This window comes from Lygodium microphyllum, chromosome 28 (genome assembly GCF_053477565.2).
Source record: "Lygodium microphyllum isolate KBCC chromosome 28, Lygodium_microphyllum_v1.1.10, whole genome shotgun sequence".
Classification (NCBI taxonomy): Eukaryota; Viridiplantae; Streptophyta; class Polypodiopsida; order Schizaeales; family Lygodiaceae; genus Lygodium; species Lygodium microphyllum.
In genome coordinates, this window is record NC_141162.1 from 90,520,398 (window position 1) to 90,664,576 (window position 144,179).

The window sequence follows — 144,179 nt, forward strand, 5'->3', positions numbered from 1 at the left end:
TACTTTGGACTTAGTACACAAGTCAGATTTTTACCATCCCAATTTTCCAGGGGGCTCGTTTAAAGCTGGGTGGTCCACGTGAACCTTGGCATGACGTTCACTCTAAGCTGGAGGGTCAGGCTGCATGGGATGTGCTACATAATTTTGAACACAGATGGCAGAAGCAAGGCCGTGAGGGCCAACTCTTGATAGTGAGGGAGATTTCAGCCATTGACCCCCCTTCAGAAGAGTGAGGATAGCACGATTGATCGGAGCATCCAAGATGCATATATTCATGCCATCAGAAGAGCTAAAATTTTCATCTACATTGAAAATTAGTATTTCCTGGGCAGTTGTGTAAGCTGGGATTCAGATCAGGAGGCTGGTTGTTTGCACTTAATCCCTGTAGAGCTTGCTCTCAAGGTTGCAAGCAGTCTATGAAAGCGCAAACATTCTTTGTTCTGATAACTACAAGTGTACTCGGATGCTATCGCATAACTCCCTTCGACAACCAGGATGGTTGTTGGGCCGACCAGAAGCCAAACTCTAGCAACAACGAGCTTCATTTCAAGATACTCAACCCCATGGAACCACGCAATAAACTGGATGCAGAGAGGGGAAGCAATGACACTCACACATGCTGAAGGGCATGCTTGATGTTGCCTTTTTCCTTTGCTAAGTTGAGAGAAAAAGGTATCATGGCCAATGTGGGTGTGACCAACATGAGCACTGATTGTCATGAATCTTCTTCACCCAAGAACCTCCAGAACTTTACTTCCAAGTTGAAAACGAGTTGCTAAATTTGACTTGAGTACCTCCAACTTGGCCATGGCTCCTATGAGATCTCCAATAAAGGCTACCAACACCCTGTGGTACTCCATTAAAGCTTCTTACAGCTCCTGTCCATGCTGTGCTTGTCTTACTAGTTTTTTTTTTTTTTGAAAAATAGAACTAAATGTGAGAAAAGAGAAAGGAGAAGGAACCAAATACCTAAGCTCTGATACCAACTGTAATGAAAGAGACCTAGGAGAGAGAAGGAGAGAAGAGAGAGACTGTAGAGAGGAGAGAAAAAGAGGAAGAAGATGAGAGAAGAAGAGAGAGAAAGACTAGTAGAAGAGAGAGAAAGACAGGAAAAGAGAGAGAAAGAGGAGGGAAGCCATGAAAGCTAGGAGGAAGGAGAAAAGAGAGACTTGATTATTGATAACTCATGTCCTAATTGGGTCTCTCAACACCTTATATACCCTATCAATATAACTGGGTATTCCCATGCTAACCCGTGTCCTACCCATCTATCCCACTCTTTTACAATAATTAAAAGAAATATTTCTCTAGAGGGAAAGGAGGAAGAGGATCTAGAGGATACATGTGATGAGAAGCTCTTTGATTTCTTCCATGCAACCGAAAATTCATCCAGATTCATTACATAAGAGATATGCTCAATGTTCCCTTTTATTTGCAAGAGTTCTTGAAGGATCTTGAAGACAAACTGAAGGATTATAGGGAGTGTTATGATAGACATGTGCATGGCCTAGAGATTGAAGGATTTTTCCATTACAATGATGTAGTGGAAACTACCAATGCTGCTAGAATAACTTTGCAAACAAGGTTTAGCTCATTGATGAGGAATTCAAGAAGAAGTGGGAAGCAAATTACCATTTTCATCAGAATTAACATCAATGTCTTCTTGTCCACAAGGATGTTGGATTTCTTGTATATCTTCAGTATATGGATGGTTTTTTTCTTTAGATACAATATAAGAGAAGAAGACATAGGATATTGCAAGTAAAGATAAAGAGGTTGAAGAGAAGGGAAAAATGTTTCAAGAGGATGTTGAGAACCAACTGCTGCTACAGAGATTTTATGTTCCTTTATTTAAAAGTAAGAATATTACAAAAGTGAAAGAAAAGGAGATAGAGTTAAGTGCAAACATTGAAGAAGGTCCTCTTGAGTGTGTCCCAAAAATTTCCACTTACCTCATCAACAAAAAGAGATATGCATTGCTAAATGATACTCAACACCCTTTTGATCTAAGAGAAGATTACTGCTTATTAGCAATCCTTGTAGGATGGGGCTAAAATAATAAGAATTTTATAGATTATTAGTAAGAATTGCTAGCAAGTCTTGATGTTGAGGGAGAGAATTTTCAAGACAACTCTAAAGCCTTGCATTCATGTATTATTGAGATCATGGAATATGAAAAGGAGGGGCTACCTATACAGAGGAAGAGTTTTAACAAGTTTAGCAGGACTTGGTATTGATGACATGGCATATGAAGAGAAACTAAAGTCTCCATCAAAGTAGAAACCAAAAAGTTCAATAAATCTTTATGATGATAGTCTTCTTAAGTAATATGAAAACCCTAAGGTATGGAAGGTAATTTTAAGATATCCATTGAGGTTTATATTAGAGTTTGTTATGCATTATAGACAAATATTATAGGATATTTATCTATTGACATCTTACACTGTCATGGTTTATTGTGCATATAGAAATTGATGATCCAGACAACTTTCTTGGAAGAGCCAAGGGTGCAATGCCATTGAAGCTTAGAAAAATCAAGGTCTTGGTCATTATATTGGAAGCTCAAATAATCAAATAGTTGCAATTTATCATAATTAGTTGTCAAGCTCTCCAAGCCTACCAATGATGGCTTTGAAAGCTATCTCTAATGTGATTTGATCCTAAGTTTTCAATAGAGGATTAGATAAGATAATTTTGGTGGAGAAGGAAGAAGTTGTAAGAGTTTTTGGCTTCATGCCTAAATATAGTGGATCTAGGGTAGGATACTTTGGAGTTCTTGGCTCTTATTTGCTCTCCCATGTAGAAGATGCCAAGAATTTAAAGCTCCTTTTAGGCTATAGAAAACAAGAGTTTTTGAAATGTAGAGGTCTTATTGAGTGGGATGAAACAAAAGATTCCTCTAGAGGCCCTAGTGAGTTGCTTGAAACTAGAGACTCTTTTACAACAGAACTAGACTAAAAGATGTTAAGGGTTTCTTGAAACCCAACCATCCTTTTCCATCTCTTTGTCTAGTTTATAACCATTCTAAAAATCTTTGCTTTGCACAAGAGTTTAAATATCCCTATTTTCTTCTTTGGGTGACAGCTTGTATAGTCTTTTCCAAAGATGATGTATTACATGATGTGGCTGTGTCTTTGAGCTTGAATTTGTGCCAAATTTGTCTATAGAACCATTTGAAGACCTCTAATTATTTGTTTACTTTGTATCTTCCACCTCTATATCTTGTGTGTCTAAAGTATTTTATTCTTGCTTGATAATTTGATTTTTCCATACCTTCTTGGATTGACCAAATAGATAGAGATCCATATTTCTTAGTAAAATATAAAATATTGTTGTATAAAATATGTTGCATAGTTAACAAATAAAGAAAGTTAATTAAAAAACCTAATAGAAGTCAAACAATGAAGAAAAACTTAATTAAAAACATTATATAAGTGAAACAATGAAGAGGCATGCATATGCAACGTTCTTACCATATAGTGAGTGAAGTGTTGATCACCCAAAATTCTGTCATTGTCTTTTTAAAAAGGTTCAATTGGTTTTTGAAGTCTTTGAGATCATCACCATTCCATTCAGTTTTATCACAATAAAAAAATACTTTATCTTGTGTTTTTCAAAAATTAACTTTTCTATTCCGAGCTTGTCCATAATTAGCATGATCCTTAACTGCATTATGTAGGGACTTTCACTTATTATATCTAATAGTTAAGTCACCATTCCTAGAGTTTATCTTACTAAGTATCCCATGGAAGCCTAGGAACCTTCTAGCCTTCACTCCACCCATAAATGGCATTTTGGGGACACAATTGTCATCCTTACACTTTTTCAAGATTTGGTTCAATAACAACATTACCACCATGCAAACCAATTGCAAATAAGACTTTTTTAATCTTTGTTATAGCATCTGTTCTAGATTATAATGGCTTCAGCTTCCATGCAAATCCAATATAAAGATGAACAAGCTTTTCAATTATCCTGCAAAGCGCATGAAGTGTATAGATATGGGCATTCACTAAAGGAATATCTAGGACTGGCTTAAACTGTGGATCCTTGTTGTGCCTAGAGGGTGCTCTATTCCAATTTCTTGAGTTCAACTCTATAGCTAGGGACATGCAATATAGGCAAGGAGATCTGGAGTTGGCTCCCTTTGACATATTGTACATATATTTGAGTGTCTTTAAGTTGTCAACTATGTACCACTCAATCTTATAGTTCCCAAATCCTTCAACAAATAGCTCTTCTCCTGCATGTTATTTCTTAAAATAACATCAAGTATTGGTGTTTGATGAAAAACCCAATACAATATATCAAAATCCTCTATCTCTACTTTAAATACTCCTAGCCACTAGATGCTGTATTCAGATTGAACACTAAATGACATTGAGTGATTGCAATGACATTATGAAAGTGCTCTATTCATCAAGGTAATAGAGACCCTCTCTAGCTTTTTACATTTCAGAATCTCGCTTTCATCAAGTTTAACCACAAATCTAGTCATTCCTCTTCTAGTGACAAGTCATAGAATCTGATCATTAAACATTGTAAGGTGGGCAACTTTAGAAAAATATTATTAAATTCATTGAATAAAACTTCATTTTTCCTACCCTTGAAGCTAGCTTTGATATGGAAAGGCTCACCCAAAATCTCCATCACTTTGTTATTCACTCTCTGTCTGATAGTTCTAACCATAGATGGCCTTGGACGTATGCTATTGTGAATTTGTCCTTGCTTCGTATTTGATTGTAAAAGCTGGAAAAGTTGCATATAAGCATCTCGACTAATACCAATACTATTTAGTGTCTTTTGCACTAACTCAGTATCCAAAGAATGATAGTTTATAAATGACTCTAAGCCTTTTTTCTTTGCCTTTTTAAAAATTTTATTCTCCAAAATATCTTTTGAAACTACTAAAGGAAGAAGATGATGGTAAAACTGAGATGCTTTTAAAGAATCTCTTTAACTTGCATTCAGTTGTTGAAGAAGAGACCTAAACAAAATCAACATCACAAATCAACACAATTAATTATAAACAAAGCTATATTTAATATTTTTAAAGTACTACAACCACCACCTCCTCGTTTGAGAATAATATTTTTGAGAGCCCTTTGTCGATTTCGAAGGCCTAAAATGTTTTGCTTTAGACTCTGTAATAGTAATGGGTTGTGTTCTCTTCTTTATTAGTTCATACTCACTATCCAACTCAATATGAAGATGATAGAGAGGTCATTTGCTAAAGCTATAGAGATAATTGGGGATGACTGATCCATAGCTAAGGATGTGATTAGAAGATTCGATTAAAAAATACGTGAATTAGAAATAAGAAGGAAAATGAAGAAGAAACTAGCAAGGAGGGAAAAGAAATAAGAGAGTGAGAATGGAGGGAAGTAATCAAATGTAAAAAAAAAATCAAATTGAATATTAGTTTTTACTTTAATGAAGATTAGCAAGATCTTCATTATGACAAACTTTGTCACCTTTATGATGGACTAGATTTCTAAAGTTTGATGTGACCACGAGAATATCACAACAATGAATTATTAACGATTTTTGATATATTCACTTACTGAAATATACAAGTTTTTTAAAATCTAAAAATAATTTTATTTCTTAAATTTTTTTAATATCTAGTATTGCTTACAAGAAATTTTAGAGACCTCAAAACTCCCCCAATGGCCTTGGCACAGACTTGCTTGAATTATTCTATGAAACTATAGGGGTCATGACTCATCACCAGCTCTAGTTGTTTTGCCACCAAGGGAATTTTTGCTTAGTCTCTATTTCCCAATGTTACCCATTCATGTCTACGTGATATGGGTTCCTACTTGTAGCATATCGTTGTGGTCAAATAAGAACCTTTACATAAGATGTGAGAGGAAGTCCTGTGATGAGCTTGCAACTCCTACTTTCAACAACATCCTACGCGTGCTATCCATTTCTATTTGCATGGTTGCAAGCTCGTTCTTGGTATCATTATTGACATCAAGAAACTGATTGAGGATGGTTGTCCCCTCCTCTTGCAATTCTATGAGCTTTCGTTGTATGGTGTCAAGGGTCATATTTGAGATGTCAAAGCTAGTAGCATGCTAGAAGTTGTCAACAGTGGCCTAAAAGTCAGCTGAGGTGTCATTCAAGTTTCCACTTCTCTCCATTGTGCTTTTATTATATCCTTGTGGTTTCTAAATTGACTAAGTGAATGATGTGGTTGATGAGATCATACAAAAATGTATTTTCAAGGTTGAGAGATCGAGTAGGGCAAGGTCTCTACTATCAATTGGAGTTAGAAGTTTTCATCCACTTTGTAAGCGCATACACTCATGTTGTGGATGTGGGTCCTAAGTTGCACTTAGTTCAACCATATCTTTTGATGTTATTAACATTTTGCCCACATAGGGCTCAATTAGGTTTTTTGCTTTTTTAGCAACTTGTGAAGTCACAAAATGACACCTTATATATACAAGTCAACAATGTTGTCTTTAATTTATTAAGGTTGTTGCTCTTTGCTCTTATTTTTAGGCTTTTTGGTTCTATGGCTTAGTTTCACAAACGTATATGCGTGTGAAGGTTGTGACACATATAAGTGTGGAGGCATGGTATGCTCAAGAGAGAGTGTGTGAGGATGCATGAGCTAAGGTGTGTGTGTACAAATGTGCACTAAAGGTTGAGTATGTGTGTACATTCGAGTTAGAGTGGATGCTAAGTGCAAAATGTGAGTGTGGTATGCAAATGTGCTAATGTGGTCATAGTGTGCAAGACATTGTTTGTGCTGATATGAATTTACTAGAGCAGTGTGTGATGGGGTGTACAAAGCATGCAAGGTGCACTCCATGCATGATGCGCTATGGTACTAGGCAAGTACAAGTGTGCACTACTGAGTGCGCAAGTGCACTTATGAGCTTTTGGATGAGACTATAGTGTGATTAGTATGTGATTGCAACTATAGATGAGGGGATTTAGTATTGTTGGATGGATCATGTGACGCATTGGTGCTTTGTATGCCTATGGTTACTAGTGCACACAGATGCACTAGGGTGTGTGCCCAGTGCTAAGTATGTGTGCATGTGCATAGGGTGCAATGGTGCTCCTAAGAGGGTGCATGTGTGTGCAATGGGTTGGATAGATGTTGTGAATGTGCAATTGAATGCTATAGAGTAAGTACTAGGATGTAGGTATATGTCCGTAAGGAAGTGCTACAGTGTGACTACGAGGTCCCAGTTGCATAATTACACTAATAGCTTATATGTGGATTGATGTGATTGTGTGGGTCTCTCAATGTAGATAGATCTAAGTGCATGTGTGTATGGATGCACCAAGGTTAACACGTGTGTGTGTACAATGTTAGTCTACTAGTGTGTGCAATATGCACTAGTATAGTGCACATGCACTAATGCACTTATGTGCACTTGGGTGCACACTAGTGTTCGATTGTGTGCACGTGTCCAAGGTAGTTGAAAGTAAGTGTACCAATGCAAACTGACGTGGCATTTTGTAGTGTGTTAAGAATGGGTGTTTGTGCACTATATATGGAGATTAAGGCACAAGGATGGTGTGCTCTATGTGTGCAATTTCCTAATGTGGCCTAAGGATGTAGGAGTTGTGTGTGCTTGCAAGGTATGCATGTAGGATATGTGTGCAATAATCTATATGGTGGGTCTACCTGCACGTGCATGGCTTTAAGTGCATGTGTGATGATCCATGTGCAAGGATCTACATGCAAGGGTCTATGTGTAGGGATGTTATGTGTATATGCAAGGGTCTTTGTGCACGTGCAAAGTTTTATGTGCATGTGTGAGGGTATAGGTGCAAGGATGTTATGTGCACATGCAAGTGTATGTATGCAAGGGTCTATGTGCATGTGCAAGGATATGGATGCAAGGGTCTATGTGCATGTGCAAGGGTATGGGTGAAAGGTTATATGCTCTATATGCAAGTGTCTAGGTGCACATGTGGATACATGCAAAGGTTTGCGTGCACGTGGGCAGTGATCGGTGGATGTGCAAGGGTCTATGTACATGTGTCTTTGTGAAAGCGTAGAGAGATATGTGCAAGTGCCTACGTCTGCATGCAAGGGTCTAGGTGTATGTGTGAATACTTGTGTGTAGACACGTGCAAGTGTAGGGGCTTATGTGCAAGGAATTAAGTACGAGTGCCTATGTGTAGCCATTTACGTGCACATGTGAGTGGATATGTGCAAGTTGTGCAAAATCAGAGTGAAGCAGCATTGAGATGTGCACAAGAGGGAGACAAGAGCTCAAAAGTACAAGAACAAGTCTTGCTTATTAAGTTGCTTATGAAAGTACAACTTGGGTCACTCTCACTCATCAGTTGTAGTTGATGTAGACCCATGGGCTATTTATATAGCCCTAGAAGATGGCTAGGGTTAGGGTTTCCCCTTCCCCTCAAGACCATTCACACTCACCTACCCTTATCCCCTCCAGAGCATAAGGAGGATTCACATGCCTATACTCTCAACACACATGTCTAGGTGCATGTGTAAGTGTCTATGCCTATGTGTGCATGTGTGATTGTCTGCATGCAAGGGTGTTGTTTGCAAGTGCCTACGTATAGGGATGTATGTGCAAGGTCCTTAATACACGTGCAATGGTGTTACGTACATGTGTAAGGATCATGACATATGTGTGCAAGGGTCTATATGTGAGGTTTTATATGCATGTGTGTTTGTGTGTATGTGCAAGGATCTACATGCAAGGATATTCTAAGTGCAAGGCTATTATTGAGTATAGGGGTTCGAAGTGTACATGTCAAGTCCCATGTGGAGGGATAAACACGAGTGTTTGTGTACAAGGGGGTTGCACACAAGTGCATGTGTGCAAGGGCCTAAGTGCCAGTACTTGTATGCAAGGGTATATGTGTAAGGGCCTAAGTGCAAGTACCTATGTGCATGTCCGAGAAGCCATGTGTGAGTGACTCTATGCATGTGTAAGGATCCTATGTGTGAGGATTTGTGTGCACATGGATAGGGGTCCATTTGTAAGTGTGCACGTGCATGTGTGAGGGTCTATGTGCACTTGTATTTAGTTGATATAACACCCCCCCCCCCAAAAAAAAAGCCACCCAACTTTGAATTTATGAGCTCACCTCCTCCCTGGACTCCCCTCTCTTTGCCACCACAAGTGGAATTTCTTTCACTCTCCTTTAATGCATCATGAGCTTGAATCATGACAAACACAATTTAAAATGAACTATAACCAAAGGATCCTACCTCCTTGAAATTCACAGTATATTAACAATGGCTCCAATTACTTCCTTTGATGGTTCTTCCCCTTCCTTGGCTCTTCTTGCAACGGTTCTTATTGTCGGCTCTATCCTATTTCTGTCTCTTATGACAATCCTTTTTCGTCTTTCCTTCAATAGTTATGAAGGGGATAGAAGAGAGATCTCTTATGGCAATCCTTTTTCTTCTTTCCTTCAATAGTTATGAAGGGGATAGAAGAGAGATCGATCAAATGTGGAGAGGTGAAGGGGTTACGGAAGACAAAGATAAGAGATTATGGGAGACAAAGATAGAAGATAGGTTAAGGGAGTGGGGTTAGGAACTATGATGATGATGTTGCGGTATGGTGTGGCAGGGGGATGGAGATGAGGGGATTGATGGAGGGAAGGATGGTGTAGGGGGTTTCAATGGAGGTAATGGTGCTGTAGCCAGCGGGGATGCTAATGATGGCGATGATAGCCCTGGCGATGATGTCCACCTTCAGGAAGCTCGCAGCTTAGCACATCCTTACGTCTACACACCACTCGCACCCTATGCGACGAGCACGGGCTGTTGCCAAGGAAGAGAGGGTTCTATGGAGAATCAGTCGTGGCTGGAAAGAGACTGAATCTTATATATATATATATATATATATATATATATATTATATTATATATATATAGGCTATTGTGGCAAGGAGAGCGCTTGCTGTTACAGCCGCTGCCTGTTGTTGTTGGAGATGACGGCTGATGTGGGAGGCATCGATAGGGTCGTAGCGTGGTCGATGGGATCATCTGCAGGCAAGAGCACAGTCGACGGCGGGGCAGGAGGCTAGTCGGCAGGGTAGGAGGCTAGTCGGCGGGGCAGGAGATTCCTGTAGCATGGGGCTCGATAAAAAAAGGAGTTCTACAACTGGCCTTTTTATCCTAATTTAACCTAAGGTCTCCTTAAGGCAAACCAAGAATGACATTGCTTTAAAAATTAATTAATTAATTAATTAATTAAAAGAAATACTAACCTTTAAATAAACACTAAATAATTACCTTAGAAGATGCTAACCTCTCACACTTAAAAAGGGAAAAAAATGACATCTATGGGCTTTCTAATCTCGTTGTTGTGTCGCAATGCGAACACAATGTGAAAAACCCTGGAGTGCATCCTCATTTAGTTTTCTTGTTAATCTAGAGAGTCAATATCATATTAGTCATTTGATGTTAATGTCCATAGTTTGGATAGTTCCAAAATATGGGATTTTTGAACAAGTTTAGCCTATTTTTTATATTTCGGATATTATTTCTTGCAAATATCCTAAAAAGATGTAAAAAACTTCTAGAACAGGGTGACATGCAAAAAGCAAATAGCTTTTCAGCTAGTTTTGGGTAATCTCATGCAAAAAGAGGGGCTTCCAAATTTGGGTGACATGCAATCGTAGTTTTCAGGTAGCAAACAACACTCCGAATTTAGAATAAGAAAAAAGAGCGATCCGCGAGAATTCTAATAAGGTGTCGTGCGGTCTTACCCCCCTTTCGGAGTCAATAGAACAATCCATTTGCCGTCTGAGAGCAATTGAGAAGAAGCCAGTATTTGGTGTGCGCTTTTTTATCTACTAGGGAGCTCCAAGAGATCTAATGCTTGGAAATTGCTTCCGAGTAGTCCTAGACAAGGACTTTGTTTCTTCTTAAGTTCTATCAATATATAGTGCTTTGAATAATTGAGCTTTGTCTTTATTTTATATATCTCTTGTCTATTCTTTTTCTTCTATTCTATCGCCTATTCTCTACTTCCTTCTCTCTCTGATTCCCAATGGATACGACCTTTTGACTAAAATCCATCCGACATTGGTGAACCCGATGTGAAAGGTTATCGGAAGGAAAGACAGGATGGGAGAACCTTTGAGCACAATTTCTGGTAATGTTTTGCAGTAGTTAGTGCAAAATATAAACATGCTTATGCAGGTACAATAATAACAATATGTGATGTAGACTTTTGCTCAAACAAAAACTGTTGTGATAAATGTTCTACAAGCAATAGAGCGTGAGATGAAGTTGTTTAATGGAAAGAATGTATTTGCATATTTGCATACCTATGATCAAAAGATGGAGTTCTTTGGAGTGGCTCAACTTGCATGGAGCTGATATTTTATACTAGTTACTATACATGAATTGAAAGCCCGAGTTAGTGAATTGTACATGTAGGATGCTGATTGGGTAGCTTTCAAGAAGACACTCTGGGAATAATTTTACGTTGAAGACACCACTTTGATTATCCCCAAGACCTTCCAGGAGTGGATTCTAAAACCCAATAAAAAGGGTCTTGTGGCTACATAGTTATTAAGAGATTTTGAAAGTTAGTTTGAGCAGTTAGATCTTGTAGAACAACAAGCTCTTGCAAATCATATAATTGAATTGTTTCTACAAGTAGTAAATCCTGAGCTTCAAGAGAAGCTTGATGATTTGTTAGAGGATTAGACTACATAGACATGGCTTAAAACAAAGTGGATGCATGTTGAGGAAGCTGCTATTGCATTGGTGAAAAAGCATAGAAGGAGAGAAATATTGCATGTATCTAGGTTGCACACTGCTATAGGCAAAATAGTTGATGTATCCAGTAAGCCAACCCACTTTTGTGGCTAACCCTTTGGCTGCGCTTGCTCTTCCCATTGTTAGGGAATATATATTAGATGAATTGATTAAAGGTATGAAAGATATTCCATTGAAGGTCACAAAATTGGATGAGAAAGGACAAGAGGAAAGGGGACAGACAGCAGCCTCTAAACCAGGGAAAAGATTTATGTGGTGTGATAGTTTGCAGCATAAAAGGAAGGATTGTGTTGCTTATCAGGAGGCCTTGGCATGATAGCTCATCTTTTGGAAAGATGGCAAGATCCATGTACAAGAAACGAGAGTGCCTTTTGCTTTTAATTTTGGAAAGAGAGGTATGCAAAAGTTATTGGAAGACTTGGCTATTCGAAATGTTTATGTCATTGTACATGCTTCTACTTTTGGTCTACAGTTGGATAGAATACATGGCCAAGTGATAGTTGGTCCGAAGCTTGTAATATGAACACATGATTTGCATACAGCTGAAAAGGGAAAAGTTACATGATTTGCATACAGCTAATATGTACTTGTAGAAGAGAAATGAAAGAGAGATGAAGATAATGCAGAGATATCTAAGAGAGTGACAAGAAGAAGTGTGGATCAGCGTAAAGTGTAAATTAGCCACCTCCCGAGCATGTTATAAAAGAGGTTGGGCACAAGAGTAGAAACAAGATAGTAAACAAGAGGGTTAAAAAAAGGGCAAGCAGCTGAGATATAAGTTACAATCTGATATTGAGACAACCACGGATCTTAAGAAGGTTCTTGAAGAATGGATTTTTATGACTCATGTATTAGTGTTGTTCAAAGGATGTACTCACCTCTTGATAGAATGAAGCTTATATTTACTACTAGTTATTCTCAATTTACAAAGCTTTGTGCAAGGCTGAATGCATATCTATGAAATGGTCTACTAAGGAACTGAGAGATTTGGGGTTGTTAGCTGAAAATGAAGGCATTTCAAGCCTCTTTTATGGACTGAATATTACTGACACTAGCTAAAATTTCAACAACTATACATATAGAAAATGAGGCTAAAAAGAGTTGTTAACCCTAGCTCAAAACGGAAGAATAAGAAGTAAAATGCGGATGCAATGGAAGAGGCAGGATAGAAAATGACTAAGCGCAAGAGCGGCCTCTAAAATCAAGTCAAAGGCAAAAGCATATTTTTAAACGCAAAGCGCCCCTAAAACTGTTGTAAAAGAGCGTCAGGTTCTAGACTCCTGTGCAAATTGTAAAAGGTAGGTGGACATAGGTAAGAAAGAAGGCAAATAGAAGGCACATAGAAGGAAATGGAAAAAGGACCTTGCCACAACGCTCGGTTATGTAAAAAAGGGGATAAGGAGATGACCACCCAAAAGGGATTTATAGTTTTGTATATAAAGTCCTTCTCTTTTCTTGCTTGCTTACTTGTGAGTGCTTGAGGGAGGAAGTGTGTGTGAGTGAGGGAGTGAGTGTGTGAGGGAAAGGGATCTTGGAGGTGAAGCCCTCCACAATTTCCTCTCTTTTTCTTCTCTTCTCTTCTCTCGTCTCGCACGTGGCTATGGAGGATGGAGCTTGGAGGAAGAGGCTTGAGGATGCTTGAGCTTGCATCATGAATCATGGAGCTATAGGAGTGCTGAGAAAGGAAGCAACTCAGGCATCAAGGTAAGCTCACTACACTCATAGAGAGGGATAGTGCATTGGCTATGTCAAAGGTAGCCATTAGTGCTCGCTTGAAATACTTGAAAGAATAAGTGGTCCGTGGGTCACGGTTGAGCAAGAGCTCCCTTTACATTTTGGTTCTATTTTGTTGGGACCAATGGATTCAATCTTGAGCGCTTGCGTGCCTCAAATCAAGCCTCGAAGTAAAGGTTTCATCCCCAAACCAGAGCTTGAGATAGATAGGAGGTTTTGGGTTTTTAATCCATACTACAAGTAAGTATTTTTGGTTTTTGATGATTAGTTGAGTAGAAGAAATCATTTCAGTACTTTTCTTTTGATTTTTGTTGCATCTAGAGTAGGTTAGGATCGAGAAATCGAAGCGGAAAGCTTAGGGTTTGCTACTATAAAATAGGCCCAAACAAGTTATAAACAGGGAAAAATGGTGGTTAGATGTGTTGGAATAACAAGAGGAGTGATAGGTGAGATTAAGGTTGTATGCCCTGCAAGGGTTTAAGACCTCAGGGGAGGCAAGGGAAAGCCTCAATTGTGACCTGACATCGAGAGAGAGAGAGAGAGAGAGAGAGAGAGAGAGAGAGAGAGAGAGAGAGAGAGAGAGAGAGAGAGAGAGCTTGGAGGCCCTTACTTGGCAATGGATCAATCGAGCTAGATCGGAGGTTTTCGTGACATCTAGGTATATGAGAACCTTCCTCTACATCCCTAGTTGTATTCTAGAAAATCTGGAGTGCTAGCATTGCTTGTATTAGTAGCTTTTGATTAAATCATACTCGAGTATGTTGTTTCAGCTACCGGAATTGGACGGCTGTAACAGTGTCCGATTCTGAGAATCAGACACTCAAACCACCTTATCTGATTTTCAAAATTAGACACTTAGGATTAGACCTACCACATCACTACTCAGACAAGTCACCCCTATCCGATTTTGAGAATCGAACAGGTAGGAATCGGACACACCACCTCATCCGATCGTATGACAATCGAACCATAGAATCAGACCTAGTGACCTATCTGATTGGACACCAACCCGAATTATACCAAGCACCCCTGTTCGATTCCTAGAATCCGACATATCCAAATCCGACCACCCCACGATGTTGTCCGATCGTGAGACAATCGAAATTGACCCTGTCTGATTCCTAAAATTAGACACATCCTAAATCGGACATTGGTAAATCAAACGTTCGATTCTCAAAATCGGACTCTGGTAAATCGGACACAGCATGAGAGAAAAATCTAGAAATTTGACAATAAACCCCGGCCAATGAAGAGCGCGACGACCCGCACCAAGAGAACTCACCGAACGCCTTACAGACAGTTACAGACCTAGAAATCATAGCCGAACAGCCAGGAAGTGTGCTGATGCACATTTTAGCAAACTTGACACACTTAGTGCTATAGGCTGATTGTAAGACCCCAAATTGACCCTGAATAAGCTGAATGACACAATGTAGACCCTAACAAGTGGTAAGAAAGGCCGGGAATTGAGCTTAGACCCCAATCAAGCCACGAGCACAAGCAGGAGTGTGGAAGCTAAATAGTCATCTTGTCTTCGCACTCATATTGTTTTCTAGCACCTGAAGAAGTACAGTTGATAAGAGTTGAAAGCTTGATTGCACACAGTGCATGGAAAAGAGTACACACACACACACACACACACACACACACACACACAGAGTGACTATAAATTGAGAAGTGCTTGTAAAAAGTAACAAGGAACACACTCAAACGTAATAACCTGAAGGAACCCACCAGCAGGAGAAGACCCTAAGACTTGGCTAGGTGATTGAAACCCCAAGTGTAGGACCTAGATGAAAACGCAACAAAGAAGCCAGGCGGCACAACAAGAATAGACCCCATCGGACAAGTCGATTAAAGGATCTATGACATAGAAAAGTGGAAAAGTAAATCTATTTTTGAATACAATGTGTTTAACAATATATGGGTTGATCTAAGAAGAGTATAGATTGCAACGGTCCACATGTATAAACTCATGATAAAAGAATGCCATAGTGTTTTAAAGTTTTCCTTAAAGTGGGATAAAGCACAGATTCAAAAAGGAAAAAAGATGGAAAGAGTCAGCATATACATCATGAATAGGGTATTGGACTACAACAATGGTGAGGGTTGAGCACTAGTGCATAAATTCTAGTCCGAGATGGAGATTTGGTGGATTGGTGAGGCTCAAGTACCAATTGAGAATCATCAAACATTGAAATGGTTGTTCACTCATATAGATATTCCAAACATTATTAAGTCTCTAAGTGAAGGAGAAATATTGGCGGTTGATGGGGTTGGTAATTTTAACATGGAATGGCATATGAGCGTCGACTTTAAAACTATCAAATGTATACTTGGAATATGCAATGGGACAAATGTAAAATATCCTTATATTTATTACATGGAAAGTGTTGGGTCTAAATATTGAAGCAGCTTGCACATAGCAAGAAGAGCCCCAACTAGAGACTCTGTAGATTTGAGTAAAATTAAAAACATAGAAGATATATTGAATCCCGGTCTTTCAATTCCTCTTAGAAATGTTCATATTTGTACTTTGTATGCGGAGACTTTGCTTCATATCCCATTAATGAATACCCTGGATACCGCTCTTTCGGTTGGTCACTCGCCAGTTGGGATTCTCTTGACGAGACTCCTCACATAGGTCACGTAATCCTGGATATCTTCATTCTCTCTTTATTTGATGATCATGAGTTGCACTAGCAGGTTATCGAAGTATCCTAGCTCGGAAAATCTCTTAAAATGAAGAGACTCTTGAGGTTGTTAAAGTGAGTTCTCTTGACAACATCTAGCTCGTGTACCAAGTCCTACCCTTATCTCCTAAGCTCAGACCAAAAGCTTGCGAGCGCAAAGTAAGATCGGTGAGGCCATTTGGCCTTACAAACTTGCTCAAACTACTTGTCTAGTTGGTACTTGTCTAGCTGCTTCACAAGACTATCGGGATTTTAGACTGGCTCTTGGAGCCCTAGGTAACTCCTAATCCTGCAAGCAACGAGGTTGCCATTGCAGTGGCACTTCGCTCAATGGAAGTGTTGTCTAACAGTCACTTCATGAGAAGTTTTGTCACAAGCTCTTGGCTTGACATTCTTGATTGTAGGTCACTAGGCTTTGCAAAGCTTCACGCGCTAGTATCCTCTCCTCTCCTAGGTCTGCTACGACATCCTCAAACGTCTTGTCGTGGTGGTGGTCTATCTGGGCCTACAGGTCGTAATTGGTGACTAGCCCACTAGATTTCGATCGGGAGATCTCCTAGGTCGAGCTCCTCGTGGTTAGTGCTTGTCAATGAGATGGGTAAAACCTTAGGACACCTAGTCACGGATCTCCTAGATCACTCCTTCTTCTTCTTTCAGTTCAATTTGCAATTTTTAGCCTGTTTACAATGATCGTGATGCGCGCAATTTCGTCAATCTGTCTTTTTTATGAAAAAACTCCTAATTGGCTAAAAAAGCAACTAGCTTTTTGCATGCCATCCTAATCTAGAAGCTTTTTCTAACTTTTTCGGATTTTTACAATGAATAATAGACTAAAATTATCCAAAAATCTAGTTTTTTCGAGTCCATGCAACTCACACTAGTACTAATGGCTCAGATCACATTGACTCTCTAGATCGATAGAGAAGTCGGATGATGATGCATTCCATATTTTTTCACGCTGTGTCCTCATAACATCACGACATCCACCCCCTCTGAACCTGCACATCCTCCGGTATGTGCCAAAATCCTAGTTGTCATTGGATTTTGAGTCCTCCTCATTTTTTGCAACCATATCCTTTACTTCTTCATCTTCCATATCTTCCTGGCTAGCCCCCTGTATCATGGACACTATTTTCTTCCAATTCTGGTAACCCATAGGTAGTAGATTCCTGCCTTTTGAATAATTTGATTCTTTTCCCTACTACTGAAAGTTTTATGGCTGTCCCATCCAGCTCATTTAATGCGTAAGTAGCATTATCAAACACCTGTCTTACCACATAGGGTCCAAACCATCTTTTGGAGACTTTACATATGGCACAATGCTAGTTATCTAAACTGCTATCATAAACCAATACCCAATCCCCATCTTGTATGGTTCTTGGTCTCAGTCTATGTCTTTTGTCAAACCGTTTCTTGTTCTATATCCTTGCTGGCCTTAACTTTGCAGTTGATGCCTCTATGTCTTCTGACTTTCTTTCCAACTATCTAATGCGTAAGGCCAACAACTCCTCTCGATTCAACTCCTCCTCCCAAGGTAACACACTCCATGTGACTGTCATCTCTTCTATCGACATGATAGGTTTTTGACCATACATCAATTATACAAGCATATATCCTGTAACAACACTATGAGTTGTTTTGTCAACCCACAAAGCATAAGGGAGCAATCATGGCCACTCTTTTATCTTCTCTCCACATGCTTTTGCCAATGCCTTCACAATAGGTAGATGACCTCTTTCACTTTTGCCATTTCCTTCAGGGTTATAGGCTAAAGTTAAAGCAAGCTTTATCCCCAACCGTGCAAAGAAATCATGAGCTTCATCTGCATCTAACTCACCCCTATCTGCTGTAATTTTTCCCACCCAGCCATATCGACAAAAGATCTCTTCTAAGAGAAAAGTACATACGGCATTTGTCGTCTTAGTACGTAGAGCTCTCCCTTCCACTTGATTAGTCAAGTATTCAGGAGCAAGCACAATATACCTCATTTTCCAAATACTTGTAGGCATTGTGACCAAATCCACCACCCACTTAAAATGAAGAGACAATGGATATGTGGGTTGCAATCCATCTTGATGTCTCACAATTGAATACATTTGACATGTCGTACATGTTTCCACAAAGTGAGCAACATCCTTATACATACCTTGCCACCAATATCTTTCTTTGATTTTTGTAAAAGTACCCCAAACACCTCTATGAGCAGCCCACAAGCTTTCATGAAATTCTTGCATTACTTTTACTTATGAAGCTCTGTCACCCAAAACTTGCAATGGCATACCCTGTTTCTTTTTAGCATGTTTCCATAAGTATCCAGCTTTTAAGAAAAATCCATAGGCTTTCCTCTTGATCTTCTTAAACTCCTCATCTGACCTTTCATCTCTCTTTGTTAATGTACTGAGATATTGACCAATTATCAGCCACTCTCCTGCATATTTGTCTTCCAAAAACACTTCTACACAAGATGCAAAACATCTAAAGTGTCTTCACTTTGTTGTCCAAGCTTCTATTAATGCTGTAGCAACACCTTGCATTACTAATTTCGCTCTTGCAACATCATTTTCAGCCATAAGAAAGTCATCTTTTTCCTCCTCATCCATCATCCCATCTTCATTCTCATAACATGCTCGAGATAACATGTCTGCCATTTGGGTTATCTCTTCCTGCAATATGCTGAAATTCAGGGTTCAAAGATTTAATGTATGCAATCCACCGGAGCATAGCAATGTCCGGGGTAGCACAACTAGTAATCATACTCGATACGGGCAAACAATTAGTCTCAATGACTACATGAGCACCCATAAAATACTCCTTATCACATTTAAGTCACAATTCCCCATAATTCTCTTTTAATATGTGGATATCTTCTCTATCGTTCAGTCAATACTTTAGCACCAAAGCGAATTGTATATCTTTGTCCTTCCTCATCATCTTGCCCAATTGCCCATCCAATCCCGATTGGGCTTGTATCAACAATAATAATGATAGGCTTTCCATGTGAATAGTCAGCCTTTCTCAACATAGGAGCAGATTTTAAGCGTTCCTCCAATTTCTTCATTGCTTTCTGATGCTTCCTTTCCCAATGAAATTTTTTACCTTTCCTTAGAAGCTGATAAAGAGCATTGGCTACATGTGCAAAGTGAGGAATCCATATCAAATAGGACACACATGCACCCAAGAATCTACGCACCTCTGATACATTCGTGCATACATCTCGCATTGTGTCAATCCCATCTATTTTTGCTGGTGATGGCCTTCGCCCAAACCATAAGGCCCACACATATGCCCAACAATCAAAACCTCTTCAACTCCAAAGACAGACTTTTGTCCAAAAAGAGTTAAATGCACCTCTTCTAGACATGTCAAAATCCTCTCACAATCCACAATATGATCTGCAACAAACTGTCTGCATCCATAAGCATCCATCTCTTTATTCTTTTCATCCACGGCATACCCTTTGATTGGAACATCATCCAAGAAGGGCATAGTCAATTGTGGTATAAAATCCCTGAGTACCCTATTCATAGAATTTGTCATGTGTGCCATTGAGTTTGTTGCACCCTGTGGAAGAGAGTACACATCCATACTAACCCCAAAGGAGTCTTCATGGTTGGGATATCCCTGCTTTCAATTGCAAGCTGAAACTGATCATAACCCAAGTAAATATCACCCAAAGAATAGATCGCTCTGCCCGCAAAAGCCTCTGCAAATTCATCAACCACAGGACCTGCACCCACATTTCTTATAGTCACTTTATTGACTGGTTGCATGTCTTGAATAAATCTCAAAGCCCCATTCTTTTTGGGCATAGTAAACCAACGATTTGAGCACAGGGCTGAAGAAGGCTCCAAGATCTTCATGCAAATCTTTTCGTTTAACAAATCCATTAGCTTTGGCAAGTAAACTTTAGGCATTGGAATAGGCCTCAAGTTCCATGGTACATGTGGCACAATAAATATGACCATAGGAGAGACAACATTTGGATCCACACGACCTATTTCACTTGGTTGAAATGCAAATGCCTTCCCATGTCTAGTCAACATCTACATAAAACAGTTTCTCTCAGCAGGCAAAAGAAACCCTTTTGCACCAACTTTCAATTCCTGTAATGTTTTTGATATAAACTGATGACCTATATCTTTAGGATCCCGTAAGCTTAGCTGCCTTGACACTTTTTCATACATACCCTTACTCTCTGTTGGAAGTGGCAAAGCAATTGATTTCACCTTTTTTTCAACTGTCTTATACTTTGTCTCCACAAGTGCTTCAGCCCATTGTAATCCTTCTTGCTGAGTAAACAATGCTATAATATCATACATATCCAAAGAACATACTGACAACACTCTGATTTCAGCCTCATTTTCTGCATGTATAGTTGCTAAAATTTCAGCTGTAGTGTCAATAATATTCAGCCCATAAAAGACGCCTGAAATGCCATCATTTTCAGCTAATAGCCCCAATGATCTTAGTTTCTTAATAGCCCGTTTCATAGATATGTGTTTAGCCCTACACATAGCTTCCATAGGCTTAAACCAACATGAACTGTTTGCTGTAAAGTGAGAATTGCCAATAGTAAATACATGCTTCATTTCATCAAGAGGCGAGTACACCCTCTGAACAGCACTACTATAGCCCCGCATTACAACAGTGCTTAATGAAAATCTAGGTCTTTGAATTCCCTTGCATTTGGAACCAAAGGAGACTCTCGAAGCGTATCATGATTTCTAGGATGATTAACACAAATAGTAAGAAATTGGACTGATTTCCTCCCATCTTTGCTTCTGACTCTTGCATAAGCAGAACCATCATCAAGTACCTTTGTTTCCATATGCACTCCTGTAATATAGGGCTGTCCCAAAATCACTGCATATGAGGAATTATCTTGCACAAAGAAGTGTTGCTCTTCCTGTACATCACCAATTATCACTTTTACATTAGGACATGCAGCATAGATCTCCCCTGAAGAATTATTTGCAACCCTCATATGCCAAACATGATCATTGTCCACAGGCCATGCACCATTTTTATACAATCCCCGCTCAATGACATTTATCTCAGACCCATGGTCAAGTAAAGCAACACAAGGAGTTTCACACTCCCTTATTTTCACTACCGTTTCAGTGGTAGCTCTAGCCCAATGATTTCTTCTGAAGTGACTTCGAGGAATAAATCCTAGAGTTCTCCATATTGTTGCATTTGCCTTACTCCACCATGCATATTGCTACAAGACAATGCATTTTCAGCCACTTTCTTCTCTTTTCCACATGCTGTCCACTGATTAGTAGCTTCTTGCATAGATAATCCAGTACTTACTTAATGCTCATATTCAACTCGAATTCCCAACAAACCAGTTTCCTCTTCAAATTGCAGCAATGCACTAGTGGTATCACTAAGAAACTGACACTTCCTTTTAATTATGTCAATGATCTCATCATGAAACTCTCGCTTGGCAATGCTAAGCACGCCTCCCAAGGCAAATTCCACCCGACTGTTTAAGATCCGTTCTTCAAGAACCTTCTTAAGATCTGTGGTTGTCTCAATGTCAGATTGCAACTTATATCCTGGCTGCTTGCCCTTCTTTTTGCCCTCTTGTTTGTTATCTTGTTTTTACTCCTGACTGACCTCTTCCATAACATGCTCGGGAGGTGGCTGATTTGCAGCTTTAGGCTGATCCACACTTCTTCTTGTCATTCTTTTAGATGTCCCTATAATATCTTCATCTCTTTTTTGTTTTTCTTCCACAAGTACATCCGTGTTTTGTACCTTTGCTAAATATGCTTACACTAAATATGCATCTACTGGTGATTCCCAACCAGTTATGCCACATATGTCTTACCCTGCATGAGACATTTCACTATCAGTGACCTTTCTCTTTTCAGCTACATGTAAAGCATGTGTCCATATTTCAGCCTTTGGACCACCCAACCATCACTTGGCCATGCATTCTATCCAACTATAGACCAAAAGTAGAAGCATGTACCGCCGCATAAGCATTTCGGATAGCCAAGTCTTCCAACAACTTCATTAACACATCCTTAAATTATAGACACTAAATAATCCATAAATATTCTTGATTTTTATTCTTATATATACAATCACTGAATCAAAAGTGAACCAACCCAAAATTGGATTTTTACCCTTGCTATGTTCATCCGAGCCTTCCAAAAATAAACCATATTGGGCTTGTATAGGTTTCTAATCCTATCTTAGATTTGGGATAGGGATTACAAATGCAAATCAAAGCCACACTAGTTCTCCCCCACCATAAGGGTACCATAAGGGTGAACCTTCCTATACAAAAGTCCAAAACATACCTAGCAGTGGTCTGTCACATTAAGTTGTGTATAAATACTATGGGTGAAGAGTAATCAAGATGGCCCTAGGGATGATATCATGCTTCATTCCCATTTGGCTCCTCAATTCACTAACGTAATTAGTAAAATTTTACCATGCTTGAAGGCAACCACAGTCAATTTCTACTTCTTCTACCAAGCAATCCTTTCAAAATAATTCCAAAGAAATTAACAAATAATTTTTTTTAATGATATCTCAATAATGAAGTTCATCTCATTTATTTGCATGGATTTTACTTTCTGTGCATGTGAACACATCTTATTTCCTATTTTTCACTCACATGGAGGTATACTAAGTATTTCAATGTGTGTAAACGTCCTCTAATAAACATATTTTTATCCTCTTGTATATGAATATACTTTATTTCCTATTTTTTCATTCACAAAAATAAATCCAAAATTTACAATGCATGTGAATGCACCTTAATGTATTATCAACAACTAAATTAATTTTTTATGCAAAGAAAATATCAAATTTTAATCATTTGAATATTTAACATTTGATGTAAGCAATTGATTAACAAAAATGATACTTTTCTTTAAAAATTTTAATCATTTGATGTAAGCAATTGATTAACAAAAATGATACTTTTCTTTAAAAATTTTGTTTTTTATAAAGTTTAATTTTTTAATTTATGAGAAAAAAGTAAAATGACGAGTTAATAACTATCTTAAATGTTAAATAAGATTTTTCTACAAATTTATAATAACTTTTGAGAAAATTTTACTACTTTTTTACTTGAAACTTTATAAATTTAATAATTTTAATTAGATTAATTAATTCTAATTTTTAATCTAATGTACCTTTTTATTTTAATTTTATGTATTTTTAAAAGAAATAGTATTATTTTGATTATATTTTTAATTAAAAAGTAAGCTATTTATTATTTTATTATTTTTAATATATATATATATAATTAAAGTTAATACAATCTTAATTTTAAATGCAAAATAAGATTCTTAAATTTATAGCTATTATTTTATTATTTGTTAATAAGAAATAATAAAATATTATACCTCAACCATATTAACAATCAAAATTTTGACATCATAACTGCTTAAGGGCCTCACTACATCAATGTGTTTATGAGGGGCATCGTGGATGGGAAGGATGAATAAAAAAAACCTCTAACTAGTAATTGTCACTACCTCTCCCGCTCTTAAGAGTTGACTTGTCATCATTATGTATTGAAAACGAAAAGATGGGCTCTCCTCTATACAATTTTTAAGGGGATAAGGTGGGTGGAGGAAGGGGGATTGTTTCGTTTTTTTAATGAGGTTTAGGCAAGAGAGAACTATTTTCATTTTATTACTAAATATATTTTTAATAAAAATAATTTTTTAAAATCGTAATTCTTTTTACTTCTTTCGTTTTTTAATGACATTTTGTGTGAGAGAGAGAGAGAGAGAGAGAGAGAGAGAGAGAGAGAGAAGGGGAGGCAATGCATATCCCACATGGGATGGCGATAACAATTATTTTTTACTTTTTTTTTCTCTTTTTTCTTTTCTTCTCTTTTGTGTGTGTATATATACATTCAAGTTCATAATCATTTTTCAATGGTAAAGATTTTTTTAATTATAAATTTTGTAAAAATGTTAAGATAATATCCGAAGTATTTTAAGGAAAATAAGGTTATGGAGAAAAAAATCAAAAAGTGTCAATAAATTGGATAAATTATCTAATAATTATTATAAATTTTAAAAAAGCCTCCAAAAAACATAATTAAGTAAGCCTTTTTAGTTAATAAAATAATTTGAGATTTTTATTTTTGGTTTATAAAATCCCCAAATAAATTTCACACATTTTAAAATAGCTTTTTAATATTTTTTAATTTGTTTTTTCTAATTAATTCATCAAAAATATTTTTTGAGAAAATTTATTAATTGACTTAGTTTAATCAGTTTCTAGCAAAAAATAGATGGTAATTAAGGTTGGATTAAGTATATTTTTCTATGGAATTTTTGGGTATGTTATACGTGTTTGTCATTATCTCTTCTTCCCAATGTAAGTATTGATGCCCAACTTGTTCCATACTTGCCAAGGCTTATCCAAGGATCACAAAGGCTTCATTATTGAGCCTTACTGGAGGCTCTATAATGACCAGCATTGCCCAATCTAACCACAGTGCAACATTGTGAACTGCTATAGGTTGCACTTGATTTCCAACAACGTAACTCCTTCCTAGCTTCCCATAGGTCATCTAACTCCTCCCTAGCTTTCCACTGATCATCTATCTCCTATGGCACTTTTGGATGTTTGCACAAGCACATGACAACTTTCCCAACATTCAAATTAGGCACTCATTTGAGGTATAAGCTCTCAATTATTGGTTATAATATACAATAGACTTGTTGTTATTGGTCTGAGATAGTGTTTTCTCAGTGATTGGAGCTCACTATTACATGTATTGATGCTCGTATGTTGATGTATTTGATACTAGATCATTAGTGGATGTATTAGGATGCTTGAAGAAACATTTGAGCTCCCATTAGCTTAGCTTTGATAGGCATTTCACTATTATAACAATGTAACCCAACAAGTTATTTCACGGGAGAGGTTGTGCCTATTGTGTCTACATGGTATTTCAGGTATGTTGCATGTATATAGTGATGCCTAGCATTGATATATGCACTTGGCTATGATCTTGAGAAAGACAAGGGAAAAGTATATGAAAATGCAATGTCCACCAATATTGTATCCAAGTTCTGTGTGAAGATTGAGGAGATAAATGCATTGGAGTACAATTCTGACGACAATATTCTTGTAACTTCATCTCTTAATGCTAGTCAATTGGTTGATGCACCATCCACTTACTCTTAGTGTTGGCTTCTTGATTTAGGGGCTTCACTCCATGTTACCCTACATCACCACCAGTTTCATAAGTACCATAGTATTACAGTTTCTATTACACTAGCAGATGACACTATAGTAAATATCATTAGCATAGGTGATGTTAAATTGCTTAGTACTAATGCTTCATTTGTGGTTCATAATGTACCTCCTGACTTTAACAAAAAATCGTATGTTAACTAGACAGTTGGATGATGACAAGTACCATGTATCCTTTAGTGATTCTTCATGGAAATTCTTCATGGAAGATCACCCTTGGTAGCCTTGTTTTTACTAGAAGTTCCAAGGTTGGCAACCTCTACCCATTACTTGTTTATGGGTCTATTGACCATATATTGGTTGTGACTAATCTTTTGTATATATTTTTATGGCATCGTCACCTTGGGCACATGTCTTTGAAAGGAATGAAAGTATTGACCCATTTGTAGTATCTCCCACCCCTAGATCACTCTTGTTTTGATTCATGTAATCCTTGTCTTTATGATATGTAGACTCGTAATTTGCATAAGTTTGGTTTTATGCATGTGGGTGAGCCTTTGGCTCTTGTGCATTCTGATATTTATGGCCCCATGCCTTGTTAGTCCTTAGGTGGTACAAAGCTTGATTTTTCCTATAGTCTAATAATGGAGGTGAATATGTATATAAGGCCTTTGAGAAGCTTCATAATAAGAGAGGTATTAAGCGTTAGTTGACCACTCCATATACTCCATCCAGAATAGTATTACAAAACATATAAACATAACCATTCAAATAAGAATTAATAGTATGCTTAGTCATGTAGCTTACTACAGCATATTTAGGCTGAGGCAATCACTACTGCTATGCATCTCATTAATAGATTCCCATACACTAATCTTGGTGGTAGAGTTGCAAATGAGGTATGGTCTGATAAACCTTCCTCATATGCACACTTGTGAGTCTTTAGATGTGAGGCTTTATGCAACACTCCAAGAGTAAATGGGAGAAGTGAGCTTTTTTTGGCAACCTCTAATTTTATTCCACATAGTCCACTTGATCTTCTTTTTCTTTTGGGCATATATCAAGCACCACCACTAGCACTGCCCCCACCACCACCACATCTTACTCCCCTCAATAACATTACCACCACTAGCACCATCGCATCTTACTCTTCCCCTCCTTATCAAAACCATAACCGATTCCTCTCTCTCTCTCTCTCTCTCTCTCTCTCTCTCTCTCTCTCTCTCTCTCTCTCTCTCTCTCTCTCTCTCTCTCTCTCTCTCTCGTATCTTGGAGACCCACAACATGCATCTCCCTCTCCTCCTCCTTTTCTCAATAACACCCTCTCTCTCTTTCTCTTTTTCACCCCCAACTCTCTCTCTCTCTCTCTCTCTCTCTCTCATATCTTGGAGACCCATGACATACATCTCCCTCTCCTCCTGCTCAATAACACACCCTCTCTCTCTCTCTCTCTCTCTCTCTCTCTCTCTCTCTCTCTCTCTCTCTCTCATATCTCGGAGACCCACAACATGCATCTCCCTCTCCTCCTCTCGCTCAATAGCACACCCTCTCTCTATCTCTTTCTCTTTTTCACCCCCAACTCTCTCTCTCTCTAGAGTCAGTAGGACTCAATAGAGTTAACATATATATAAATTTTTATGAGAGAAAATATGAGAAATAAAAGTTTTAAAATAATGTTTGATGAGAGAGAAGATATAAAAAATAATTATTAGCTAAGAATATCATATTATGTGTGTTTTTAAAATATGTTTTAATGTGAAACATAGTAGATTGAGACTTTGTGAATGAACTTTATTGAAATGCTTGGACCTTATGAACTAAAAGCAATCCTCTCTTTTCGAAAAAAAATCTCTCAACATAGAAAACTAACAATTAACATAACATATAATGGCTATTATCTTTGCATTATGTATTTGGAAAAATAGAGACCTTATCAAATATTTTTAAAAAATTATACTATTGAAATTATAATCAAAATGTAGCTTTTTAGTCTAATTGTACTCAGGCCAAAAACTTTCTAACTTTTCTAACATCGCCCATAGTGTGACTAGTAAAGCAAAGATTATGCTAATTCTTGGAGCAAATGTATTTTATTTTGTTGAGAAAATACAGATATCTCTCACTTGATTTTTTATGATCAAATTTATAATAATATTTTACCATCATCGTCTCTCAAATTGTGGAACAATAGTATACTTGCCAGAGGTCAATGTAATATAAATCTAGATTTGGATTGCTTGCTGAAATTGTTTTCTATTTTGTGTGTGTGTGTGTGTGTGTGTGTGTGTGTGTGTGTGTGTGTGTGAGAGAGAGAGAGAGAGAGAGAGAGAGAGAGAGAGAGAGCTATATACAAATAAAGAGAGAACTATTTGTTGCAATACATATTGCAATCCAATGTAATACAAGATCTATCAATCTAGAGTGCTTGCACAAATATTTCCATATTGCAAACATGTGTGTGTGTGTGTGTGTGTGTGTGTGTGTGAGAGAGAGAGAGAGAGAGAGAATTGTTTATGCAATAAAGAGAACTATTCATGTGTGTGTGTGTGTGTGTGTGTGTGTGTATTATTCCAACACCTTTTATACTACAATGTAATTTAGGTTCTATCAATCTAGAGTACTAGCATGAATTTTTTTTGAGTTACAAGAGAGAGAGAGAGTGTGTGTGTGTGTGTGTGTGAGAGAGAGAGAGAGAGTGAGTGAAAGTGCTAGTGAAGGTAGTGATGGTGGTGGTGGTAGTGGAGCTAGCAGCAGCAGCAAGACAATGGGGATGGTGGTAATAGAAGTGGAAATGGAGGTGGGTACATCTAAGGGTGGATATAAGTAAACTATATGGTATTAGAATAAAGGGGTTGCCAAAAAATGCTCACTCAAACGCTCACTTATTACCCTTCCCCCATTCCAAATATGATAAGTTGGGTTTGAAGTCTATCAAATGTATATTTCTTGGATATGGGGATGCACAGGAGATAGGCTATTGTCTATGGGATACTAGAGTGCTCTATTCATGGAAGAAATGAATCAGCAAAACAATGCATCCAATAAGTCTTCCAGTGCTTTGCATACTAGAGGTAGATTACAACAGAAAGGCAAATACGATAGCAAGGGATGTAGTAAATCATGCAATAACGATGTTGAATGTCATCATTGTGGCAAGAAGGGTCACTTCAAATGACTGTTATAAATGGAAGAAAGAGAAAGGGAAGGGCAAGAAGATGGATGACAACAGGAAAGAGAAGAAAGAGAGTTTGCCCACTAAGAAGAGGAGTGTAAAGATTGAAGAGATGAATGTAGTTAGCCATGAAAGCGACAATGGGAATGATGTACTCTTCATGTTTCAGTGCACATGCTTTGATAGCCGATATGGATGATGACATACACACTTGGATTTTAGATTCAAGTCTATATGGCTAATTATAGAACCCACATTCACATAGCTCATCTAGCCACACACAAGAAATGACATGGATGTCGCCACACATCTCTCTCTCTCTCTCTCTCTCTCTCTCTCTCTCTCTCTCTCTCTCTCTCTCTCTCTCTCTCTCCCCGCGAAGATAATTGAATTAAATGGCAATATTTATATTAGACCATCAGGTCAACTAAGAAAAACAAAACAAACACAAATCAAGCCGAAAGGCCTTTAAGACCATAACACACAAATATCACGCCAAAAGGTCAATCAGAGAGGAGTGAATGATATCCAACCAAGGAGCAACAATGTCAGGAAGAACTAGGTCAACTTAAACCATAGAGGAGATCTTCCATAACAATAAACCACGAACACATGCCACATGACCATGGATACTTAAGGTAGAATAACCCCTCACTATGAATGGTTTATAGACTATACAAGAGGTTGACATGGTGTTGTCCATCTTGGGGACAATTATGCATGTGACATTGCAGGCATTGGCAGTGTGCAATTGCATTTTTAGCATGGATCTATCTTCACTCTTTAGAATGTAAGGCATGTACCTCGGCTCAAGAAGAGCTTGATTAGTACTGGATAGCTAGATGACGATGGATTTCATACCGCCTTTGGCGATGGGAAATGGAAGATCTGCTGAGGATCTAGGGTTATTGCCAGAGGCTCAAAGAGCGATATTTTGTATCCTCTCCATGTATCTATTATGCATGACCATGTTGTTGCCGTGATCGAGCAGCCAAGTGTTTCCTTGTGGCATGACTAGTTGGGACACATGAGTCAAACAAGAATGAAAGTACTTTCTTGTTTGGGTTACTTGCCTTGTCTTCGTTATGCTAATTTTGAGCACTGTGATCATTGTGTTTATGGTAATCATGCACAAACATCTCATAAAAAGTCTCTTTCATTGAAATCTTTGCCTCTAGAGTTAGTACATTCCAATGTATGTTAGATGCCAGGGTTATCTCTAAGAGGAAATAAATATTTTGTCACATTTGTCAATGATGCTACTTAGAAGGTATGGGTTTACCCTATTTGTAGCAAGGACAAAGTGCTTGACAAGTTTCAAAATTTCTTAGCATTGGTTGAGAACGAGACTAAAAAGACACTTAAGTGTCTGCATATGGCAAGTAATGATGCTTGCCATCTTGGAGTCCTATGATTTGGAGTGTATGACGAGATGAGAAAAGACATCATCTCATCCTACACTTATCATGTTCCTATGGAAAGTAAAATGTTCAACTAAGAGAGTTTTAAGTCGTATATTGCAAGATCTCGTTGGTCAAGATATTGATAAGATCAATAGACTTGCAATCTACCACCTCTCTAATGAAGTGATAGCACACCTCAATGTGCTTTGTCTTTGCATGAAAGGCCAAATTACAAGCCAAGTGAATGACACTCATAGAATCTGAATGTAGTGTAGAACTCATGGTCATACCAAGATCTACAACTAGATAGCCTAACCATAGGGCCTCCTTGCAAGCCTCAGTGGTTGCAGTGTACTTGGCCTTGGTAGTAGACCAGGCCATGTATTTCTACATCCTAGGCATACAAGAGATAGTAACTATAGCATTGGTAAAGACATACCAAGAGGGAGGTGGACTTCCTATATGTGCATGTCATGCATAATCTGAGTTAGTGTAGCCCATGGCTCTTGTATCTTACCTACCATAGCAAATGCACATATGTTCTGCATCTTTCAGATATCTCATGATACTCTTCACAACATCCCAATGTCACCTGCCAGGTGTAACCATACAGTGTGTCACAACTCCCATTACAAAAAATGATATGTTTGGACAAGTGGCTATTATGGCATACATCAAATTGCCCACTATGGATGCATATGAAACCTTGATCATTTTGGCCCTCTCATCATCTGACTACAAACAATGAGCCCAACTAACCTTCCTATGAGAAGGTAAAAGATAGCCAATAGGCTTACCATCTTGCATATGGAATCGCTCAATTGCTTGATGGATATACTCCTTCTGGGACAAGTAGAGAAGTCCCTTGGAGTGATTATGTGTAATGTGCATACCAAGTATGTGTGGAGCATATCCCATGTCCTTCATCTCAAAGCTCTTCTTGAGCTAAGAGTTTAAAGCATCCATCTCAACATGAACACTCTAGTTATAAGTATATCATCAATATAAAGCACCAAAATAATAGTGCTACCATTAGGGCCTTTTTTGTGTATAAACACATATCCATATCAATGCCGGAATATCCCCACGAATGGATGAAAGGATCAAACTTATGGTATCACTTCCTAGGTGCCCAGTCAAGGCCATAAAAACTTTTCTTCAATTTGCACACACTAGGTATTCCTTGCCTTTCTTTGCAAAGCCCTTAGGTTGTTGTATATAAATCTCATCATGCAAGTCCCTATGTAAGAAAGCCTCTTAATATCCATTTGATAAAGTTCCAAATCCAACTGAGCAGCCAAGGCCAAGACCAAGCATAGGGTGGTCATCTTGACTACAAGAAAAAAGACTTCATTGAACTCAACATTATACTCCTACCTAAAACCCTTTGCAGCCAATCTAGCCTTATACACTAACTTAGGTTGACTAGGGTACTCTTCATCTTATACACCCACTCGCATGGTAATGTATGTTTTCCATCATGAAAGGAAAATAAGACCCATATATGGTTCTTCTATAGCAAATCAAACTCAAACTGCATAGCCCTCTCCTAAGAATGAGAATCACCTTTGCACATAGCCTCCTCATAAGTAAGTGGCTCAATAGAGTATATCACCATAATATAATCCATAGAGAGCTCATAGCGATTAGGAGGATGTGAAGCTCTAACAGAGTGCCTCAAACTATTGAGTTAGCAATAATGGAGCTTTTGTGTAGAGATGCAGACTGAGAGAGAGAAGAGATAGAGACATATGATTTGTGATACTGAAGAGTGTTCCTCAATAATGATTTTAGATAGGTATATGTACTATGTACAACTTGGCCCTTACTGGCAGACACAGGCACTGCCCTTTATCCCAAGAACCTTCTCCCTAAAGGCAATGTGACCAAAGGCAGAGAAAAAGAATCATCTAAGTTTAAGTATGTACAAAGCTAAAGAGACTATATCTATCTGATCCGGGTTTTTTACAACCTGGATTATTACCACAAAATTTGGCCAAAGCCCCTATCAAGAGCTTACCATATCACTTTGGGTTTACTCTTCAAGCACTAGGTATGCTACATTGCTTCTCGATTATGATAACTCTAGAAAATGGGGGGAACATCTTCTTAGGAGGCATGTCAATGTAAAGGGTAAAAGGGATAGTTATCTTAGTGAAGATGAAAATGGATTACACCTAGGAGTTGAGTGAGTGCATAGATTTTTCAAAGGACTAGCCTCCAACTACACATGGGCTCCATCTGCATCACTAAGATTTGAAATCTATCACCATCATTAGAGGACACCTCACCCTAGCACACAAGTCAATATCCACATCATGGTGTCATTTGGATCTTACATAAAAGCTTACAAGCATGGACTCCTTTTGTCACATGCTTATATGTATTTATATATATATGGGGGACTAAAGTCAAAGCAGCTTTTGGAAGCCGTTTTTTATAATCTCAATAACCCCCAAGAAAAAGCGAATTTCAAGAAAATTCTCACGCGACCTGATCAGTTTCGACCTGGTCTACAAAGTTGCAAAAGAAACTTTTTTCAGATTCTTCACGGATTTGAAGTTACGAAGGCGCAGACTGCTGGCTATATGCAATTTGCTTCTCTCTTTCACCACACCAACTTTTCACTCTATCCTTCTTGTAAATATATTATAATAATGTGCTTTGGGCACCCACCTCTTGAAATCTAGCTCCATTTCTCTATTTTATCTACCACTACCCTTGGCTTCTTGCATGATGACCAAGGTGGGGACTTGTCCCATCCACTATTCTCCATATTTTCAAAGATGCCATACATAATCTAGGATTATGTTAATAAAGAAGATTAGCTTGATCTAAACCCTCATGGAGGCTATATAAAGAGCCCATGGAGAATGAAGAAAGGGAGAGAGGGAGGACAATGACAAGCCCATGAGAGCACTCTAGAATACCCTCATCTCTTTGAGGTAAGCTATGAGTAAGTTCTTTTATTATGTAGCATAATGGCAAGCTTCCTCTACCTCTTCTCCTATTACTCCCTCTCTTCTCATCTTCTCATTTCATGTAGCATAATGGCAAGCTTCCTCTATCTCTTCTCCTATTATCTCCCTCTCCTCTCATCTCTCTCTCTCATATTCTAATATGGTGTCTAGTACATATATTCTCTCTTGTAAATTTGTGTCTTGGTTCTCTTGATTCTCTTTGAGAAAAATGATATCCTAGCCTATCCTCCCTTTGGCTAGGTGGTGCCCCTCTTTAGTTCTCGTAGTGAGGATTGGAGATTGGATGGGTAAGAGGCAACCCGTTCATCATTTCATCCCTCACTATCCAATACCCATCATCTGCCTTGACAAACCTCTCTGCTACTAGGAGACCTTTCGTGAGAAGGTCTGCAGGGTTATCACTCATCAGTGTGCGCTCAATGCTCTTATTATCAAGTACCTCTCTGATGAAATGATACTTTACATGTATGTGCTTTGTCTTTGCATGAAAGACAGGGTTTCGTGCTAATATGATAGCACTTCGACTATCATAGTGGAGGACAGGAACCTCAGTAATCCCAAGCTCAACAAAACCAAACGTGACAACCATAAGGCTGCACTGAGTTTCACATATGGAGGCAATGGAACTCTGATTGCTTTCCCCCCTCCATATTGAAACGCTGTAAAATCTTAGGTACATACTCCTACTGAGATAGATAGAGTAACCCCTTTGATCTATCTCTAAGTATTTGCATCCCAAGAATGTGATTGGCATCACCAAGATCCTTCATGTCAAAGCTGCCATGAAGACTTTGCTTCAATGCATCCAAGGCATGAGTATCCCTGTCAGCAATCAGCATGTCATCAACATATAAAACCAAGATAGTCAGGCTGCCATCTGCTGCCTTCTTAGTGTACTAGCAGTGTGATCAACTTGACTTCTCTAAAAGCCCTGAGATTGCATGAAAGTATCAAACTTATGATACCTTTCCCTTAATGCCTATTTCAACCCATACAAACTTCGTTTCAATTTACAGACTATCGTCTCTTTGCCTTTAGCAAAAAAACCTTCAGGTTGCTACATATATATGTCCTCACGCAGATCACCACGTAAGAATGTAGTCTTTACATCCATTTGTATGAGCTCCATATCTTCAGTTGCAACTAGGCCCAAAATGGTTCTTAGAGTAGTCATCTTGACTACGGGAGAGAAAATATCGTTAAAGTCAATTCCATGTTCTTGCTTGTATCCCTTTGTAACTAATCATGCTTTTACTTTGGCGAGGAACCAAAAGTGACCTTCATATTGTAAACCCATTTGCATGGAAGAGTTTTTTGCCCTTTAAGCAGCTGCACCAAGTCCCAATTACCATTCTTATCAAGTGATTCCATTTTTGACAGCATGGCCTTGAACCACTTCTTGTTGTTCAGTCTAGTCATTGCTTCCTTGAAACATGACGGTGTGACACAGAATTCGCACAGGGTTCGTGAAAGTCGCTCGTCGTAGGGACGCTTTGAGATAGGAGAAAAGATTATGAAGAATTGTGCTCAAAATAAAATCATCAGAATTCTTTTCTCAAGAGAATTCAATAAATACATTGGAGACATTCTTATGTACATTGGATCCTTCTAAGGTTTTCCATGTGTTGTCTTTGCAAACAAGGAGTGTATGACAGATGAGTGAGCATATCTAGTTCAATAAAAACAATTGATACTTTTCCAAATGTGTACTATGCCATTGTTCAAGATTAAACCGGGAAGATGTTATTTCTCACAATAGGTAGAATAACATTTAGTTCGATTTGAAAGAGTGGAAGTTAGCTCTTCTATTCAGTTTGAAAGTAGACTTCTCTTTTACTTCCTTACGCTCCCTTTAGCTTTGTCATCATGTCGGACTTGTCATAATCTTTCTTCATTCTTCTACTGAAACATTCTGTTCGTGAATTGCATTTGCCATCTTCATGAGTACAACAAGAGAAAACAGAAGTATTGTACCCTTCATTACTTCTCTTCTTCAGTGCTTTCGAGTCTTTGACTTGAGCGTAGATTCTTCTGATGATTTTCGATGGTAAAGGATTGTCCTTCGCTTATGCCATCAGATCAGATCAGCTAGTCATAGTAACTGGAGCATAGTTCGATGTAGTGGAGAGAGACAATGTGTTTCAGAATGTCATGATAGTACAATGATGCTACTAGGAGAGATGATGCGACATGTACTTGCGGAAGAGTAGGCTGTCGCCCTCTTGCAGAAGCTAGAAAGGAGTCTTAAGCTGGAGGAGAGCGACCTCTTCAATACCGACGGCTTGTCTTCTCCTTGTTCATTGACGTTTCTTCTCATGGCCTCCTTTGTCGAAGCACAAAATCAGTCAACCACTTCATCTCCCTCATGTCAGGGTAGCTTTATCTTCGTTCCCTTCTCTATCGTGGAATTCGCTTGCAAAACGTTAGCTTCTTCACAGATTTCACATGGCCTACAACTTTTGGTTTCCTTGGCTCATGATTCGCTGCAGGTCCGTCGATCCGATGTCCAAGAAGCTTTAAAAGCTTCCCCTCCTTCATGCCTTAAGACTCCTTGATGTGAACCTTCATCGATCATCATGGGCTTCTAGGGCATGCCAACCTTCGGCGCGTGCAAGGCGGCCTCTAAAGCAATGATGGACTCGTAGTGTCCCCTCTTTGATTGACGCAGACACTTGCCACCCTCTCCAAGCTTACTAGTCTTGAAGCAATCTCTTACAATTACCCTCCTAAGTCATACCTTGAATTTGATATGTTGTTGCTACTCATCATGAATTCGATATGTTGTTGCTGTCCTGTAGCATGGCTCCTCCAGACATTCTCCGATTCTTCCCTCTTCTTCGTTCGTTGTCTCTTCCCGTCAGTTGGCTATGTCGTCTTCAGTCTCCTGAGCATCTTTGTCTACTTTCAGCATCATCTTCCGCCCTTCGTACTAGAGCATCTTCCGTCCTCACAATCCACTAGACATGTTCATTCCAGGATCTCCTTCCTCTTCTGCTATCTTCGTCCTTTCCCTGGCATAATGCTCATTTGATCAGCATCGTCGTCTTCGTTTTTGCTTCCCTCCCCTCAACAACGAAGATCTGCCTTCCTTTTAATAACTTCTGCAGCTCCTATGCTAAAGCTTTTTCCTTAGGAAAAGCTTTAAAAAAGCTATACCTTAGCATCAATGACTACGTCATTGAGCCACCATTATCATCCTTTAAAAAAAATCAATCATGTTGCTAATCAGGTTTATCATGAGTGTTTAAAGAAAAAGCTTTCAATATCCTGATGGGCTTTTTTATTTATAAAAGTGAGGATCCTGTGTTACTTATGTTTTAGCTTCTTTTAGTGGTGCTCTCATGATGTGTGCAAAGAAGGAACACGACCATTACCTATTTTGTACATATCACCCATGCATGTTTATATAAACACACATACATCCAAAATCAATTTCCCTTACTTCTTGTTTGCCAACTCTCATTTTCTTTAGGTAAGGCTATACAAAACTAGTAGCCCTATTCAACCTGATGCCATATTCCTACTTTATGATCCATTCACAAATCTTTTTCCAACAATGCTAGTAGTATCAATTTTCACAAAATGATGATGTCCATCATATTCTTCTTTTACATCTCAATTTCCTTTGTCCCAATCATTCACGATTTGAGAATTTTACAATGTCGGATCCACATGATGCAATTCAAAGGATGCTCCACAAAATTATATATACACCGAGGAAAATGTGTCTAGCCTAACTACACATGCTCGTGCGTCATGCAAACACAAAAAATTCACACAACAGAAATCAAACTCATAATGACGCTGACTAAAATTTCAAAATCATGGCAGAAAATTCCACCCTCAGGTTTGCAATGGTAGATGCACAGCGTCACGACTACGGCTCACCACCACAGTTAGTAACCATGACATAATCTGCAGCATGCTGCGCACTTGGAACAAACCTATTTGGCTACCTTGAAGGTCGGATTGACCTACGCAATGAAGGTTCTGCATTTGCTAGCTAATGGCCCTGGAAATATGCATTTACAAGTTGATGTCCTAAGATACAGGCCTGTAATTCTGTATGTACAGGTTGCTATCGTGAAATACAAGCCTTCAATTCTGCATGCACAGGTTGCTGTCCTGAAATTCCAACATGTTGTCATGACAGCTCAGGCTGTCCTAACTACATGTTTTTAGGTTGAAACTATGGTGTATCATGGGCAATACCTTGCCAGTCATTTCCAGTACCATTTCTTGCATTTTCAGGAGTATTTACAGTAGGTATACGCTGTTGTCCACTACTAGGCACAAATGGCTTTCTAAACGGTACATCCTTCCTAAAAACAACCCTCTTGACTTCCTCAGTCTTCTCGGGCTACTTATGCATGCGATATTCACACAAGATGATGTCATTGTTGCGTACTATCTTTCTTTTCATAGGATGCCAAAGTCTATACCCCATCTCACCCTCGTCATCGTATCCTAAGAATATGCATCTACAGAACTTTGGTTCCAATTTGTTGCATTTTTCTTTTTGTATGTGAACAAAAGCCTCATGGAGCCAAATACTTGCAAAATGAGCATAAGAAGGTGGCTTGCCCGACCACTCTTCCTGAGGGACACTCCCCCCCAAAGACTTATTTAGTGACCTGTTAATCTGATGAACGGTTGTTATAGTAGTCTCTTCCCAAAAGCCATGGGATAATGCAACATGAGATAGCATTGAACAGATCTTATCCTGCATGGTCCGATTCATTCACTCTACAAATACATTTTGGGATGGATTATGAGTTTCTTCCCATTGAGTTTTTTATCTTGAGCTTATATTAAGAAATGGCTAGTAACACAGGGACCTTATGGACCATAATAGACTAAAACTCCATGTTGAGCTTGGAAGATATTGTCATTAGAATAACTTGCACAAAAATAAGGATGTTGGTGGTAAAGGCATCGTGCCCACACTATCATTTCATTCATTATTATTTTAGTAACATTTGAATAAGGAAAGGCTTGTCATACACTATGTCTATTAGAGTTTCCACATACAATGTCTCTCTCTCTTGCTTTCTTGCTCCATCTACCATAGCTCTTGCTTTCCCTTGTGTGCTTCTACTCGGGCTCTACTTTTCAATTGGTATCAGAGCAGGATGTTAAGCCTATTAGCTATCCTTTATCTTCTCATGTGAAGGTTAGTCAAGTTGATTATTCACAGTCTGATGAGTAGAAGGCCAAGATCTCTTATGCATCTGTAGTGGGTAGTTTGATATATGCCATGATAGCCACTTGTCCTAACATAACATTTATAGTGGGAGTTGTGGCACGCTATATGGCTACACTTAGCAGGCAGCATTGGGATGTCGTGAAGGGTATTATGAGGCGCGTTCAGGCCACTATAGATATGTGCATATATTATGGTGGCCAGGATACATGAGTCGTACGGTACACTAACTCTGATTATGCAAGACATGTAGATAATAGAAAGTCCACCTCTAGCTATGTCTTCACCTTTATTGGAGGTGCTGCTTCTTAGATGTCCAGCATGTAGAAATGTACAACCCTATCTACTACAAAGGTAGAGTATATTGCAACCACTGAGGCTTACAAGGAGGCTCTTTGGTTAGGTCATTTGGTGGCAGACCTTGGTAGTACTGATGTGGTCCCTACACTTCATTTAGATTTTATGAGTGCTATTTAGTTGGCCAAGAAATCGATCTTTCATACAAAGACAAAGCATATTGAGGCGTGTTCCCACTTTATCCAAAAGGTTGTTGAGGATAAGTCTATCAAGCTCATCAAGATCTCAACTAATCAAAATCCTACAGATCTATTTACTAAATGTCTCTTGGCAGAGTGGTTTGCCTTCCTTAGGAAGGCGATGGGCATTGGATAAGATGACGTCTTTTCTCATCCTATTGTACTTTATGTACAATTGTCCTCTGTCACTTTTTAATATTTCTCTCCCTACTAGGGACACATTCGCCTTTAAATGGGAGGTTGTTGGGGAGCAAAGACATGCCTAACCACCCATGTATTCATTATACTGATAATACTCGCACACTTGTACATTGTAGGTGGCGAGTGCCCATCATTGTCACTTCATCCTTTATTCTTTTAGTGACTTTTGAATAAGGGAAGGCTACACATTGCGACTATTAGAGTTCCCACGTATGGTGTCTATCTCTCTTGCTCTCTTACTCCATCCGCCATAGCTCTTGCTTTTGCTTGTGTGCTTCCACTCAGGCTCTACCTTTCAAAGGAAAACCCTCAACTAGCAAGCTTCCTTTGCTTATCTTGAACTTATTTCAATTGTTGGAGGCAATGAAAACTCAAAATCTACAACAAAATGTTAAAAATGCAACATTTTCTCTTTCATGAACAACAAAAACATGCCCAAAAAAATACTTTTTTCATATTCCATGCTTATTTGCTTGTCTTAGCCTTGTGTAGATGCACATGCCCTCTCGTTCACCCTTGAACGCTGAAAAAGAAACCTTTTGTCACTTTGAAATCTTCTCCAGGTTTGCTCATGATTAATTAATCCTTCGATGCTACTTTGGTACCATGTTAGAGTGCAAAGAGTGTGGAAATGTATGACTAGACCAATAGAAAATGAACATGGAGAGAGAAATAGATAGTAGAGTGTAGGAGTATGTAGTGAACGAATGCTCAATAAAGGGAGTAGATCTATAAAATGGGTTGTCGAATGCATCCATTGGAGCTCTCTCACATGCACACACCAAAACTAATTTGATGTGTGACCTTGGGTAGGCTAGCCAATAGGCTAAATAAGATCATAAAGTGATGTTGGCAGTCAACCACCCTGTAAAATGTTGATCAGTTGCAACAAATTAGTCAATTGCATTATAAAAAATAAAATAAAATTAAAACACTACAACGAAAATGTTGCAAGCCAAGTGGGACATTGTTTGCACTGCCCAAACTAACCAAAAATGCTATGATAAGCTATTGGCGACTACATAAATCTAGTCAACTTGATTCAAAAATGCATCAATTTGCCCTAAATTGACTATATATTGCTTGTGCCCATCCAGGGGATAACAATGTCTCTAACACCAACAATTATTCAAGGATTTAGTCATACTTTGCTTGAGAGCAAAGCAATGCCATGTAGAAGCCCTTTCCCACAACATAATAATGAATGAGTATAACTTTACTTTAAAATGCAGTGGAGACCTATTGCTTGAAGTCTAGGTCACTAGGAGGTTTGCCAGGGAGGTAAAAGTAAATGTTAGTAGATTGAAAATCAACATACCATTGTGTAATGCGTGCCAAAGAAATAGTAACTAAAGCTTGGAAACATGTTTTGCTAGCCATGGCTAGTTTAGGTCTATGACATTCATTGTAGGCATGTTGTTGCTTTTGGACCTCCTTCTCTACACTCAATAGCTCTTTGAAACCACCCTTAGCAATGGAACTTTAGTATAGCTCCATTGAGGAGCCATCCTTGGTCATTGTCCACTCGCCTGAAGCCTGCACAACATCGTCATTCACCTTCCTCTTCATTGGTTGCATGCATAGAGAGGAAGGGGGCCCCACATGTTATACCTCTTTTGATGAGAGTTAATGAAGAATAAAAATGCTACCCTTATAGGCCAATGGTCTCTTCTCTCATTCATCCCCCACCTTCAATCATTTTTTTGATCCCTTCAATGTTAGTGATTGAAACTTTGGCAAAACATTGAAATCTTAAGTAGCTTCCTATTAACCTTAGCCCCAACCACTTTGTCATCCTCTTAAAGACATGCATAATATCCATTCACGCACACCAGTAATAACAACAAAGCTTAATGTTTTTAAATAGAAAATAAAATGCAAGTCCCCCAAAGATGAAGACTAGCAAAAACAAAAAAGATGATGCTCTTAATTTTTGTGCCTACGTATAATTATCAACAAACAAGTATATCATATGTTGTAAAAACTTCCATTTTTGAGGAACAATTGACATCACACTATCAACCCATAGGCTTATTGTTTCGGCACAATGCTACTCCACTAATGAACTTGCATGACAATATCACACTCATTGACAGTGAGAATTGGGGTAAAAAACCCTATTTTGCTAAGAAATTTTATATATCATTTGCCTCACAAGCATACACTATAGCCTCAAACCTTGGTTTACCTCAATTAAAATGAAGACTATTATTAAAAATATCCCCTTCAAGTATTCACAATATTGACAATATGCAAGGAAGGAAGAAGTAGGGGTAGAATTGAACGTCATAAGTGGGAGCATGTAGACTCCCGATTTGGATCATTCTCAACCCTTACACCATTCTTCTTAGTATTGCTAAACAAATCTTAAGAGCCCTATTGATAATTTTACCGCAAAATCGTGGAAACCACTCGATTTTATGTAGACAAATCATGTTTCGTGGCAATGTTGAACCAATAAACTCACACAAAGTGATTCTTTCTCTTTCTATGAAAATGGGAGAAGGGCCCTCCCACTCGAGGACCTAAAACCTTACAATATACTACTGGCTGTCTTAATTGACCTTAGTCACCTTGTGCATAGGCGGCTGCCATAGTCTTTGGAGGTGAAATATTTCGTCTTCATCTTATTTGTACTACATAGGCTATGGCGGGAAAGTAGGTGCAAGCGCAGCAAAGCCAGAAGGGGAAGCAAGGGAGAAACAGAGCGATGGAGTCCAAGCGCAAAGCAGGAGCTCCTTTCAGCTCCTTCCCTCCCTCCAAGCGCGTTCAAGGCAACCTCCAGCCTCCCACCCTCCCTTCCGAGCCTCTCGATGAAGAAGAAGGCGACGTCGATGTCTTCCTCGAAGAGATCCTCCTGCGAGACGAGGAGCTCCGTGACTCTGGCATCGAAGGCCTTGCAGCCCGCCTTGCCAAGTGGAGGCGTCCATCCGTGGCGCTAGTCGATGAGAAATCACACAACATCAGTGAGCTTTCTAAGCCCTACCTAAGGCTCATAATGGCGTCAATTCAAACTGGGCCGGAGCGAAAGAGACAATTTCTTTTGTGGCAAATGCTCTTTAGATTGAGGCCATTTACAGTCGGTTGCCTTCGGTACTCTTTGATATGCCTATTGACAATCGGTTGCCTTCAGAACTCTTTGATATGCCTATTATTTTTAGCTCACTGTCCATGTTGTATGTTGATGGTTGCTCTGCTCAACAACTGTCCAAGATTACTCAGACAATTCGAAATTCTTGTCAAATTCGGACTATGTGATTAGCCGCTTCTTCTAACAATGCCTTTGGACCTCACTTCAATTGCACACAAGAAGTTGCATAATGTGTGTTTTTGCATTGCCTTTATTTTGAAGTAACCTGATTCACTCATTTTTCACACTGTTTATGAAAAACTCTGAGAAGATATTTGCTTCGTTGAGTTAGCCTTGAGATTTTTTCTGTGAATTTGTACTTCATGAGTAAGCCTGCCAATCTATTAGGTGATGCATTCATTGATGTTTGAACACTATAATTCACAAAATCCTACTTGTGTTTTCCAGTATTCCAGCAACTGGATATTGACTATATCATTGAGGAGAGTAATAAACAGCTCACACCTCAAAGAACAGGCCCAGTGGCAACTCTGCGGATGTTTGGGGTCTCAGCAGAAGGTAAACTCTGTCATGTGTGTTAATACTGATTTGTACAGGTGGTTTTGTGGGCATATTGGTTGATAAGTATTTGCCGTCTAAGTTCAGAGCCTGTTGCCCTAAAATAGTGGTTCAGCTGCCAAAAAAAAGTGCACATATCCACAGTGTTTCCGCATCTGTCCAATGTTTCTTGTTGGCAAACTTGCAGGATACAGCGTCTGCTGTCATGTGCATGGTTTCCAGCCATATTTTTATATCAGTTGTCTAGATGGCATGGGGCCCGATGACATACCAAAGCTCAAGCAGACATTAGAGGTCAGAAACTTTGTTATTAGTGGTTCTTTGTTCTGTCTTTCCTGATAGTGGATTAAAAAACAGCTTACAAGTTTTGATATGTTATGGCTTCTGTTTGAGTTGATTCATTTGCTTTGTTGAACATAGACAAAGATGCGGGAATCCAGCCGGAATAATAAGTCCCCTGTTTTTGTAACCAACATTGAGATTATGCAGAAGAAAAGTCTGATGTACTTTCAACAACAAAAGCATCGTCCCTTTTATAAAATCACAGTTGCACTTCCCACTATGGTAGCTACATGTAGAGGTAATATCTGAACCAAACATCATTTAATCTTGTCAGGGTTATTGGACAAGTCTTTATTCTAACCCTTAATGCTTCATACTACCTGAATAAAATGATTGTTGTCTAGGCACAAACTATTTTGCTCACATCTGCACACGAGTTTTGCTGTAAATTCATAGTCGTTTGGCCGCCTCATGTGTGTCAAGAGTTTGTTTACAACATTAAAAACAAAGGACAAAAGTATCAAGAGATCCATTCTTTCCATACCTTGCCAACAATCTATTTTGACGATGAATGCTAGACTTAAGATTACATTAAACTTTGTGTGCTGGCCATGCCTTTATGGACATATAGCTATCAAAGTTGCATTGTGCTTAGTATAGAGAATACCTTTGGTGCCTAATTTAACCTCTTCATGGAATTTAACTAGTTGCTTCAACTTTGGGATGAGTTCTTGATCTCTAGCTTTCCTATGTTTTTTGGTCCTTGCGAACTTAATGTTTTGCAATTGGCTACCTAGGATTGCAACAAACTTGAATAGGATGTTTGCATTAATGATGAGTGTTATAGTTGATGGGAAGCACTCACTGTCATCTTAGAAATGTTTGGGACAGAGGTGCATATGTGACAACAATACCATTGATAATCTTTCTAATATTATTGCTTATTTTGTTGGAGTAGGGAGCATCCAAAGATGCATTCCATGACATTTGGATTTGGGGCCTGTAGGTAAAGATATGAAGAGTTAGAAGTCTGTTGTCAATGGATTGAGATGAATCACCCCTTGATGTTCACTATTGCTTTGCCATCAATAGTCTACTATGCCTTAGTCTTAGACTATTATTTTACTAACAATGAAGGAGAGCTTTTCTTCAAGTGTATAAACAAGCCTTGCAAAACATAATTGTGCGAAACTAAAGTTTGCACAATGTGACATGCATATAAAGAAGGCTGAAGCCATTTTGTATGTGTCTGTAATAATCTCTTGTCATGCTAGCAAAGATGAGATGGATCTAACTTCTTGTTGTACTTACTAATAAGGCTTTAGGTTGATAAATTATTGATTTCTCAAAGACCCTTGGATGAATGCCATCTTGGGTGCCAAGGCTTGCAATGTAGCTTCTTGCTGACTTGCTTTGCAATGTTGCATCTAGTTCTATATTGGGGACAATTTAGGGTATTTTAGCTTTGTCTTTGGGTTCCTTCTCTAGTGGGCCATATTTGTTTGAGTAGCATTAGCTTTGCCAAGTGTTTAGGTTAGCAAAATTATCCATTTATGTGTACTTATAGACAATGTTTATGCATTATATAATAGTTTGCATTTCAACATTTTCACTTGGGGTCTTAGTTTAGCCTCTTGTTGTGTTGTCATCTTCATGCTTACTATTCTTGTTTTCCACTTGTAAGATTGTAGTCTACTAAATTCTTAGCTTGAGAGGATAAGAGAACCCAAAGGTATAAATGATCCTCTAAGATGTATATAACAAAGCACACTAGTAATATGGGTGTACACAAGGGTAATACGTGCCAATGACCATGCTACACAAGAACCTTGAGTGTAACCTTATATCCCCACACTTTGTGCATTGTTGGAGTACTTGGTACACCTTGTTGTTGTGTCTAGGACAATCACATGATGAATCTCAATTAATCCTCTAATGGTCTATGAACAGCCATAAGACCTCTTGTTTGTGCTTCTCGATCCATGTGCATGTTGTTTGGTTGTATTTTGCCTTTAATTTGTCTATAGAGAAGCGACGTTTGATCGCACTAGTTTGACTTGCCATGTCATGAGCTATTTGACGTAGTGGTTCAATGTATGACTTGTTGCCTCCCACATGTATGTGTAGATAGGATAACTAAGCAGGCCAAATGAACATTGGGGCTTAGTTGCATTGTGACCCTCTCTTAGTGACCCTATTAATAGAATGACCAATTAAGTGTTTGAGTGGGCAATGGCTTGGGCTCTCATTGTAACATTCTCGCCCGTGTAGAAATTTCCTTGCCTTGCCCTTCCCTCCCCTTTTAATTAGAAATAATAGAAAATTTTTAAAATATATTTCCCTTCTGTCGTCGCTGACAGGTGGGGGAGGGAAAAGAAGAGGGATGATATCGGGGAGGAGGAGACAAAACGGACGAAGGACTGGAGAGGGAAGGCGACGACTACGAAGGAGGATACGAACACGATGATGACATGGAAGTGGAGGAAGCAGGCGACGACTATGGTAGGGAGGTAGTTGAAGTGGATGATGACGTCAACTGCAGCGCCGCCATGCAAAACGGACGGGAGGTGGAGGCTTTGTCTCCCCTTCCCCCCCACGCTTGAGAGAGAGAGAGAGAGAGAGAGAGAGAGAGAGAGAGAGAGAGAGAGAGAGAGAGAGAGAGAGAGAGAGAGAGAGAGAGAGAGAGAGAGAGAGAGAGAGAGAGAGAGAGAGAGAGAGAGAGAGAGAGAGAGAGAGAGAGAGAGAGAGAGAGAGAGAGAGAGAGAGAGCGGTCCCTAACGTCGCCCAGTCCTATGCGACCTGCTACCGTCGCCTGTTTAGCCTGTGAATCGCGCCCCCTGCCGTCGCCCTAACCTGCGCCCTCTATTGCACGGCTCTGTTGATGCCCGACATCTGCTCGCCAGATCCGCCCGCTGGTCGCTGGTTCTACGCCAGCGAGCAGTGTCCTTCAAATTTGCCTCCTCGACGTCTGGCCTGTGCTTGACCCTTTGACGCCTGCCCCGTCGACGTTTGCCCTGTGCAGAGAACTCCGTCTGTGGTCGACTGCTCTGCGTCAACGTGCAGGACTGATGCAGCCGCGTTGAAGCCTCACCTGTGTCTGCCCCGTTACCGTGCGTCCCGGTTCATCTGCGCGTGTCTGTCTTGTTCTCCACAAGAGCCCCGTTGCAGTCCTGTTGTTGCAGCCGGGTGGTTCCTTGATTTTGCAGGTTTGCGGGACTTGCACGCAGAGAGAGAGAGAGAGAGAGAGAGAGAGAGAGAGAGAGAGAGAGAGAGAGAGAGAGAGGGAGGGAGGGAGGGAGGGAGGGAGGGAGGGAGGGAGGGAGGGAGGGAGGGAGCGAAAGCGAGAAGACAGCAGTATGGCTGGCCTGGATATGGATTTTCTAGACCAGACGGTGGCAGCCCTTGGCCCTGATTCCGATACAGAGGAGCTGGAGGATATGGTGCCATGCACGGCAAACGCTCCAAGCATACTTCTGACGAGCCAATGGGTCCTCAGGAACGTTCCTATGCGCAGGTTGCCTCTGATTCTGTGGATTCGCAGGAAATTGACTGGGAGCATTTGCTGGACTTTGCCAATACTCTGCTTGGCGATTATATCCAGCATAATAATGAAACTTTTTCTGATGCAGGAACGGATGATGTGTTGGAAGCCACGGTGGACCCGAAATCAGTCTTGCGGTCCTTCTCGGTGTTTTATGACCGTGAAGTTATACTTTTCTTCATTGGCAAGATCCCAGTGTTTTCACATATTCGCCAGTGGATGCACCATTTATTGCAACGGGAGTGTTTTGAGGAGATCTTCCTTGGACCTCGCGGCTTTTATGAGGTGCTGTTGAAATCGGAAACGCATCGAGCTGAGCTCCTGTCCAAGTTGCCACTATTCTTTGATCGCCGCTTGGTTCATGTTGTACCATGGCGCCCTATGGCCGACTTCCAGCGTCTGCTTCAACGAGAATGCCCGGTTTGGGTGGAAGTGGAAAATTGTCCGGCGGTCTATTGGCCATTGTTGAAGGATGCGATGGCGGTTGTGGGAACAGTGCTGGTTCCCCCAAGCCTCAGGGCTATGAACCGAAACCGTTTATGCATGTTATGGGACACGGCCAGGAAAAGGCCTGCGTGGCTTTGCCTCAATTGTTCTGGCATGCATCCTTTGCATTTTCGCTTGAAATGGGGCAACTTTGCCGGACATCGCTTTTCATGTGGTAAATTAGGGCATTTTATGGCCGAATGCCTGGAAAGGCAATCGTCTTCTGAAGATGCGCAGGTTGTGCTGCCCAAGGATGACATGGTGCTTGATGCCCTGACACAGGAGGCCCTTCAGTCACCTAATGTCATGGATAAAGGCAAACAACAAGTCCGGGGTTTGGATTCCCCTAGTACTGATTGGATTGAGACACGTAAAAAAAAAAAGGTAGAAAGTTGGATGCAGGCCTGGCGGATCCTGGGCCTAATGCTTCCCAGGATTCCGTGCGCACATATACGCGCAGGAAAAAAATGGTCACTTCACAGCAGGCTGCGCGTACTATGGCCCCGTCTGCCCCCCGTAATCAGTCTTCAAGGAAAGTCTATACAGACGGCCCCAAGGGCCCACCTGCTAAGTTGGCGTTTGATGCAAAAGATAATGTGATTACACCTTGGGATCGGCGTTATCCTCGCCCCACTCCCAAGGCACTGGATTTTCCTTCTACCTCTAAAGCAGGTTGCCAGAATTCGTTTGCAGTATTGGCTGATTTTCTGGATGAGGGTGTCCTGGATGCTCTCGCGGAAAAGGTGAAATCGAGGCAACAGGCCCCTCGTTCCTGACTTCCTTTTTTGAAGATATATGAAGATAGCCATGTGGAATGTGCGAGGCATTTGCTCTCGCCATAAGCAACATACCATGTGGACTGTCTTGCATGAGAACCAGTGGGATGTATTGTGTGCAGTTGAGCACAAAAGTCACGGTAAAGCAGGAAAAGTTGTGGATTGTTATGGATTCCGTCTGTTTTATGCAGGGACACATGCTACGCACTATTCGGGCGTGTTGATGATTGTCCATGAGAAATACCAGCCTGTTCTTGTTAAAAATGATGTGCAGGGCCGCTTTCTGGTAATCGAAGTCTTATTTGAAGGAGAGATTTTATGGTTGCTGGGCCTCTATGCTCCGAATGATCCCGCATCCCGACGGGATCTTTGGTCGACTTTGCAGGGCTCCATGTCACTTGGCCGAAGGGGGTTTTTGATGGGAGATTTCAATATGTGTGTTGACTCTTCTCAGTCCACTTCAGGGCATTTGGTAATGGATATGCTGGAAAGTCGGGTGTGGAATTCCTTTGCTTTGCACGTACTTAAGCAAGATCTTTGGTCGTGGCTTCACCCTTCTTTTTCAGGGTTTACTTTTCATTCTGCACAATATGCAACTACTTGGTCGCGGTTGGACAGAATGTATATCATGCAGGGGGATGATTTTCTTCCCGAGATGCTGGAAATGAAGGTCTTGCAGCAATATGCATTGTCGGACCATTTCCCCCTCCAGCTTGAGATGCGGGCACAATCTATTGCACCTTTTATGCAGTTGCTGGATAGGCTCCCTTTACGTTTCAACTCCTCTTATTTGAAGCATCCAATTTTTCAGGGCTATATGCAGCAATTGATTGAGAGGTTCTTATTGGACTTTGCCTCTGAGGGCTTGGCTTCATTTGCACGGCTGCTCTCTAATGTGCAGCGGGTTGCTCGGCAGTATGGGATTCGTCATGCCTCGCTTTGTCGCCGACGTCGACATGCAGCAGAGGACTTATTGGCTTTGGTCCGTTCCTTGCTCCTGGACTCCCTAGATGATGATTTTCTGCTGTCACTGGAGAGGCGTTTGACCCATCTTATTCAAGTGTTTCAGTTGAAATCTTATCAGCAGGTCAAGCTGCATAACTTGACTGACACATTGCAAGATAGTGCCTGCCAGTCTCATAAGTTCTTTCGCGCCTTGCATGCTTCTCCGGCTCGCGAAAATGACTCGACTCCAGTATTCGGAAGGTCGCATGGTCACTGATCTGCAGACCATTATCAATATGTGCAAAAATTGTTTTATGGATCTTCTTGGTTCTTCTCCCTCGCCTTCTAGCCAGGTTACGCATGCCCGCTCGGTCTTCTATCATCTGGTCCGCTAGCAGGTTCCATTTGATATGCAAGCCACTTTGGAGGCGGATATTTGCGAGGAGGTTATGGATGTTTTGTTGCACCTGCCTAAGGATAAAAGTCCTGGTTGGGATGGTCTCACTAATGAATTTTTTGAGAACTCGGCCACGCAATTGGTGAAGCCATTGGTGGTCATGTTTCAGCAGGTTTGGGGAACAGGGGTCATGCCTTCCTCATGGAAATAAGGCCTTATCAAACTGATTTCAAAGGTCCCTTCACCGTCAAAGTTGCAACACTGGAGACCAATTTCTTTGATAGGCTCGATGTATAAAATCTTCTCCAAAGTGCTGGCAAATCGGCTTCACAAGCACCTTCCAGCTATTGTGCATCCTCTCCAATATGGTTTCATTAAGGGCCGCAACATTCTGCATAATATCTTAAATGTGCAAATGGCTATTGACTATGCGCGGCACTCCAGTCAGGAAGTGGTATTGATTCAATTGGACCTGGAAAAGGCGTTTGACTGTGTGGATTGGTCTTTCATTGCAGATCTCATGTCTGCTATGGGCTTTGGTATCTGGATGTCCCGATTGATCTACACCATTAGTGCTGCGGCTTCTTCAAGAGTTATGCTCAATGGTGGGGTTACAGAGCCATTTGTCCTTGCACGCTCGGTCAGACAGGGTTGCCCTTTGAGTCCTCTCTTCTTTGCCCTGGCGACTCACCCGGTCCTTTCAATGTTATCCTCCATGGCGGCTTCTGCTCAGCTGGCAGGGTTGTCTCTTCCTTTGGGGCAGCACTTCATTAGCCAATCTTTGGCTGAAGACACCTTTATGATTTTGCAGGCGGACAGGGACAACATTCGAAAGGCATTAGATGTTTGGACGCTCTTTGGTCAGGCCTCTGGTCTTCGCATCAATGCCTTTAAGTCGGCCATTCTCAGTTGCACGGAGCCTGATTTACAGTCATTAGGCTGGCAGGGCCAGGTGGTTTCCTGTGGCTCCATTGTCAGGCATCTTAGCTATCCATTGGGGGTGGATGTACGGCCAAAGGACCTGCTGGAGTGGATTTCACAAAAACTGGCAGCGAAGTTTATGTATTGGAAGTCGCAAGCCTGGCCATTCCATGTCCGCCTCAAAGTGGCTCAGACAATTATGCTACCAATGCTAACGTATTTCCTGCCATTACTGCCATGGACGCCTACTACTTTGAAGGCTCTCACTTATCCCATTCGTTTCATGCTATGGAAGAAGGATTCATTGCAGGCAGGCATTTCCTGGATTTCATGGTTACATGTATGTATCCCTAAGCGCATGGGTGGTGGAGCTATTTTGGATGCAGAAACTCATATGCTGGCTCTTCGTTGGTCTCTTTTTCGTGCCATGTGTGTGGATCATCACCCGTGGACCATCATAGCCCGTTATTTTTTTGAGGGCAGCGGGCTCCGCCATGGTAACACACGGCTTCGGGCCTCTTGGTGGCATGTCCTTAATGCTGACTCTCGATTTTCCAGTCCCTCTTTCTCTTTGTTACTGCACTTGGTCGGCTCTTGGAAAGTGGTGCTTCAAAAGGCCCGTTGGCATCCAGTAGGGGACTGCTTGCAGACTAACTCCTTTCAGCTGGAATTGTTGGCAGTGTCCAGATTACTTTCATGGGAAGATAAACATAAGCTCAGACCAAGATTTAACCTCATGGCCCGTTTGGGTGTGACTTCGATTGCGGATGCTACCCTTGCCACTCGCAATGTCCTCGCATCGTTTCGGACTGCTAGGAGACTTTTCAGGATCCTGCGCGGATACCGTGATTTATGGGGGAAGCTTTCGTCGGAGCTTCAGGGTAGGCAACCCTTTCCTGCCGTGGCTGTGGATCGCCCTTGGCAAGATTGGGACCTTGCAGGCCGGTTGAGTCTGGAAAAGGCCTCTACTAATCAGGTGTATCATCTTCTCATTCAAGATCACCAATGGCTGGGTGTGAAAGCTAATACTGTTTGGGGACTGCGGAAATCGCTGTCATGGTGGCAGGCAACGCTGATGGAGGGCTGGCGGAATAAGGCACCTTTCAAATGCAAGGTCTTTCTTTGGCGGGTAATGATTGGTGGTCTTCCTCTTGCCTCGGCCCTTTCCAAGCGTCGAATCTCGAATGGCAATTGTTTCTTCTGTACCACTACGGCGGAATCGGCCCGACATCGTTTTCTTTCTTGCTCGCTCGCCAAGAATATCTGGTCACTCTTGTCGCAAATCTGGCGCGCAGTGGTGGGGTCCTCACTAACTCCTTTCAATTGGGTTTTTGTGCGCGCAAAGTATCCCACACCGCCACAGTTACATATGAAGATCTTATTTCACTTTTTCAGATACTGGGGATGTTGGCACATTTGGACCACGCGCAATGCTTTTCTCTTTGATTCGGTCTCTAATGTACCAAGACATATTGCAAGGCTTAAAGGGCTCTTGCATTGGCAGCTAGATCTCATCAGGCACTCCGACTTGCTCCCTCGGGAGGATTTGCATTCTTGGCATATGGCAATTGCCTTTGGGTCCTTGCCATGATTGGTGTAACCTTTTTAGTGCATTAGTACGGGGATTTCCCACACGTTGGCCTAGGGCCCTCGTGTCTCTTGTACTCATGTAATCATGTAATCTTGTACCTTTTTTCCGTAATTAATACAATTACCTTTTACGAAAAAGAGAGAGAGAGAGAGAGAGAGAGAGAGAGAGAGAGAGAGAGTCTTTTTTGAAGTATCTATTTCTTTTCCCCTCCTTAGAGAGTGGCCACACGGGTTTTTCTTTTCCTTCTTTCGAAAGTTTATTTCCTTTCTTGTGAGATTGTTCTGCATCTTGCAAGCTCATCTTTTTTCCAATTGGCCCCGCTAATCGAGTACAAGGCGTAGAAGTCTTGTGCGATTCGCATTTAAGGGAGACGAAGATCGAGAATGGTCCCCAAGCGGAAAATGTCGCGCGTGGATGGCAATCCCACAACAAGCAATGAAGCCTTGGGCAAGGGCACCACTGCCAATCCCACTGCGATATCGGTCGTAAGTAACGAGTTTCTAATTTAATAAGATGCTTGCTTTGATTTCCCCATGAGTTATGTTAGATTTCGTACTATGCCGCGCTAGAATAGGTCATTGAAAAGAATAAATCTCATCTCAAATATTTGAAAATGAAGTTTATGAAGTGCTTGTATCAAGGGAAGTTAATTACATCTAGTTGCTATGCGACGAATCTATGCATAGCATAAGCAGCATATAAGACTCTAAAGTATTAAGCATCGATGAGCCTTCGATTAATCTTCGGCTAGGACAATATTGTTTAGGGTTCGTAAGGTTACCCTAAGGGTTATGCACATAGACGGTACATGCATGGGAAAGATTATATGAAACTTACATCGATGGTATACCTTGCATTAAAGTCTTGCATCCATTCTATGAAGGTTTCGCATAAAATAACAGTCAAGGAGTTATTTTGTGTTGCCAAACCATGAGTTGATTACAACTCGCACAATAATTCAGGGATTATTACATTGGAAGATAGTCTTGCATCGTTACTAATTTGTCTCGCATTCTTTGCCTTAGGGGGAAGGAAGATAAAGTCAAGTTAAAAATTTTGCATAGTATCACTCTTTGATCCCAAGGGGGAGAGCAAATATGCGATGAAAATGTTATCGCGTCTACTCTTGCAATGTTTGGAAAAGAATACCATTGCTTTTGTTGGTTGATCAAACAACATTTTAAATGCTTTTGCATTAAACTAATTGTTGGATTGTGGTTTTGGATGATTATTCCAAGTGCTTGTGATTGATGCTAAATGTATGGTAGAGGTCTGTGATGACAAGTTGCCATGGAAATAAATGAATGTTTTTTGAAACATGATATTTGGCTTGAATGCCTTGTTTGGGCTTGATTCTTAAATGATTTAATTAAGGAAATGATATTTTGTACGGGTGGATTATCTCCAAGATCGCATTGTGGATTAACTCGAGAAGGGTATTGCTTGATTCACGGGCCGAATGTCGAGTGGTGAAAGGCCAACCACGGAAATTGTGTCTCTCCTAGGTTGCTTGTGGATTAGGTGGAGCTTTGGACGCCCCTTGCCCGTCCGGACCGGAGTTGAAGACTATTGTGAGCCCAATGTTTGTGGCATTGGAAGATCCTATTCTAGATAATGGATGGAAATTATGGTGCCATGTGATTTGGACCAGGTATTTTTGCAGGGCAGAAGGGATATGTAATTTCTCTTATATGGGCAGGAGACAAAGATTAACTTGAAGATAAGTTAAAGAACTTGTTTGTCAAAAGAACTGTTTGCTTTGTATTCGTGTCGTGCCATAAATTACGCGAACGAATCTTGTTTTCTAAAAGGCTTAATTAAGGAAGCTGATTTTAAATGTCACACATAAATGTGATAGGACTTAGTAATTAAATAAGTAAAGAACGTTTGTTGAGGGAAGCAGATGGGCGGAACCCTTGATGGGTTTGTCTTACGATAGGGTGGTCCCAGAGAAGTGGGAGGCTTCTCACAAGGTTTTACCAACGACCGACCTTAGCGATTGTTAGGTTAGAATCTCGATTTATGCCGTTTTAGAGAACCGGAATGGGACTATGTCCTACGGGTAGAGAGGTTGAGCGGCGCTTCTCTCTCGTTTCCCATTCTCTTTGAACCAAGTGCGGCATGGGTTTGCTTCGGCTTGGATATCTTTGCGTAAGTAGGATGCCTAGGACTCGACGTTAGAATGCTATTAGGAGACCTTGACCACTAGGAACCCAAATTTCAGGTCGATCTTAGTGGGTTCGGCCGTGAACATTCCGTTGCGAGCCAGACTCAAGAAACCCTAGGCGATAAACCTCGGAACATTTCATGGGAGTGCCGGGCAGCAACGCTTTGATCCGTTTCTTGATGAACCGCTACAGCGTGCTTGGACAGTCGATAGGCGGCGGGCACGTTACACTCATGAACATACCATGTGGACATAGGTGTCCAACCAAGTGATGCACTTAGCAAGCCTTGAATCCCTAACCTTGTGATTATGAACCTAAGTTTTAATTGCTAGGTGATCACCTTGGGTTGAATATGAGATTTAAAAGAGGTTCCTCAAGCTTGTCTTTCAGATGCATTAACATTGAGACATAATTAAAAGTAAGATCTTAGTCACAAGAATGATTCCAAAGGTCAATGGAAGTTGTGCATAGTTGGTCAAATAGGCTTGGTTGCTCTCACCTTCCTTGTATAGGAGAAAGTGTCGTGAGGAGAATTCTTTAGGGTTTGCAAAGAAAACACAAAAATGTGTAGGAACTTGTTTGAATCAATTGAACTCAAAGAGAATGAAACCAGCCTTCCTTCTTGGAATGGGTGGTGATAACCTGATTTAAGCGTTAATTACAGCAATAAATAAATACACATAAAATGAAATACACACTTTATCATAACGTTCTTGGACAGTAGACTCCTTGTTAGCCCCAAAATTGGCGCTCCTTGCGGTATTTCTTTAACTTTCATTCAGTTGGAAGGAGTACAATTTGAGATTCTTCAATCTCTTGCTAACCAATTGCTCTTGCTGTCATAAATGACCAGCAAGCCTTTTGGGTCATTTGCCCCTTGATTCACCTAGGACTTCTTCTCCAATTTGACCCTTGGCTAGCCAAATGCTGCCCCAAATCAATTTGGGATGGACTGGTTCTTGAAATCCCTTGATAATCTTTAATTATCAGCTGTTGATTTCAGTCCCTTGAGCTGTTAGCAGAGTATTTGTCAGCTCATGTGTGAGTCTGAGCTTGATCTGGGCTGGGCATTTTTATTAGGTATTTTAGGTATTTTTTTGGTGTGGCATTTTATGCCAGTGGAGCATTTTTATGCACCAGTCGGCCAGCATTAATGCTGTCCGACCAGCATTATTGCTCCCCACTTTTTTAGCCTATTTATACTCAGTGCTCCTCCTCAATCAGTATCATCATCACCTTCACCATCAGCAGACTTTGTGGAGAGAGGAGCCAGTGCCAGTGCCAGTGCCCACGCAGCCAGTGACTCACTGTTGTATGCGACTGTCTCGTGTTCAGATATATGGATTCCATTTCCCGTGCATACTTCTGAGTTCTCATCTGTATCGTGTTCTTTTCTTTTCTCTTTTTGTCTTGTGTTTCAGCAGTTTATTTCAGCACATGTTTATGCTTCCACCGCTGCTCCACTTCTGACATGGTATCAGTTTTCAGGATTTGTGTTCTTGTTGTGTTTTCTTGCTGATTTCAGGACTGTTTTATACCCTTGCTGATCAGACGACTGCTGTAGCAGCCAGGCGACCTGTTTTGGGGCTGTTTTCAGCCTGCGTTTTTTGCAGTTTTGCCATCGCCTGCTGCCTACGCACCCCCTACTGCCTGCATTTTTCATCTGCAGCTGCTGGCGACAGTTTTCTACCTGTTTTTCTGTAGTCTACAGCCTGCGTTTTGCTGATTCTGCATCTCTCGTGGCTGGATGACTGTTAATTCAGGCCGTTTTTGCTGTTTTTGGCAGTTTTCGACTGATTTTTTGACTTTCTGCAGCAGATTTTGTCTTCTATTGATTAGATTTTGGGTTATATTGCATGTGAACTCTCATTTTCTGCAGTCTGTGCTTGTGTTTTGGCTGTGTTTCCTCTCTAAATTCCATCTCTTCTCTACTTCTCTTCTTATCCTCTCCATATGGCTCCTACGTGCACTTCCATTGATGATAAGTTACATGGACCTGATTATCTCACATGGAGTGCTGTCATGAAAGCTTGGTTTGTGCAGAAGCGGTTATGGTACATCGTCTGTGGAGCTACTCCTCGTTCTCTCCGTCCTTTTCCTCTTCTTGAAGACTTTGATGAGGAGAACCATGAGGAAGCAGTGCTCACATGGGACTCGGACGATGCCCGTGTTTACTCGGCGTTGCTTCGGTGTATTTCTAAAGTGGTCTTACCGGCGGTTACCTCCTGTAGGACATCTCCTAAAGTATGGCAGAAGTTGGAGCAGATGTACGAGGCACCTTCCACCATGCGGGCAGTCACACTTTATGGCCAGCTCCAACAAATAAAGTTTGAGCCGAAAGATACTATTCAGTCTTTTCTTCTTTGTGTTACGCAGGTATAGGACCAGCTTCGGCACATGCAATCTGCTCTTTCCGAGGCGCATCTCGTCGGGACGGTCCTCTACAAGCTCCCCCCGGAGTTTGATGGAGTGGCCAATGCTTTGCGGGCGCAGACATCATCGACTCCTATCAGTTTTACACATATGACCTCGATGCTTCTTGAGCATGAGACATCCTTGAGATTACAGCGGCGGCTTTCGGCACATTATGGAGGCGAGACTTATGTAGCTTCAGAGAGGTGACGGGAAGAAGAAGTCGAAGGCCCAGTGTTACGACTGTGGTAAGAAGGGACATTTGCGGAAGGATTGCAAGAAGTTAGCGGCTTCCAGGAAGAAGGAGCAGAAGAAGCGGGATGTTGACTCTACCGATGAGTCCTCTCCTTCATCCGACTCCGACTCAGATCCTCCGCCCAAGGTGACGTCCAAGGCGCGGAAGGGATCCTCTTCTTCGGATCGCGGGAAGGGCTTGGTGGCCCCTTCCTCGGCTGCTTTCTAGTGGTGGTGATGAGGTCATCCCTCACGACTCTCTTGTGCCAGAGAGGGAGTGTGAGCGGGTGTTCAGATGGGGCAGCCGCGCCTCATCTATACTTTCATACAGGTGCACAGGTTCCAGAGAGGGACGTCCCTGACGCATCGACTTCAGTCTGGCGGAATCAAATCCTAGCGCTGGGATTGACATCCAGGTTCATGATGAGCTGGTTATCTGACAGAGAGCGGGAGGCTTTCGTCTGGAGCTCACATGAGGGGACACTTTGGCGGTCTGGCCAAAGGCGGGGAATCCATGGTCACCTATGTTCAGGGGCATTTTTGACAGGATGGTCTTGTACGCTATTGCGAGACATTGGTGATGGACATAGAGACATGCTATGAGCTTCTCTATTTTTAGGTGTTTGGTACGATCGACATCGACATCAGGTTCTCTTCGAGGCACCTTGGTGGTGGCTTGATCACCCACTGCTTGGGTATCCATGGTTCTACTTGGTGGTTCTATGTTGTATAGTTTCTGATCCCTTTTCATTGTACTATTGTATTGTATCAGATCACTCATGATCTGAGAGAGGGTGTTAGCAGAGTATTTGTCAGCTCATGTGTGAGTCTAAGCTTGATCTGGGCTGGGCATTTTTATTAGGTATTTTAGGTATTTTTTTGGTGTGGCATTTTATGCTAGTGGAGCATTTTTATGCACCAGTCGGCCAGCATTAATGCTGTCCGACCAGCATTAATGCTGTCCGACCAGCATTATTGCTCCCCACTTTTTTAGCCTATTTATACTCAGTGCTCCTCCTCAGTCAGTATCATCATCACCTTCATCATCAACAGACTTTGTGGAGAGAGGAGCCAGTGCCAGTGCCAGTGCCCACGCAGCCAGTGACTCACTGTTGTATACGGCTGTCTCGTGTTCAAATATATGGATTCCATTTCCCGTGCATACATCTGAGTACTCATCTGTATCGTGTTCTTTTCTTTTCTCTTTTTGTCTTGTGTTTCAGCAGTTTATTTCAGCACATGTTTATGCTTCCACTGCTGCTCCACTTCTGACTTGAGCCTTCAATCTCTGGCACGGATTCCAAGGTGGTTGGTAAACCCCAATTTCTGCTGTAAATTAGGGTTTACTGCAGAAATTACAGATCAGCCCACCAAAAATGGCTGAAATCTCCTCCAAATGGCTGAGAATGGCTGAGCATAGGCTGAAGGAGATGAGAGAACGCTGTAAAGAGAGAAAATTCTGAGATTTGTCGTGAAGAACTGATCAAAATCAGCTGCTGCCCTGTTGTATTGGCCCCAAATGGATGCACCAACAACAATAGGAGCATCAAGGAATGTGATCTTCAGGAGAAAGTGCATCAGCAGCAATTGCCAGCTTCCCAAGGTCAAGAATATGCAATCTCCATCACCAAAATAGTCTCCAATGGTTGGGAAATGGCCCCAAAAGCTGGCAGCAACAGTCCAACACCTCTTCCCAACAGCTCCAAAATGAAAAAACGAGATTTCCCTCTCCCTTCAGCCCTATTTAGCCTTTCCCCCACTTGCATGGGAAAGTTTTGCCAAGTGGCAGCTTTCTTAATCCATTTTCAGCAAATTTCAGCCATTTAATTAAATTTCAGAATTAATTAATTCTGAAAATTATTTCAGCCCTTAATCTATACCCAAAAAATTGACCTTGCCCATCCAAAAACTAATTGGCTAGGCCATTTGGAACCCAAAGTGGTTCCATGCATTAATTGACCCTTAGACAAGCATTAATCCATTAATTAATGCTTAGTCCCTAGTGTCACCACTGACATTTAATGGCCAATTAATGGTCCTAGGGGCAAACTGACACCAAAATTCACCTAGAATCTAACAAGTGTAACCTCTTACAACTTTTGCCTTCGACACCCATCTTTTTCACAGGGTCCTTCAGCCTTCAACTGTGAAAAAGTAGCTTGCACCTCACATGTGCAACAGATGTGTATCTTTTAATTGCACATTTGATTAATCCTTTAATCAAATGTCAATTAAACATAAGCAAAGCATCAAATTTTCACATCCTCGTGACAGAGAAACTCAAAAAACACAAAACAGAATAGTGTAAAGTGAAGGAATAGCTCAGTGAACTGAATAATATAATATATGTCCAAAGAGTAGAAGAAAACCCAAACCATTGTCTTTTAAGGAGCTATTGAGCAAAGGTAGTTAAAGGAGACATCTTGAAGTAGCGCACCATCAAAGCTTGAATAAGAGGATGCCATTGCAATTGCGTAGGATGAAAGCGCAGTTGTAGTAGTCATGAAAGAGTAAATAGTAGCAAATGCAGCCTTCGGAGGAGAAAATATAGCTATCTATAAAACTTTGGGAAGTGGGCGGCTGCAAAATCTAATGAAATTGTAGCTTGCACATTGTTTGAATGATGACCTTAGCCAAGGCTGTGTGAACAATTGTCAATAGCAAAATGCAGTTGATTAGATGTTGAAAATATTGGAAAGGGGTTGGAAATAAGTTGCTTACAATTGGAAGATTACATCGCAACATGGCACTAGTTGGATGGTTTGTTTTGCAATGCATGGATGAGAGGTCAATATGAACCAATTGAAGTATGCTTTCAATACAATGTTGGGCTTGTTATGGGAATGGGTTTTGATGGTGCTTGCCCAATTGACACGCTCCACAAACATCCTTAAGCTAATCTTAGGAAAAACATACTATCAACAATCTTATGTTGCAATAACTTATAAAGAGTATCATATGAGATGTATCCAAAACATAGTGCTATGAATGCTCCAAATCAAAGGGGTCTTGAGTCATTGAGTGTGTGCACCTTATGAAACTTCTTAGAAGTAGGCCGTGGATAAGAACTCAGTCATATTATAGAGGCCATTTGGATGAGCAATACCACAAGCTATGATCAAACTTGTAAACTAGAGTAGACATGGAATAGGAAGAGATCATGGGAAAATGGGAACTAAGACCCAAGGGGAGCAAAAATGTGAGGTGAAATGACTTTTACACTATAAAATACATATACATTTAGTAATATTCATTCATATATTTACTAAGGCTCTTCAAGAGAAACATGTGCGACTTGCAAAATATGATAGTCTATTTTATAGATGATACATTGAAATGGCACATAAGATCCATTTAGATGATAATATAAGATCAAACTAGATGAAGAGTCAAATAGCATCAAGATAGCCCAAAGGGGCACAAGCTATATGATAGAGTCTATTTTGTTTATGGGGATGGAGAGAGAGAGAGAGAGAGAGAGAGAGAGAGAGAGAGAGAGAGGTCTTTCTTTGGAGATTGTTGATTAGCAGACTTGTCCTTGCCTTAGTTCTTTTAAAGCGCCAAGTCTTAAATGGCAATTGTTTCTTTTGCATTACTAGTGTGGAATCCTTTTGTCACATATTTATTTCTTGCCCTATGGCCAATAAAATTTGGACTTGATTTTGGGTTTGCTGGCATATTTGGGTCACTCGCAATGCATTCATCTTTGAAGCCGCCTTGGGTATCCATCGTCATTTTGCGAAGCTAAAGAGACTTTTTAAGTGATAGTTTGACCTTATATAACATGTTGATATCTTGATCAAAGATGACCTATTTTCTTGGCATTGGGTGGACTCCTTTGTGACCTTGCCTTGACTTTTGTACTCTTGTATTTCTTTTGTACTTGTCTAAATTAAAAACTCATTAGAAGTTATAAATTAAAGTAATAAATTAAATAGGTGATAGGTGATTGGAATTAGACATTAACCATGTAAAACATATGTGCTAAGTCCTTTTTGTGACATATGTATTAAACTATTTGTACTTTTAAAAATTTCTTTTTCTTAAGATTTTGAAAGAAGTCATATTTTTTGTGGGGGTTTGTAGCACCTCCCATGGCCTTTGCATTGAGCTCGAGAGCCATACTTGAGTTTAGGGGCCCTTGGTCATGTGTATTGTGCCTTTGAGCCACGTTGGCTTTTGATTAGTCTTGAAGTCATGCACATACACCTCTATATTATGCCCCTTGTCACATGCATAATGCCTTTGAGCCACCTTGGCTTTTGATTATCCTTTGAGCCATGCACACACACCTTTGAATTATGCTGCACTTATGGGTGTGTAAGGTTGAGAGAGACCATGCCATGTTTCAACTCCAGTTATAGATATCTTTATACTTATCTCTTAAACAAAATCTGTTATATACAATTAAGCACTATCTTTATTGAGTTAAGGTCTTTCAATGCTTTCTTTCTTGATATTTCGGGTCACGGGTTTAGTCACCCATGACCTGAAGGGATGTTTATCACCTTCGTGTGTGAACATTATTGTTTGTACAAGTATGTGTTTAGGTGTGAATATCTTTTGCACCACCTAGCATTAAATAAGGGTCAAGTTTTTAGGTCCATACTTAAACTTATATCGAGACCCCTCATTTGTATTTGTATTTACATCTCAGCGCATAAAAGACAGCACAGAGCATACAGACTCTCCAAGGTCAATCATTGAAAGAGGGCCAGCATCCTGGACACAAGTCAAACGGGGTCTCAAGACAGTATGCAGCCTCAGCAAAGCGGAAGACTGACATACGGCTGTAGAATCAACCATAAAGCGCATTGAACACGCATCAAGAGGCGTGAGAGGTGTCTGCGTCTCATAAAAGACAGCATGATGGTTGCCTAGAATCTGCTGGGCATCTAAATCCCAAAACATGTAAGCTGTAAAGTCACCATCTCCATAACCAAGGAGTATGCATTTGCGTGACATAGGCTCATGTGGCATACTGACAGATGCCTGGCAGCCAAACATCCTCAAGTGATTATAGGAGAGTCTCATGCCACTCCATGCCTCATGTGGAGTAATAACATCCAAAGAGAAACACGACGTCCGATTAACCAAGTAGATTGCCATCATAAGGGCCTATCAGGTATATGCCAATACCGTGGGCATAAGAAATCAATGCCATATTGCTGACAAGAGATTAGTAAGCTAGGAGAGATAGCATGACTCTCATAATCCATTTGCAAGCATCTAGGCCTGTTACCAACAGAATCCATAAACCTGTCAAGTATAGTTGCGGCATCCTCAATCCGTACCAAAGGGTAAGCCCAAACACGGTGGGTAGCATGATCTATGAAGGTCACAAAATATGATGCTCCACCAAGTGACTGGGAAGGCATAGGTTCATATATTGCAACATGGACTAGATCTAGAGGAGCATGCCTCACACGATCTCCATAAGCCAAAGAGGCTCTGCACGAACCATGAGTACAATGAGGGCAAGTAGCATGGGGAAGAGCAGGCAATAAGTCCATATCACATAAAGCATCCATCTTAGTGTGTCATACATAGCCTAGGCGACAATGCCATAACAATGCATGTGGTATCTGCGTAACTGCAACCATAGAATCTCCCACATGAGAGACATGCACTACATAATCACTGCCATATCTAGCATCTCTGGCCAATACCAAGCGACCACGATGGATTTTCCATGAAATATCCCCAAGAGAGACATAATATCTTGCACCATGCAATTGATTGACAGAGATCAGGCTCTTACTGAGCGTAGGTATATGTAAGACATTACGGAGCTTAAGAGAAGCCCCATTTGGCAAAGCCAAGTGTATATCCCTTGTACCAATAACATGACAATCCTGCTCAAGGCCCAAAGAAATACATCTGTCAACCTCCTTGTAAGAAGAGAACCAAGCTCTATGTGGAGTAACATGACAAGATGCCATACTGTTTAAAAGCCAATCAAAGATATAGGTCATATCACTGAGCAAGTAATCTACAGGGTAACACGATGCCAGGAGTCTAGGCTCAGTTGCATCATCATGGGTAACTACATGTACCATACCACTATCAACAGTGGTCTTACCTACTCTATCATTGACTCTGCTCTCATGTCTAGTGTGGCGCAATCTTTTCTGCTCTCTAATTCACTTGAAGCATTTACGCTTCACATGCCTTGTCTTTTCACAATGAAAGCAAATAGAACTTGTAAAACCTATAGAAGAGGACAACTGCTTTGTAATAGCATGAGTAGGGCTATCCAATCCATCCAAGGAGCTCAAAGAATCAGGGGAACTCTCATTAGAGAGAACAGGCTCATCAAGAGGATTGTTTGTATGATTAGAAGAGTTGGAAGTCATCATAGCATACTGCAAAGGGGACTCATCCAAACTAGAAGGGGAGAACACAAAGGCATCAACCACAGATGCAAAAGCTCCCACACGGACAAGCCTAGTAGACAAAAGCATGACATATCCAACCACTATAGCTCGCAGCCATAAGCATGTCTCGGAGCCATAAATGCATAAGCATCCTCGAAACATAGGAGTATACATAACTTTGTAGTGTTTCATACCATGTACTGACATACATGTCCAGCCAAGAACGGCAGGTGGCAAATAAACCTGCAAGAATTAAGCTCCAATAAAAGCCCAAATATGTGTAAAAGCATCCAGGTAAGAGGCTATGTAAAATACATAGCAGCAGACTATGTGCATACACGGGTGGCCATAAAGATCAACTGCTCCTTGATATACACGGGCAATAGCAGCCTAAATAGCATAGATGCCATACAACGGAGACGCAAGACAGCCATAACTGTAAATTCCAAGCACTATCCAAGTCCACTGATCAGTAAATATCCTGCATATCAAATGCAGACGAGCAATCATAGCTCAATAGGCAACTGCCAAAACAAGGGAGTAGTTACTGCTTAATACTTGTAAGTGCATCCAAGTAATAGCCAAGATCCATAATTGGAGCATCAAATCCCATATAGCATCCAAGGTCGTAACGGAAAAAGCCAAGTCGTAACGGAAAAAGCCGAGTCAATGTCCAATTGCTCAAGGGGATACTCAAATGAGTGTCGAGATGAGACTCAAACAACTGTCATCCACAGCCAAAGCATAAAGCATTCACCAAGACATCATAACCCGTACTGGGTAGCCTAAGCATAAACCATGTCATAGATGAAATGCTAGCTACAAAGAAGTGACAGTCAAACCCAAATAGAGCTCTAATCTCAGCTCAAAAGCATTTTGGAGCTTAAACAAGACATGTGGCATAGTCCAAATACATCATGACATCATACTAAGTAGCCGGGAGCACCCCGTACGCAATAGGTATAACTTGGCAAATCATTAAATAGCTTCAGCCTTGAAGTTTCCAGTAGCAAATAACCTCTGTAAACTGAGCAAATCAGTGCTCAATCCAAGCTCAAATCCATAGGTATACATTTCTGTATGTATAGGCACCAACCGGGCATAATTGGGCATCAAATGCCAAGACTTGTAAGCATAAAATTGAAGTAACAGGTGGCTGCCTTGTTTTGGGCAGATCTGGGACTGTTCAAAACGGTCAATGGCTGAGCTAAATTAGCTTCAATTGCATCTCACATAAGAGGCATAACATCCACAAGTGATCCGGTATTAATAGACATCAGTAGAAGCATCACATAAGCCATAGGCATACAAATACATGCTGTCTCAGACCTGAAATCTCTTGCAGAATATTTTGTCATCAGAATTTGGCAAATCCGACATCATCATCGCGTCCGGAGCATGTCAAAACCCCAACTTAGACTCTTACCTTGCTTGAATCGGGTTCGGAATGCTGGAGATATGACAAAAAGAGTGATTTTTGAGCCATTTGCAATTGTCATCAGAATTTGGCAAATCCGACATCATCATCGCGTCCGGAGCATGTCAAAACCCCAACTTAGATTCTTACCTTGCTTGAATCGGGTTCGGAATGCTGGAGATATGACAAAAAGAGTGATTTTTGAGCCATTTTTTCAAACAGGCGCAAAAAAAAAACGTGAGCATGCTGTTATACTTGAGGGGCCAAATCAAGGTGGGTAGGGGATAAGTAAGAGCCCAACGAAGGCCTACAGTAGGCCTACACAAGCCTAGGACAAGTCCAAGCAAGAGGTGAAGAGAACAAGTTTCAATGATGGAAGCTATGGCTGCCTCTTCATGAAACCTTGTTGTTCATGTCAAAGAATGGCTGAGAACTGAGTGAGAAGCAAGCTCTCATACCTCGCGTAGATGCAGGGGAAGGCTGGGAACCGCTCGCGAAGGAGTTGCTTTGATACCAGTTGAAAGGGATGCAGGAGACATAGGAGAGAAGAGCACACACAATGTAGGTGCTGTCAACAATGTTATGACAGCCTTATTGCACTTTCATATATATATGAATAAAGAATATGGGCGGTCATTGTACACGGGCAGGCCCAAGGGCCTTTTACCCCAACAGATTTGACATTACTGACTGTTGGACTAGGTTTTCTACCAACATTCTATTGGACATGTATGATCTCCTTGAGTGAACAGCTAGAGGGTAGCCCTTTATTTGCTTTATTTCCTCTTTTGTGGAGGGATTTTTATGCCATACTGAGGTGCTATTTAGTTGAATTTTCTCTTCTTGGAAAGAAAATGTAGCAAGCCAAAAGTCCTCAAAATGTACGTAAAAGTTCCAAAGGACATCCTAGGTATGACATCCTTTGATAATATCTACTTGTCGAGCTAGAGAACCATGTATCCAAGATATCACTTTGCTCTTGATAGTTATCCACTAGGGAGTTCTTTAGTACACTTGTGGTAGCTCCCATCTTTCTTTTAACAATAACAGATGAGCTATGATGTATTGACTTCTCTATGTGTAGCTCATTTCTTTGGCTTATTATTTTGTCTTCTTGTGTTTGGACCCTATTATAGGGCTTGCTAGTAGGTAGGAAAAGCTAGAAATGAGATCGGATTTCTGAGCCCTTTACGGTGCAATTTTCCACCAAGTGCATTGAGAAAAGAATCAGAATATTGATCGAGACACTTGTGCTCATCTTGCTCAAGGGGATTTGAATGCTCATTAGAACTTTGTTCCACAACAGGATACACTTAGGCACTCTTAGAAGAGGATTCTTACCATTTGCCAGTGCCATGTCGAGGAACTTGTTGGTTTTACTTCTAATATAAAAGCTATTCTCTACTGTTTTTGGGTAGCTATGACATATAGGTGGTATTGTTTCTGAAATGCTTTTGAAATGTCTACTAACTGCAATTTGCAGATGTAACTGGAACTAAGAACTATTTTTTCCAAAAGCAGGCATTTTGGAGAGGGGTATTATGATCGAAGGCCTTGGTCAGAAATGTTTCTTGACATATGAAAGCAATGTGCTGTTTGCTTTAAGGTTTATGATTGATTGTGATATTGTTGGTGGAAATTGGATCGAGCTGAGGGCTGGAACATACTCGGAGACATTAAGGAAAATTTCTTACTGTCAATTGGAAGTTGACATTTTGTATCCTTCTGTCTTCTGCTAAATAAGTGTTTGACCATCCTAGCACTTTAAGTTTGGAGCTGTTGCCAATTTTGTTTTTAAAAAGGTGGTGCATTTTGTGGTTGCCAAGACTCAAATTCTCTTAACATGGAGTCTTTTAACATACATGAACTGTACAACCACCCTAAATGAGAAATATTTAGTCCTTCATGGGTACTTCATGATGATGTCTGCATGCATGTGTATTCACAGAGGGTGGAAGCTTGAAATTTAACAGAATTCCTTCGTCTGATAGAATGAGAATGGCATATGTGCAGGTGTTGCTTCATTATTTAGTGGTTCATATTTTTGTTTATGAGGATTTTGATTTGGTTATCTTGGTTGGCCTTGAGCTGCTATGGCCTTCATTAGTGGTTCAGCTTGTCCACTCATGTGACTACTTTTCAGTGTTTTTACTCATCATTAGGTGATTGAGGGCATTTTGTTATGCTGTTCACAGCATTATAGTTAAACACTAATCAAACCAATTGTGCATCATTTTGTTAGTAAAATTTGAACAACTTAGATATATTAGTGCATTTGGAAATATTAACATCTTATTTGAAAGAGTATGGCTCTACACATTGGAATGAGATCAGAAAACTTCTTCAAATAATGGTCTACAGGTTTTTTTTTGGGTTCTCTTGACAATATATTGCAGGTACAATAAACTGATCAGTCACAGCCCTGTGGGCCAATATTCTAAAATGGCACCATTCCGGATCTTGAGTTTTGATATTGAGTGTGCAGGGAGGAAAGGTCATTTTCCTGAGCCTGAGCATGATCCAGTCATTCAGGTTATTCTTTCTGTCTGCAAATATAAGAAAATTTGCCATTTCATGTGCAAATATGTTTTATCTTTTGCAAGTGAAGTTGTCAGCATTGATATGTGCTCTTGATTTTCCAACCATTTTCTCTAAGTCCAGGTTTTTTTTTGTTAAATATTTGTGGACTTTGCCATTTTTATTTCTTACAGATAGCAAATCTCCTAACAATCCAAGGTGAAGATCGCCCCAAAGTTCGAAATGTCATGACATTGAAGTCATGCGCACCTATTGTGGGCGTGGATGTTATGTCATTTGACACCGAAAGAGAAGTTCTCCTTGCATGGAGGGTATGCTTTTTTGAATCTATATTGTATCATGGAATACTAGGCGCTCCACGCCTAGACTCGCCCTGGCGCTTCGCGCCGGGGCGGGCACGATTTTTGCGGGGTAGGGGGCGGGTGCTGGACACGTGGCACCCGCCCTCGCGTTCTCTTTCTTTTTTGGGGGGGGGGAGGTGGGGGGCTGCCACGTGGCACCTGCCCCCCACCTCTCCTTAACTAATAGTATAGATAAAAGTCGCTTCAAAGTCTGGTGGTTACAATGCATGGAGTTCCAGGTTTAATGGATTTTCCTTGATTGCTGTAGATCATGGCAAGCTATAGTCTTGAAGTATAACATTGGATTATGCAGGACTTAGTACGAGAGGTAGATCCAGACATCATCATTGGTTACAACATCTGCAAGTTTGATCTGCCTTATCTAATTGAGGTTATTCTTTTATTTGTGGTGGTTGTTTTGGTGGTTCAAGATAATTCAGGTTGCAACATTGGGATTCATGAAGAAACAGTTTTGTAGCACTATTTTACTGTGTTGAGCTTGAATGATAGTCAAAGGTTCGTCATGATCTCTATATGTGTGTACATTCTGCAGAGAGCGGAAGCTTTGAAGATTGTAGAATTTCCCATTCTTGGTCGAATAAGAAATGGTCGTGTACGTGTCAGAGACACTTCATTTTCTTCAAGGTTTAACTCCTTTATTTTCCCAAGCTTATTAGTGTTATGTTTAAAGTTCTTTCCACACTTGCAGAGCTTTCGGACTAGTCTAGTCTTTAAACTGTATGCATTAAGAAAGAAGTTTGAGCTTTATAATTACAGAAGAACCAGTACTATTGAATTATTAGAGTTGAGTGCCTGTCTCACTTAAATTACAGGCAGTATGGTACAAGGGAAAGTAAAGAGATAACAATAGAAGGCCGGGTGCAGTTTGATCTTCTCCAGGTAATTTTGTTTGAATTAGGTTCTGCATGAAAATTTGTAAAACTTATTACTTCAGTAACTTGCTGTGGGAATTTTATGTAGGCAATGCAACGGGATTACAAGCTTAGTTCCTACTCACTGAATTCCGTGTCAGCTCACTTTCTGGGAGAGCAGGTAACTGCTAGAGTTGTGATGTTACATTAACATGCTATAATCTGCATATTTTTCAGTAAGAAGTTTGTGACATGGCACACATCGTTTGACGTGTAGAATCAACATTTGATGCTATTGCCTTTTTTCTGTTAATTGTGTCAGAGCAGAAAGAGGACGTTCATCATTCTATTATTGCTGATTTACAAAATGGGAATCCGGAGACTCGTAGGAGATTGGCAGTGTATTGCTTGAAGGTCATTCCAGTACTTTTCATACAAACTTCTGCATTCAATGCACTGCCTGCATTCTTTGACGATAGTTAACTACATTTCTTACTGGTGGCACCATAATATATGCATTGAATGTATGTCAGTGACAGCCAGATTTATTATATAAAAAAGAAAACTAGAAGCTTGTATTCAATATCTGTGGTACAACTAGAGGTATTATCAATTCTGCAACAGAATGTAGAATAGTTCTGTTTTTCAAGAGAGGACACATTTATTTCAGATCTGAGGCTCAATGTTTCCATATCTGCAGTGCTTGCAGACTTAGTTTAGGGCAAAATGCTCCCCTTTTTATTGTTACAGTACTTTAAGATGTACAGTGATTTTATGTTTTCCTTTTTGTTCAAGCACCTTTCATCAACAAGGGTGCTCAACTGCAGGCTTTCTGCGATTGTTATTAGTGCTTGTGACAACATAGTTCTCTTATGCTGCTTAATCTGCACAACCTAGGTTTTCCTTTGTCATTATCTGTCATACACAGTATTTATTGTCTGCACTCACTATTGCTCTCATCAAGAGAGCCCCTCTCTTCCATTGTTGATGTCCTTATGTTGTTTGCATCGTGACCAACTGATTAACTTATTGCTTGAATCTGGAGTTCTGCTGAGCAAGCTGCTGACACTTTATGTTAATACTGTGCAACTTGAAATTGAGCTGTCAGGCTATATCCTCTTTTGATATTTGTCACACATATGTATTTACAAGTTCTTACTCATTTTGACATTGCAATTACTCTTCTTTGACAGGATGCATATTTGCCACAACGTTTGCTAGATAAGCTAATGTTCATGTACAACTACATTGAGATGGCACGAGTAACTGGAGTTCCGGTTTCTTTTCTTCTTGCTCGCGGGCAAAGCATCAAAGTGCGTTGTAGATTTTGTACAATTTGTTTTTTGTTCCTGCTTTTGGTAGTGGTGAATTTGCAACTTGGTGGATCCAGGTGCTATCTCAAATTCTCCGAAAATCAAAACAGAAGAACCTTGTTGTTCCTAACATCAAAGGGCAGGCATCTGGTCAGGAAACATTTGAAGGTGCTACAGTAAGTGAAGGTTTTGATTTCACCAAGCTGATTGTATTTAATCATCATACTTTTAAACTCACTGCATATTGAAATTTTAGCCAACAACTCTATTAGCTTGAAGTGGCCAAATTTGTGTTTGAGTTATGGATGGATTTGGGACCTATTAGTGGGTTAGTGGGTACTTATTTTCAAGGTTTTTAGAAATAAGCAAAATATGTTGTCTCTCTTCTCTCTTCAAGTTCATTCTAGTTCTCGTGTGTATAAAGGCACATTTTTGTGCTCTCTTTCAGTTAGTTGGTGCGAGTTGGTGTGGTGCTTAGTTTTTCTCTTCCTTGTGTACCTTTCTATTGGTGTCTACTTGTCTTATATATATGTGTGTGTATGCATGCGTGCATACATACATATATATGTATGTATGAATGTATGTATGTATATATATACATATATATGTATGTATGCATGTATCTATGTACGTATGTGTGTGTGTAGATTGGATGGCCTCTCGGATTCATGACAGGTTCATGTAGTGGAAATCTCAAGGTTGGCCTTTATATGTCAGACTGAAAGTTGCTCAAAGTATTATGATCAGTATGATATCGTTCTTTTTGCCACTCCTTTGGACTAAGAAGTCCCTTTTGGAACTTGTTCAGCCTATCAAGTTTATGTTGTGAAAAAAGAAGGGGAATCGGTTGGGTCAGGTTTGGATTTTGTGGCAGCATGTGACTACGCCTAAACGAATGGGGGGAACAGCCTTGTTGGATGTTAATTTGCATATGAAAGCCTTGAGGTTGGTCCTTTTGCAGGCATTATGTGTACAGAGTTATCCTTGGTTGGACATTGCAAAATTTTTCATTGAAAAGACTGATATCTCTCATGGTAATACGATTATTTGTGCCTCTTGGTGGCATGTGCTCAACTCCTCGAGACCAATTAAGACCACCTAGTCTTTTCTCCTTTCTCATTTGATTGCATCATGGTAGGAGATCTTACGTTTTTCAGTTTGGTGCCCTCCTGAGATTCGCAAGGAGGTGAATTCACTGCAAGGAGAGGTCTTAGCCTCCTCCAGGTTGTTGGATTGGCCAGATAAAGATTTGCATAGATTCAAGTTTAATCGGATGGTTCGTTTGGGGTTGTAGACAATTTTCGATGGTGTTATTCTTGGGCAGTCCCGTCTTTACTCTTTTCAGCATATTCGTCAACACTTTTGGATACCCCATAGATATTGTGATATCTGGTCATCCATATAGGTCACACTTCAGAGGTTCTCTCCTTTACCAGTGCTACAGTCATTGTATCCATGGCGTGATTGGAAGTTTGTGATTCCAGATGATTTTGAGAAGAGGTCTACTAACCAGATATACCATCAGATGGTGGAGGCCAAGAGATGGGCCACTACAAATGTGAATAAATTATGGCAAATTAGGGACGACAAAAAGAAGTGGTAGGAAAGATTCCTTCGGCTTTGGAAGTCTAAGGTTCCCTATCAGGGAAAAGTCTTCTTGTGGAGACTGTTGATTGGTGGTCTTCCAATTGGAGAGGTGCTGCGTGCCCGAAAGATCTCTGCTGGTTTTTGTATATTTTGCACTACATGTGATGAAACATTGCTTCATCTTTTTGCCTCTTGTCCACTAGCACGACAGATCTGGTGTTTTATTTCTAGCGTCTGGCTCTTGGTGACTCAGCTTCGGATAACAGCCCGGTCATGGATTATGGGAAAGTTGCCCTCCGTGCCTTCTTTGCATTCTAATTATTCATGCCTGTTCCAGTTCCTTAGATGGACTGCCTTATGGCATATTTGGCGAACTCGGAATGCCTTTCTTTTTGATTCGGTCTCGGGCATCCATGGTCATGTGGCCCGTATTCGAGGTTTAGTGCTATGGCAGATTTCTTCTATGATATCAGCTGACATGGTTCTTCTTGACATTGCTGCCCATTGGCTGGCCATTGTTCGCTCTACATCAGCGCTGTGATTTCCTCTTTGTATCATAGTCCTAATAGTCTTTTGTCACTTTCTTTGACGACCTGATGGTCTGATGTAACAAAATGTAAAAACACACACACACACACACACACACACACACACACACACACACAGAGGGAGGGAGGGAGAGGGAGAGGGAGAGGGAGAGGGAGAGGGAGAGGGAGAGGGAGAGGGAGGGAGGGAGGGAAGGAGAGGAGAGGAGAGGGAGGGACAGACAGTGCTGGGTGTCGGGGTTCCTACCGTCGCCATCCGACCTGGGCGCTGTTGCTTGTCAGCCGCTTGTCAGCTCGCCACAGGAGTGTGAGGGAGAGACAGCGCGTGCTTCCCCGCCTGCGGCTGTGGCCTTGGTCGCCTTGTTCCTGCTCTGCGAAAGCCGCCCCGCCCCCCCGATTGTCCCTTCGTGGGCTGCCGTCCGTCTACACCCGCCTGCTGTGACCAGGGCTTCGCCCTATTGCCAGCACCTGTAGTGCCCTGCTGTTTGTGCTTTCCCCACGGTTTGGCTTACGCCCGTCAGCTACCATCGGAATCTGCAGAGCAGTTGCCGTTCTCTCTGGGTCCTGGTTGATGGTGGCCATGTGACCGGTCCCTTCACCTTCGTCGTCATCCCGTCTCAGGTCAGGTAACAGACGTGTGACAGAGCAGGGTAAACAGATTTCTTTTTCGCCTCAGCGGGAATCAGTGTTTCGTGACAAAGGAGAGAAGCATGGCTGGCCTGGATATGGCTTTTATCGACTAAACGGTGGCAGCCCTTGGTCCGGATTCTGATACAGAGGAACCACAGGATATGGTTCCTTGCACAGAGGAGATGCCTCCTGCTCCTGACTTTCAGTCTGCGGGCAAATGCTCCAAGCATACGCCCGAAGAGACAATGGGTCATCAGGAACGTTCTTATGCTCAAATTGCCTCTGACTCTGTGGATTCTCAAGACATTGATTGGGAGCATTTGCTCGAGTTTGCCAACACTCTGCTTGGCGAGTATGTCCAACATAATCACGAAGCTTTTTCGGACTCTGGAACTGAAGCTGTTCTGGAAGCCACAGTGGACCCGAAAACTGTCTTGCGTTTTTTTTCGGTGTTTTATGACCGGGTCGTTATTCTCTTCTTCACTGGTAGGATTTCAGTGCTTTTCCATATTCGCCAGTGGCTGCACCATTTACTATAGGGGGATTGTGTTGAGGAGATTTTTGTTGGGCCTCGAGGTTTCTATGAGGTGCGGTTGAAATCTGAGAAGCATCGGGCTGATCTTCTGTCTAAACTGCCATTGTTCTTTGATTGCCGTTTGGTCCATGTTGTGCCATGGCGCCCGATGGCAGACTTTTAGCGCTTGCTTCAACGTGAATGCCCGGTGTGGGTTGAAGTGGAAAATTGCCCGGCTGTCTATTGGCCTTTGTTAAAGGATGCCATGGCCGCTGTGGGAACTGTGTTGGTCCCCCTGAGCCTAAGGGCCATGAATCGCAACCGTTTATGTATGTTATGGGACACTGCTAGGAAAAGGCCTGCTTGGCTTCGTATTAATTGCTCTGGCATGCATCCTTTGCACTTTCGTTTGAAATGGGGCAACTTTGCAGGACACTACTTTTCGTGTGGAAAATTGGGGCATTTTATGGCCGAATGCCCAGAGAAGCAACCGTCTTCAGATGACGAGCATTTTGTGCTGCCTATGGAAGACATGGTGATTGATGCTCCATCACAGGATGCAACCCAGCCACCTAAAGTTGTGGATAAAGGTAAACAACCGGTTTTGGGTTTGGATTCCCGTGGCAATGACTGGGTAGAGGCACGTCCCAAAAAAGGTAAAAAGGTTGATGCTGGCCTGGTGGCTATTGGGCCTAATGTTTCACAAGATTCCATGCGCACGTATATGCGCAGGAAAGAAATGTTGTCTTCAGAGCATGCTGCGCGTACTATGGTTTCTTCTGCTCCCCGTAATCAATCTACTAGGACAGTCTATATCGACGGTTCAAAGGGCCCACCCGCGAAGTTGGCTTTTGATTCTCGAGGGAATGTGATTACACCATGGGATCGTCGTTATCCCCGTTCCATCCCCAAGACAGTGGATATTCCGTCTACCTCTAAAGCTGGCCGTCAGAACTCTTTTGTTGTGTTAGCTGATTTTTTGGATGAGGGTGTCCTTGATATTCTAGCAGAAAAGGTTAAATCGAGGTAAGTGGTGTCTCGTTCTTGATATTCTCTTTGAATACACATGAAGATCGCCACGTGGAATGTTCGAGGCATTTGTTCTCGCCATAAGCAACACGCCATGTGGACTATATTGCATGAGAATCAGTGGGATGCCTTGTGTGCGGTAGAGCATAAGAGTCACGGTGAAGCTGGAAAAGTTGTGGATTGCCATGGGTTTCGCTTGTTTTATGTAGGGACACACGCCTGGCATTATTCTGGTGTGCTTATGATTGTACATGAGAAATATTAGCCTGTTCGTATTAAAAATGATGTACATGGCCGCTTGGTGGTGGTTGAAGTTTTATTTGAAGGAGAGATCTTATGGTTGCTGGGCCTATATGCTCTGAATGACCCTTTATTCCGCTTGGATCTTTGGAATTCGTTGAAGACCTCGTTGTCACTTGGCAGACGAGGTTTTTTGATGGGAGATTTCAATATGTGTGTTGATTCTTCGCAGTCCACTTCAGGGCATTCGGTGATGGACGCTCCGGAAAGTTGGGTATGGCATGAGTTTGCTCTTGTTGTACTTAAGCAAGATCTATGGTCTTGGCTACACCCTTCTGCTACAGGGTTTAGTTTCCACTGGACGCAGTATGCAACCACATGGTCGCGGTTGAACCGCATGTACATTATGCAGGATGATGATTTTCTTCCTGAGATGTTGGAAATGACAATGTTGCAGCAATATGCCTTGTCGGACCATTTTCCTCTCCAGCTTGAGATGCTTGCACAACCCATTGCACCTTTTATGAAATTGCTGGATAGACTCCCTTTACGTTTCAACTCCTCTTATTTGAAGCATTCACTCTTTCGAGGTTATATGCAGCAAGTGATTGATAGATTCTTATTGGACTTCGCCTCGGAGGGCACTGCTTTCTTTGAACGATTGCTCTCTAGTGTGCAACGGATTGCTCGGCAGTATGGGATCCATCATGCCTCTCTTTGTCGGCGGCGTCAACACGCAGCAGAGGACTTACTGGCTTTGGTTCGTTCGTTGTTGGTGGACACTCCAGATGATGAATTTCTGTTGTCACTGGCAATGCGTTTGGCTACCCTTATTAAAGAGTTTCAGTTGAAATCTTATCAAAAGGCCAACTTGCAAAATTTGACTGAGAATTTGCAAGATAGTGCTTGTCAAACTCATAAGTTCTTTCGTGCTCTACATGCTTCTCGTGCTTGAGAAAATATGACTAGGCTCCAGAATTCAGAAGGTCAAATGGTTACTGACCCTCAGACCATTGTCAATATGTACAGGAATTATTTTCTAGATCTTCTTGGTTCTTCTCAGGCACCTTCTGATCAGGTTGCGCATGCACGTTCAGTCTTCTATGATTTGGTCCGACATTAGGTTCCACTTGATATGCAAACTCGGTTGGGATGGTCTCACCAATGAATTCTTTGAGAGTTCTGCTACCCAACTGGTGAAGCCATTGACAGCTATGTTTCAGCAGGTTTGGGAAACAGGGTTCATGCCTTCCTCATGGAAAGAAGGGCTTATCAAATTGCTTCGAAAGGTTCCTTCGCCATCACTGTTGCAACATTGGAGACCAATCTCTTTGATGGGTTCGATGTATAAAATCTTTTCCAAAGTACTGGCGAATCGGCTCCACAAGCATCTTCCGGCCATTGTGTATCCTCTTCAATATGGTTTCATTAAGGGCCGCAACATTCTGCATAATATCTTAAATGTGCAAATGGCTATTGACTATGCAAGGCACTCTAGTCTGGAAGTGGTGTTGGTCCAATTGGATTTGGAAAAGGCTTTTGACTATTTAGATTGGTCTTTCATTGCAGAACTTATGTCTACCATGGGCTTTGGCACTCGGATGTCCCGCTTGATCTACACCATTAGTGCTGCGACTTCTTCGTGAGTTATGCTAAATGGTGGTGTTACAGAGCCCTTTGTCCTTGCACGCTTTGTGAGACAGGGTTGTCCTTTGAGTCCTCTCTTCTTTGCCTTGGCGACTCATCCGGTTCTTTTGATGTTATCCTCCATGGCAGCTTTTGCTCAATTGGCCGGATTGTCTCTTCCTTTTGGTCAGCACTTCATTAGTCAATCTTTGGCTGACAGCTTTATGATTTTACATGTGGACAAGGACAATATTTGCAAAGCATTAGATGTCTGGACGCTCTTTGGCCAGGCTTCTGGTCTTCGTATCAATACTTCCAAATCAGCCATTCTCAATTGCACGGAGCCTGATTTACAGTCATTGGGCTGGCAGGGTCAGGTTATTCCCCGTGGTTCCATTGTCAGGCATCTTGGGTACCCTTTGGGTGTTGATGTTCGGCCAAAACAACTACTACAGTGGATTTCACAGAAATTGGCAGCGAAGTTTCTGTATTGGAATTCGCAAGCTTGGCCCTTCCATGTTCGCCTCAAAGTGGCTCAGATAATTATGCTGCCAATGCTCCATATTTCTTGCCATTGTTGCCTTGGTCTCCTACCACTTTGAATGCTCTGACGTGGCCCATTCGTTTCATGTTATGGAAGAAGGATTCATTGCAGGCAGGTATTTTGTGGATTTCGTGGTCGCATACATGTACTCCCAAACGCCTGGGTGGGGTGCCATTTTGGATGCCGAAACTCATATGCTGGCCCTTCGTTGGTCTCTTTTTCGTGCCATGTGTGTGGAGCATCACCCGTGGGCCGTGATAGCCCGTTATTTTCTTTAAGACCGCGGGCTTCTGCATGGTAATACACAAATTCGAAGCTCTTGGTGGCATGTTCTTAATGCAGACTCTCGGTTTTCGAGTCCTTCATCCCTGCTTGTTCACTTGGTCGGCTCTTGGCAATTGGTTCTCCAGACGGCGCCCCATGGCCCATTTGGGCTTGACTTCTGTTGCAGATGCCACCCTTGCCAGTCGTAATGTCTTCATATCGTTTCGCATGTCAGGCGGCTTTTCCGAATCCCTCGGGGATACCATGATTTGTGGGAACAGCTTTTGTTAGTCCTCCAGAGCAGGCAACCCTTTCTTGTCCTTGTTGTGGATCGCCCTTGCCAGGACTGGGTCGTGGCATGCTGGTTGAATTTGGAAAAGGCCTCAGCTAACCAGGTGTACCATCTTCTGATTAAAGATCATCAATGGCTGTAATGCAAGGTCTTTCTTTGGAGGGTAATGATTGGTGGTCTTCTTCTTGCCTCGCCCTTTCCAAGCGTCGAATCTCTAATGGCAATTGTTTCTTCTGCACCACCATGGTGGAATCGGCCCTTCATCGATTTATCTCTTGCTCTCTCGCTAAGAATATCTAGTCGCTTTTGTCAGCGGTTTGGCGAGCGGTGGTTGGTTTCTCGCTGAGCCCTTTCGATTGGGTTTTTGTACGCCCAAAATACCCCACACCGGCACAGTTGCATATGAAGATCTTGTTCCATTTTCTTAGATACTGGGGATGTTGGCACAATTGGACCACTCGGAATGCCTTTCTTTTTGATTCGGCATCTAATGTTCCAAGACACATTGCCAGGCTTAAAGGCCTTTTGCTTTGGCAGATAGATCTCATTCGGCACTCTGAGTTGCTCCCTCGGGAAGACTTATTTCCTTGGCATATGGCAATTTCCACTGTGTCTTTGCCATGACTTGTGTATCTCTGTCCGGGTTTTGTACTGACAGTTGACACTCGCTGGCGTACAGCCATCGTGTATCTTGTAATCATGTATACTTGTACCTTTTTTCGTTATTAATACAATTACCTTTTACGGAGAGAGAGAGAGAGAGAGAGAGAGAGAGAGAGAGAGAGAGAGAGAGAGAGAGAGAGTTTCTCGGATGACCTGATGGTTTGATGTAACAGAAAGTAAGAGATACAGAGAGATTGCTGACCTGATGGCCTGATGTAAATATTTACTAAATTCAATTATCTTCACGAAAAGAGAGAGAGAGAGAGAGAGAGAGAGAGAGAGAGAGAGGATCCATTATGAAAAAAAAAAGAGAGAGAGAGAGGATATATTAATGCTGTTTGAGGTCAAAATTGGCCCATGAGACAAAACCATGTCAGGTGTGACTTACTAAAAGATTATTGGTGATATACTGTGCAAAGACGCCAAGGTGATGTACAAGGCATGACAGAGAGATGATATATCAATGCCTTTTGAGGTCAAAATTGACCTATGAGACAACCATGTACAATGATGATTGTCACTAGATATCAAGGTGTGACTTACTAAAAGGTTATTGGTGATATATTGTGCAAATATGCTAAGGAGATGTACAAGGCATGGCAATGCCCATGTAGGGATACAACATGGGATGAAGCAACACGTGTCTGGCTGCATAGCTAAATATGAATATGATACACTAATAAGTAGCTCCACCCAATCAGGATTGTTGGTGGGTAGATTATGCCAGACATCCTTCATAATATAGTATAGGGGTAGCATTTGGACTGATCCCTTAGCTCTGTTAGGTACTGCTTGTGTTGCTAGCGGATCTCTGTCATCTCTCTTTGGTGTTGCTATTGTCGAATGGTGATGTGATATGAACATATACCAAAGGCCAAAATGCCCAATGAAACCAGACTAATGAGTACAACTAATCCATTTGTGACTTCTGCTACTGCATATTCAGTGCTCACTTAAAAGTCTTTAACAGTTTTGTAAATCCCATTTTTGCTTTCTACCCCTCATCCTTTGATTTCTAGATGTAAATGGTTGTTCTCTAAATGTTTCATTTGCTTTCCAAATGAAAGTAGTTTCAGCACTATGATCGACCTGGGACTCCTTCAAGCTTTGCTAGCCCTTTCTTTTCAATTGGTCCTAACATCCATTTAAGTGTTTTTGCAGATAGTTTTTAATTGGCTCAGTAGTTGATGCTTTGCCATCATTAGAAATTGACTTGGTCTTGTATAATGTCTGCTTTATTGGAGAAAACATTTTCGGAGCAAGCTTTGAATAACATATCTGAAAACTCTCATGTGCTTTTTTGATATTGATATTGTTGTATTAAGTCTGTATTCTATTGTTTGCCTTTTCTGCTTGTGAAAAACTGTTGTTTGCCACTGCGAGTCGATTGAATTCTGTTCTTAAGAATGGCATATTTCCTTGGAAAGAGGGGATATTTTCAGCCGGTAAACCTCATTGTGTCAGTGAAGTGTTGAGGATAATGGCAAGTTTTTGGTTTTGTGATCAGGTTTTGGAGGCGAAGGCAGGCTTTTATGAAAAGCCAATTGCAACACTTGATTTTGCATCTCTATATCCTTCTATAATGATGGCATATAACCTTTGCTATTGTACACTGGTGAGTGTCATTATCTCCAATGTGAGAAGTTACACTAGTGTGCACGGCTTGCTTTTTTGATATGTGCAGTCATTTACTCTATCAAAATCTAGAGACTGAACAATTAACAGTTTTATTGGTTTTCGTCATTGAGATTTTGTGTAGCTGCTTTTATGTGATGCATCTTAAGAACTTTCTCAGGTCCGATCAGAAGATCTGAACAAGTTGAATCTTGAACCAGAAAATGTTACGAAAACACCCTCTGGTGAGACATTTGTCAAGCCCAGCCTGGAAAAGGTACTCATTCTTATGATGTTTTCCAATTGCCAATTGTCCTCATGTCTGTTATCTGCCAGCTTACTGCTCATGTCCATATTCAAGAACGGAAAGTCTATGTGTTAATATTACTAAATGAACTACGTAGTATGATTTACACAGGGAATTCTCCCTGAGATTCTTGAAGAGCTTTTGGCTGCTCGCAAACGAGCGAAAGCAGATTTGAAGGTGATAAAGTGTTAAGAAATATGCTTTAAATAGTGGTTCATGCCAAGTGTTATGTAAGTAAGTGATATGAACCTATCCTTTAACAGGAAGCAACAGATCCTTTGGAAAAGGCTGTCTTGGATGGAAGACAATTGGCTTTAAAGGTATTACAATGTAGATAATTTCAGATCATATTTATGTTCTTCTCCTACATGATTATAGTCTTAGCATATGCAGCCCTTGTTTATGAGCTCTGCTTGTTTTGGAAGTTTAGAGGAGAAAATTTTATGGCTTTCATCAGAATAAGGTTACTTTGTAGGTCAGTGCAAACTCAGTGTATGGATTTACTGGAGCAACGATTGGGCAGCTCCCATGTCTTGAAATATCAAGCAGTGTGACGAGCTATGGTCAGTTGAAAACTGCAAAACAACAGTTTCATATCTTCCCTGTTAATGTTGTTGTTCTCGACAGACAGTTAATGTTTGGTCCTTTCAGGGAGACAGATGATTGAACACACAAAGAAGCTTGTTGAAGATCGGTTTAACCTGAGGAATGGCTATCAGTTCGATGCGGAGGTGAAAATTTTAAGACTTACATTGCTTTTTGCATTGTGCATCTCAGTTTGTTAGCCTGAGAGGCAAGCAAACATGTGGTCATATGTAATCTGAATTTTTTATGATGCCAGTACAGGTTGTTTATGGAGACACAGATTCAGTTATGGTGCAATTTGGTGTGTCAGCAGTAGATGAAGCTATGAAGCTTGGGCGAGAAGCTGCAGAATTTATTAGTGCAACTTTTACAAAGGTGTTCTTACATTAGAACCTCGATATTGAATTTTACTTAAAGATCTCCCGTTCACCTTGAAATTGAAAGCTTATTGAGTTTTTGTATGTGACTACATTTGTGTGGACTATTATCGGAATAGCTCTTTTCTGTTGTACTAAACTGTTTCCCAAGTGGATTAGACAAGAGAAAAGGTGGGGGTATAAATGGGGGTGTTCTGTTTCACTAAACTCTTTCATAAGTGAATTAGTCGTGCATTAAATGACTAAGCCATACCTGCTTACTCATTCAGTTGGATGGGGCTGTCCCTTGAGTCCATTACTCTTTTCCATTTCTATGCATATGATATTGACTATGTTGTCACACTTTACTCTCAATTGAGACATCATGGGTCTCACATTGCCATTAGGACAACTCGTGGGGCAATTGTTTGCTGATGATTATTTTTTGATCTTGAGGGATGACCAAAAAATCTAAAGAGGGCAATGAACACATGGCCTTTTTTTCTTTCTTTGTTACTGCTACAGTGTTAATTTGTGAAAATTGACCTTGATCAGCTGCACTGAGCAGGATCTATATGCCTTGGGTTGGCAATGTGATATTGTTCTTGCTGCTACAGGGTTAATTTGCAAAATTGATCTTGATCAGCTGCACTGAGGAGGATCTATATGCCTTGGGTTGGAAGGTGAAATTGTTCTCTGTGGTCACATCTCCTGTCACCTGGGATATCTGTCAAGGATTGATGTCAACTTGCAAGTGATAATCAACTGGAACTTGGGTCAGGTGGTAAATAAATTTGCCTAATTGAAATCCAAAGTGTGGCCTTCATATTTGCCTTAAGGTTGCTTAGTTCATTATGCTTCCTATTCTGTCATATTTTTTCTCTTACTCCCATAATCTCACAAAGCACCTTTGAAGGTCACTCAGCCCATTCGTTTCATGCGTTGAAAAAAGAATAACAAAAACTGGTTTGACTTGGATAACTTGGAATTCTATAAAAGGATGTGGAGGGCTGCCATTCTGGACATGCATTCATATGCTTGCTAGAACATGGCATTTGCTTCAAGCCATATCTAAGGGAGAGGAATCATTGATGAATATTGTTGTTTGCTTGTTTGAAGGCCAAGGTTCATCATTGAAAACACACACATTCCAGCTTCCTGGTGGCATGTTAGAGTGCTGATTAGAAACTTTTGGTGTTATGGCTCTATGTTGCCAAAGAGTTGGTTAAGTCGTGGCAACAAGTTTTGCAAATGGCTTCTTGGAAACCACCAAAACATCCTTAAGATGCCAATCCAGTTCTGGCTTCCTCTAGTTCGATTACATGGCCATATAAGCATCTCATGCTTAGGCAATCCAATCATATTGCAGGACTCCGTGTTGCATTTGGCATGATGCATTTTTAGAATTCCTCTTTTGCAGAGCTCCAAGGTAGCTTGACTTAAGTTTGGGTCATTCTGCACATGCACTCCACTCAACTATGGATGGATTGGGGACTTAAAAGGCCACTTTGATATTGACACAACTTCAGCTAATAACATTTATCACAAGTTGATTAGATCAAATAGATGAGTGGAGAAGAAGGCTAACAAAGCATCACATTCACATTTATCAGCCTCATGGTGGAAGGCAATGATCTTCTGTTGATGAAACTCCCCTAATTACCATTCAAAGCTAAGCTTTGAATATGGAGAACTTATTAGCGGATATGGCAGTTCATGTGTGAGTTTGTGCATGTTTCAGTGGGCTGGGCACAATAGAGTATTTTAGGCATTTTTTTGGTGGCTCATTTATTAAGTTTTGGGCATTTATGTTGGCTAACTTGATCATTATTATTTTATTCAGCTGGCCGACCTGATGTATACTTGGTATTAATTTATGCCTATATATTCAGGCTCCTTCCTCAGTGAGTCACTTTGCATACTTCTATAGTAGGTACTGGTGGAGGGAGGGAGCCAGTGCCAGTGCCCACACAGCCGGTGACTCATGTTTCTATATTGTCTCTTGTCTTGGTATATGGATTCCATTTCCTGCGCATCTCTTTCTTTCTGAATTCTTGTGTAGTGTTCTTCGTTTCTTTGTAGTGTTTCTCTTTTCTCTTTTCTCGTGTTACACTGTCTATTATAGGAGTTTTCTACACTTCCATTGTTGCATCCACTTTTGATAGAATTGTGGTTGTTGGCTTACTAATGGTGCGCAGATCGGTCGCAGATAGCTCACGTAGTGAATCCCTGAAGGTCCCCAAGAACAATGAACTCTATCTTTTTGCACAAAAAACAATGTAAAAGCATGCACGACAAGAGGCAAGAGACAAATTGGGTTCAATCTCCCCCATGCCTTGTGTGAGCGCTTCACAAAGCATGTATTTTATGTATATTTCCAATCTTCATGCTCAATAATAGCCCAATTACAAAAATATGACAAGCTTTTAGCTTTTGAGTTTGCTTTCTACAAAAATAGGAAAATAAAGCTAATGGATGGTGCCCATAGAGTTTGGTACGCCCAATCTCAATGTCCAAATAGAAATAACATATCCGGGCGCATAAGCGCATACAAAATAATAATCAATAATCAATGTCTCTATAGACATAACAAAATATAGGCGTGGCGTCTATCAAAATATAATCCAAATGTCGAATACCTGCTAGACTCCAACGCTTTCCTCCGCCACTGCTGCTATCTCTACACATCAACTGAAGCATTCACAATCGTTAGTAAAATAATACAATTAAACCGACAAAAGTGAATATCTAGCAGTCTTCAGCTATATAAATAAATCAACTGGTTAGAAATAAATCCTAAAATTAATTTATTACGAGTGCGCACTCTAAACTCATAAACGTTTATTAATTTAATATTCATTTTGCGGAATCACTCGCTATGGAATCACCCATGTACACACTAAATTAATGAAACGCCCGAAAAGGACAGACGTCCCCATCAACTTCTCGCACAAAGAATCCTCTTTGTGTATGAGCCCCGGTCATCTAAGTTTACGGAATCCACCGTAAAACCTCACGGAATCCACCGTGGCACGGAATCCACCGTGGAATATGCCTCCTGGCATCATACCCCCGGGGTGGGATAGCAATTGACCTCAATTGCTATTAGCTCAATGTGGAGCTAACAGAGTGGGGAAAGCATTTAAGTCTCTAGCGTGCATCCATTGTGCTTCCTCTACAAGATGGTTTTTAAATTTTACTAGATATCTAGAATACCTTCGGCCAGTTCTAGTGGTCATGTAGTCAGTGTCTATGATGGCTTCTGGTTCAAGTATTTCAGTCTCTTCTTCTAATAAAGGTGGGTTTTCATAAACAGGGTGGATAGGTAATTGGTCTCTAAATGGTCTCAATAAACTAATGTGAAATGTATTATGAATTTTCCAATGAGATGGCAATTCTAACTTGAATGTATTATCATTAATCTTATGAATAATTCTAAATGGTCCATAGAATCTAGGAGCTAATTTGACAACTGAATGTCTATCTACACTTTGCAGTCTACGTTTTTTTATTCTAAGCCCAAGATAATCATCAACTTTGAAATTCATGGCTTGTCTTTTCTTGTTGGCTTGTTTGGTATATGATTGTTGGGCTTTAGCAATCATATCCTTAACCTCATAAAAAATACTGTTATGCATAGTAGCAATATCATCAGCACTCTGATTTGTATTAGACAAAGATGCAACAGGTGTAGATAATCTATATCCATAAATGACTTCAAAATGTGCTTTCTTTGTAGATGTGTGCGGTGTATTGTTATATGCAAACTGTAATAAATGCAAATGAATATCCTATGTCTGAGGTTTAGAGATAGTGTATGCACGTAAAAGATCTAAAATGGTACTATTGGTGGCTTCTGTTTGTCCATTTGTTTCTGGATGAAATGCAGATGAGAAATCAATCTTTGTGCCTAGATTTGCAAACAGTGTAATCCAAAAATTGTTACAAAATCTAGAATCACGATCTGAAATAATCACTTTTGGCAATCCATGGTTAGTAAAAATAGTTTTCAAAAATAACTGTGCTGCTTGTGATGCTGTTAAAGTTTTCTTACATGCAATGAAATATGCTTGCTTACTAAATCTATCTACAATTGTCCAAATCATGTCATGGTTAGATTTAGTATTTGGTAAACCAGTAATGAAATCCATAGATATATGTTTCCAAGGTTTAGATGGAATAGAGAAAGGCATTAATAATCCATACTGTTTACCATGATGTCTCTTTATTCTTTGACAAATCAAACATTCAGAAACGAAATTAGATATATCTGCATCCATATACGGCCAATAAAAATCTTCAGTTAACATGCGTAAAAAAGATATGATACCTCTATGACCTTGATATGGGAGACAATAAATTTCATTCAAAACAAAAGATCGGAATGGAATAGTAACACACAGTCTCTTTTCAAAAAATATAAATTCATCATTATATGACAATGAATCAATAGAAATGAAATTATTTTGAACTAATTTTTGCCAATCAGAATGAAAAGTAATATCCTAGTGATATGTGTCTTTCATAGCAATCAAAGAATCAAAAGATATGATAGAAATATTATGAATTACAGGTCTTCTACTCAATGCATCAGCAACTACATTTTCTTTTTCAAGTTGGTATTGAATGATAGGATGAAAACTTTGAATGAAGGAAGCCCATTTGATATGACGGTCAGAAATTTGGGGTTGGCTAAGTAGATGTCTAATGCTTTGCTGGTCGGTCTTTATCATGAATTTTGAACCCATTAAATAATGCTTCCATTGTTTTAATGCTTGTACAACTGCTAATAGTTCTTTGTCATAAGTGGAATATTTGAGCTCAGAGGGTTTCAGCTTAGAACTAGAATATGCTATTGGATGGTTGTCTTGCATTAATACTGCTCCTATTCCTGATCCGCTAGCATCGGTCACAACTAGAAAGAATGGTCTGTTAAAATCAGGCAATTGTAAAACAGTGGTATTGGTTAATGCACGTTTAAGTAAATCAAAGGATTTCTGCTGATTTTCAGTCCATTGATAAACAATTCCTTTCTTAAGAAGTTTGGTTAATGGTAAAGCAAGTAATGAAAAATTACGTACAAACTTCCTATAGAAACTAGCAAGACCAAGGAATGAGCGTAGTTCATGTACATTTTTAGGAACATGCCAATGCAATATTGCATCAATTTTCTTAGGATCAACTTTAATTCCTTCTTTTGATACAATATGTTCTAAACATTCTATTTCTGTCTTAAAGAATTCACTCTTGTCAGGATTTGCAAACAATTGATTTTCTTTCAGTAATTGAAAAACTAATGATAAATGTTCATAATGCTTTTTTTCACTTTGACTAAACACCAAAATATCATCAAAGAAAACAATCATACAATACTGATATTTCAGGAAGATACGGTTCATCATTCTACTGAAAGTAGCAGGTGCATTAGTTAATCCGAATGGCATGACTAAGAATTCGTAATGGCCAAACTGTGTCCTGAATGCAGTCTTAAATATGTCGGATCTATCTAGCCTCACCTGATGATATCCAGACTTAAGGTCAATTTTACTAAATATAGAAGATCCTTGCAGTTTGTCCATAAGGTCATCAACTCTAGGTATAGGATACCTATTCTTTACAGTGATCTTATTTAATACTCGGTAGTCAATACACATACGATAGGTATTATTCTTTTTCTTGACTAGGAGTACAGGTACACCGAATGGGGAACTGCTAGGTCGAATTAAGCCTCTATTTAGTAATTCTTCAACTTGACTCTGGATTTCTTTTTGCTCTATTTGATTGTGCCTATATGGTGCTTTGCAAGGTGGTTGTGTGCCAGGTATTAGATCAATCTTATGGTCTTCTGGACGTGATGGTGGTAAACCTGGTGGTAGGTCTTCTGCAAAACAGTCCTTAAAATATGCAAGAAATTCCTTATGCCTAGGGTGCATATGATTTTCCTTGGCGTGCAATTCATTCACCCAAACGAGATATGATTTAGTATTCTTGCGTAGTGCACGTTTTGCTTGAGTATGCGAAAGCAGTGGAAAAATATGAGATGCATGCATATCATATAATATAATAGATTTTTCTTGAAAATTAATATTCATTGTGTGCGTAGAATAATCTATATTTGGATTATGCTAGTGTCTCCATGGCATTCCTAAAATAATGTCGCTTGACTATAGTGGGACAACTAAGAAATTTCTTCTTTCAATATATGGACCAATTTGAATTTCTAAATCTTGTACTTCTTGTGTGCCATTGTACCTAGTGCCTAAAAATGCAGCTTTTATACGATAATGCGTAGGTACTGTATGCAATTTCAATTCCTTTATCAATTTTGCTGAAATAAAGTCATGGGTACTACCGTCATCATGCAATATAGTTCTTTCTTTTCCTTGCACCATACATTTCATAGTCAACAATGAATGTGGAGTAGGCATACCTGGTAAAGTGTCGGAAGTAGTAGTAGGATCATCCTCATCTTCAGTGAAATCCGGCATATCCTCATACTCGTCTTCATCCATGGCTCCAAGGTAGTTGATATGTGCTGGTGGCTTCTTTGAATGACAATTTGCTGCGAGATGCCCTGGCTGGTGACACTTGTAGCATACTATTGGCTTGGCTTTGGTCACATTATTTGCAATGGCTGGAAGTTTGGGTACATTTGGATTTGCTTGTGGAATAGGCTTTGGGTTTGGATTGACAGTGGATGGTAATGCAGGTGGTTTAGGCCAATTCTTGCGGAAAGATGGTGATGAGAAACGACCTGGATTAAACCTTCTAAAATTGGAATTGAATTGTTTAGATCCATAATTACCGTTGGCTTGGAATTGCTGTGGTCGTCTGTCTCTTCCGCGTAACTTATCTTCAGTGTCGTGAGCTAAGGAGATGGCGTCTTCAAGGGTAGCAGGCTTGAACATGTTCACTTCAGCGTAGTAATGTCCAAGAAGTCCAGACATATACTTCCGCTTATGTGTCGTCTCTGGTACGTCTTCAAGCATGCGTAGCTGTAGGAGTGCATTCCAAAAACGCTCTGTATACTGTGGAATAGGCTCACGATCTCGCTGTTGAAGTAAATCCCATTGCTTGATAGCCTTCTCATGAAATTGCGGTGGAAGGAAATTTTGCATGAACTTCTTCTTGAAATCTTCCCAAGTAGCAGGACATTCTATGCTCTTGCGGACTACAGTCCACCAAAGTGATGCTCTGTCTATTAAATGATTAGTAACACACTTGATTTTATCTTTTTCTGGATAATTTTCCTCATGGAAATAGTCATCAAACTGGCTAATGAATGATAAAGTAGTCTTTCCTTCTCGTATGCCATTGAAAGTGCGAAACTTGAAACTTCGTTTACTTATCTTGGATTTCTTGCGAATGGTTTGTGCTTCAAGAGTAGCGTCGATGGTACGTCGAATCAAATCTTCAGCTTGAGGTTTTTCTTTATCGGTGGACGCTCTTTGAAGTTTTGTCAATTGCGCTTGCAATGCTTGCCTAGCCCTTCGCTCTTCTTCTAATTGTAGCATGATTAGATCCAGCTTTTGTTCCATGGTAGGCTCAGGTAAGTCGTCTTCAGTCATAGGATCATCCATATGTGGAGTAGTCATCCTGTAAAACTCAATAAACCTTTCTCACTCAAAATCAGGTTAGCGGGATGAGCGTAGCTCAAATTCGGGGTTACAAGGCTATGTATTTTTTGGGTATTTCTTCTTCAATTTTCAGAAAATCTGCAATATTTCTGTCTCCATTTGTTGAAAGTACTTCAACGAACTTGTAGATAGGTAGAACAGCTTGTTGCGAATAACTTTTCAGTTTAGAGTTTTTGCATCCGAACAAGTCTTCTATGAGTTTTAAGCATTAGTCAGTTCTGATTTAGTCTGACTTGCAGAGTTGCAGACTTAGCAGACTTGCAGAGTTGTTGACTTGCTGAACTTAGGCCGACTTGCAAAACTTGCAGAACTTGATTTCAATTGACTTGCTGTACTTGATTTCAGAAGTGCGGGACCTGGAGTATATCGACTTGTCTGCCCTGTGTAACTTGTAGTGACTTAAGCTTAAGTGATTAAGCTTAAGCTTAATAAGCTTAATGGTGGACTAGCAGGGCGGCGTGAAATTTCGTGGGGGAGGGGGGAGCGTTTTTGATCGCGCGGATTTTTCGGGGCCACACTCTGACATGCCGAGGTGAATTGGAGAAGCCTTAAGCTTATAAAGCTTTATAATTAAGCTTTTGATTAAGAAGATTAAGAATTTTCTCACTGTTTCTTCACGACTTGTTGATGGAGATGTATGCGTGGTCCTTCGCCTGCAGAGCCTGGTCCTTCGCGATCCGACAGTGGAAACAGGGGTTTTTGATCGCCAGAAGTCTGCCTGTATCGACGGTTTGCGACGAGATTGACTGTAGAGCCCGTTTGTTCCTGGAGCTCTGCCTTCGCCCGAGATTGGTAGCGATTGGAAGCTCTTGATCTCTGCTCCGCTCTGATACCACTGGTGCGCAGATCGGTCGCAGATAGCTCACGTAGTGAATCCCTGAAGGTCCCCAAGAACAATGAACTCTACCTTTTTGCACAAAAAACAATGTAAAAGCATGCACGACAAGAGACAAGAGACAAATTGGGTTCAATCTCCCCCATGCCTTGTGTGAGCGCTTCACAAAGCATGTATTTTATGTATATTTCCAATCTTCATGCTCAATAATAGCCCAATTACAAAAATATGACAAGCTTTTAGCTTTTGAGTTTGCTTTCTACAAAAATAGGAAAATAAAGCTAATGGATGGTGCCCATAGAGTTTGGCACGCCCAATCTCAATGTCCAAATAGAAATAACATATCCGGGCGCATAAGCGCATACAAAATAATAATCAATAATCAATGTCTCTATAGACATAACAAAATATAGGCGTGGCACCTATCAAAATATAATCCAAATGTCGAATACCTGCTAGACTCCAACGCTTTCCTCCGCCACTGCTGCTATCTCTACACATCAACTGAAGCATTCACAATCGTTAGTAAAATAATACAATTAAACCGACAAAAGTGAATACCTAGCAGTTTTCAGCTACATAAATAAATCAACTGGTTAGAAATAAATCCTAACCCTAATTTATTACGAGTGCGCACTCTAAACTCATAAACGTTTATTAATTTAATATGCATTTTGCGGAATCACTCGCTATGGAATCACCCATGTACACACTAAATTAATGAAATGCCCGAAAAGGACAGGCGTCCCCATCAACTTCTCGCACAAAGAATCCTCTTTGTGTATGAGCCCCGGTCATCTAAGTTTACGGAATCCACCGTAAAACCTCACGGAATCCATCGTGGCACGGAATCCACCGTGGAATATGCCTCCTGGCATCAACTAATTAGGGATGTGCTTCATTAATGGAGAATAATGGATGGGATATGCTCTTTTGCACTACATCCCTACAACCCCTTTTGTCATAGATTTACTTGGTTCTTAGTAGTGTAACATATTTGGTTCTTTGTTTTGGCTGTTTGGGTCTAGGTAGCTAGCATTACCCCATGGAGTTGGGCTTTTGGATGGCTCTTTATTGTTTGACATCCATCATATTTTAGGTTGCTCTTTGACATACTTTGATATTGGGCATTGTGGCACAATTGGATCATGCGAAATGACTATTTATTGGGCCATTAGTGGAGTGAAGGGACAGACTCAACACTTGCAAGGCATGTTACTTTTGTAGTTGTCTTTAGATGTCACTACCAGCATTATAATCAGGGAGCATGCTGATCCTTGGATTGTGGCTCTTTCTTCAGTTCCTTTTCATATCTGAGTCCTTGGTTTTTATAATTAGATCCTTCATCTTAACATGTTCATGTAAAATGCTAATACTGGGCCAAGTGGCCTGTTTATGTCTTCTTTTTCATCATTAATGATTTATCCACATGAAACAAAATGGAAGGATTCTTGTTAGTTGATGGTGAGTGAACTTTAGGGATCTTATCGCAAAGCAGAGTCTTTGACATGGTTTTTTGTTAGCCTTACACATTGAGAATTGAATGCTCTAGTTTCTTTCTCCTACATGTGTGAACCATGCAAACAATGATTTTGTTGCAATGTTAGGCTCTCGACGTCAGCTCTCAATTTTCAGAGGCTAAGAACATGATTCTCTGTTTTCCATGTTCAGAACAGGGCCTCAGCAATTTCATTTTTCTAGTAGCTGTGTGCCATTTTGACCTTTTTTTGTTGTGCATGTGGGGCTTTTCCATGCTGGCAATTAGGCAGGTAATAAATGTAAAATAACATGATTAAAATAAAAAAGGGGATATGATGATGCAGGACTAAGTACTTTTGCCCTCTCCCAAACTATCATACTAGCATCACATGTAACTCTACACTACTGCCTGAATCATGCTACTGTGACACAATTAAAGTTGTGCATGTGTGTTGCACATTTGTAGATCTTGGATACACTTGATTATCAATGCTTTTAGACATTGGGGCATGAAGTCTCTAGTATGAATTTCATAATATTGACTTGTATCTGAGATCATTTCTTTTGGTAGTGTTTGCTTGTTTCTAATGGAAAATTGCAACTTTGTCATTTTTCTTTGTTTTTTATCAGCCTATCAAGTTAGAGTTTGAGAAAGTATACTTTCCATATTTGCTTATCAGCAAGAAAAGATATGCAGGGTTGCTTTGGACAAAACCTGAGACACATGATAAAATGGATACAAAAGGTGAGGACACTTTCTATCTTCATATCATTGCACCAGTAAAACTGTGAGACTCTGCTTGAACAAGAATATTTGAAAATGGTTTGAAAAGTGATTTTCTTCAAGTACTGGCAGTTATTCAGCTGACAAAAAATATTGAAAGAGTTTGCACGCCAAGAATCTTGGCCAAAGCCTTCCAGATGGATGTGATCTGGGTCCTAATGTAAATCTGTTTGACCCTTCTCAAACGTTGTTATAAACCACAACCTGGTGCAAATGTGCTGCAGAGATTTGGGGGATTCAAGGATGAGCTTAGGAGTACTTGCTTCTTATATTGCTAAAAGGACACAATCATAGTATTGGAGCAGCTTGGCGAACCTTCAACAAGTGAGACTGAGCTAGGCCTGTAGGAATATATTTGAGAATATGGAGTTCATCTCATGGGATACAAGGTGCTTGTCTAATGTAAACAATTTTGATTCTCAAGAATGAACCCAGGCCCAGCCAATCAGGAAAATGCAAAGTAATGGAATTGTGTGAACAGTCCACACATAATATTTAGCACCAAATATCTTACCCTCGACATATGCATATTCCTATTTTAGGGTTTTGAACAAGCCTCCTGTAAGGAAATGCTAGGGCTAACACAGAGAAACACAAAGTGTATGTCCATAAAACACTCAGTAGGGTGAAGCTTTCCCCCCGAATTCCCACCCAATACTACAATCCCTTTCCTTGCTCTCATCTTCAGGCATGGACTCCTTTAAGTTCAGGACAGTTGATTTTACTACATCAACACAGTTTTTCCTGTTTCTAAAATATCCCTATTTCTATATCTTTGAAGTTCAGTGTAGTCAATCAAATTGCTTTTGGTGGCTTTTTGACCTGCACTTGCATGATGAAATCTGAAGAGTGTTTGACTGTTTCTCCTGCCGAGCCTTAGGGCTCGTGTGTATGTCTCAGTTGGAGTGGCCAAACTGTTTCTCTTTCCTTTACGCTTGTTGTCCTGTTTGATTTTCTTCTAATAGAAGGAGAGAAATGAAAACAAGTATTAAACACTGTTTGGAGGCCCATGATCCTTGTGAAAGAAAGTTATATTAATGTCTTGTGGAGGCCAAAACTGACGTAAAGGACAAAATTAGATACATCAGTCATCATTTGTACATTCCACTTTGGGTGCCAAAAGGCATAGTCAACTAGTAAACTAAAGAACAAAAAATGAAAGTAAACTCTAAGATCAACCTGTCTGAGTACAATATATCAAAAGATCCATCTAGGCATTTTAAAAATTGTGATGGCCACTTCCTTTCTACTTTAGATGTCCGGATATTCTGCAATGATTTGCTCTACCTCGTCTATAGGCTGCTGATTTCCCTATCTTCAAGGTTCATGTACCTTGGCCAATTCTTGTTTTTTGTTCTTGAGTTGGGTGGGTGCGAGGTCATTTGCCATCCATGTCTTGGTTCCTTGGAAGGATCTAGTTTGCTTCATTACCTCTTGTCTTTTCTTGCATTGTTGTATATTGTCATAGTAGATGATTTCCTTTGACTGTAATTTAGGGATTTCCAATATGAATGAAGGGAATGGCCCTACATAGCTTTCTTTGTATTATTTCTTGTTCTGGAAAAAGGCGTCTTTCTCTATTGCTTTATCCACTAGGTTCTCAACCTTATCCCATCTTTCATCCAAGCCACCTGCTCTAATTTCCTTGGCAACCTATTCTTGTTGTTGTTTTTCTTCAATCTGTGTTATGACTTCTTTTACTAGAATCTTTTTTTTGTGGTTCAGATTCTTGTACCTGATGGACGATCTTGTCTTTAGTCTTCTTCTGTTGGCTGATGTGTTCTTCCAGTGTTTGAACTTTCTTCTTTGTTTTTGTCAGCTCCTCTAGCATTTTGGTTTCTTGTTATAGTTGTTGGACCATATCCAATAGTTATCGATCCCATGGGAAGGGCTTGGTGGTTGGTTTCATGGGGGTGAGGCCAGTACCTTGGAGACGCTCTGTTTGGTTGCCATCTTTGCCCGTAGATGGGGGTGTAGATAAAACTGGGTAGCTGTTACTGCTGTGATGCCCTGGCGGTCTGATGGACAGCCCCTTGCCCTCAGGTGGCAGGGACCACTTCACCCTACTGTGGCTGAATTGATAGACAGGTGGGTTTCAAGGCTGGTTGGGCAGGCGTAGGCAGGTGGCAGCACTCTGAGAGAGAGAGAGAGAGAGAGAGAGAGAGAGAGAGAGAGAGAGAGAGAGCTGCACTTGACGCTGACGTCAAGCTCTACCGTTGATTTCTTGCTTTGGTTGCCCCGTCGTCTGCTCGCTTGTTCACCCCGTCGCCTGGTCGCCTGTTCGTCCCGTTACCTGGTTGCCTGTGCGCCCAGTTACCTGTTCGCCCCGTTGCCTATTCGATTGTTCGTGGCACCCAAGTGATTCCCTGCTGCGGCTGTGGCTTTGGCCATCGCCCTGTTCCTTCCCCGCAAACGCCGCCCCGCCCTGCGGACTTCCCCCTTCGTGGGTGCCGTCCGCCTACGCCCTATTGCTGCGACCAGGGCTTCGCCCCGCTAAAGATGCCATGGCCGCTGTGGGAACTGTGCCAGTCCCCCCAAGCCTAAGGGCCATGAATCGCAACCGTTTATGTATGTTATGGGACACTGCTAAGAAAAGGCCTACATGGCTTCGTATTAATTGCTCTGGCATGTATCCTTTGCACTTTCGTTTGAAATGGGGCAACTTTGCAGGACAGTGCTTTTCGTGTGGAAAATTGGGGCATTTTATGGCCGAATGCCTAGGGAAGCAACCGTCTTCAGATGATGAGCATGTTGTGTTGCCTATGGAAGACATGGTGCTTGATGCTCCGTCGGCTACACCCTTCTGCTACAGGGTTTACTTTCCACTCGGCGCAGTATGCAACTATATGGTCGTGGTTGGACCGAATGTACATCATGCAGGATGATGATTTTCTTCTTGAGATGTTGGAAATGGCAGTCTTGCAGCAATATGCCTTGTCGGACTATTTTCCTCTCCAGCTTGAGATCCTTGCACAACCCATTGCACCTTTTATGCAATTGTTGGATAAACTCCCTTTATGTTTTAACTCCTCTTGTTTGAAGCATTCACTCTTTCGGGGCTATATGCAGCAATGGATTGATAGATTTTTATTGGACTTCGCCTCGGAGGGCACTGCTTCCTTTGAACGATTGCTCTCTAACGTGTAGTGGATTGCTCGGCAATATGGGATCCACCATGCCTCTCTTTGTCGGCGGCGTTGACATGCAACGGAGGACTTACTGTTGTTTGCTGTTGGTGGACACTCCAGAGGATGAATTTCTACTGTCACTGGCGTTGCGTTTGGCTGATCTTATTAAAGATTTTGAGTTGAAATCTTATCAGCAGGCCAAATTGCAAAATTTGACTGAGAATTTGCAAGATAATGCTTGTCAAACTCATAAGTCAATATATGTAGGAATTATTTTCTAGATCTTCTTGATTCTTCTCAGTCACCTTCTGACCAGGTTACGCATGCACTTTCACTCTTCTATGATTTGGTCCGACATTAGGTTCCACTTGATATGCAAACTACTTTGGAGACAGATATTTGTGAGGAGGAGGTTATGGATGTTTTATTGCACCTGCCTAAGGATAAAAGTCCCGGTTGGGATGGTCTCACCAATGAATTCTTTGAGAGTTCTGCTATCCAATTGGTGAAGCCATTGACCGCTATGTTTCAGCAGGTTTGGGAAACAGGGTTCATGCCCTCCTCATGGAAAGAAGGGCTTATCAAATTGCTTCCAAAGGTTCCTTCGCCGTCATTGTTGCAGCATTGGAGACCAATCTCTTTGATGGGTTCGATGTATAAAATCTTTTCCAAAGTGCTGGCGAATCGGCTCCACAAGCATCTTCCGGCCATTGTGCATCCTCTTCAATATGGTTTCATTAAGGGCCGCAACATTCTACATAATATCTTAAATGTGCAAATGGCTATTGACTATGCAAGGCACTCTAGTTTGGAAGTGGTATTGATTCAATTGGATCTGGAAAAGGCTTTTGACTATTTAGACTGGTCTTTCATTGCAGAACTTATGTCTACTATGGGCTTTGGCACTCGGATGTCCCGCTTGATTTACACCATTAGTGCTACGGCTTCTTCGCGAGTTATGCTAAATGGTGGTGTTACAGAGCCCTTTGTCCTTGCACGCTTTGTGAGACAAGGTTGTCCTTTGAGTCCTCTCTTCTTTGCCCTAGCGACTCATCGTGTTCTTTCGATGTTATCTTTCATGGCAGCTTCTTCTCAATTGGCCGGATTGTCTCTTCCTTTTGGTCAACACTTCATTAGTCAATCTTTGGCTGATGACAGCTTTATGATTTTATGTGCGGACAAGGACAATATTTGCAAAGCATTAGATGTCTGGACGCTCTTTGGCCAAGCTTCTGGTCTTTGTATCAATACTTCCAAATCAGCCATTCTCAATTGCACGGAGCGCGATTTACAGTCATTGGGCTGGCAAGGTCAGGTTATTCCCTGTGGTTCCATTGTCAGGCATCTTGGGTACCCTTTGGGTGTTGATGTTTGACCAAAACAACTACTACAGTGGATTTTACAGAAATTGGCAGCGAAGTTTCTGTATTGGAAGTCTCAAGCTTGGCCCTTCCATGTTCGCCTCAAAGTGGCTCAGAGAATTATGTTGTCAATGCTCACATATTTCTTGCCATTGCTGCCTTGGACTCCTACTACTTTGAATGCTCTCACTTGGCCCATTCGTTTCATGTTATGGAAGAAGGATTCATTGCATGCAGGTATTTCGTGGGTTTCGTGGTCGCATACATGTACCCCCAAACGCTTGGGTGGTGGGGCCATTTTGGATGCCGAAACTCGTATGCTGGCCCTTCGTTGGTCTCTTTTTCGTGCCATGTGTGTGGAGCATCACCCATGGGCCGTGATAGCCTGTTATTTTCTTGAGGACTGGAGGCTTCTGCATGGTAATACACAAATTCGAAGCTCTTGGTGGCATGTTCTTAATGCAGACTCTCGGTTTTCGAGTCCTTTCGCATCCCTGCTTGTTCATTTGGTCGGCTCTTGGCAATTGGTTCTCCAGAAGGCGCGTTGGCGTCCAGCGGAGGACCGCTTACATATTAACTCTTTTCAACTGGAATTGTTGGCAGCCTCGAGATTACTTTCATGGGAAGGCAAACATGAGCTCAGACCACAATTTAACCGCATTGCTCGTTTGGGCTTGACTTCAGTTAGATGCCACCCTTGCCAGTCGTAATGTCTTCATATCCTTTCGTACTACCAGAAGGCTTTTGCGAATCCCTTGTGGATACCATGATTTATGGGAATAGCTTTTGTTAGTGCTCCAAAGCAGGCAACCCTTTCCTGCCCTTGCTGTGGATCGCCCTTGGCAGGACTGAGTCCTGCCAGGTCGGTTGATTTTGGAAAAGGCCTCGGGTAGCCAGGTGTACCATCTTCTGATTAAAGATCATCAATGGCTGGTTACTATAGCTAATATTGTATGGGGGTTGCGGAAATCTCAGTCATGGTGGAAGGCAACTGTGATGGAGGGTTGGGTGAACAAGACACCTTTCAAATGCAAGGTCTTTCTTTGGAGGGTAATGATTGGTGGTCTTCCTCTTGCCTCGGCCCTTTCCAAGCGTCGAATCTCTAATGGCAATTGTTTCTTCTGCACCACGACGGTGGAATCGGCCCGTCATTGATTTATCTCTTGCCCTCTCGTTAAGAATATCTGGTCGCTTTTGTCAGTGGTTTGGCGAGCGGTGGTTGGTTTCTCGCCGAGCCCTTTCGATTGGGTTTTTGTACGCCCAAAATACCCCACAGTGGCATAGTTGCACATGAAGATCTTGTTCCATTTTCTTAGATACTGGGGATGCTGGCACAATTGGACCACTCGGAATGCCTTTCTTTTTGATTCGGCATCTAATGTTCTGGGACACATTGCCAGGCTTAAAGGCCTCTTGCTTTGGCAGATAGATCTCATTCGGCACTCTGACTTGCTCCCTCGTGAAGACTTACTTCCCTGGCATATGGCAATTTCTATTGTCTTTGCCACGACTTGTGTATCTCTATCCGGGTTTTGTACTGACAGTTTACACACGCTGGCTTACAGCCATCGTGTATCCTGTAATCATGTAAACTTGTACCTTCTTTCGTAATTAATACAATTACCTTTTACGAAAAAAGAGAGAGAGAGAGAGAGAGAGCATGTCTGCTTTGATCGGCTTAGGTCAAGTGTAGGGCAGTCCAGGCTATAGTCAAAGGGGGGTAGTTTGTCAATCTGCTGCCAATGTAGACTCATCCATGTACTCATCTGAGGATACCAACAATGTCTGTCACCATCTGCTGCTAGCTGTCTAGAAGAGGCTAGGGCTAGCTGTGGGTATCTATCTTAGGGGAGGTCCCATAGTCTATGTATGAAAGTCACTGCTTGGACCAAGGCCTCAACCACCATGGATGATGCTCCCAGCTGAGCTCTGATATTCTCATGTGGGGTCGAGGTCTTCGCTCGTATCATACGTGAGATCATCATGACAAGTGGTCTTTCCATATGCTCCCACCCGTCATAGTATTCCTTCTCTAGTCCATCTTGGTCTCCCAAAGGCAATATGGCATATGGTGATCTCTATTACTTCTTTGCCATGAAATTTGTACTCTTTTAGTTGTCTGGTCTTCTGTGAAGCGAGTTTATGCACGATGGCCTAGACCCATCCTGCATCTTGTAATCATGTAATCTTGTACTTTTTGGTAATTAATACAATTACCTATTATGGAGAGAGAGAGAGAGAGAGAGAGAGAGAGAGAGAGAGAGAGAGAGAGAGAGAGAGAGAGAGGCATCATGATGCTGACTTTACGCATTGTCTTCATTTCAAATTTGGTTATGGCATGTTAACATAGTGGAATGTGCTGACTATTTGATTAAGTTTTCTGAAAATCAGAATCCAGAACACAAGCTCTTGAGCAAGTCACAAAGTGCCATACAAGACTCTGCCATCTGTAAAGCTGAGATGGCAGTATTATGATCTTTAGTTCCAGGCTGACTGAAATCTTTCCAATTTTTTTTTTCTTGCTTTTAGCATACATTCTTTTGCAGAATATGATCCAACAAATCTGTCATTTGGGAGCTTGGAGTGAAATAAATCTTATGTGTTGGGTGCATGGCCTTGTTACCTAGCTCAACTTTGGCTGGATGTTTCCTGCTGTTAGCATGCATTCTTTTGTAACATGTGATCCAATGAGGCTGTCATTCAGGAGCCTGCAATGATATAAATCTTGTGTCAAGTGCATTTTCTTGTTACCTAGCCTCAGCTTTGAGCTGGATAAACATACACCATTTTATGAAGTGACTTGTCTAAAGCAAGATTCTTTATTCTAAATTCAAAATCCTGATACGAGGAAAGTGTGGACATTTCCATTGTATTCTTATCAGCAGGCTTGGAGGCTTTTTGCTTTGCCCAAGGGATTGAAACCAAACTGTTTATACTTCCAGTCTAGATGAACCATTTCTATTATGCCATTCAATGTTTAAGTGCGATCAAAGATGGTACACACTAAGAAACATAGGAATCATGAACTTTCTAGGGCTCAACCTTACCTGTATGCTCTGTACATCGCTCCAGTCCTAGCTAACAAAGACAAACCCTGATGTGTTTCAGGTATAGAAACAGTACGTAGAGATAATTGTTTGCTGGTGAAGAATGTGGTGACGGAATGCTTACACAAGATACTTATTGAGCGCAATATACCTGGTGCTGTTCAGTTTGTTAAGAATACTATTGCGGACTTGTTGATGAATCGCATGGATCTCTCTCTTCTTGTCATTACGAAGGTATGGTAAACTAAGTTGTTTCAAGTATTTCAGCAACTTGCACCAGTTTTTTGAAAGCAGGTGTGTCCAAACATCATCAGAACTTTGTGCAACTTAGTTCAGCATCTCACAAAGGACGCATGGAAGTTCTGCTTTATATGTTGCACGTATGCCTTCTGGGTTGCTCCATGGCTAGTGAGCAAATGACATTGCTCATTAATTCTCCTTGAACATGCTGCGCTCCTTCTAATACTGAATCTATTAAGATCACCGAGTAAGGCTTTTCAGTAATTTGATTGAATTAGAGTTGTTGCTTTCATGTTAAGTGAATGATAGTTCATATCAATTTTATGTAATCTCTATCTCATACTCAGCATTTGTCTTTGAAAATACAATCATGTGTGTGTGCACTTGTGCATGTGTGTATGAGTGTGTTTGGCTTGAACTGGAGGTCATGGAAATACATGATTGGTGCTGAGAATGCAGTATCAAGAGAAAGTTTGAGTAGCCACATGGGTTACAGGGGGTTGGAGAAAAATTCTTTCATGTTAATTGAGAAGAAAGAGAAAATAGGAGAGCAGAAGGCGAATGCATTGTAAACAGCACTCACAGGAGCACATAATTCTGGATCTTAGACATTCTTGTCAAGGAATCTAGCATGTAGTTTGATTGGCAAATCTCCATGTTCACTCTATGATAGGCCATTTTATGTGCGGATAAAGGTCAGTTGGGGCTTCTTCTTGAAGAACACATTAACTGCATTGGTCTTTTACTCAGCATTATCTGCTGTGTGATGCATGTGATGTTGAAACCAGGGATTAACAAAGACTGGGGATGATTATGCAGTGAAGGCAGCTCATGTGGAGCTTGCAGAACGAATGCGAAAGGTGAGGGAGGATAGAATTGTGATGACATTAAAATGTTTTGGCAATGCATGTAAGTAATTTGACTGCTGTTGAAAATGCTTGGAGGCTTGGATGGCCCTAGATCTGATTTCTGCATAATCGTTATCCAGTTAACCTTTGTTTTAATTTACTTCATGGAAATTTCATCTGCTTGTGGTTTATTCATATGTTCATATTCACGTGGATCATGAAAGCAAGATGTTGACAATTCCACACATGCTGTGAATAATATGCCCTATATGATATCATGAACTCGAGGCTATTTTGTTATCACTACAGCTAGCTAATATCTTTAGGCAATTAGCATTACCCTTTGTCCAAAGCAATAGATTTCCATAACCATATATGAACCAGTGATTAGTTACATATGATTGACTTAAATTTAGGCTTTTGACCTGGTTTAACTATTTACTCATGTTGGATATTTATGGTTATTTTCTCTGAATGTTGTGTGGTCTGAGTTACCATTAGAAGCTTTGCTGCCACCAAAAGTCTTCAGTAACACTGATTCTGTTACTCGGGAATGGCTTTATTTATGTTTCTTAGCCAACTGGGACCTTGTCTGTTTGTCATGGTCTTATAGAATCTTTCGCATCATTTGCAGACTCTTTTGAATATTTTTTACTCTTCAGTTAATCTCTCTAACTGTAAAGTTAACAGAGATGCATTTAAAGTTTACAACTCATTTAGACTGGCTCACCTGTTGGTAACAGAGAGATGCGGCTACTGCTCCCTCTGTCGGTGATCGAGTGCCTTATGTCATCATTAAGGCTGCAAAGGGTGCAAAGGTATGCCCAGAAACAACTGGTTTAGCATCGGTGTTATGGTGGTCCTTTAGGTTTTGTTTCTAAGACTTTTTACTATTTGTATGGATGGAGTTTTTTTTGTGGGGGTGTGTGTGTACTTATTTTGTAGGTTCAATCAACACATCATTTTATTTGTATTTGAGGTTTCAGACATTAAAACACTTAACTTTTATGAGAATTATGTTGCTCAGAATAGACAAATGAGAGTAAAATGCGTAGCCCATGGGATTGCCTACGCATTGATGGCCTTTGACCCATGATATGGGGTCCCTAGGCATTTATATTGTCGTTTTTGCCTCTAGTGTCCTAGGCACTTTTCCTATAGCTTTTATTATAAAAAGACACTTTGGTCAGTAGTACAAAAGTGTGGCATTATTCATTGTGATTGCCTTCAGTGTTGTACTCTCTTTCAGCTAGTTATACACCACCTCTCATTTTGTGATTGAGAATCATTGTGCATTCATTAATTCAGTCAGTATCTTTCATTCTGTATCAATTAATTGCACAATTACTTCACTCTTGGGTAAATAGGCTTCTTGTCAAAAATGTGAGAGGAAGTTGTGGGATGGATCTCTTGAATATTTTGCAATAGGTACTTTTTGGAAACCTGCATGGCAAATTAACTTGGAACAGTTGAATTGAAGTGTGTGTGGAGGGTGGCTTCGTCATGCCAACATTGACAACACTTAAATTAAAAGCCAATTTGTTGTAATGATTGATTCACGGCCTCCTTGTGTAGCATTGACCATCAAAGAAGTCCTCTCTACTCGCATTGTCATTGCTCTTCCTCGGCCACTCAAATTTTTCCCGTCTCCCTTGTTGCAGAAGGAGCCACCTTGCTTAGCCGACTTGCCTTAGCGCTACGCCCTTCTGTTGTGTTCAAAGAGTTGCCCATGTGCCATGCTAATTTGTGAATCATCTTGTACACTTGTCCAACAGCCAATGCAACCTCTACGATGCCCCAGACAATCTTGTTGCAAAGCCAATCGCGAACTTGCAAGCGTGGTCATCGCCTTCCACAATTGATGTGATCGGGTTGCTGCCTCACAGGTCGTCAATCTACATCCGTCCCTCACATATTGCCCAAAGTGCCGTCCTTGGTCGCCATGTCATGTTGCTTGGGATCCGTCGACCTTGTCCACATCAACCTCCTCCAATCACCTCCTTCAAGACATGGCCCTTTCAGCCACGTCAACACGTCATTTTTGCCACTTGTCTATTTTTTGTTGACATATTATTATTATTTCAATCTCTTTGCAATGGTTTCATAAAAATCCTTTAAAACATACAATATTTATTTTATCCCATTATTTCTCAGCCACATAAGCCCTTGTTCACATATTCTACCCTTCCCAAGCACAAATTTGGCCAAATTTGGGACTTTTTATAAGATCTCTCATTTTAGCTCCAATTCGCACAGAAAATTTGGGGATTTTCAAAAATTTCCCCAAATTCATCACCGAATTGAAGAAATTTGATATTGATGATTGATAAATTTGGGGCTTTCATTGAATCGGCCAAGATTCGCCCAAATTTCATTGATAAATTTAGGGCTTTTTAAAATTTGGCATTCTTCATTGAATTTGAGGTCAAATTCAACCTTAGGGCAACATTTAACATCTTTCAGTGAAATTCAGTGTCATCTAGGTAATAAGTTTTGCAAAGAGTTTTCAAATTTCACTCCAATTTCACAAACAAATTTGGGGATTTTGACAATTTTGGACGTATCCATCTGAATTGAGGCTAAATTCAGCATTTGCTGTGAGATTGAGCATTGTGAGGGTTCAAATTTCACAAAAATTCTTCATATTTACCTTCAATTTCTTGATAAAATTTGGGCCTGTTTACTCTTTAAGCTTACTTCTTCCCAAATTTCATTACCACATTTGGGTGTTTTTTGAAATTCGGCCCAATTCATCAAAATCAAGGCTCAATTCGGCTCTATAAGCAACATTTGGCATTAATTTCACACTTTCACTTGGCATCTAAACTGCCCTTCCCAATATTGTCTTTTTGCTTTCTCGCCTTTGGGTTGCTGAAATTTGGGGCTTTTGCCTCAGGTCATCTTCTTTGGCTGCTACAGATTGAAGACATTCGTTATGGGACTGTTCATGTCGATCTCCATCAAGATTGAAGAGAAATTACATCTTTTGGGCGCGTTTATTGGGTGAATATTATTTATTTATACTACTGTCCGCATAATTGGAGTCTCGTCAGCCATTAATTTCTGATTTCAGCATATTGCTGATTGTTACCTTGTTCAGCTTATATTTTATTCAACAAAATTTGGTTTTTAGGCTTCAACCTATTTTTCTTGCATCTCAATAGGAAAGTAGCAAGATAAAAATATTATTTTCAGATTATTTGACTCCATCAAACCAGGCAGCAACTCTTTCATTAGTGATTCACCATTATTTGGGGATTTATCTTCTCTCTTTTCATTTGAAAATTACTATGTTATTGTTGATTTTCACTCATGGCTGGAAACAATGATTTATTGTGCATGCTTGGAGCCAGTGACAAGCTAGACGCCACCAATTATCCTACGTGGGCATGTATGATGTGACAAGTTCTTATCATGAAGAATTTGTGGAATATTGTGATAAGCATTGAGCTTAGGCGAGGTTCTCACACATTGACACCACCCTCACCTCAATAGTAAGAGATGCCTCTCATCATGTTGAGTCATCTTCCTCTTCCGCATCACCTTCTACTTAAGAGAATATTTAATGGTGATGGTTGTGATTCCCAAGCACATGCCTTAATTGCCTTATTAGTGAAGAGAGGTATCATTCCACACATTTGGTTATGCAAAATGATCAAGTAAGCATGGGATCAGCTTGCTTCCTTGTATTAAGTGTGCAATGAAACATGCGTTGCTTACCTACATAAGCAACTAGAAGACGTTTGCATGGAAGGAGGTAATTTAGATGCTTATCTTATAAGCATCAAAGATTTTATGGAGCAATTACTAAAGATTGATGAAGTAATCTTTTATGATCAACTTATTTTCATTACTCTTAATGGTCTATTAGAGGGTCATATCAAGGTTTTGCTACCACTTTGCGGCTGGTAATTTCAGACAATCAACTTACCTATACCTTCAAACAACTTCTCTCTTTTATTGCAGAAAGAACAAAGTTGTTTGTGCTGTAATGAATTTACAGGCTTGCTGTCCTGTAAAACGGCAGTGATAGAAGAGGGAATATGGAGGAATTTGATAATGCAGAAGTGGGGGATGATGATGGGGATGGATGGACAAGTTTTTGGCTATCTGTGGGTGCTGTACATGAGTTTACAGCAAAGAAAAATAATGCTGAATGAAGAAAAACGAGCTCTTATTTATAAGAGAGGGAAGAGCTAGTACAAAAGGCGAAAGTGGAGTAGCACAAGACAAGTGTTCAGCCACATGTCATGAGATGTGACAAGTGGTGGGACACTTGGAAACTTGTGTGACAAGTGTCTTGATACTTGTCTCTTCTTTATGGCCTTCCTTTTTGGACTGAATACTGTCAGTAATAGAAACAACCAAATTTAGTAAGCACAGTCAAGGTACAGAATTTACTATTTTTAGAATGTCATCCCTATTTTTTAGGACTAGCATTTTTAGGCTAATTCGAGGCTCCTAAAATTTAGGGACCTCTCAATATGGGTGTCATATGAAAGCTTTTTCCGTGTACATCGCAAAAACGGTATCAAAATCTTCATGTGAGTTTCCTATGCAAAGAAATGTGCATTTCAAGCTTTCAGCCCACACATGCACATTGTACAAGCATTTCATGATCATGCCATCTTGTTGATTGTAACTGTCTATTCTGGCGGATCTAGCCCACACTTCAAGGCATCAATCCTTTCTGTGTGCGAGTCTAACCCTGATATGCATGAGTTTTGGTCACAGGCGCCCAATTGGGCCATATAGGTGGAAGTGTGAACTATCTTTTCTCTAACCCACCGCGTGGGTCCACCATAACCTGTGACCACTCATCAGTGGCCAGCTCCAATGCACTTTTCTTTATATCTAATTAGTGCAAAGGAAACAAATTTAATAAATCATTATATAGACAAATTAATGAAAAAGGATACAAATTTTGTTTCTATAGAGTTATGACACCATTCATTTTCTTTGTCGAATAATCCCTCCAAGTCACCTTTCCATGTTGCTCAATCCTCTCCTTTGGATATTGCTCAATCCTCTCCCACCTTTCAAAAGGTACATCGACCAAATGAAAGAGGTGCAACTATTATTGAAAGACGGGGCATGACTTCATTGAGTGTCATAAGTGCATTGCATTGGAGGAGGGATTTGGTCTTTTTGTCACCAACAAGACTACCAACCTCGCCAAGCACAAGGAATATACTTTCTAGTTGGAGTGTTTGTATAATTTGTTTATTCATGATGCTTATTTTTTTCTCACTGATGCGGCTTCTACTTAGTATTTCGATAGTGGTGCTTCTAAGCACATCACTACTCATCGGGAATTATTCTCCTCATATACCTATGTGGGCCACAATTGTGTGCGCAAACAATGCCTTCTATGTAGTTGAAGGCATTGGAAATGTGCTGGTTAATACTATTTCTAGCTCTTCCATGACATTGTAGGATGTCCTCTATGTGTCAAGCATTAAGAAGAACCTTCTTTTCATCTCAACCATTGCGACTTTGGGCTTTCGTGTTCTCGTATGGACTGGCACTCTCACATCAGGACTTAATTGTCTTGAATCTTATGATCAACAACATGCTAGAATTTCTCTTAATCATGCTCCTTCAATGAGTGGTCCTTTTATGGCACATGTTCCTTCAGCATCACGTATTTCAAATTTGCTGATTTGTATTGTATATATTGATGCTTCGCTTATTCTTGGGATCGTGCTTTTCAAATTGCAGCATTACAACATTATTTCCAAGAGCCACCTTTTGTCATTTATGTTGGTGTTCTTCGTCCACCTTAGTCTCCCCAATTTGTCAGCATTGAGGGGGCATACTTCCATCATTGACTAAGTATTCAGCTACCCAATTGAGCATCATCATTGACAGCCCTTTTGTGAATCATTGGCAAGCAGTGAAGAGTGTATTCGCATGCTTTAAGGACACCAAGGATTTAAGCCTTTTCTTAAAGGTTGTTTCTTCACTTATGCATTGATCATGGATTGAGATTGAGCTGGTTATTCAGAAGATATTTTGATAGATATTTTCATGAAGGCTTTTCCTCCATCAGAGTTCAAGCTTTTCAGCTATCTCAACATTTGTCCTTTTAAAACCATGATTTGCCATTTGTTCTATTGTCATAGGTTGTTGTATCCATTAGGATGAACATGTAACAATGACCACACATATTATCTATTTTAGGATTTTGTTATAGTTGCTAGATAAGTTTGCTCCTTCCATGGAGGGGGATTTATAGGTCATTTGATGGGCTATGCATAGATGCCCTTTAATCCATGATCCGGGCTCCCTAGGCATTTAAATTGTCATTAATGCAGTTGTTGCCCCGAGTATCTTAGACATGAAGTGAGACTAGGGTTAGCGTCTCAGTGAGGGTTTCCTATGATGGTTAAGACATTTAGGGTTAGCTTTTATTTTAAAAAGACACCTTGTGCATCATTAGCAGACAAGTGTGGCAATATTCATTGTGATCGCCTTGAGAGTTGTACTCCCTTTCAGTCATTAATACATTGCCTCTCATTTTGTGGATCAAGTATCATTGTGCATCATTAATTCATCAATTATCTTTCATTCTCTATCAATTAATTGTGCAGTTACCTCACACTTGGGCCAACAAACTTCTTGTCAAAAATGTGAGCAGAAGCTATGGGATTGATTTCTTGAGCATTTTGTAATAGGGTACTTTTTCAAAACTTGGATGGCAAATGGAACATAGAACTTTATCATGCCAACATTGAGAACATTCTGATTAAAAGCCATGCATAGGTCGAGCACCCAAACATTGATAGGTCACTGGAGAATCGAGATCAGTTCCTATGCCTAACAAAACTGTTTGGATGCTAGGTGGAGATTCACCAAGAATACCAATTTCTACTAGGCATGTCAGTGGGCTCATATGCGCAGCTGTTGGACTCAATCAAGTAAAGGGATGATTGATTCTTGACAAATTCTTTGAGCAAGTTGTCATCTTTCCAAGATTTAGAAGATTGCTGCTCATCTGAGAATAGCTATGCTACATTTTTTGATACTACATAATGTATTGAACATCAGCATGTAGCTTCTGAGTAGTATACAGCCTTTGTAAATGGAGGCATTAGGATTATTAAGTGTGATAGTCCAAGCTATAGCTATACTGTCAGTTTCAATTGGGTGGTGCGATGTTCTTCGTCATCACATATTGTGTTAAAGCCCCCATGTTGACCATAGGTTGACTTTCCTGCTTTAAAGAGTTATGTTGCTCCAAGGTTGACTTATTTGACCCTGTAGAAAACCTGATGGAGGGTCTGTACGGAGTTTCTTCTTGTACTTTGAGGTCTCATGTATGATGTTAGGGACTCCAAGCTTCTTGTCTAAGTACTTGGTGTATCTATATACTTAGTGTGCAGCAGTAAATTGCTAGTCATGCAGATGGCTAAGGCATCTTCTAAGTGCATGAGAAGGTAAGTTCTGGCAAATCAATCCTTTAAACTTTGGCCAAATTTTTTTTTTTCTTTACACATAAGAAAACGTTTTCCCAAGTAAACAACGTAGACATCGAGAGGCTCTTCAACAGTGGCTGGGCCAATCTGGTCAAATCCTGCAGATACTAATCTTCATGCCTGCATAATGGATGCAGAAAATCTAACCTCAAAACCTGCAGATATTTTGTTCTGACGAGCCTTAATAATAGAATTATTTCTCCTCTTTGAAAAAGAAAAAAAGAGTTTGGGAGACTCTTAAGGTTGTGTGCCAAACATGTCTTGGTATTTGGAACTGACTCTCTTAGTCTGATGAGTGGAGTCATCTTTCTGTCACGGTAGGATATATGGGGAAAGTTGTCATTGATAAAAGGGTCTGTTATAATTAGTGGAACTTTTTGAACTCCCAACATTTTTGCTGTTTTGTTCTGTTTTCGTCTGTCTTTATTTCCTCAATCTCTAGGACTCTAATAGTTACTGTAAACTCTCCAAAACTCTAAATATTTTTAGTTTCAGTTTCCCATTCTCCTGTTTTCTATGACTATTGCAATACCTATGGCTAATGCTAGTGTTCTTTCTAACTAGGGTTAGGTTATAGCGGTGGGTCCAACAAACACAGGGTTACCCAAGGGATTAGGGGGATTTTAGGTTGCATTCATGAATCATGTTCATGCCTAAGTGGGCTAACAGAGTGATGTCAGAATTGCAAGAGAGAAAAGCTTGCCAGTGTGCCACCTCTGTAGAATGGCAATCTAGGTTTCAGGCTTGGTCCCAAGCATTTGGAGCAATGGCTGGGTGTGGTCACTGGTTGCAAAGTTGCTGGCATCCCACCTTTGTGATCTATGGTATGCTCTATCTGTGGATAGTATAATCTATGCACTCTATGCAGTGTGCACATGCATGCCTACTCTCAATGAAGATAAAACTTAGTCATAGAGTGTCTATATAAGGTGACCTTGTGATGGTATTGCTGTTCATCAACCATATAAGATCTTGGAGTTTGGTGTCTCCCTCTCACATGGCTAGTTGCATTGTCAAAGGTGGTCATCATTGACATCAATGTCAAGGCTATTGTCATTTACATAGCAACAGCGACAGTTTTTAAACTTGTCTAAGCTGCAAGACAGCCTAATGCAAAGTGAGTGACACATCCTCTTTCCACAATGTAAGTGAGATTTTACCATGTTATTTGTAAGCCATACTTGGGATCTGCAAATGTATAATCCAGATCTAATATCTGGGATCTAGTGTATCCTTGGAAATGCAATTTCTAGCTTCTGCCACTCTTGACGAGCAAAACATTTGTACTCAACTTAGCAACCAAGAAGTTTGATTGTAAATGGAGATGCTGTGCTTGACAACAAACAGCTTCATACAGTCTCTACTCTCTTGTCGACAGATTTGTGCATTTGATTAAGTGGTAGAGCTGAATGCCAGCTTACTTTTCGAAGATAGTATAAGACTCTTGTTATTTATTATTATAGGGCAGTTGTTGGTGGAAAGTCTGAAAAGTGAATCTGTGGGTCTTCTATATGAACTTTTCCTGTAATGAGAATGATGTATTGTGTTTTTGCTATTACGTCTATCAGCTTAGTTTTCTGGAGAGTGTATCTTATCTTCCATGCATAGTTTGGCCTTTAATTCTGTCAATGAAAGAATAGTGTGTAACATAAAATTGCTGGATTTGCAGGCATATGAAAAGTCTGAAGATCCTATTTATGTTCTTGAAAACAACATTCCGATAGATCCACACTACTATCTAGAAAATCAACTGAGCAAGGTATGCTTATTCCCATTACAATTTTCTGCTCAAGTTTGAGTGCATTTGTTATTGAAAATAAGAACTGAACGAGATCAAAAGATTGTAATCTATAGCATTATGCTCATCTAAAGAAAAAATCTTCAAAATTTATAATGTTTGCATACCCTGAGAAGTGCCAAACCTGCCATATTTTGACTGAGGGGTCCACACGGAGGTGAAACTCAAGACTTCACCTTTCCAAGCTTATCTGTCATCTACATACTCCTATTCAAAAAATTTGAAACGTAATAGAACTTCCTAGGGCATAATTTTATTATGATCTAGTACGAGCTTCTGAGGAGGGAAAATTTCTGGCTGAATTGGCATGTACTAAAATAACACAAAGTATTCAAATGACATATATTTGGATAATGACTGCTATACATGACATAGATGATCCAATGACAAAATGTTTGCACCAGATATGATTAAGAAAGGACAGCAAACTGTACCATCAATTGAATAAGTAAAAACTAGTATCTCCTGGGCTGGTTGCATCTGTGGGCTAACCAGGATACATACTACAGGGGAAATGCTATAGATTAGATAACCAATCATTGGGGATAGTATGCTGTCATTCTCATCATCTTCACACACTTTTTGTTTACAGCCTCTTTTGCGTATATTTGAGCCGATTTTGAAGAATGCAAGCAAGGAGTTGCTTCATGGTAGCCATACACGGGCTGTTTCAATATCGACACCTTCAAACAGTGGCATCATGAAGTTTGCGAAAAAACAACTTAGTTGCATAGGATGCAAAACACCAATCAGGTATGTGCGATGCACATGAGACTAATCTTTCTGTCCTTGTTTAATTTTAAGTGTCTATCAAAGTCTTAAGTTCTGGAATGATTTTATACTGAATTGTGTCTAATGTGTTAGCCTGCAAAACAGTAGCTTTTCTTGCCTCTTTCTTTGGGTCTATTTGATGCATATGAATCAAGTTTGCCAGAGTCATTATTGTCCTTGCTAAATTTACTAGTCTCAATTTTGTTCCTGATTACTAATTCGTTGAAAGCAGTGGAGAGGATCAGACTCTTTGTAAGCACTGTAAAGGCAGGGAACCAGAGCTATACCAGAAGACAGTAACGAACGGTAAGTAATTGCGTTGTGTCTAAAGAACAGCTCTTTTGTAAGTCAATTTTACTAAGCAATTATTATTCATATTTGCAGTCAGAGAATTGGAGCACCTGTTCAACAAGCTGTGGACTCAATGCCAGCGTTGTCAAGGTTCCCTACACCAGGATGTACTTTGCACAAGGTGAAGTTGACATATCACTAAGTGGATAAAAATTTGCCAGTCTTGACTAGCTCGGATATCACAATTCATGTCTGTCTACAACAAGATCCTATTCACACATGGATAAGCCGACTATAAACATTCTGCACTGTCTGAATTCATGTTTGTCTACAATATCCTATTCACACATGGATGAACTGACTGTAAACCTTCTGCACTGTATGTGCAGCCGTGATTGCCCAATATTTTACCGGCGTAAGAAGGCACAGAAAGATCTTTCTGAAGCAGAGGTGCAGCTGGAGAGATGGGATTTTTGAGCTGTTCTATGAGGCTATAAACATGAATATTGGAATTTCAGATGCCTTCTCTGTGGCTGTTGGTTTGACAGTGCAGGCCTCGATGTCATACAGGAGACCCAGTGTTGCTGTTTGGAGCAGTCCTTCCATATAAAGCGAGGACCTGCATTGTCCACATCATGTTATTACAGCATCTACAACCATGAGCATAATTTCTGATGAGTTTCGCAAGTGCTGCAAGCTTAAACCAATAGGCTTGGGATCATTAGCAAAACTGAAGCCTCCACATGATGCAAACTCCTGTGCCAACTAACAATCTCTAACTTGAATGTATTGTGCCAACTAACCATTTCTAACTCCTGTGCCAACGAACCATCTTAAACAATTTTGAACATTGTAGAAAAATTGACCCCTTCATGTGGGTGCAAAATCTTTCATGTAAACAAGCAGATTACTTCCCAACTTCCATCAGTCAGCATTTGGCGTTTACCTTGCAAGTTGGGAAGTCGCTAACCCTACAAGATGGGAAATCACACCGACGTACATAAACATAGCGATTGAGGACTTGGAATCTTTATGCGGGGCAACAATTCCTGTCAAGAATTGCAGATTAACACGCATGGTTTAGCTGAACAATATCAAGGCTTGATCTTGACCCTTGTACTTTGGCTATTTTTTGGTCCTTCGTTTTTATGACTGTATAATACACGAAACCTCACAGTCAAACCGGACAGCTAATTGCAGTATGTTAAATGCAGGACCCTTTTTACATGGTTAACCTTGTACAAATCTGACTGAAAAGGTAAACGTCGTTAACAAAATATTGGCTGATTATTCACTAAGCCATTGAAAAACATCACAAAAAGCATGAAGGATCAGGTGTTTGCATGTGTTTGTGTACCGAGATAAAGAGACAAAAATGAAGACATGTAACATTCTTCAAGCTCGAATGCCTCTTTGGCCCTCTCACAAACATCAGTCCCTCGCCTCCTACCTTCATTTTCCCTACGGTGACACTTCTCCTGTGGATGTCCATCTGTTCATCTATTTGAAAGCATGAGTGAAGTGTGTTGGTCTTTACATGTTAGCATCATTGATGTCTCAACCCACTGCCAATAGCCTCACACAGAATAGGCCAGAAAACAGGAAGAGGACAAGAAAGAGGAGCTGGATTAGCTTCACAAGGCAAACTCTTTGGCATCGGACTGTAGGTTTTGGAAGCATGCAATGAATAAGACTATTGTCAGGAAATGAGCCACTCTACAATGGAAGCTGCGGCACTAGGTGCTGACACACCGTTACCCAAGCTGGAGGCAAATACACAGACAAGCGAAGCAGATTTCGAAGGTGGTGGTGATGATTATGATGTTGAGGGTGTAGGTGAGGGCAAGATGTGCACACTTTTTGGGTGAAGACGCCGTTGGGGTGGTTGCGGGTGTGGCTGGTGCAGGTGGTGCTACTCAGGTCTCCTGCGGGACAGATTGGAGGTTGCTGTGTGCTCGACTGCATCACTGCTGAGGGAGACATTCGAGATGGGAGGGCGGAGGCAGTAGGAGTCGGGTGGAGGCTGAAGGAGAGCTGCAGACACGAGCAGGGTGGGGGCGAAGCAACTTACTGGCTACCCAGGCCCCTGCAGTTCATGACGAGCCATACCCTCATACGCCTGTGCTCGTTGTGCCCCCTTATAGTTCCATATGTGTCCAAGAAAGCTCCATGTGTTCAGAGGAGTATCATGAGGTTTTGGGTGGATTCGTCTCCTCAGGAGGGTGTATGTTAATCGAAAATTGTGGCACCGTGCAGGTGCATGTGCTCGCGTGGAGAGAAGCACGCGCGTGCGTTCACGATATATTCGTCAGGGGTATCAATTAGCGGAAGGACTAGACTTGCGAGCTTATCACTTAGATGATTTTTTCATCTCCTAGAGAGAATTGTGCCTTCTCTCCACCATGCATATTAGCTTATCACTAGGATGATTTTTTCATCTCCTAGAGAGAATTGTGCCTTATCTCCACCATGCATATTGTATCGGACTCATGTTGCCTTGCGCGCCATACATTGATACAATGACTTCTCTCATTTTCTTTGAGAAGCAATTTAGCCACTGGCAATTTGAAAAGCAATCATCTAAAACAAATCCAACCACCAAAAAAGAAAAAGTCCATTTCTAGTGGTCTCGAAAATCTTACAAAAGCCTTATGACGCATTAAAATTCCCATCTAAATGCTTGTAATTGCATCCAAGAAAACATTAAAATTGCATATATAAAACCAATACTAGTCAATTGTTTCATCAAACATGACCAAATTGTTCGGCTACAAAACATATTGCATTACGATCACAAAGATATAATGCAATAACAAAATACTTAAAAACATGAGATGGTTTGAAAAGTTGATGCTTATGATTTTCAAATGTAATACAACAAAACAATCACAAATGAGGCACTAATCACCATCACACTCTACAAGAAAAGTGGAAACAAGTACAAAAACCAAAGGCAAGTCAAATAAAAGTATTCTCCTCTCTTTCAAAAATCCCATAAAATTGTTATGGAACCACACTTTAGCATTGCTCATTGCTAGCAAATGCATAAGCTTTTTAAAGGTCCATTACTCTCCATAACAATTGAAACTCATGGGAAAGCTTGATCTCAATGTGTATTACTAAGGGAGTTACAAAATTACAAAAAACACCCTTTAGTGCCAAGGTTCTCTTTCCCCACCCCCATTTTGTTAGCTCTCCTAGTGTCTCATAATCATGGTTGTAGGGTCTTGTAATCCTTGCTCAAGTGTTTTTGTCCCTTTAGCTAATATTTAGGATATACTTTTTCACCATAGTTTTATGTTTAAGAATATCCTTTAAGTTGATATAGCTCCAAGTAAATACAAGTGTTTTTGCCTCCAATGAACCGGTATACAATGTTGAATTAGAGAGTGCGTCCTATTGAATGGACCTTGAAGTGTAGCAACCAACGTTTCACAAAGTGACTAGCTATTGGAAATGATTGATAATAGTAGTGTAGCATTTTAGGTCTTAGAATGGATTGGTGAAGAGATGAATTAGAGAGTGTGTTCTACTGAACGAACCTTGAGGTGTAGCAACAACCAACATTCCATAAAGTGGTCGACTGATGCAAATGATTGATAATGGTAGTGTAGTGTGCTCTATTCCAAAATAAAGGGCTAAACATGATGTGGGATAGTTTGACAAAGTGTACAATAGTCCCAAGGTAGGCAATAACACGGAGATGTAGGATGGTAGGAGCTTGTGGGAAGCACAACGTAGGAAACATAGTGTTGTTGATTAGGTGACAACAAATCTAATGATGTTAGTAGTGTATGTAGGGATTGAGTGGTAAACATATGCCTTGCCATAGTCACTAGGTAGTTGATAGTGGAAAAACTGGGTTGGACTAGATGGAGATCAATAGATGCAACTAATGGAGGGAAATTGATTAAGGTACCTAGTTGATGGGTGAGTAGCACCACAAATTGATGTATTTGTTAGATGAGGGGTGTAGAATGTAGTGAAACAAGGTCCCAAATGGTGGACAAATATGTAAAACAAAGAATAACTAGTGATTGGTTAGCCTCTCTATTTATAGATGCGGATGCTCCCAAGAGTTTTGGTGTTTGCTTATGTAACACATAAGCTTTAGTAATTTTGAGCTTTGGGATTGTTTGAAAGAGTATAACTAGTAATTCACTAGTTTTAATTGATTTTTGACATTTTTAAGGTTAACATTGTCTCTCACGCTCAAAAGAGGGACCAAAGAGTGACTACAAGCATAAGACCCCGAGACATCCCACTCAAAGCAGCAGTGGTATTAGTCTAGGGGTGCAAGATGGCTCCCCAAGAATGTACAAAGGTTATAGAGGCAATGATTATCTTACCTCGAGAAACCAAAGGGCCAACCCACAAAGGCCAAGGTGTCGGATAAAGGGTACTCATCATATCAACTACCTAGTGGGCTAGCAATACTTGCACATATGCTGAAACTACTTTGAAATATCTTTTTCTTTTCTTTTCTTTTCTCTCTATTTTTCTCATTTAAGTATTTTTGCCTATAAGGGAGAAGACCGATGGTTAAATCCAACATAACAAAATAGAAGGATTATCACAACCACCCATCATGGTGTCGACGATGATGAACAATATAGAAGTATGTCTCATATGTTGCCATAGAGGAATTGTACTAGACTATGATAATAGTAAATGTCATGTCAAATCCAAGGCTTAATAGCTAGCATAGCTTGGTGGTTGGCTAGCCATAGCCAAGAGTCAAACCCTTAGTCCACAACATGCGTGATCCAAAAAGGACTAATTTGGAGAGTATAGTTATGCCCCATTCAAAGCATTTTTCCTCAAAGTGAGCTACATTGAGAAATCATAAATAGAGCCATTCTAGGATGTTCATAACCCTCTTATGCACCTACGTAACCAACCCTAAACACGATCAAACAAGATAAAGGCATACATCAAACATGATGAGAGTATAGATAATAAATGACATAAGGCTCTTTCATGAACTAGACTGCTCATGAACTACTACATGAGAATCAAAAGGAGATATTCTTGACAATGATTGAGTTTGAGGTTGATCCAACATCCACTTGATCAATCATCTTTGAATCTTGCAAAGTAGATAACTACTTGCCCATTCTATCATACTCAAAGTGCATGGAATGAATTGTTCCTTGAAGATTATTTTTCTCATCAATCAAGACTTCAAGATACTTTTAACAAGTCCTACTAAATAAATCCATATGGTCTAGTTATTACATGCGACATATGATTGGCAATCATTTACCACTACTCATGCATGTACTTGAAGTCTTCTTGCATGTACTTGGTCAAAGAAGACTTCATTACATTCAAATCATCTTGCATAAAGACTTTGACCCCTCTAGATCAACATCCATATCATGCAACATTTGCTTTTCAACCCATGTACAACCAATTTCATAGCTCTTGTAATATGCGAATCCAATTTCATAGTTCCTATAATATGTAGATCTACAAGGGACTTCTGAAAACCATTACCACATGCACATGCTTGATCTAAACTTGAAGGCATAGAAGAAGAACTTGAAGGCATTCTAATCTCATACATAGGACACATATAATTTATGGAACCCTCATTGTTTCCCATAGGTGTCTCAAGACTTTGAAAAATGAACTTTCTTTTGCATAAGAAGAATTATTACATCATGTTGCTCCTCTCTTTGGACTCCATGTCTAACCATTGAGAAAAATCATCTTAGAAAGGGAAAGCCATATCCGTGTTTGGACCGTGCATATCTTGCTCATAGCATGTCAATTGATTATGTTCATCATAATCAATGTTTCCATTTGCATAACAGGCAATCCTTCATCTCGAGCCCCACTTGCATCCATCATAATACTCTTAGCTTGTTTTTCATGATTAATAGGAGCATAATCCATATCATTTGTTTGACCTTCCATTTTTTTCTTTCACATTTGGAACAATGTCAAGAAGGCAGACATAAAAAGTAGCAAGAATAGATCCAGTCCTACTCTTTTGAGCCATCCTCCTATCTTTATGCACACATAGGTTTCGTCCATGAGTCTATCATGCAAATTTTTAGACACTATTTTATACGAACCCTAGAATATTATAGGTACCTTAAGTGATGTTACATGTCTTGATAAAGGGAAGGAACCTTTTCATAAACCATTTTGTGTGATGCATGTAGCGTGGATCTAGTTGATGGAGCATGTATTGATTCCTTGTGCTTGTAGGCAACCCAAACTTTGATAATATAGCCTCTTTAATACAACACTAGTGTTTTACATTATCAATGAATACAAGATTGAAAACATCACCAAATAGTGCATGAGTGATATCAAGTTTACCCTGAAGCTTCCTTCTCTTTCTTATCATATCAATTTGGGGTGTTGCATAATGGTTATTGGACCATTGACTTAGAGGTAATTTAGCATAATAGGGAAGGCCAATTTGCATAAGCTCGGTTCAATTGTTTGCACGTTTCGTATCAAGATGAATAATATACTCAACAAATGGAGTATATTGCTCATGTAACAATGGTTGGAATTTATAGGTCGACTTTCGAGTTGATTGACCATCATGCTTTGAAAGAATCAATTCTAGTGGATTAGCGCTCCAATCACAGGGCCATAGATCATCATGTTGCTACTCATGATGCCATTTAATAGGTGGCCTCTCAGATTTCTTAGCTCTAGTCTTTGCCATGGGAGGAGAAAGAAGAAGAATGTGAGAATATGGTAGCAGGAATGGATATGGAGAAGATGAGTACATCACTTTCCAAACATTGATATAACAAGTAAGTGACATCATGGATTTCTTCACCATGCACTTTGTTGTGATGAAAAAATGTACCTTTTGATTCCATGAGAGAGGACTTCACACACTTAGAGGGTAGCAAACATAACCCTTTTCACATTGTGATTTTCGCACTTCCTCACGAGAAACTACATTGTCTTGCAAAGCTTCATGATGGGTCACATAAAATACATTTTCCTTAAGACAAGCAAAAATAATGAATACCTCCATACTTTGAACCATAAAGGCTTTACAGAATTCCTTAAATTGACTTATGATTTCTTCCAAAATAGTATTAAGCAACCATTCTTAAAGACAATCCATGAAATTGAGAAATGATTGCATTTTCTGCAAAGAAATTTTAGTGATGGTTCCACAACTTTGCTCTTATTTGTAGTTGAACTGCAATTTGTTTTGATAAATCCAATCTCCACAATCAATGTATCAGAGAGAAAGAGGAGACTATGTATTGGAAAAGCTCTATATTTATTCCCATCGAAATGCTTGAAACACACGAATATCCACTGAATCTTGTAGCTCCTCTTGAGGAACTATGATAGTTACTTGAAGTAAATTAACTTCCACTTCTTGCAAAGTTTCTAAACCATCCTTGGGATCATCATAATTCAGATGAATTGATTTCTTTTACTTGAATAGCCATTGATAATAGCTTTAATGATCTCTCTTTGCAAAGTTGCCATTACAAAGTACCTTGTCCCACATATTTGAAAATTTCATAAGGACCAATATACTCAAGATTCAATTTACCAGAATGCTTATTGAGCTTAGAATTATACACCATAACCAAATCTCCTTTAAAAAAAAACTTCTTGATATGATGATTAACCCATGCTTATCTTCTTGCATATGCCACTCCTAAAAAGTGATGTGCAATGATCTAATCTTCTTCTAGCTGCATTGATTGCTGCAACCTTTTATGAACCGATTCCTCAAGAGACAATTTGAGTGCTGCAACCTATTATGAGCTGATTCCTCAAGAGACAATTTATGTGTCAGAAGAACCCTCAAGCTAGGTATAATAAACTCCATCTAAATTGTTGCTTCCACTCAACTTGCTTACAAATAGGATGGTGTAAATTTCTTATGTAAGATTGTATGCTTTGCAGTGAGCTCTCCGATGATAGGATTGAGAATATGTTTATAGCTATCACTTACCAGTTCAATTGAGCAACAAAAACTTTTGATAATATTGGACTACAAAAATTGTGCAATAGTTGTCGTAGTGTTATCCTTTAGAGCCTTTGCCTCTACCCATTTAATGCAATAATTGGTACAAACTAGAATATATTTGTTCTTACTTAGCTATTGGTTTGATGGGACCAACAAAGCAAATATCCCATTTCTAAAATGGCTCTAAGGGTGACATTGGATGATTTTGAATTCTATCCCTTGCTCGTGATTGACCCTCTTACATACATACAATACACTCCTTGGCATATTGATAGGCATCTTTTAGTATTGTGGGCCACCAAAATCCTTCTAGAAGTATCTTTCTTCTCATAATTTTACTAGAAAAGTCTCCCCCAACCAAACTTTCATGAGTAGGATCACAACGTATTCATGCTCAGGTATATATCTCCTCAAAGACTTGATCAATGCCTTTTTTGTATAGAACTCCCATAATCATTGAAAATTTTGACTTCCTAAAGCTAATCTTCTTCTTTGGTCTTTTGATAAATGTATTGGCCTAACACCATCAAGTAATAAATTTATCATAAGATCATAATAGGGATCAAACTCATATACCTGCACTCCAAATAAGTCTCCATATCAGAGTTTATCATTCACTTCGTATGCGGGATTTGTGGACTCAATCCTACTTAGTCCACCACTACATATTCCTTTCTAGGGATATGCCCAATCTTATAGTAAAATTCAAGTAATAAAAGCAACCAACTGGTCAATCTTACTTTCAATTGTGGCTTATTAATTAGATACAATAGAGCTTGATGATCTATATGAAACATCATTGGATTCCCTAATAAGTAACACCAAAACTTCTAGAAAGAAAAAACCATGTCTAAAGCTTCCCTCTCTGTAATTGTATAGTTCTTTTTAGCTCTATTTCATCTATAATTAGCATAATAGATAGGTCTTAACCACCTTGGATTTGGTCCTACATTAAGGCAATTCCTATAGCAATTTTGAAGGTATCAACAAAGATATGAAATAGTAAATCCCATTATGGGGATTTTAGAATTGGAACCACAACAAGCATTTTCTTCGATATACTAAATGCTTTGTCCTAATAATCTTTTGAGATAAATTGGATACCCTTCCTTGTAATTATATTTAGAGGAGTACATATGTGAGCCATGTACCTAAGGTATATGTTGTGCCATTTGATTTGGCCAATGAACCTCATTACTTCCTCTATTGTTGTAGGCATTGCAGCTTTTTGAATTGGTTGGATCTTTTGAGGGTCAATGGCTATCCCTTCTTTAGATATAATGTGCCTAAGAAATACTCCTCTCTTGGAAGCAAACATAGATTGGAATGGTTTCAATGACATCTCTCAAATCATAATCTAAGATGTTGCAAATGATTGACCTTCTTATGAAAAACACAATAGTCATCTATGAAAATGCTCATGAATGTTGTAAGATATAGATCAAAGGCTTTTTAGGCTACTCCTTGAAATTCAGGTGGACCATTGTTATGCCCAAAATTCATGACTGTGCTCCCTATTCCTTGATGAATGTTGTCTTATCCATGTCATTAGGGTGTATTCTAATTTGGGTTCTCTTGGATGGGTTAGTATCTTGGAGATGTTTTGCTTCCTTGTAAAGAGAAGAATAGAAACTCTTCTTATCTAGCTCCTGTGTTAGCCTCCACTACAAAGATGCTTCCAATCTTTTCACTCTTATGAGTGCGTCCACTACTGAAGCCTATAAAACTCTCTCATTGTAATACATTCAAGATAAGTGCAATACAAGGTCTTCAAGCTTTAAGCTTTTATGAACCGAGTCTCCTCTTCTGTGCACCTCAAGTCCCTTTGAGCTTTCGTTCTGCTTCCGTTTTCCATCGTGCAACCCTGTGTTTGGTATCAGAGCCTTTTAACATATACCTCTTGAGAGAAGTAAGGTAGTTAGTGACATGTGAGGTCTTGCTCGTGTTAAGTTAGCTAGGCTATTGTTCCGCTTTTGTGCCTTGTTTTTTGAGCATTTATCCTTGGAAGTCTAGTAAAACCTAATGGTTGCTTCTCAATAAGTTGGTAATATGTTCAATTCTGCATTCAAGACATTGTCAAAGCGCTAGAAATCGTTGGGCAACTCTACAATTATTGTAGATGAAGCACATCCGAGCTCCAAATGGATCATCTTAGAGATAGGTGTAGTACATATTTATGGTGAAAATAAATTATTCAAATTCAAAGCTTCTACTTTGTACATTGAAGACCAATGTATATTAACAGTTGGCGACACACTAGTTGAAGATGAGCATATAAATTTGCTAGCTCTTGTTCTACCTAAAATCTAGAAACATTAGCATAAAAAAGATTACCCTTATCTCCATTTAGGATATATTGCCATAGGTATCATTCCCCTATTTCGCAGAGGACTTAATATCTCTTGTATGAGTGCTGTCCTAGACACTAGACATCTCCAATTACAGGATATGATTGTCTAAGCTACTGTTTTCCCACTTTCTAATGGTCCGATTTTCTTTGAACTCCACCCAAACTATGTAATTGCTATGGATGATCCTTACTTTTAGTTGAATTACTTATGCTTCATGCAAGAACAATAGGTTTACAAATGAAAGCATCATCTGCTCACTTAGCCATCCAGTACAGAATGGTTTTTAGGTGCATGTCTTTAGCGATTCCTAGAGTAGTAGGAGGAATTAACTCCTCAAAAGACAAAGGCCAAACAATCATTATGAAATCAGATGAAAGCACACAATGCTTTCTTTCGGATTGTGTTAACTGGTTAGAGATAGAACTTCCTCATGAATGGAAAATGGACATATCCTATTTAAAGAAGAAAGAACTTCCTCCTCCCAAGATCATCAGTCTAGAATATAAAAGGCAAGACACTACTTCTGCCTCAACATAATGTTCCTGAAATTCCTCTTCCTGATACAGTGGTGCCCCGGATACCTTTACATCCTCAATTAAAGGTCTCCCCTTCTCAAAGAGCCAATGTATTGAAGTTTCATACACATCCTTGCTAGCACAATCAAATTGTACATGGGATTTGTCAGCACTTCAAGAAACTTATTAAACAAGCCTCTTCTTCTTCTTCTTCTTCTTCTTCTTCTTCTTCTTCTTCTTCTTCTTCTTCTTCTTCTTCTTCTTCTTCTGTCATTAATGTCACTCAAGAATTAGAGTATGAGAACAACAAGAATAAAGCTACCCCATACTTAAGGCCACAAGGTGCTGCTTCGTAGACAACTAAGTCAGAAGTTGCTAACTAGACACATTTGGCCCTTACAGGTTTGATTGAGAAAGTTGATACATTATAATAACTCTCTCAATAGATTGTTGTGTTATGTCAACAAATGATTTAAATCCATCTCGTCTACTCCTACAACAATTCCAGTGACATCAACATCCTCAAACTTTGTACAATATTCTGCACTATTGATTGTACAATATTCCTCTAGATATTTTGTCACTCCGCACAGATGCTCATGGCGTTAGCCACCACTACAAAGATGCTTCCCAATCTTTTCACTCTCATGAGTGCATCCACTACTGAAGCCTATAAAACTCTCTCATTGTAATTCATTCAAGACAAGTGCAATACAATGTCTTCAAGCTTTAAGCTTTCATGAAATGAGTTTCCTCATCTGTGAACCTCAAGTCCCTTTGAGCTTTCGTTTTGTGTTTCTTTTGTTTTGCTTCCATTTTCCACTGCGCACGATCGAAGAAAGTAGTAGTTGTGACAATGATAGTAGTACATTGTGAAAGGACATTGTAGTGGCTTTGCTGACTCTTCATACTAGACATATATAGTCTTTGGAGCATGGCACCACAATCAATAGAGGATTTTGGGCCATTATTTTATCGTATCATTGTAAGAGAGTATATGAAAGAGTGATTGTGAAAGTGAGATACTTGAGAGATTATGAGACTTTGTGAGAAGAAGACTATGAATACTCTATTGAAGTCAATCATTATAGTTCTATGAGATTATTTCCATTAAATATTGGCATTTAGATGTATCTCTTTCACTTTTGGTTTGTGATAATGAAGTATATCATGTGCTTTGTTGAAAATAAATCCATGGTAGAATTGTCTATGACAATGTGTGAAGTTGTTTCCTATAGTTTTGTTTTGCTTGTGTAGCAAGATAACAAGGATAAGAAAATGCTTGTTAGTATTACGAGATAGAATTTTTTGTAGTACTTTCCTCATTTTCTGAAAGGGAGCGACAGATCGAAGGTTGGACTCGAGAGCTATGGCGGTAGAGCAAGAGCAAGAAAGAGAGAGAGACAAGAAATGGGAACTCCAACAGTCACAATGTGTGACCGGGCATTCCTTTATTCAAATTGTCACTAAAAGAATAAAGAATAAAGTGATGGTGATGGGTGCCCACCACCTACAGTGTGCATTGGCGGTGACTGTCAGTGTAGTAATACACAGGCGGCTAGGCGGAGGCGCCTTAACCCCCAACAACCTCCCACTTAAAGGCGAATCTACCCTTGTGAGGAGTGAAAAGAAAAAGAAAAAGAAAGGCAGTACAACATGTACACATGTACAACAGGATGAGGAAAGATGTCATCTCATCCCACGCCCATCAACCTCCTAAGAAAGGCAAAGCGCTATGTAGAGAGGCTTTTCGTGAGTAGATTTGCAGGATTCTAGTCAGTCGAGATCTTGACGAGATCAATAGACTTGTCCTCAACGACCCCACGTATGAAGTGATATCTCACCTCAATGTGTTTCGTTTTCGCATGGAAGACCGGATTCTTGGCTAACTGAATAGCACGCATAGAATCTGAATGTAGTGTAGGGATAGCATCAATACCAAGGTCAGCAACAACCAAACGACCCAACCAAATGGCCTCCTTGCAAGCCTCAGTGGCTGCAACATACTCGGCCTCTGTAGTAGAAAGGGCCATGCATTTCTACACCCTGGACATCCAAGAAACAACACCTCCAGCATATGTGAATACATAGTCGGAAGTGGACTTCCTACTATCTGCATGTCCTGCATAATCAGAGTCAATGTACCCCACGACTCCTATATCCTGGCTGCCATAGCATATGCACATATCTGTAGTGCCCTTCAGGTACCTCATGATACCCTTCACGGCATCCCAATGCTTCTTGCCAGGTGTAACCATATAGCGTGCCACAACACCAACTGCAAATGCAATATCTGGACGAGTGGCTATCATGGCATACATAAGACTGCCCACTGCAGATGCAGAGGGAACCTTGGCCATCTTGGCCTTCTGCTCTTCTGTCTGCGGACAATCAGCCTATGATACCTTCACATAAGAAGGCAATGGACAACCAATAGGCTTTACGTCCTGCATGCCAAAGCGCTCAAGGACTTTATGAATGTACTCCCTTTGTGACAAGTAGAGGAGTCCTTGATGCCTGTCACGTGTAATGCACATACCAAGTATGTGAGCGGCCTGTCCCAGATCTTTCATCTCAAAGCTCTTCTTGAGCTGAGCCTTAAGAGCATCTAGCTCATCATGAGCTTTCCCTGCTATCAATATATCATCCACGTAGAGTACCAAAATCAATAAAGAACCATCACGAGCTTTCTTCATGTAAAGACACGGATCCATAGCACTCCGGCTGTAGCCTTGTGACTGCATAAAGGCATCAAACTTATGATACCAGTCCCTAGGTGCTTGTTTCAAGCCATAAAAACTTTTCTTCAATTTGCACACTAGGTGCTCCCTGCCAGGTTTTGCAAAGCCCTTAGGCTACTCCATATAAATCTCATCATGCAATTCCCCATGTAAGAAAGCCGTCTTGACATCCATCTAGTATTAATCCAAGTCAAGCTGAGCAACTAAAGCCAAGAATAAGTGTAGGGTGGTCATCTTAACCACAAGAGAAAAGACCTCATCAAAGTCCACACCATGCTCCTGCTTAAAACCCTTTGCTACCAATCTAGCCTTGTACGCTGGCTTGGGGTGTCCAGGGGTACTTTTTAGCTTGTACACCCACTTGCATGGCAAAGCCTTCTTGCCCGTAGTAGGCAAGGAAACCAAATGCCAAGTGTCATTCTTATGCAAGGAGTCTATCTCAGATTGCATAGCCCTCTCCCAGGAGTGACTGTCACCCCTTTGATAGCCTCATCATAAGTGAAAGGCTCTCCTGCATCTGTAACCAAGACAAAATGCATCGAGGGCTGAAATCTATCTGGTGGACATCTACCTCTAGTAGACCGTCTCACGGCAGGCTCTGATGCCTGCCCAGCTGCCTATCCAACGCCCTAACCATGAGCATCTACTACAGCTATAGGATGTCCAACTGGTTGTGCGGGAGCTCTCAGATCCTCCTAAAATATGACCTTGCGGATCTCAACAACTCTCTCAGGCTACCTATGCATCTTGTCTTCATGGAAGACTACATCATGATTGCGGATGACTTTCCGTGCCTGCGGATCCCAGAGACGGTAACCCATCTCGCCTGCATCCCCATAACCAAGGGAAATGCATTTGACATTCTTGGGATCCAGCTTACTTCTCTTGTCCCTGGGCACATGGCAAAATGCCTCACATCCAAAGACATGGAGATGCGCATAAGAGGGGGGTTTTCTAGTCCATACTTCCTCTGCAACTTGGAAATCCAAACCACTAGAAGGTGATCTGTTTATGACATGCATAGCTGTACTAACTGCCTCAGCCCAAAAGCTCTATGGTAGGCCTGCATGGCTAAGCATACTGCATACACGCTCCTAGATGGTTCTATTCATCCGCTCAGCCAAACCATTCTGGGAGGGGGGTGTAGGGGGCGGTCAACTAATGCTTAATACCCCTCTCATCACATAACTGCTCAAAAGCACGTGATACATACTCACCCCCATTATCTGTCCTTAGGCATTTTAGCCTATACCCAGACTGGTTCTCAACCAATGCAAGCCATCTCTGAAACACAGCCAAGACATCAGATTTCAGCTTAATTGGATAAGCCCAAACTTTCCGTAAAAAATCATCTATGAATGTAACAAAATACTTTGCACCACCCATAGACTGACAAGGCATGGGCCCATAGACATCCGAATGTACCAATGCCAAGGGCTCACTCATGCGTAGCCTACCAGACTTCTTATGCATAGACCTAGTCTGCCTGCCATAAAGACAATGCTCACATAAATCAAAACATGCATAATCAAGGGGTGGTAAGTACTACAAACCAGAAAGCATTTTCATTCCCTTTAAAGACATATAGCACAAACAGACATGCCAAAGAGATACATGTGGGATAGAACCCACAGACAAAACATGATCAAGTGAAGAAGCTGATACAATCAAGGGATAGAGGCTACTAGCCTTGGCACCTCATGCAATCACAAGTCTGCCATGAGTGATCTTCCATGCAGAGTCTCCAAAACATACATAATATCCTGCATCATCAAGCTGTCCAGCACATGAGACTGCGTGCCAAAGAAGGTACATGACGTACATCCTGCATAACAAAACTGTTGCAAGAAGGAAACTGCAGCCTAACATCACCAATACCCACAATATCAAGAGAGCTGTCATCACCCAAGCGCACAGAACCCGAAATAGTACAGTATGAATGAAACCACTCTTGGCAAGGTGTCACATGAAAGGACGCACCTGAGTCCAAGAGCCAATAGTGTGCATACATAGAGTGTATCTCTGTCATCTGCGAAGCACTAGAAGAAGCTACTAGGATATAATCATCATCATCAACATCCTCAGGCTGCATAACATTCAATTTTAACACTGGACTTTGCAGGTACTATGCTACGATCAGAAGACTTATCCTGCACTTTGTCTTTTCCTTTATCTTTGCGCCTTTCATTGCGCAATTCATGGCATTGTGGCCTAATATGGCCCTTTTTTCCACAATGGTGACAAGTAACATCTGCATTCTTGCTACGGGATTTGCTACGTGACTCCCGACGAGACTTGGACCACGGCCACGACCACTGCCACTGCCATGCTTTCCATATCCATCATTCCTGCCTCTAACTGTCATAGCATGTGACGCAGAGAGGTATCCAAATTCTTACGGTTAACCTCTTCTTGCAGAAGAGCACTCTCAACATCAGATAATTTCAAGGTAGCAGTAGAGACACATAATGCAGTGTGGAATGCATCCCATGACTCATTAAGAGTACCAAGCAAGAAAAGTGGAGTGACATCCTCTGCAAAAGCGATGTCCTGCAAAGTCAAGTTCTTGAGTATAGCATGGAATTGGGTCAAGTGAGTAGACATAGTCACATTCTCCTTCATGCGCAAATCGATAAGCTGCTTCAGCCAATACATTTGATTCGTTGGACTTTTCTTGTCATAGAGATTTTTGATATTTTCCCACAACTGCCATGCACTCTGTTCTTTCTCAAAGACATTATAGTGAACCTGTTCTGTGAGAGACAATACAATGGTGGACTTGCATAACTCATCAAGCTCAAGCCATTCCTCATCTGGCATAGTTGCAGGCGGATGCCCACTTAACCTCAAAGGTTTGATTTGCGATTTCTGCATCAACACCTGTCAAATCTGGCTCTTCCAATAAGAGTAATTCGTACCATCAAGCTTAGTGATGTTAAAAATAGCATGATCAGTGGGATAATGCAGGCTGGAAGACTGTAGACAGTTCAAAACTGCTTGTTGTTTACTGTAGAAAATGACCAAAATCGAGGAAAAATGGCGAGGAAAGTGGAACCAAAGTTGCTGCCCACCAAGTGCCAATGAAAGTACATCATTTCAGAGTGTTTCAGCATGAAAAATCCATGTCAGCCCATACATATATGCTTGTTGTAATAAATTTCAGATTTCAATAAAAGAGAGCTAATAGTGCCAAAATCGGATCCCAAGGCAATTGGATATTTCCAAGACCAAAGCCGGCATCATACGGGCATAGTATAAGCATATGAATCCACACCCAAGTATGTCATACAAACATCTGCCAGTGTGAGTAGGCACACCCCCCAGGCAACAGGGCAAAGTGTTCCTGCCACTATCAAAACTTGACACAAGTAGGTGTCAGTTCACAAATATACGAATCCAAAAATGAGACTTAGCTCATAAGCATACAGTGAACCAAGACATATGATGTATCATCCCAAAAGGTAAGAAGTACCAAAGTCTCAAGTGTTTGTAACTGCTCAATGGCATGTAACGGCTCAATGCATAAAAGTACCACCTCCTCAATGTCTGATAAGCATTCAAGAATGCTCCCACTAGCACAAAAGTCATATGTACAAGCTTAAGAGCTCAAGCCAAGGCAAGACATAGTGCCAATGACATAAGTCCAAGACAATACATCAATAGTACATCCCGAACATGTAGGCGGTAGAGCATTCGTATGTAGCATCCGTAAGCATGTAAGACATCAAATACATCCCAATCCAAACTCTGACAAGCCAAGTAACATCCAAGACTACTCTAGATAATCCAAAATTCATCCAAGGTGGAGCTTCAATGAGCACTCAAGCTCAACGTATGCATAGGGTAATCAATTGTGACATGAGCATCAAGCCGTGGCAACGGGTATGCATAAACCCAAGAAGCATCACTGTCAAAGCATATACCAATGTCAATAAGTGCGGGCTGAAATAAGCTCAAGCTTCCAAAAGCATCCGGATTCAATAACAATCTCAAAGTCATCCCTCGATGATCAATACATCATAACATAACCCAAGACATACATCCGGAACCAATAGGCATATGTCAAAACATGAAAGATAGCTTCAGCCCAAGAGTATTCATCATGCATTTACTGTTATAAATTGTGTATTTCCAGCCCCAAAATCAGGCCAAAATCATAGCATTACATGTAGCTTCAATCCCCCAATCAATCAGGATGCAATAGGCATCAAATCGGTTATGTAGTTATGCCCAAACAAGCATAGGCATACAAATACATGCTTTCTCAGACCTGAAATCTATTGCATAAGATTTTGTCATCAAAATTTGGTAAATTCCACATCACCATCGCGTCTGGAGCATGCCAAAACTCCAGCTTAGACTATTACCTTGCTTGAATCGGGTTCTGAATGCGCGAGATATGACAAAAAGAGTGATTTTGAAACATGCACAAAAAAAACGTGAGCTGGCTGGGGGGTCTGCTATCCCACATGTCAACAATGGGGCCCAAAGGGGGCACAAATGAGGGCCAAAGAATGCCTACACCAAGCCTCAGCAAGCCTTGATAAGTTGGAAGTAAGATCTAGGTGAAGGAAGCTCCAAGAGGTGTGAGCTATGGTTGCCCATAACTTGTTTACAACCTGTGAGACTTGAGAACTGAAGTAAACCTTGAAGAAAATGATCAAATACCTATGATGTAATGGCTTGAAGGTGCCCAACAATGCCGAGAAGGTGCTCGGGAAGCCGGGGAGTGACGAGAGCTCAAGAGACTGAGCTATGGCTGTCGGGAAGGAGACCCAATGCAAGTAGGGAGTGGATGAGATGCTGAGAATGCCATGAACCAATCTCAAGAGTCGGAAAGCAAAGCTCTGATACCGGTTGAAAGGGAGCGACGGATCGAAGGTTGGACTCGAGAGCTATGGCGGGAGAACAAGAGCAAGAAAGAGAGAGAGAGACAAGAAATGGGAACTCCAACAGTCACAATGTGTGACCGGGCCTTCCTTTATTCAAACTGTCACTAAAAGAATAAAGAATAAAGTGACGGTGTGACGGGCATCCGCCACCTGCAGTGTGCAGTGGCGGTGACTATCAGTGTAGTAATACATGGGCGGCTAGGCGGAGGCGCCTTTATCCCCAACATTTTCTTGGTTTTCTCTCAAGAGCTCCATATTTTTGGTGTGTAGATATGACAACTACCATCAATAAGCACTCTAAAGGGCTAAAAATGAAGGAAACGACACTTTGGAAAGTGAAGGCAATGATGGAAAATAGTAGGAGCCCTACAATTGAGGAGGAATTTAAGAGATTCATAGCAAAAGAAACCTTTACAAAAGATTCACCTCCTAGTGGAGAAAGCAAAATGCTATCTTGATGCAAGCTTTGGTATGGGGAACAATTTCTATTGTTTACTAAAGCTAAAGAAGCTTGAATCATTGTAGGAAAATGTGTGGAAGGAAACTAAAGAAATATGCGTGGAAGGAGAATGTTTAGAAATAGTGAATTTGGCCTTCATTGAAAATTTTCTAGACAATGTTAAGTGGAAGGTTGTGAAGAAGCTTTTGTAGTTGTAGTTAGTAAAAGTGCACAAGAACAAGGAAAAGAAGAGTTGGAATCTCCTTCTGGATGCTCAATAGTAGGATACTTGGGAGCATGGTACACAAATGATCATTCATTCATTAAATTAGCAACACATTAGAAGGTAGTGGATTGTATTTTCTTCACAATGTACACTATTGAGACCCTAAAAAATTGGTGCTATCACAATGACGTTGCAATGGCTATCCTAAGAGATAGATGAGTTTTGAGAACTTCGAAACCAATTTTATTTCCCTTTGCAGTGGTACAAAAGATGAATTGAGAGTGAGAAAGAAGAGGTTGAAGAAATATTGACAAGAGAATCTTTTAAAGATTAAGGAAAGCAAAAAGCCCTTTGTTCCCTTCTATGAGCCGCTAATATGTTGGGTGGTACAATTTCTCTAATAAATGAGTTAATATAAAGAGAGAAGCATCGGCATGTCTCCAAAGGTACATAAGATAAAAAGCCAAGGCTAGAGCTGAAAATGAACTAGTTGGAGAAGAATCCTTCAACGTCCTTGTGGCACTCTTTACAGAAGTCCCAATGGCTCAACCAAACCAAGATCCCCTTCCTAGCCAGCTATATTGCACAAATGTAGATGATCATCTTGCCAACATAGTCTCATTTCCAAATTTCAAGGGAGAGTACAACGATGGAATTTAGAGGGGAGTATTCCTTAGGGGATTGCAACTAGAGGTTAGAAGTTTGTGGAACTAAGAAGGCCCACCAATTTGCAAGTTGCATTGGAAGATGCTAGACTATACAATAAAGTGGAGAGCAGATTAGCTATGAACTAGGAAATATGAGTTTTGCCTTCCCCAGTGCTAAGAGTGATGTATCAGCCCAATCCAATCCTAGGCATTATACCCTACCCTTATCCAGAAGTGTCTGCAATGGCCTAGTATGGTGCTCAAACTCAATAGTAGCATAAAGAGTGTTCCTATGATGACTTAACCAAAATAGTATCGGTCTTAGTCAATCCATAGATGACTAATCAACAACAATAACCTTGTAAACCTAACAATTGGAACAATAGCTAGCTCCATAAGGAGCTTTGAATTAAAATGTGACCTTGTGTGCATGGGTAGCAGGAATGTAAGCATCATTCATAAAATCTATGATGAAATCCTTTGCAACCTCTTGTAAATATAGAATAGCTAAAAGTTGCCACTTCCTTTGGAGTCCATCAATTGTGGCAACCCCATACAATCTGTTTGAGATATCCTTGGCTACTTTGATAAATGTGACTTTCGAATAAGATGGTTGGTTTCCTTCTGGGCTATCTTGATTTCTACGAAGTATCTTTGCACGTGAAACCACCTTAATTTCCTTTTCATGCTGCTGGCTGAGGTTGGTTTGGAAGGCTCCTCAACTGACATAACTGAAGACTTGCCATGCTCAGGAGCATCAAGAGGGGGTGAATGCTCCCCTTGGCCAAGAATAATAGGAGGGGTTGAAGCTCGAGGACAAGGAGAAGCTGGATTTTGGACTGTCATTTGAAGATGTTGCTTCAGTTGGAGTCTTAATGGAAACCTCTTGAGGGAGTGTGGGAAGATTTAGGACAGATTGGCTAACATGTTGCTCTCAAGGAACATCAGAAGCTTATGAATGTGGCTATTGGATATAGATATTTATTGTAGTCTGCTTGGTCCTTGCCATTGGAACTCTATTCTTTGAGAAGTAAGAGGAGAAGGAAGAGGAACCTTGGAAGTTGCCAAGAGAATGGCCATTATGGCGTGAGGGAGGCAGTTGAGTGGAGAGACCGAGAGAACCTTATTATGCCATTAGGAAAGATTCACAACAACTGATGGCTGTCATAGTGTGAGGGGAGCACTTCCTAGAGTTCGGGTTGGGTGCAATTGTGTGGCGTTGTGGTATTGAGGATGGGTAGCCATCACGGCGCGAGGAGAGCAGTGCGTGGAGGCCGGGTTGATCACGCCATTGTGGATGATAGTTGAGAAAGTGCTAACAAGCTATGTGGACAAATATGGCTGTCACGGCAGGAGAACACGTTGTGGAGGCTTGGTTGGTTGACAGTGTGATCATGCCACTGCGGATGATGGTCGAGAAGGTGCTGACAAGCAATTGCAGACGATGGCCATCACATTGCGAGAAGAACACTAGCGGAGGCTAGGTTGGCTACGATTGTGCTATTGCAGACAATGGCCGGCGGGAAGGTGCTAACACCCAATTGTAGAGATGGCTGTCGATGGGGCGATGGAGGTGGGGAAGGTGTTATCACATGCAGCGTGTACTTGGAGGCCAGGAAGGTGCTATTGCGTCGTTGCGGATGTGTTGCAGAGGATGGATGTCGCAGTGCGATAGAGGATACCTATGGGGATCGGCACCGTTGCAGTGGACGTGTCTGAGTGGATGGCCTTGTATCGGAGAGGCAGAGTGTGAATGGCACAATGTTTTATAGTTACCCACCCAGCTTCCCAAATCTTGAGCTCCTATTCTTGAGAGGAGGTAGGGTTTTAAAAGGTTAGTTCCAACTGAAAAGTTCATTGGCTAGATTTTTTCCACGTGTTCAATGTTCGAATCCAATGGCTAGTTTTTCACCAAGTGTCACAAGTGTCTACAAATAGGTCCATTGAAGCTTTTGTCTAGCTTTTTTCCTCTCCATCTGACTACTCCTGACTTTGTATTTCATATGTCCATAGCATCCCTCCATTATAGCACAAATGCATATCCTTCCTCCTCTACAAGTTGTTGCTGTCATTGCTTTCGACTTCTCCCTAATCGTGCAACTTGGGCACAGACTAGATCTTGGATTACTTCTCTTTACGTCGTTGCACTATATACCTATCTCTTAGTTTTCCATTCTAACAATTCTCTACCTTTTCCTTACAGTGCAACTGATGCATCGATTGGATCTCACACTCTCTCTCCTTGCACCACTACAGTATATTTCTCTCTGCTCTTGGTTTTCTATTTTAACAACCTTCAAGCATGTCTAAAGAGTGAGGATCCCTCCCTATTTCCTCTACCAAGGCTATGATTGTTAAAAGAAAAAGGGGCATCACCTCCACAATATCTAAGGAGTCAGCAAAGAGAAAGATAGGCAGTGTTCTAGATGTTCTTTTTGCCAACTCTCTAGGGTCCACAGAAAGTGCAAGAATTTCAAGGAGAACTCCAACAAACAGAGGAACATCACCATTGAGGATCCCAAGCCTCACTCAAATAACAGAAATACCCGGGCCCTCCTCTAAGAGGCTTTTCAATTTCCTTACTTAGAGTAACATTGAACTATCATTTTTTCCAATTTCCAAGGACATGTTCAATCTTGAATGGGATCTTAATCAAGTAGTTGATTATTGCAAAGACTTTTTGCAAGGAGGAGTATGCAGAGTTTGAAGATTTAACAAGCTCAATTATGCAATGGAGTAAACCGTTTTTGTTCACATACCTATTGGCAAGTCACCCATAGAGAAGACATCATTCACAAAAAAGTATGGAAGTCATTCTTTGGATAAGTTTTGTGGTTCGGATGTTGTGCACTCTCTTTAGCCTAGGGAATGTAGGCTTATGTTGAAGTCTATTGCATCCATTGTGTATTCCATTTGTGAAGTATCCGGTGAGTTCCAATGAGCAACATATGTAGACTATGAAATCCTCTAGCTATTGTCTACTTAAGGAGATGGAGGTTAACAAGGATGTGGAGGAGGAGGTTGATCCTCAAATGGAGGCATCTATTGCAAAGAATCTAGATGTTGCTCATTTCAAGGCGGAGACTATTATCAAAGAAAGAAGTGCTGAGGTCCGTGAAATATTTGAGTCATCCTTGAGCTTTATTGTGCGCTCTCTCTACGGACCTTTCCAATCAAAGACAAGGAGTACTTGCTATTGTTTGACATCGAAAGGCTCTTTAATTTGAGAGAGGACTAATATTTAGCAGTTATCATAGAAGCTTCTACGGATACTAATGGCATTATTGATGTTGAACACAAGTCTAAAGATGAATTTCTCTTACTAGATACACATATGTCTAATGATAAGTTCATTGATGTACATGAGGCCTTGTCTATGTGTTTGACCAAAGCAAAAGATGCTCAGAAAGAATAACAGATTATTGAGATGAGGAGTTTCACGAGCTTTAGGAAAGACTCGGTATTTCCAATTTTGGGAGAGAAGAGTTAGAGCATCTAAAGGAACTTAAAGACATCAAAGAAACATCACAAATTAACTTATGGAATCCAAGTTAAGTAGAGAATGATGAGAATTAAATAGAGATATTTTACATTTCCTCTTTAAAGATGCCCAAGGATAAAGAGGATATAAATGCTATTTTAAGCTAGCTAGCCCTTTGTATATTTTGATGTTCAAATTTCATAAACATTTGTTGTATTCTTCAATCTTTGAAGTTGTCTTCGAAAGAACTAATTGAATAAATCTTCAAGAGCATTGCTTTTGTTTAACCCTCCATCATGTCTCGTGCTACACAAGTAACATGTACGAGCTTGATAGTGAGATTTTTTCATTCCTTGGCTATTGAAAGTTGCTAAAGGCCCATGCTCTTCCACAAAAAAGGCCCATGAATTAGAAGAATTTGCTGCATCATATAATAAACTAGAGTTTGTTTCTATCATTTGACCTTTCATTTTAAAAAATGCATGATTGAGTTTTTCTTATATTACCAAATAGAAAGTAATATCCTTTTCCCCCATCCTTTCTTCATTGCTTGAATACGATTTAAAATTGAAGATATGTACTCTTCTGGATACTTGAATGATGTCAATTGTTGCATGAGGGCTTTCAGAAAGATGTCGAGATGCCTCTAAATCTCCATTCATAGGAATGGAACTCCGGGCATGCTATTTACATTTGTCGTGATCTCACACAACTCTTTCCATCACTCTCATACCATGTTTACTTGTTTTCCATTGTGAATTTTGAGGAATCTTTTGGCCTTTGCATCTTCCATCAAGACATATGCTAAGACATCTCTTGTTTGTCTTGAAGCTATCGGTAATTGAACTTAATGAAAGCCCATTCTTGAGAGTAATGCCTTACATTTATCAATACACTCATCTAATAAAGAATATCGACTTAATTGAATATGCATAGCCAAGATGCAATCTGAGAAACTTATTAATTATTCTAATCTTTGCATGCAAAGTACAAATATTAACATTTCTAAGAGAGATTGAAAGAATAGGATCCCATATGCCCTCTTTATTTTTATTTTTTCTTAAATCTACGGATTCTCTAGTTGGAAATCTTCTTACCAGTCGTAAATTACTTCAATCTTTAGATCCCATGCTTTCCATGCAATAAATACAAGGGTATTTTGCATTGGCCCCATTGGATATCCTAAGCATACATTTGATAGTCCTTAAGCCAGCACTAATATGCCATTCTACATTTAAACTACAAACCCGATCAACTATTAATGTTTCTACTTTACTCTGAGACTTAGTAAATAAGGAATACATGTATAAGAGAACAACCATTTCAAGGTTTGATGACTTTCATCTAGTACTTCAACTGTACCAATCCACCAGACACTTTGGTAATGAATTTGGCTAGATAATATCTTGATGGCCTATACATGAATAGATATATGATAGGCATTTGGTCATGCATTCATCTAAAAAATGTCCTAATATGCTAATTGTTATATATTATTTGATGGGATGGGCATTTAAACCATAGATTTTGCTAGAAGATGTCCTTATCTATGTATAGTTTTATTGAAAAGTGGTAATGTTCTTGTGCTTTTTAAAGTAATGACCAATAACTTAGTGCAATTTACGTCACATTTTCCAATGACTTTTATGTCATGTAATTATATTTTTAAACTAAATATTATATACAACACTAAATTAACTTAAAATTAGTGTTAAATTCCAATTTCATTTTTAATTAAAGACAATTGGTTGCATGGAGCTTAGAGTATTAGTCACATGGAGCTCAAAGGGAAGCTTGCGAACTTAGATCATTGTGTGAAAACCTAGAACTTGAAGCATTAAAATCGCATCATAGGCCAACTCGGAGTATCACACAGATTTTACTCAAGATATCATTGGCATTGGCCAATCCCATAATTGCAGGTGCATCAGTCCATTGCTTTTTCCTTCTTACCTTCTAGAACCTTCCGAAAAAGAAAGCATTCAAAGCAAGAAGGTCATGTGCAAGTCTTGGAGAGAAAAACACAACATGCTTTTGGAAAGGCAAACTTCGAGTGCCCCTAGAAAGCACAAGCCCCACGCTTCCATAATGTGCAAGGCAAGGGCACACTTATAAGGGATAGCCACATTAAAAAAGGAGACCAAAGGCCCACACACACTCAGAGTTGAACATGACTAAAAGGACAATTACCAAGCCTCACAGTACGACAAACCACAATAAAGAAGTATCAAATCGACTCAATTGCAAAAGACATGTACATATCTAATTATGTTTGTTGATCTTATTAAAAGAACTTAATCCTTTTTCAAGATCGGTAACTCAAGAATAGAGTTAAGTGCATCTCCCTTGTTGCATGACCCCTAGGAGGCCCAACCCAAAAAGTGTACAACTCATAAACTTGAGACCATAGTGTAAACTTTGTGGCAACTCTAGAATTACATGAAATTGCCTAGCTAAGCATTGCAAATAAGGTATTTGCAAGAGTCAAACTTCATTCCTAACGTCTCCAAGCTCAAATAGAGTGGCATTTGTGGGCCAACGGTGTGAAACGATCCAAAGTTGGGTGTTATGAATTCACCAAGGTTGTGAGTACAATATCACCGCACCCTACATAAGGCAAAACTCCCAACTTGAGACAAGAACCAAGAAATATCATAGTGGCAGCTGCACACCTTGAGAGACAAACTCACCCAAACAACCTAGCATTGCTAGTGGGGACATGGCCTAGAGAATCGAAATTCCATTATAGGTACCTTGGAGGTACTCCCACGTGACCTTGGAAGCACAGTAGTAATCGCTCCATCAGAAAAGAAAAGGGTCATCACAACTAGTGCTAGACCCCCAAACAATCATTTGAAATCATGTGAGATTGAAACATTCGCTCTACAATTGAATCTAGCACCTAAGCACATCTCGAGACCAAAGCCTCACTAGATTACAACCTTGAGTCCCCTATCACAAACCTACCATTGTCTCGAGTGCATATTTTAATGCACCAAGTAATCAAGTCATGCCAGCCTGGCAACGCGTTGAGCGAGCAATATTTGATGGCTCCTCTTTACATTCGAGGTAGAAGCTCTGAGTGAGGCTTTGCATTTCCACTGTAACACCATTGCTCCGAAAGCTTAAGTTTATGCTTTTAGTGTAGAGCGTTAGGCTTCCAGTACCCTCACGAAGGCTACTTATTGATGCTTTCTTTGAGTGGTCGATGGTCTCTTCGAGTGATACATACTTACGCCATGATCCGAGCATGCCAAGGATGCCAACGACTCCATTATTAATCCATTGAACCACTCAATGAGGCATCAAGATTCAACTTTGAGCATGTGGCCTATAGAATTAGAGGTGTTGAGTGATGTATCACCATGATGGGTAGTTCCTTTGGCGAGAGAGCCTTGACTTAAGTATGCAATTGAGTAAGTAGGGGAAAGTGTATGTCTTGTACCCCTTGCCAAGTGGAAAATCCTTTTTCTTGCAAGGTTTAACAGTGATTCAGTTCTTGTGCAATATGGAGTGGATCTATCTCAATAGGTCAAGAAATCATCAAGTGATTTCCTAATTTATCACAGTGGTGGGTACTGGAGTGATGTGGCTCACATCACGATTTCCCTATGATTCAACAAGGTTGCAAGCTACCCCCTTTGACCTTGGAATGGAATCTCTATGGATGACATAGCGATCTCCATCATAAAGGAGTAGATCACCAAGCCAAGCACATGTTATCCCATCTAGAGTTGGAATGGCAAGCTTGACATTAGGTCTAGTCGTCCTCTTCCAAACTGATGTTATAAAGTCCCAAAATGAGTGGGGGAGTGAGAGAGGAAAGAGTATGACTATGTCTAGTCATCCTCTTCCTAACTATTGATCAACTTCTTATGAATGGGTGTAGAAAAAGATCTTAGATACTTGAAAGAGCTTTTGTACATCATCAATTAGTTAGACTAGCTAGTAGTGCTACCATTGTAGCTAGTTTGACCTCTTGTCCATTCCAATTAAATTTCATGTCCATCAACTAGTTTTTCTAGAAAAACTTCAGAGATTTCCATATAAAATATACAATAAATTATAGTAATGAAATTCTTGAATCATCCATAAGCCAAAACACTTACAAACAATCCATTAAGGCCATCATCGACTAGCTAGTCCTCGACAAACTAGTCATTATGCAACCTCTTTGCTCGAATCAATAAAAATTCAAAAAATCAATATTTTCTAAAATAATTTACTGTAGAATTTTACAAAACTGAGATTTATTCTCATTCTCTAACGAAAAAGATTAGCATTCAATGTTTCAACCATGCACTTATGCTCTTGCTTTTATGGGTTAGCCGTAAAGACTCAACTAGTTGTCGTTCGATACTTGCTATGATATGACCATGATTCCATATAAAGAGCAAGATGAAAAATAGGAAAAAAAAGGATATTTATTTAACATGAATCCCCTTCCTCACTCAAGATTCAATGACTGCTTGCCTTGCCTTACATGTAATAATCATTACATGCTTGTTAAGTGGTAATGTTTTGTTTTTGGATTTTTATTTCTATTTTGAATTAAAAAAGAAAGTTTCCTAAATCTAACCAACTTCATGCAATCCAATCCTATTGTAAAAAATAAAAAGCAACACAATCACAAATTAGTTTCCTTTCAATCTACCCTTGCTAACTAGGACACATGAGGTTTTCGCATAAAGCTCGTCATGGTGAGAAAACCCATCTTGCTCAAGCTTGGCATATTCCACCCCCAATCATTGATAGGAGAATTGACTTAGAGATATTTTGTGGAGTCATAGCAATAGAACCAAAATATAAGACCACTTTGCCTATGTGTCGCATCTAGAAAAAATAATGCATATTAATCATGCATTGGTGCACAGATCGGTCGCCATATGCGCGCATCAGAAGGTCCCCAAGAACAAAAGAACTCTACTTTTTACACAAAAACCAATGAAGAAAGCTTGCACGACATGAATAAGAGACCAATTAGGTGCAATCTCCCCCCATGCCTTGTGTGAGCGCTCCACATTTATATATTATTCATCTTCAAGCTCAAATAATAGCCAAATTTACAAAATAGCACGCTTTAGCTTTTGAGTTTGCTTTTGTGCCACTAAAGAATTAAAGCTATGGGGTGCCCAAGAAGTCAGGCGGTACCCAAATACAATGTCCAATACAGATATTTAAATCGTGCGCCCATGCGCATACAAAAATAATAAATAAATATCAAGCGCTTTAATAAATAAGCGCGACAAAATATAGGCGCCATGCCTAAGATATGTGCCCATAAAAAATTGATGATAATTTGAATACACGCTATCCTCCAATGCTTCCCAATGCCACCGCTGCTCGCTTTACACATCAACTGAAGCATTCACAATTGTTAGAAAAATAATACAATTAAACCGACAAAAGTGAATACCTTGCAGTCTTCAGCTATATAAATAAATTGGTTAGAAATCAATCCTAACCTTAATTTATTACGAGTGTGCACTCTAAACTCATAAACATTTATTAATTTAAATATGTATTTTGTGAAATCACCCGTTATGGAATCACCCACGTACACATAAAATTAACAAAACACCCGAAAAGGATAGGCGTCCCCATCGACTTTTTGCACAAAGAATCCACTTTGTGTATGAGCCTCAGTAATAATAAAATTTTACGGAATCCACTGCAAAACCTCACGGAATCCACCATGGAATATGCCTCTTGGCATCATACCCCCGGGGTGGGATAGCAATTGTCCTCAATTGCTATTAGCTCAATGTAGAGCTAACAGTGTGGGGAAAGCATTTAGGTCTCTAGCGTGCATCCATTGGGCCTCTTCAACAGGATGATTTTTAAAGTTGACCAAATATCTAGAATATCTACGGCCAGTTCTAGTGGTCATAAAGTCAGTATCTATAATAGTTTCAGGCTCAAGGATTTCAGTTTCATCATCTAGCAAAGGAGGGTTTTCATAGACAGGGTGTACAGGTAGTTGGCCTCTAAAAGGTCGTAATAAACTGATATGGAAGGTGTTGTGGATTTTTCAACGTTGTCGTAATTCTAGTTTAAATGCATTGTCATTGATTTTGTGTATGATCTTGAATGGTCCATAAAATCTAGGTGCTAATTTGACAACTGGGTGTTTATCTACACTTTGTAATCTGCGTTTTTCTATTCGTAACCAAACATAATCATCAACTTTAAAATTCATAGCCTGTCTTTTCTTGTTTGCTTGTTTTGTGTATGATTGCTGGGCTTTGGCAATCATATCTTTAACTTCATCAAAAATAGTGGCATGCATGTTAGCAATATCATCAGCAGTTTGAATTTTGTTTGATAATGATGCAACAGGTGTAGGCAATCGATATCCATAAATAACTTCAAATGGTGCTTTCTTTGTAGCTGAATGTGGTGTGTTATTATATGCAAACTGAAGTAAATATAGATGTGTATCCCATGTGTGTGGTTTTGAAATGGTGTAAGCACGCAAAAGATCTAAAATAGTAATGTTAGTAGCTTTTGTTTGACCGTTTGTTTCAGGATGAAATGCAGATGAAAAATCAATCTTTGTTCCTAAGTTAGCAAACAAAGTAATCCAAAAATTATTGCAGAATCTAGAATCACGATCAGAAATAATGACTTTTGGTAAACCATGATTAGTGAAAATAGTTTTCAAAAATAATTGAGCAGCTTGAGATGCAATTAAAGTTTTCTTGCATGGAATAAAATATGCTTGTTTGCTAAACCTGTCTACAACAATCCAAATCATATCATGGTTAGCTTTAGTGTTAGGTAGACCCGTGATAAAATCCATTGAAATCTATTCCCATGGTCGTGATGGAATAGATAATGGCATTAGTAAACCATATTGTTTACCATGGTGTCTTTTAACTCGTTGACAAATTAGGCATTCAAATACAAAGTTAGATATATCAGTGTCCATGTGTGGCCAATAAAAATCTTCAATCAATGTACGCAAAGTGGATATAATTACTCTATGACCTTGATATGGAGGACAATGAATTTCATGCAAAACAAATGATCGGAATGGAACAAACACACATAATATTTTTTCATAAAACATGAATCCATTAGTGTAAGACAGTGAATCAATAGGAAAACTTTGAATAAAAGCAGCCCATTTAATGTGTCGGTCAGATATTTGTGGTTGACTAAGGAGATGTGTAATGCTTTGTTGGTCAGTTTTGATCATAAATTCAAATCCCATTAAATAATGTTTCCATTGACATAAGGCTTGTACTATGGCTAACAATTCTTTGTCATAGGTAGAATATTTAAGTTCAGATGGTTTGAGTTTGCAACTAGAGTAGGCTATGGGATGAGAATCTTGCATAAGGACTGCTCCTATTCCAGATCTACTAGCATCAGTAACTACTAAGAGGAATGGTCTATTGAAGTCATGTAATTGTAATACAGGAGCATGAGTTAAAGCATGTTTTAGCAAATCAAAGGACTTTTGTTGATTGTCAGACTAGTTATACACAATACCCTTCTTTAAAAGTTTTGTCAAAGGTAATGCAAGTAATGAGAAATTCCTCACAAAATTTCTGTAAAAGCTTGCAAGACCTAGAAAAGAACGTAATTCATGCACATTTTTGGGTATGGGCCAATTTAAAATTGCTTCTATCTTTTTAGGGTCGACTTTAATACCTTCTGATGAGATAATATGTCCTAAATATTCAATTTCTGTTTGGAAGAATTCACTCTTTTCGGGATTAGCATATAATTGATTGTCTTTTAACAACTTAAAAACTCAAGACAAATGTTCATAATGCTCATTCTCATTTTTACTGAAAACTAATATGTCATCAAAGAAAACTATGACACAATGTTGATGTTTCAAAAATATGTGACTCATCATACGACTGCATGTGGCTAGTGCATTAGTTAAACCGAAAGGCATAACTAGAAATTCATAGTGTCCAAATTGTGTTCTAAATGCAGTTTTGAATATATCAGATTTGTCTAATCTTACTTGATGATATCTAGATTTAAGATCTATCTTACTGAATATGGCAGATCCTTGTAGTTTATCCATAAGATCATCTACCCTAGGAATCAGATATCTATTCTTAACAGTAATTTTATTTAGGGCATGATAATCAATGCACATACGATAAGTATTATTTTTCTTCTTCACTAATAAGAGAGGTGCACCAAATGGAAAACTACTAGGTCTAATTAATCCTCTGTTAAGCAATTCTTCTATTTGGTTTTGAATTTCTTTCTGTTCAATTTGGTTATGTCTATATGGTGCTTTACATAGTGGTTGTGTTCCAGGAATTAAATCTATTTTGTGATCTTCATAATGTGAAGGTGGTAATCCAAGTGGTAAATCAAAAACAAAAAAATCTTGAAATTGGGCAATAAATTGTGTATGCCTAGGATGCATTTGTTTTTCTTTAGCTTGAATTTCATTCACCCATATTAAATAAGATTTTCTACTTTTACGTAATGCACGTTTAGCCTAAGTATGAGTAAGCAGTGGAAAATTATTGAAAGCGTGCATACCATTCAGTGTGATTTGTTTTCCTTGAAAATAAATAAATTTTAATTGAATGCGTAGAATAATCTATGTCAAGATTGTATTGATGACGCCAAGGCATTCCTAAGATAATGTCACTAGACTGCAAAGGTACAACTAGGAAATTTCTTCGTTCAGTATAATTAGCAATTTTAATTTCTAAATTATGCACCTCTTGTGTTCCATTATATCTCGTGTCTAAGAATGCAGCCTTGATGCGATAATGTGTAGAAACAGTGTGTAAATTCAATTCTTTGACTAATTTTGCAGAAATAAAGTCATGTGTGCTCCCATCATCATGTAAAATAGTCTTTTCTTTACCATGCACAAAACATTTCATTGTTAATAAAGAATGGGGAGTTGGCATATCTGGCAAAGTATTCGAAGTAGTACCAATGTCGTCATCATCTTCCGTAAAGTCTGGCATTTCCTTACGTTCTTCATCTTCTATTGCTCCCAGATAATTGATATGGACGGATGGCTTTTTGGATTGGCAATTGGCTGCTAGATGTCCAGGTTGATGACATTTATAACAAACTATGGGTTTTGCTTTAGATACATTATTGGTAATGGCACGAAGTTTAGGAATGTTGGGATTTGACTGTGGAGATGGCCTAGGGTTTGGATTTGTATTTGATGGCAAGGCAAGTGGTCGTGTCCAAGATTTACGGAATGAAGATGGAAGAAAATGACTTTGATTGAATCTTCAAAAATTTGAATTGAATTGTTTGGAGCCATAGTTACCATTAGTTGGAAATTGTTTTGATCGCTTGTCTCGTCCGCGAATTTTGTCTTCAGTGTCATGGGCCAAGGAAATTGCATCTTCAAGTGTTGTTGGCTTGAACATATTGACTTCCGCATAGAAATGTTCAAGTAGGCCAGACATAAACTTGCGTTTATGAGTTGCTTTAGGTACATCTTCGAGCATACGTAGTTGCAGTAGAGCATTCCAGAAACGTTCAGTGTATTGGGAAATAGGTTCGCGATCTCTTTGTTGTAGAAGATCCCATTGCTTGATGGCTTTTCCATGGAATTGAGGAGGAAGGAAATTCTGCAAAAATTTCTTTTGGAAAGTCTTCCAAGTAGTGGGACAATCAACGCTCTTGCGGACCACAGTCCACCATAAGGATGCTCTGTCAAGTAAATGGTTAGTGACACATTTAATTTTGTCTTTCTCAGCATGTGTTTCTTCATGGAAGTAATCATCAAATTGACTGATAAAAGCAAGTACTGTCTTTCCATCACATGATCCATTGAAAGTACAAAATTTGAAGTTTCTTTTACTTATCTTTGTTTCTTTGCGAATGGATTGGGCTTCAAGTGTTGCATCGATGGTACATCGTATAAGATCTTCAGGTTGCGATTCATCTTGGTCGGTGGTAGATCATTGCAGATTGGCCAATTGAGCTTGCAAAGCTTATCGTGCTCTTCGTTCCTCTTGTAACTGCATCATAATCAAATCCAGCTTTTGCTCCCTTGTTGGTTCGGGTAGATCACCTTCAGCCATAAATTCGTCCATGTTTTGTTCAGTCATCCTGCAAAATTCCAAAAGACCTCACACACTTGAAACCTTATTAGTGGGATGAGCATAGGTCAAAGGCGGGTTTACAAGGCTTGTATATATTTTGTTTGGCTTTTGTAGTATCTCTCCTTTACGACTTGCGGTATTCATTGTCACAACCGTCTTTCAAGAGAATAGTAGTGCGTATAGACTGCGTATAAACTGCGTATAGTCTACGTGTGAACTTTTGTTTTTGCTGAAACTGGTTCAGTAAGACTACAAGTGTGAACAGGGACTTCTTGAGAGTAGTACGATGAATCGTGTGTTACTGAGTATGAACTGCCTCTAAGGTAGTTGTTGTAGAAGTCTTTGGTGACTTTGGGGACTTGAGAAGCTTGGAGAACTAAGAGTTTTAAGTCTTAGTGACTAAGGCGTAATTTTTGAGAACCTCAGGAGCTATTCGGCGGAATCGACGGCGGTCAGTTTATACTGACGCCGCAGGCAGAAAAATTTGTTTAGTTAAGTTTTTTTAATAAGCTTATTATAAAGCTTAATAAGCTTATTCTTAAAGCTTTGAAAGCTTGAGCTATGGAGAATTTATTATCTGTATATTCCACGACTTGATGAAGAAGCTTTGCCGCCGGTCCTTCGCCTATCAAGAGAGGTCCTTTGCGATCAGAGGGTATAGAAGGGGGTTCTTGACTGCCAGGAACACGTTGGTATCGACCGTTTTGCCACGAGACGGACTGTAGAGCTTGATCGTTCCAGGAGCTCCGCCTTCGCGCGAGATGGTAAGCGATTGGAAGCTCTCGATCTCAGCTTCGCTCTGATACCACTGGTGCACAGATCGGTCGCCGTATGCGCGCGTAGTGAGCGTCAGAAGGTCCCCAAGAACAAAATAACTCTACTTTTTATACAAAAACCAATGAAGAAAGCTTGCACGACATGAACAAGAGACCAATTGGATGCAATCTCCGCCCATTCCTTGTGTGAGCACTCCACAAAGCATGTATTTTATATATTATTCATCTTCAAGCTCAAATAATAGCCCAATTTACAAAATAGCATGCTTTAGCTTTTGAGTTTGCTTTTGTGCCACTAAAGAATTAAAGCTATTGGGCGCCCAAGAAGTCAAGTGGTATCCAAATAGAATGTCCAATACAAATATCTAAATCGTGCACCCATGCGCATACAAAAATAATAAATAAATATCAAGCGCTTTGATAAATAAGCACGACAAAATATAGGTGCCATGCCTAAGGTATGCGCCC

The 144,179-nt window shown here is 40.2% G+C and overlaps 1 protein-coding gene across 2 annotated transcripts; it reads left to right on the top strand.

Annotated features, from left to right (window-relative positions):
* Positions 1-41,422: 41,422 nt before the first annotated feature.
* Positions 41,423-112,030, top strand: LOC148011748 (DNA polymerase delta subunit 1). Of its 2 annotated transcripts, XM_087670075.1 has the most exons (30): positions 41,425-41,823; positions 42,396-42,506; positions 42,694-42,800; positions 42,927-43,086; positions 65,575-65,770; positions 66,450-66,585; positions 66,765-66,902; positions 67,246-67,323; positions 67,486-67,577; positions 67,766-67,832; positions 67,914-67,985; positions 68,132-68,218; positions 68,998-69,117; positions 69,195-69,293; positions 78,559-78,666; positions 78,847-78,942; positions 79,084-79,149; positions 79,236-79,292; positions 79,448-79,535; positions 79,624-79,703; positions 79,819-79,932; positions 90,495-90,609; positions 98,246-98,418; positions 99,213-99,284; positions 100,016-100,090; positions 108,420-108,509; positions 109,141-109,301; positions 109,552-109,625; positions 109,704-109,791; positions 110,000-112,030. In XM_087670075.1, the coding sequence occupies exons 1-30, from the start codon at positions 41,568-41,570 to the stop codon at positions 110,085-110,087; spliced, it is 3,264 nt and encodes a 1,087-aa protein (XP_087526201.1). In that variant the 5' UTR covers positions 41,425-41,567; the 3' UTR covers positions 110,088-112,030. The 2 variants fall into 2 exon arrangements, with proteins under 2 accessions (XP_087526202.1, XP_087526201.1); XM_087670076.1 differs by lacking the exons at positions 109,552-109,625; positions 109,704-109,791; positions 110,000-112,030 and adding an exon at positions 102,169-102,275 and having other exon boundaries at positions 41,423-41,823; positions 109,141-109,277.
* Positions 112,031-144,179: the final 32,149 nt, after the last annotated feature.

What these genes read in the sequence shown, in the direction of transcription:
- LOC148011748 (XM_087670075.1), top strand. Translation starts at nt 41,568, where the DNA reads ATGGAGTCCAAGCGCAAAGCAGGAGCTCCTTTCAGCTCCTTCCCTCCC. An exon ending in CTCTTCTTGTCATTACGAAG is followed by an intron (nt 98,419 to 99,212) that starts GTATGGTAAACT and finishes TGTTGAAACCAG; the next exon opens with GGATTAACAAAGACTGGGGA. An exon ending in CAGGATGTACTTTGCACAAG is followed by an intron (nt 109,792 to 109,999) that starts GTGAAGTTGACA and finishes CTGTATGTGCAG; the next exon opens with CCGTGATTGCCCAATATTTT.